We start from the raw sequence: 139616 nt of genomic DNA, 5'->3' as shown, positions 1-139616 counted from the left end.
AAGATTGACTTTGTCCCATGACGTATAACATAATATATATACAAAATTCAATGTTGATAGGAGAGGTCATTCTAAGATTTCAAGTTTACAAACTTGTAATTAAAGAGATGTTTCTAGAAGGAACAATGTTTTATAACTTGTATTATTTAAGTGAGTTTAGTAGTTAATTAACATATATATTTTCTTAAGATTGGATATTCAATCTTCCTTTTCCATGTAATTGTTGTACTGGGTAAAAGAAAATTCACCCATAACGAAGTTATAAAACTTGCCTTGGTATAAGTCAATTTAGTAAACATTATATATTTTTCATCCATTTCTTATTAAACCAAGTAATTTAGGTAATTGTGATTCAAATCTCACCACTGTGTCACATATAATGTTGGATCTCACATAATAAAAGTTAAAAACAAATCTATATAATGTACTCCAACAAATAATAATAGACGGATATAAAGAAAGTGGTCTATTGTCCCTAACCAATTATATTAACTAAGCTTATTCTCTAACCTTTGGCACCAACACAAAGAACCTATAAAAAAGGGCGTGACAGAACACTATGCCTTGTAATTAAATAAACATAAACAAAGAGTTGATCATAAATTAAACTAGTAAGCTAAATTCAACATGTTAGAGACAAATAATGCTAGAGAGGTGTAATATAGATTAGTACAACCTTTTAGATGAGAGGTTTTGATGGCTCTTCCTAATTATTCTTGAGTGTGGAATTTTTTAGTAGTCAATGAAAAATAAAGTTGTACACCAATGGTTTTTTTCATACAACAATTTCTATGTCAATCAACGTTTTTTCATAAAACATCTTATATAGTATATTCTACTGTTAAAAATTTACATCAATTTAGGCTTTAAGTAGATAATATATGATCATTATTAATAATGTAGTATGGTAGTAATATATATAACCATCAATTAACTATTAATTACCCTATTATGTAATTAAAAAAAAGTAAAAATTTATATGATGTTTGTGATAAATCTAAGGGAACAAGAAAGCGAAATTTTAGCCTTTTTTATTTTTATTTGCAAAAGCAAAGTGATTAAACATATATATGTCCTTTGCTGGTTGATAAAGGAAGTAGTAGTAGCTGGATTATAATTTGTCTAACCTAAGCTACACCCCTAAAAAATTTTATTTTAGTGGGTAATATCATAATTAAGATCAATGAACAACCCTCTTCCTAGCTTCTAAATGATTAACTTTGGTTATTCCCTACTTTTACTATATATGTGTATTAACTTCTTTAAGGTAATTTCAAAGGCTAAAAGTATTAAGTGTGTATGTGTGTGTATATATATATATATATAGACACACACATGTATATAGATTGAAAGAGAGGACACTTCATTAATAACGATGGTGAGAAGCATAAAAACATAGTCTAGTAGGCCAAGGGAAAATAATATATTCTCATAATTCATCCTATATAAATATGAACATTTCCTTTGGTGTGAGTTTCTTTTATGATTTTCCTTTTTTTGTTGTTTGTTGTTGTATGTGAAGTCAGTGATAAAGAATTAAGATAGTTAAATTTAATTATCATAATTATTTGGTTGATTAATCAACTAATATCGTGTTAATAATAGGAAGTTTGGAGTGTTTTCATAGCTCTTAATCTTTCTCTTCAATTAACATATTAATCTTTACTTGTTAACTTATGATACATATAATTTTAAGTGCACAAATGAGAGTGTGAAAGTATTGTATTTATAAATAATTATATTTATAATAAATTATCATTTTTTCGAAGGATACTTTGGTTATAGGTGCACCGAACATTCCATTAAGTGTTGGATATTCTTTTAGCACCTACATCATTTCTCAATAGGATATCGTCAACTATAAAGCGAGTGTAAAAAAAAATCCGACCAAATGATAAGTCCAATAAAAGCAATGAAAATTAATTGTTACAAAATGCTCTAATAAGGTTAATAGCAAGATGATGAGCAGAGGTGTGATTCTTGGAAAGCTTTGTGAGACCGAATAACTCGGGTGAGAGCATAAAGATATCTTCCCAAAGATTGATGTGTGGCTTCTATGATTGTCCTTGAAAGTTTGTTATTTCTTTTTAATTTGTTCCATATATAGACTGAAACACTGCATGGCCGCAATAGTAAATGAAAGTGATAATTCTTTCTTTGGTCGATGAACTGATATGGCTGCACTGCACATGCTTATGCAAAGGTCTTTAATGGAAGAGCACTTCTATTTGCCTTTTATTGAGTGGATATATATTACTGAGTAATTTCATATGTGTTTGGCAACCTCACATGATATAAAGAGATATTCCATATCTTTGGCGACCTCACATCATTATCTATCAGTTTAGCTACTGTTGTTTGGTAATTTAAAAAACAGCAAATTTTTATTTTTGAACTTAGACCTTGAAAAAATAGGTAACAACATATCATATAGTTTTGAATTGGAGAAGTACCCATTATTATTATTATAGCCTATGGTAATCAAGCCTTTCACAACTATTGAAAATATATAAAGAGGGAAATAAAATATGATGGACATAATTAGAAAGTCTAAAAGATTCCTTTATGGTAAATGCTATTATTTTACTTTATTTTGCTTCAAAGTTTTGACCCTTTTTTTTAATCTCACTTTCAGTGTTTTTTCCCCACACATTTGGTCATCAATGCATCAGTTAGAATTCAACAATTAAAAGCACACTGAATTTCATTGTTAAATTTGAAAGGTTTTTGGAAATTGTAAGAATGTTTGGACACATTATTCAAATCAATAGAACACTATCAATTAATTTTTAAAAGAAAGGAATTATTTGAGTTTTAGTTAGGGAAGGTTTTTCTTTTAAAAAATTATTATTTTTCTTAAAAGTTTAAACTCTTAATTGATTTTTTTTTTTTTTTATAAGCACCTTTGAAACAATTAATACTTTTGAATAAATGTTGGTCAATGTGTGTAATAATAAGAATTAATACAGTGATATTAAAATGGATAGAATTACTACTTTTGAATATAATGCACCAAATAACATTTTCATTTTAAAAATTTAAATAGTTAAGAGATTATTATTATTTTCTTTCAAAGTGTTTAAATTAGAAGGGTATTATTCCAAATCAACCTTTAATTGTTACTTAATCTATTTAAATTTTAGCAATAAAAAGTGAAACAAAAGAAAGTACAAATATTCTATTAAATAAGACTAAAATAATTTATTTGTTTATCAAGGATTTTTTTACTTTTAGTATTATTATCTTTCGAAATTAAACTCAGGAATATTTACACCCACTTAAAAAGCAGAAACCAAGAAGATTAAAAAGTGTTTTTTTCTAAAATAGTTTTTAAAAATGGAAGTAGCAAGAAAGCTATTTTATTAGTAATAAATTATTTTTAAGTGCTACCAAACTCCAATTCCCTTTTATGAATATTTACAATTGAATTGGTACTTTGGTAAAGATTTCTTACGAAAAATAAGAGAGATTTAATTGTAGGAAAAAGAGAAAGATTTCATTCACAACATTAATTATTGCTACCATACGCTTAATCATTTTGTTTCTTTACATCACTTTCTCTCTTCTCTCTCTGCATTTAAAACTTAAAACTTAAAAATCTAAAATTTAAATTTCTTTTTTAATGCTAAAATAAGAAAGTGAAAACATATACATATAAATTAAAGAAAAGTTAAATTTAGGCTAAATTATTAAAAATTCCTCTAAAATTATTGTATTAGACTTGAGTTATATACATAGTAAAATTTTAAATTTTATCTAGATAAATAATGAGATTTATAGGAATTTGAAAGATAGAATTTGAAATTTTGTTAAGTTATATGAAAAGTTGTAAAATTTGAAGATATAATCGGAACAAATACCATAGTTTAAGGGTAATTTCGATAATATAAAAAGGAAATAATTTATTATACTTACATTACATAAGTGCTTTTCTCAATACGATACGTGTACAACTAGTGATTTTATACCTCTTTCTCGAATTTCTACAACTTCCATTCTTTAAAGCTTCAAAACGTGCTGTTTATGGTAGCTTTTTGAGAAACTTAAAGTTTTCCAAAAATGTACTATAATGGTTTTGGGGGATAGTGTATGTACATGTGTGTGTATAATATAATATATAATATAATATACTTTAATTTATGATGAAAATAAAATTATGAACTTAACATATATAAATTTATACCAACTTGTTGCTTATCATATATATATATATATATTTATATGTATGTATATACTCATGAAAAAACAATTTTTATGATAATTGATAATTTAAGTTTGGTACAAATAATAAACTTCCAATGTTAAGTTTAAAGTTTTTTGAACGAGGTTTTATATATATACTTCCTTTGAATTATAATACATATCTATATATTTTAATTTAATATATATAATAGGTCCTCGAATTATTTGAAATATTTTAGAAAATCTTTCATTGAAATTGAAGGTTTAAAATCTTGTTAGATATAAAAATTTAATTTTATATGTCTGGATCTACTAAGTTTAAATATATATTATGAAGTATTAAAAAAAAATGTCTCTCATTTGTAAACCTGCTATAAGTCATGGGCCTCTTATTTCTAACAATTTATATCAATATAAGGTACTTCACATACGTACTCATATTTAACAAGGCCTGAGTTAATCACGATTAAAACCATCTTCTACTAAGGTTCATTCTCATATTTAATTGCTCTACATAAATTGTGTTTGTGCCACCAGAAAAAAAGTACCACTATTTTTGTTTACAGCCGGTATCGATTCATTCGTGTATTTATCAACTTTAGCTAAATACAAGCTGAAGGCTTTAAAGAAAGAAGATAAAAGAAACAGTAGAAAGAAAGAAAAAAAAATAAATTAAAATTTTACTAATTTGTGTTTAATTATTTAGTCCAAGAAACTTACTAATTATTCGTCATACAACTTTTCAAGATTAAAAAATCTACACTAACTAGACACACAACCAATAATGTATGATTTTCATCATACATCTAAAATTCAAATTAGAAGAATTGATTTTGAAGAATTTCAAATTTCTTAGATACAAATTATTAGAAGATCAAAACAAAAGATTTATAAAATACATATACATATATATATATATATATATATATATATATATATATATATATATTTATAAATCAAACACTTTAAACATTCCTTCGTTAAAATAAAATATAAGCTTAAAAGTCGAGAAACTAAACTTATAATTTTTAATTTTGAGAAGAAAATAAAGAAAAGAAAAGTGAAAATAATAAATAATTAGAAAAAGGGAAAAAGGAAAAAAAGAAGGGTTGATTGTGTGAAAGAGAGAAGAAAAGAGTTTAGGGTTTCGGCGGGGGAAGAAAGTGCATGTGAAAGCATTGCATGGAAAGCCGAGTCATACTTCAATTTTAATGAATGAGTGAATGAATGAATGAATGAGTGAATGAACTTCATTTTTTTTTTAAATTAAATTTTACATATGAAAACAATAAAAATGATAGTATTAAAAAGAGAGGAAAAATCCAAAAGGAATGGTCAAGAAAATAGTGGAAATATTTAATATGAGTGACGATAGAGTAGAACAAACATATGGCTCTCAGTGTCACTCCCACTTTCTTTGCGTGTAATCATATTATAACAACAAACAAAATACACAAACTTCTTCTTTTCCTCTCTAAATTTTTATATTAATTCCTTCCAAATAATAATAACTATTACTATATCAAATAACGTATTCAATTAGATATAGCAATCAATAATTATTGAAACAATCTATATTAAATAGCAATAAAACAACTATTAAATAACAATTTTAGTATCAAATATCAATCATTATTAAATAAAAACCAGACATTAATTTTGATTATTTTAAAAAGTTGTTACATAAGAGTCATTTTAAATCATAAATATTGTTTTACGAGTATGCTTAGAATATAGGTATGATTTGATTTTTCTTAAGTAAAATAACCATAAATTAGGAAAGTAAAAAAACTAAAATTTATCCTTAAAATGCAACAAAGTATAGAAAGAGATGAAAATGTAAAATATTGAAATGAATACAAAACTTAAAAGAATGTATTAAATTGACCTTCTGAATCCAAATAGACATCAAAATCAAAACAAAAAATTTAGGGATATACAATGCAATAATCTAAAATGGAAGGACCAAATAGAAATTACATTTGAAAGAAAAAAGAAGGTATATATATATATATATATAATTAAGAATTTGAGGGTTTTGTTTTGTTGGTTGCGATGAAAAAGAGTAGAGGAAGATGAACCGACTCTGTTCCTCAGCCGCGGTTTTCTGCCATTTGTGTTTCATTGTTTGTTTTTTAGGGTACAATTCTCTCTTCTTTACTCTTTCTCTCTCTCTCTCTCCCCCTCTTTATGAGATTACACATTATATCATCAAACTTCTTAGGTTCAAACTTTTATCCGACTAATCTATTTTGTTTCATTTCTTTTTTACCGAAAGTGTGTTTGAGGCGTTACAATGGTTTGATTTGTTTTGAGTCCAAACTATTTCAATCCAACTCGACGTTAATGATTTGTATTTATGATGAGTTTATAGGTTTCAACCACAACTTAAGTGATTTGAGTTTAAACTTTTGTAACGTTGTTTTTCTCTTCTTAATTATTGGATATACAATGCAATAATCTCGTTAATAGTTCATGTGTTTTCTAAATATTTTATTGTCCATTTCTAACTTTTAATTTTATATCTTATTAAGTACATTAAATTTGAAATAAAATATTCGTAAGTTAAAGATTTTAGATTAAGAATAGTTTAACTATATATGTAGTATATATACTATCAAAACTATACCTAATTAATCAATTATTACAAGTCCAAATTTGTTTATATAATTTAGAGGGGCTATGCATTTAATGTTATGGGTAGAGTTTTGATTACAATTCCAAAAGAATTTAATGTGCAAGTTTATGAGAATGTTGAGATCATGTCAATGAATAATTGAAAAAGTAGAATGTGAAAAGTATAAAAACATGGAAATTGTTTTAAATTAATAAACAAAGAGACAATCTTTTGAAAAACAAAATCATATAGGACTATATATTGTCCATATTTATTATATATTGATCACTTTCTTTTTTGTTGGGTGGATAATGTAGACATTTAATTTATTTTAACACCTCTTGAACTTATATATTATAAATTAAATATATTGTGAATTTTCTTTTAAAAAAAGGTTAATTAATTGTCTCTTGTACTATTCATATAGAAGGGTTTGATTTAATATAAGAAAATAAATTGACATGTGTTAAAAGTTATATATTCCATGATTAGATGCTGTTTCTCTTTGTTAGTACAAGCTTTAATATTATACTATATGCTTTCATATGTGCTTTTGCCCTTATCGATTTTGTCACAAAGTTGTGTACTTAAATTAATACATATGTACGTGTAGTTTGAAAGTGATTATTATTATTATTATTATTAACTATAGGTTAAGAAGGGAAACATCTTTTGGAGAAATTAAGGGTCAAAAGTGTGCATACCTTACATTCATTTTTCTAAAATACGCGTATTAAATAAACAATGATCAATTAAAAATAATTATAGTTCGAGAGGTTTTTGTGATTGATGACTCACCCGTCTTAAAAGTATAAATTTTAACATTTTGATTACTACATATCTCATTATTATAGTTTTATAATTCATCGCGTTAGAGATGAAATTTCGATTGATCGCAATAACTATATATTTTATTAGAGTTTATCGAGATTTAATTTTCATGATGTAAGTTATCACGTTAGGGATGATCAAAATGTAGCTCTAACATGATATCAACTCTATCGCAAGCTCACTTTATTATAGTTACTATTTTCGCATAAATATTGGTGGAAAACTCGATCACAATTATGTTAGGGCTACTATACATATGACCATCCCCTAAACACGATTTATTGTAAGAGTATGAGTGAGACATATCTAACGTAACCAAAAGATTAGAAGTCGTACTTTTGTGAGGAGGGTCATTAATCATAAAGGCACTCTTAAACAGATCATATTCATATAAATATCTCTTAAATTCGAATCAACGTGATGTTTTTAAAATGAATTAAAAGTAAAGTTATGAGAACTTAATATGCTGATCATATTGGATAATACCATGCCATTATTTATTGTACTTAACCAGTGGTCTAAATCTTTATCTACCAATAACCGTTGTGTATTGATGAGATCTAAGATGCTGTAACAAGTGTGGTTCGAGGGAAGGATTGTTAAGATGTGTGACATAGTGTTCGACATCTTAGGAGGCTTGATAGTACTTTACTCAAGACATACTAATAATTATGGGCAACAATGCAACCAAAGTCTCACATACACTAAAAAGAAAACGTAGGTATTTGTTGACAAACAACTATAGAATGAGTATGATATATATTTTAGATGAAATCGAAAGTAAGACTTGAGTACTTATACATAAAGTTGACAAGTAGAAAATGTCGTATCATAGTTAAAATTGAAGTGTAAATAGAAAGTGTCACGTTGTCTTATAATAGTTACTTATAGAAAATTACACAAAAAAATTAGAAACGTAACTAATAAAAATTACGGTTACAAGTTTATAACTAATTGTTAAAGTAAACTTGACTTAGTGATATTTGGTATGATCATCCTTCCTATAGCTTGAAGGTTGAGTATCAAAGCTAAAATTAATTAATACGATAAATGACAAAATTGTTAAAAATATTTACAAAATAGAAAATTTTCAAATTTTATTAATGATAAAAGTTTGTTGCTATCTATTACTAATAAATCTAGAATTTTGCTATATTTTGATTCATTTTATTATTTTTGAAAATGTCCCTTTTTATATTTTACAATTAATTGAGATCTAATTGGTAAAGAAAAACCCTTAATATACCCAATTAATGATTAATTAGTTTTCTTGTAGAGGCTCTATTCTATAAATTCTCTATCTTTTTTATAAGCTATACGTTATAATATGTCGTTTTCAAAATAATAATATTGCTCGTGTAGAGATTTGCTAGTTGAAATATCATACATATTTACAAATATGTAACAAAGATCGGTTTTAATGATATTATGAACTCCGTTTGTATGAGTACATCCTTTAGAATTACTCTAAAACAAGTTTGTATGGTTCAAAATTAATTTTATATTTTATATCATGCTTTTAAACATAATTTTTATATTATCATAATTATGTTTGAATGATTTAAAACAAAAGGGATTTTGAAAACGACAATAATATTATTATTTTGAAAATGACAATTCTCAAATATTCTTTAATTGCAACAACAAAGCAAGTACATGGACAATACAATAGCAGTATTGGGTGATTTTATTCCCAAATTAGATCGTTACATTATGTTAAAAAGTTTGATTGAGATTGTGAATTGATATCATAAATTTGAATATATAGCAGCAAAAGATAAAGTTTAGGATTTGGATGAAAAAGAAACGAGAAAGAAAAAACTCTAAGCTACTCTATTTCATTCCAGTGAATGTCAAAAATAATAAGATGAGAAATTCAGTACTAACTTTCAACTCAGTTGGACAACAATATATTGATATATCAATCAACAAAAATATGTCATTCCTCGTATGAAATAGAAGGCATACAACATACTTGTTTAATATACAACCCGCAACCTACTAGCAAATGAAAACGACGACAGTAGGGCGAAACTCGCAAATAAACTACTAGAGGACCAAATGAAAGAATTGGCTGCCTGGTTCTGTAAACTACAACCTCTGAACATTACATACCAGCAACAATGACCATAGAGATAAATATAGAATGAAAATGAAAAAGGGGAAAGAAAGAAAGAAAAAACACTCTTCAGGCAGCAGCACAATTGAATGACAATAACTATGACTATGTTCATCAATGGCAAATATCAAAATGCCAACAGATTTCGAGCCCGACCAAGATACACAAGTAGCAGTTTCTTTTACGGGAAAGTCGAAAACAAAATAGATGAGGAAATATAGATTTGAACCTTAGAGTGGTAATGTTCTCGTTCAATCTAGATTCATTCATTAGAACAAATCGGCTTTCTTTTTGTGCATGTCTTGCTTCCATTTTGGCAACTTGTAGAATGCTTCTTTAGTTGTTCCAAATACAGTTTGGAACTCTTCATCAGAGAGATAGGCCTAAGAAAATATGCCCAAATAGTTAGCAAATAGTAAATGTACATATCAACTCAATGTGTGTACAATATAAAACTTACCTCTCTCTTTTTGAAATCAATTCCAGTCACAGGATTATCAGATTTGGCCTTCAGTCGATCGTAACTAAAAACAGACAGATTGTTATCATCACCATTCTCCTCCTGCAGACTATCTTGATTTACGTCTGCATCGTCGTGATTGTTTTTCAATATAGGAGAGGTCTCCCCTAGCTCCTTGAGATCCAATACTTCTTCAGGACTACTCTCTATTTGTTGGGAGACATCGTTCTTTTCTTCAGCTGCCCCTGTTTAATGCAGCATGTTCAGTCCTTTGATATTCAATCATAATTATCTAACTCAAAGTAATTGCTACAAGAAAAAAATCAATAGGAGCTATACGAGGTGCTACATATTTTCATACACTGATTCTCTCCCTTTTTTTCCAAATGAAGCCAATAAATTACCCCATTTTCCACTTGAATATGCCTGTTTTGTACGTACAAGCCAAGCTTCAAATAATTCTATCTACTATACTAACACAACAATTCATGAAGATTGCAAGAAAAATATTGAAAAATTAATTAGGCACGTGAGCCTCTCAACAATTTAGCTAAGCTCTATAATACAGTGGTGACAGACAACCTTGCAAGATTATTGAAAACTATGACCTTGTTGGATAATAATTTCATTTTTAGTTTTATGTTTTTGAAATTTATGTTGTTCTCCCATTTTAAGAGAACACCACTAAAAACCCTCTAAAAGAGAGCTGGTGAACCATCAAAGATATGAAAAGTTTAACGGTGACATTGAAATTTTTTAAAGTTAGGGGGTACATTAGAAACAAAGTTCTGGTGGTTTCCATCAAAAAAATAAGTGTATGAGTTTTTTTTCTTTTGTGAAAGTTTAAGGGCATTATTGGAACTTTTGAAGTTTAAGAGGCATATTTTAAACAAAGTAAAAGTTGTGGCCTTCAGGAGGATATAATTAGCCTTTTTTCCCCATCAAAAAGCTTCTTGAAAATTGTCTGCAAAGCTCAAGAGAAACACAGGACTTAAAATGTACTGCTGAGAAAATTTCAATCGCTTGGATAGGAGAAAAGAATGGTAAAAGTTCTCTTGCCTGGAGCGTTACTTTCTGGTGGGGGACTGCTGTTAGAGGGAGGAGAGGAATCATTGCCCTTTTTCTTTTCAGCAGTCAAAACAGATGAAAGAGCAGCCACTGCTGCTGCCCTTTGTGAGCCCTTTCCTCTGCCCGATACTCTCGATGCAGTAGATGTCTTTGGAGGCGACGACTTAAAAGCGGAGGTCAAGGCAGCTAGAGCCTCAGCTCTTTGCCTAGGACCACTTCCCTGACTAGAACCATTGGACTTATCTGGACTCTGCAAAGAAGAAGAAAAAAATATTATTGTATGTCTTGCAATACTGTGATGTTTACACTATCATCAACAATGACAACAAGACACATGAATTTGTTTAATCATTTGCACCAACGGCCAATCAAATCAACTTGCAATTTCCCTTGCTCTTTAAAAAACTCCCCATGCAAAGTTATTTTGTTTGAGAAGGAGAGCATGCAATATTTAATAACTGTGCTGTGTCATTTACCAAGTGGGTGGATTTATCTGCAGATGGATTAAACGCAGAAGATAAAGCAGCTAAAGCTGAAGCTCTCTGCGTTGGTCCTCCTCCTTGGTTCCCATTCGACTTTTCCTATCTCAACAAAAGCACAAAACATCAGGCACCTTATATTTTTCATTCAACTTAAAAGCTCTTTACCATTTAACAAATACAGATTTTTCAGAAAAGAGGTATTCATCAAATACTTGCCAGATGATTATATTTTAAGCACCAAAATCTACATAAAATGTATTGTACTTTACTTGAAAAAATGATAATAATCAATAACCCCACAAAATGTTTTAGTATTGATAAATAACAACAATCCCATAATTAAATTACACTAGTAACTAACATCAGATATTCTTATAATCTCAATGATCTAGTACCAAGAACAAAAGCTTCCTTAAGTAGAAGTTAGAGGAAATTGATCTACCTCCACAATATGTCCAATGCCGAAGAGTAAAGTCACCTTTTTTTGGAATGAGTTCCCTTGAACCTGCAGTCCATCCAAAGATTAGAAGGATAACCACATGATAGAAACATTTTCTTTCATTTTCATTTGGGAGGGGGGAGGAGTTTTTTTAGATATTTCATCAATGATATAAATTGTTCCATTGACATCATTTTATGAATTCCCTGAACATGCCAATTTTTTATTTTGCACCTAAAAAATCAAATCATAAAAGTGCTTATTAGGTGCTTCTACTCTGAAATTTATTTGTTCTGACCGAAGGCTGTTCTTGTAGGATTTTTTTTTTTTCTCTCTCTTCTTTTTGTTGGATGGTGGTCGGGGAATGACTTCCTCTCTTTTTTCCCCTTTTATATAATTCATTCATATATCAATGTATTCATTTCTAATCTTCAATAAGATGTATCCTACAGTCTCATTTCCAGTAATTATAAGGCCTCTGGCTTCGCATAACCATGAATGAAGTATGTAATTAAAAGTGAATCGAAGTGATCTCTTTATCAAAAATTCATGGCCAACAATAAAGTATTCAAAATATTTTTTTTTTCTGAAAAACTTACCTTACAACAGCATAAAATTCATTAAAGTTCGCAAAATTTACAGGATTAAGCAATAAACGAGTAATCAAAGTTTGAATACATACAACGGCCTTAGTGTAATCCCATGAAAAGTATGTCGTGAAGAAGCATGGTTCATTTCCTTCAGAGACTTTATATAAAGGCACATGAGGAGACAATCCCTCTAGAGAAGCAGCCATCTCCACATATTTCTGAGAAAAAAAGAAAACGACATGAATGAAAGAAACTTGAACTTCGAAGTGTACACAATATAGTTCTGGGACTCCTACCTGACCAATTTCCCAAGCATTTTGCTTTTCTTTGGGGTCAACGGATTGACCAATCCATATAAACACTTCAGCTTGAGTGTCAAGTATCAAGATATCCTCTGTCAACAGATCATCTTGAGAGAAGTTGTAAATTTCCTCTACCTGCACAAGATAAATATAAGATCGTAACACTGCATCTGGTTAACTTGTTCATTAACAAGGAATTCAAATATTCACCTGGAACTTTCCTGTAAGGACAAATGCGAGCATCAACCATCAAAATGGAAGCAGTCAAAATGAAAAGTCAGCAAAGATAACAGTTAAATACCAAATGAGAATTTTTTTTAACTTAAAAAGAGAGAACAGGTCACCTCTATTGAATGAAAATGCATATAAGTGGGGATCCCTGACAGTATCCTGAGGTACTTTTTTACCGTTGTAACTTTGTTTCCCTCCAAGAGCAAACCAGAAGGTTGAACTCTCTGTTCCTTCCTTTGCATGTTTCAAAGTAACACCTGGCTGTATTAGAGAGAAAATAACAAATGTGTTAGCAAATATCAGTTGGAGTACACATACACATAATATGATGGGCATATCTTTTTTTCGATTTTTGAAAAAGTGAAGAAATAAAAGGCCTTTGAACATTTGAGCTCAAGTGTCCATAGAGCGTTTTATATATGTTTACAAGTGTTCAATGCTTATCCATTGTGGTCAACAAGTACTGACTATCGTCCAATAAGACATCTCAACTATAGAGCTAGTAACCTGATGTGTGAATAATATGCCTAATAGATAACCAAAATGTCAATGGTCCACTGTGTTCAGAAACCCGTTATCCAAACTAAAGTTTGGGCAGGACACATGCAAAAAAAGATTTGACTACTCAACGGAATAAATGTTTGAGACCTTACCTTTAGAAACTCTGCAACTTTTGCAGCTAACTGTTGCTGCTCAAACGTACTTTGGTTTCCATGCCATGTGAAAACAGAAGAGCCGGATTGCAGAACGAAACACTCGGCAGAGTTCAATGAGGTCGCAACCTAGATAATCAGAACTTGAGACATTACTGTAACACTTGCATATTAAATGGCTCAAACTATAAGTAGACTTTCAGCATAAACATGAACCCAATGATAATGTTATAACATTATTCCCAGTCAGCTTGAATATGCATGCACACAAATATTTCAAACCTTGAGACGGCTGATGAAAGGCATTTAGAAAAGCATGAACCACACTTAACATAGAAAGAAAATGGTCAAAATCAGTACTACGTACAGCTTCAACTTGCACCGCTTTATTGTTGTGAATGGATGTTTGTGATATCCTAATAAGAGCAACAGAATCTTCCGTGTAAGTTTCATCAGCTAAAGCTTTATCTGCTATAACTTTCTTGTAACCAGAGCTCAAGCCACCCTACAGCAGAATTCATTGAAAAAATGGTGGTTATCTCTGTCTCTCGAGGACCCTCGCAGTCCCACATCAAAATCTTGTAAAAGAAACTACAACGTGATCCTAATTAAAAGAGATGAGTTGAATTTTTTTTTTTTAAAAAAAAGCTTTGTAGGAGTACTACCTTCAGGACCACAAAAGGTTGAAAGAGGGCAATAAATTGGGGTGGCTCTTTGCCTTCAAATATCCGACCCTGCAAAAAATATGTGATATGTAAATTCTCAAAGATGAAACTAATTATCATCTATAATTTATGTTTATGGTACCTGGACGGGCCTTCCTTTCAGCGAGTTTGACATTGTATTAGTCAACCTTGTAGCCATCTTTTGATCTTCCTGAGGTTTGAAATACATAGAAAATGGTATGACAGCAATTAAACAATATTCACATATGTTTATGAACAAATGCACTAAAATATGTTGATATGAAAATGTAAATAATGAGAAAACCTCCCTACACTTGTGCGTTTTAGGGAATTAGATCAAGGAAAATACTACAATTATGAGAAATTCAAAGAAATTAAAGAAAGTTGCTCCAATTGGCTTTAGTGAAAAAAAAAAAAAGGAAACATGGTTACTCAAAAACAAGCTCAAGGAACAAGAGTAGAAGCATATGGAGCAACAACCCATTATTCTAAAAGTTCAATATCTAACATGTATCACACAAGACGGAAGGCTACCCCATGGGAGAACCAACATTAGGAACGTGAGTTTTTTTTTTTTTATAAGAACAACTTTCATTGAGCAAAAATGAAAGAACATACAGGCATACAAAAACCAGTCCCACGAGAAAAGGGGACTCCACTATAAATTAAAAGCTTAGTCAAATTTTCTCAAAATAAATCCCGAATGCTAACTTACCTCAATGCTATCCTTTCCAAACCAAGAGCACAAGAAATAATCTTCTTTCCTCTCACCAGAGTGGTAGGTGTAAAGAATGATGTAGCAGTCTCCACTATAAAATTTACCAATATCCTCCGCAAGCAATGGAGTTTTGGCACTGCCATTGATTCGCCATACCTGAGAATGAAAACCATTAGAAGTTAGAACCCCAACTAAACAATTAAAACTTATCTAGCCATTTCAAATAACCAAAACTAAGTATCATATAAACCTCCATTTTCCCGCCTCCCTCCAGCAATGGTGGAACTTCCTCATTTGTTGGTGCACTTTTTGCTAATCCCTTGAGACCAAGACCTTGTTGCTTCAATAGAGCTGTTTATAAAAAGAGTACCATGTTTAATAATACTTAAAGGAAACGTGTATGGCAAACTCATCTTATCAGTTAGATGTGGTAACTACCAGCTACTTTTCCTCTTCCTTCCTCAGCACCTGTAGTCACTGATCCCACTGGCCAGGACTCGAAATTGGACTTGAAAGAATGTGTTTCATAACCTTGTATAACCCGAGTAACACGAGTTGCCTTTGGCCTATTCTGGCTGGCAATAAATTCCTGAATATAAAATATTGTTCAATAAATCTCATCCATTACTTTAATAACTTGAAATTTTGGCATAGAAAGCTACCTCAGCTTCTTGGATTGCTGCTTTTCTCTCCTCCACTTGGGTCACTCTTCCAACCCAAACAAATATTTCAGCACCACAGTCCAGCAGATAACACTTATTATTTTCCAGTAGGGATTTTGATAGTTCGCCGTCCACAACTTTTACTTCACCACCATCAATGCTAAAGCAATTATTGACGGAAATTAGAAATACGGAACTCCAGGAGTGAGGATCAAATCCAAAGTTAAGAGAATTCATTAATCACAGCAAACTTTAAAGTTTGCATATTTACAAATAAAAATTTTAAGAAACGAGGATCCAAAGCCAAAAAGGAAAACGCTTCTTCTATCACATTCAATATTGAGAATAAATAATTAATTAATTTTTATGACAAATTAATAACACGAAACCTTTTAATTTATTATATTTAACAATTAATACTACAAAAAAAAAAAAAATACAAAGTAGGAAAGTTACAACTTTGTACGTTCACAATCAATCACTACAAATTGGCTTAGTGGAGCAAATAAAAGGTTATTTTTCTTTTTTTCCTTTTATTTTTCATTTTGTGGTCACCTACACAAGAGTAAAATATTAAAATTTTACAAGCTTCTTAACAGCCAAAATTGGTGGGTCAACCGTTATCTTGTGATATTAGTCTAAATGTGCAGTGACCCAAACACTAAGGTAAAGAAAAGATGTTCCATTCACAATTACACTGATGTATATGTATCAATTTTATTCTTAGGAGAGACCAGGTGCTACGGTTGGCTTCCTTCATCCATAAAAGTGGCTACACAGAAGAACTGATCCTCACACTTTAAGTAGATGTCTTAAAATTCCAATGTTCTTATGAGCTTCTTCAAATTTTATTCTTAAACAGAACGGAAAGAGAAAATCTTCAAATTGAAGGAACGCTGGGATAAAAATTAGGAGTCATCGTGCATTCTAAATCATTTACCACATGAAAAATACTTGAACTATGTTTCTGACTACTAATCAAGGAATTCCAACAAATACCTGTACAGCTTAGCAGGAGCAGATTCTGGAATTATATCATCTTCACTCGCTACTTTCTTCCCAATGGGGGCAAAGCCACCAAATAGGACCCAAAATTCACCAGAGTCGGACTCAGTATCCAGCTTCCCATCATCTAGCATGTTCAAAATAATGTTTAACTCAATGTATTACAATATGTACATCATCAACCATGAGTAAAAAAATCATAATTGAAAGGGACAAGGAATAACTGAAACAGGGGAGGGTCAGAACAAAAGGGTATATTCTATTCCTACCAACAATTGCTACATCGCACTTCCCCTCATGATTTTTATCCTTCAAGAATTGAACCACTTCCAGAGCTTTTGCCCTCTCCTGGATATTAGAGTTCGCACCATTGAACTGAAATATCTTGCTCTCAGTGTCTAAGATGAACACATCATCATGATTTAGTGATGAACGAGCAAAAGGAACCTGAATATCCAAATGCAAAAATAAACATCAAAACTCCATGTCACTGGGAGAAACACATTGAAAAAGCAGATTCCTGGAAAGAAAAATAAAGTGCCTGTTTCATTCGGACAACTCGCTTTCCTCTACAAACATACAACCGTGTTTCAAATTGTTCTTCCTCAGGTTTCTTAAATCCAGATGCAACACCTCCCTCCAATGGTATGATGCAAGGCTTGAAGTATGACAAGAATTTTTCGGACTCATGGCCTTGAATTTCTCTGTATTGCACTGCACGTCCTCCAAGAGAAGCATCAAGCTCCACAGTTTTAATAGCTGCAGTTCCTGCTTCATCCTAATATAATAGCCAAAGGTCGTAAAGTCAGAGGCCTGTGTTTGATAATCAAGTCCTAATAAAATAAATTTCAACTGTCAGATTTCGATGAGGAAAGGAGGAAGATGAAATAGGCAGGAGAGAATACCTGACTAGTATCTCTTCCAATCCAAAAGTGTATATCATAGAGGAAAGAACCACCTTTGCCTTGTGTTGTCTGCACAAAAAGTAAAAAGCTGGTTAAATAACGAGACCTTTCACAAGATTAGCAGCATTAAAGATGATAACTAAATGGAATACCTGCAAAACTATGTAACTATCCCCCATGTAAAATTTCCCATAATCTGACTTTGACAACGGAACAGGCTGAAAGTTTTCAATTCGCCAGATTTCTGTCCCACTAGAAGAAATTAAGTTCAACAAATAAAACTTCTGAGACATAATCTAAATATAAATGAACCAATCAATAATTCCATCACATACAAGAAGTTAAAGTCAAATATTCTATCTAATCTCACTTCCATATTAAGAGTGTCCACATAATACAACATGCATGCAACTCTAATCTCAAATGAATTTAAGAAAAATATTTTCCAGGTAAACAAGTTTCTAATCTTTCTAAGGATACACTCTCTGTCCAACTGCCTGAAATGCAGGATCCAAGACTTTGGCAGAGCTTGACATTGGAGAATATTTCTGTGCTACTATCTCTTTAGTTGCAAGAGAACCAGGCAGTTTTTAAATTATGGTCTCTGAAATCAGGATATGCCACACGAATTCACTGCAAGAAGAATGAAAGCAAGAGGGTGAAACAGAGTACAATGATGATAAATTGGTGGAAACCCCAGGCATAGAAACAAGGGGAAAAAATGAACGGACTTACAAATTTCAAAGCAAAAGAAAATCAGGAAAGCAAGCAAAACATTATGAGCTTATTTTTTAATATATTGTATTGCACAATTGAACTTTTTTTCTCTTTTCCTTTTTTTTTTTTCTCTTTTCTTTCTTCTTTTCTTTTTTTTTTTTTTTTTTTTCCTTTGCTTGTCTTAACATCTTCACTCAAAGAAACATGCTAGAGCTTCATCTGACATAATTTTCCAAAGCTGAATATCATACTATATTCATTCAGGAGAGTTGCAACAGCATGTCAAATATTACATTCAAGGTTACTTGATATTTTTTCAAGTTCAGTCACTGATCTTCATCAATAACCATAAACAACACATAGGAGCATTCCATGAACCAGGATGCCCTTCTATTTCAGTTGCTCAATGCCGATGCAAACATCATTTAGGAGACAATGAAAGACAAAAGTGCTCCCTAAAAACTTCTGACAAGATAGCTTCAATGCTTCATCAAGAGGGAATCCTGATCGTTTACCAATAATTAAGAGAAAAAATACAATGCAATCTATTTGAACCCTCAAAATTTTAATATCAGTACTCTTTTAAGATTTATTCAACTGCCAATATCCGGAGCCCAGATGTGGAAGAACAATTTATGGCACAAATCTCACTATTTTATTGGTAGAGGAATATATTGGCTGCTGTAATCCAGCATTTGTATTTGGAAACTATAAATTGGGAGATTCAGTCTTTAATTAAGTCCGCTCCATACCTTGCTATAAGATAACAATACTTTGTAGCCTGAACACAAAGTCCACACTTGAACTCAAATTTATCCTTCAAGCCCAAATTATGAATATCTCCGCCACACTACAAACATCACATACCTTACAAGTAAATAGTCTTGTAATATTGACTAATACCACATTCCATCCCACCCAGTTTTCTCATACATCACATGTATAAAATATCCATTTTGTAATCCAGTAATGCTGAAGATCCTCTAGAGTTGCAAACTTGCAAAAGATCATATCCATGAATCCAGCAGATGAGAACTAAGAGGAAATGTTTTTCAATGCATTTAATGCTCTTGAACATTGCAAGGTGTCAAGCCAATGACTGATCCATTAAAATAACAGTCGTGCCAAGGTGGTGCTAAAGATAAATATCAAGAACAAATCGGCAACTAAAGAGTGATATAAGAAGTTTGATTATGATAAGTCATCATCTCGAAGTAACAATTTGCTTAGCCTAACAACTACCCATATCCAAATTGCTAGATTTTCTCCCAACTAAAGTACCAAACTTCCAGTACACAGTAAGAACACATCCAAATGAGATACATCAAATCCAAAACACTGCTAAATCACCATTAATTGAAAGGATCAACGAGAAACAAAAACAGGATATAATAGAAATACATAAAATGGGTAAGTCCCATGTACCAATTAGATCAAAGCTTCGATTGAATCTGAAGCAGATAAGTACAATATATGACCAAACAAACAAAACCCAGAAAGAAAAAGGCAAACAAAACGAAGAAACACCCAGATCAAAAAGAAAAATCACATGGGGTTATCGATCACAGACGAGATCAGCAAGAAATGAAGTGCAATCGAATTGATTCAGCTGACCTGCTCGGAGATCTCTCACACCCTTGTGAAGATGAAGGGTGGAGGAGAGAGAAATGATTAGGAAATGCAAGAAAGCGGAATGGGGGAAGGACGGGGCCGCAGAGCTGGCAATAAAGAAAGATATAGAAGATAGTTGGAAAAAGAAAAGTGGGAATTATTGCTGTATGTGTCTGTTTTTTCTTTTCTCTCTCTCACAATACAACTTTTCAGCCTTTTGAGATTACAATTCAGAGGAGCGAGAGAGATCAAAGTTGGGTTGGGGTCGCTTGAATGACAGTGGAGAACAAGGAAAACGGAAGGACAAGGAGAAAAGAAGAGAATTGAAAGTCGTTGTATAATGGAAGGGATCCGTTGACAGTGGCACCGGCCATTTTGGGCTCTGTTTTGTTTTTTTTCTCTTCCTTTGACAATTCCCCCAAGAGATTGGAAACAGTTGAGTTTGAATTTTCTTGGGAATGAAGATCGAAAAGACAAATTTTGACAAGAACCCATTACTCAAATGGTATGATCTATGAACCTCAAGCTTCTTTGCAAGTTTTTGTTATGGTGAACCATGTAAAAGTATGAAGTCTCATTGTTGGGTTTTGTGTTATTCTATATTTACTTGACTTATAATTTTACTTTCATAGTCTTTGTTTGGACTTCAAAAGAATTTGAAGGTGAGAAGTCAAAGTTTGATTTAGTAGATATTTTTACTTATACATTTAACGAGAAATAAGTTTGAATGGTAGAGAAGTTACGTTTCGTTTCAAGTTTGAAGTCAAAAAATTCGATTATAGGGTCTAAATTTTTTGTTTTAGTTGAAAATTCTTCAAACAACTTTTAAACAAGAAAAATGGATGATGTATTATGGTTTGTTTTTGTTACGTCTAATGTTATATTGGAGTTTATCCTTGGCATAAACTTGCAAGCAAACTTTTCTTTTTAAATATAAAGTGAAGTGAAAATCATGTACGTGATTTTCATATAGTTATGGTACAAAAAAAATTTGGGTCGTTGAATATAGACAGAGACACCAATGTGATCTAAGCCAAAAAAATGCTACTAGGCTCAAGTCAACAATATTGAAAGAAGCAAGAGACAAACAACTCTTAAAGAGATAAAAATGCTCGTTACAATCAAATATTTTCAAACAAATTTTATACTAAAAGTTAATTGATTTATAGTTTTACTTGAATATCATCTAGACTAAAAGTTTGAAGTGAAAAGAAAGAGTCAAAAGTTCGGATTTTTTTTATGTATATCTTGTTGGAGGAGAAATAAGCTTGAGTGTCAAGAGTTTTCTTACCTACCGTAAAAATGGATCATATATTTGTACTATAATTGATAGAAAATGAATTCCTAGTTCAACTTAAAAATTCCTCGAGTAACTTTTAAAACAAGCAAAAAAGCTTACTATGTGAGTAAAAACACATATAAAGCAAGTAAAAAGTTACATATACGAGTAAAAACACTAATATGTGTTATCATTTACTTTCCGTACGTCTATATACTTTATATGTATTTTAAGCAATAAATTGCAAAAAAAATCTTTTCAAATTAAAAGCATATTAAGAAAATGTTCTGATCAGAAACGTCGAAGAACAGGCGACAAACAAAACGCTTAAATGATAAAAAAAAAACTAAATAATAAAATGTTTTGAACATAGATGGTATAAAGAATGATTGACAAAAGGCAAATCATATTATGTAAATCACATTAAAATAATCTTTCTAATTTGGAAGACTTAAATATTTGATAATTAACACTAAATAATGTCTCTTTACTCTTCTACCTAAATTATTACTGTACATTTAAAGCCATTACACTATGTTGACAATTATTGAATACATTAACAAATAAAAGAAAATAACGTAACTCATTGTAACTAAATACTTCGTTTATTTCTCTTGATATGCTATATAAAAATTCAACAGAAACATACCCGGTTGGTTCAAATTTTTCAACATTATCTTTGGATTAAACTAAAAAGAAAAACATAACTTATATGCACTATATGAATTAAAGTTTGATTCTTTCACATTAATTCTTAATATTTAACAAGTTACTATTTTGAGTAAATGACCTGATTTTTTTTGTCTTCTTAGTAGTTGTAGCAATATCAATTTTATGTAGGTTGCTCAAAATGGTCTCTCTCAACTACATCATTGAAATATTATTGAAACCTAAATGAAATAATTGACATGACACAATGTGATTACTCTTTTTCCAAAAGTGGTTATTTGACAATCAATAAATGCTATACCATCATTATATATATTGTACAATATCTTGTAATTTTTCCCTATTCTTTTCCATGTTGTCATTATCTAAAATTAACACACCAAAGTAAGTGAATGAAAAGACACGTTTGGATGGATTTTCTTTTAACAAGAAAAATGGTGATCATGTTATGCCTAAAGTGGTATGATATGGTTTGGTTGCTTAAATAATATATCACATACGTCTAAAATAGTTATTTGATTTAGTAATTTTTAGAGAGCTCTTGAGAAACTCACTAAAGTGAGTACTTAATTGAGTTTTAAAAATGGATAGAAATGAATGAATACATAATGTATTGATAATAAAAGTGTGTTTTATCACTATGTGAAGCTATTAAAAGAGTATCAACTAAAGATGAGGTATAGTATATAAACTTACCATTTAACGAACACTTTTATTGTAGATATGTATGTTATAATGACTACCAAAAAGCTAGTGTGATCATAAGTTGTAAATGTACATAATTTACAATGACATCCAAAACTTGATATATCCACTGGATGTCATTATAAACACTCCCAACATACAAAATCTTCATTTCTGTTTATATAAATTTGTGAACATTTAATTTAAGATCAATTTAAAATGTTATTTCTATGTTTTGTAGGTCTTGTTTGATGACTTGAGGTTAAATATAGCAAAACCAACCAAAAACAAAATTTTAGAATCTGGATAGTAATTAATGACATGCATATTTGAAAACTAAACCATTAAATGTAATGTAATTTATATTATCCATGAAGGATCTTTACTTTTTTCCTCAATGCTTCAAAAGTTGTATATAAATATATATACTCAAAATTAAAGAAGTAGATGCCAAAAGAGCTAGACAAAGTATCAAATAGAATATATAAAAGATAATCACACACAGACGACGACGACCCTGCTTGTTTGGGATCTTTGTGTGTGAAAAATAGCAGCAGGAGGACTGTTTTGACAGAAAATGGGGGGGAAAACATAGAGGAAGAAGGTGGAGCAAAATAATCTTTGAATTTGGAAAAATGGTACGGACAGAACGTTTTGAGATGCTCAACTGAAGTTTGGTCTCGCTTTAAAGAACGACGTTCGGAGAAAATATTGGTCTTTTGCTTGCATGGGTCGCGTGTAAAACAATTTAGTGATAGAGAATTCGTGCATGAGGCCTGAGGCTCTCACCAATTCTCATTCATTTCTCTACCTTTTTTTCGTATGATCTTCTTCATCCGTCTACGGCCTACCTCCTTCCTGCCTTTTATATATATACCCCACACCACACCCACATATATATATATATATAGATTTATAAAAAAGAACAGTTAGGTGCAAAGAAAGTTCCACGTTAATTTGAAAAGAAAATAGGCATCTTATGTATACATGTATATAATTGAGAAGTGAATTATCTCTATTGGTAGAAAATATTTTAGAATAATGTATGGTTCCAACGAAAACAAAACTAGGTAGGCTTTTGCTTCAAAGTTGGTTGACAATATCATACTATTTGTGATATTAAGGTAGAGATGAGACATGATAAACCAAAAAGTCGTAAATCAATGGACAAAAACCAACTCAACCAAAATAAAATAGATTGGTTTGGTAAAAAACTCGACCTATGCTCACTCCTAGATGGAGGTTAAAGTGTAAAAAGTGTAATTTCGAAGATCAAACCTTATTTGTTTTTTAACTTCTAACTATTGTTTTTCATTTAAGCCCTCCATGCAATTATTCTGATTTCTTTGTCCTAATCAATTGATATCAAAGCGATGGTTCTACAAACAATTTTGTGGGTGGGATTCTCAAGGATTTCGGACAAAAGTAGCCATTGTAGTGGATGAATGTGAATCCCAAATTGTATAAAAACTGGTTGGAGTGACAAACAAAGCTCAGTAGTAGAGAAGTAAATGTTTGTTTGAGAGGAGGAGATTAAGGGGTATTCATATACGAAAGGTCCTTTGTCGTTTATATGAAAAAGAAATCTAAGAGATAATGGTGAACACCAACCACACAAAATTAAAAGATGGACCACAAACCGATTTTAATTTAAACCATGCAATGAAGCCATACATGGTTGATGTCTTTCATATTAGTATTTTAGTTCGTATATTAAAGAAGTAAACAGAGAAAGATAAGGCAAATTTAATTCATTTGTTCCCAAACAATAACAATAATAATGAGTATCAATAATATCATCATCGTCATCAGTTTGTTGCCTCTGTTCTTGCTGATATCCATTTTAGGAGGCACGCATGGTGTTGATAATAGATACGATTTTCCATCTGATTTTATCTTTGGTTCTGGCACTACTGCTTTTCAGGTTTATATCCATTTTTTTTTTTAAAATCATATTTCATCTTTTTTGGGTCTTCAAAGATATTAACTTTTTGGTTGAAATTTGATTAAGGTGGAAGGGGCAGCCAAGGAAGATGGAAGGACTCCCAGCATTTGGGATACTTTTGTTCAATCTGGTACTCTCTCTCTCTCTCTCTACTCACAAAATTTTACTCTTTTTTTTGTAGTTTCTCGAAGTGTTTCTACGTGAAACTATGGGTTTAAATAATATCACTTAACTTTCAAAATTTTCAAGAGTTTCTCTATTACGTTAAGAAAATATTTTAAAAACTGTTCTGCGGTTAGTTTTAAGATCAGTTTTCTTGTACTTTCAAAACCCATTAAAAAAGTACATTTATATAGAGTGTACATACAAAAATCGTTTCGTTTCTAAAATTGTTTGAATTAAACTCTTAAAAGTTTTGCATCAATTCTCATGAACTCAAAGTTTATGAAGTTCCAAATTTTGGCCACATTTATAGAGTATGGATATCATGTGTTGAACTCAAGAAAAGAGCCGTTGTTTTGGGTTGTTTTTATTACTTCAGTAATGTTTCGATCTCACATATTTAGTTTTCAAAGCTGAGCTCAAGTAAGAGATTTAGAGATAGAAAAAATGTTGCATTTTTAGGCTTAAAAACACAACCAAATTCTTAATTACAAAGCAGTGCCTAAATTTTCTTTTCTTGTTTTTGTTTGTCATTTGAACAATAGGACAACAGACAGAAGACATCGACGTAGGATGCAATCAATATCATAAATACAAGGTTTGCATGAAAATTTAAATATATTATCTTCCTTCCTTTTTCATTTCGATTTATTTTCATGGCCAATAATATATGGTTAAAAAATCTAATGTTGGTCGAACCAAATGTTGATTATTGTGTTATGCTAAACAAAATTCAATACAACCCTCAATGTTAGTTTCACATTCGTTAAAATTTTGGTTAGCAGAAGTATATTGGTTCGTGGTGGTGAATTAATTAGCGTTTGTTAATAACGTACAGGAAGATGTGAAGCTTATGGCAGATATGGGACTTGATGGTTATCGATTTTCCATCTCATGGTCAAGACTCATTCCAAGTAATTATGATACAAGTGATCTTTGCACAAATAATAATATTATGATCACTAAAAAATAGAAATGAAATTATGCATTATTTGAACCATATTCCCCTTTTTGTTTGTCTGTTTAGATGGAAGAGGACCTTTGAACCCAAAAGGCTTGGAGTACTACAACAATCTCATCAATGAGCTACTTCTTCATGGTTAAATGAAAACTTTTCAATATCAGTCAGCCACAAACATAAACTAAAATATTATAAGTGAATATTATATACATTGATAAATTTATGTTGTTTTTATTGATTTTGTTTACATGATTGAATAATAGGCATCCAACCACATGTAACATTATACAATTATGATCTTCCACAAGCACTTGAAGATGAATACGGAGGATGGATCAGTCCAAAGATTGTGTAAGTGTATTTGAACCCATGAATGAGTGTGAAGTGTATATGCCTTTTAATTTGGTCTCCATGTGTGGATACACATTGGAGTGAGCACCTAAAACTAATTGAAGCTATCGAATGTGTGAATGCAGAGAAGATTTCAGTGCATATGCAGAAGTCTGCTTTAGAGAATTCGGAGATAGGGTGTTGTATTGGACAACAGTGAATGAGCCCAATGTTTTTGTAATTGGAGGCTATGATTTGGGATTTTTGCCACCAGGAAGATGTTCATTTCCATTTGGGAAATACAAAAATTGCTCTGAAGGAAACTCTGCAACCGAGCCATACTTAGCTATGCATCATAGTATACTAGCACATGCATCAGCTGCAAATCTGTACAGAACCAAGTACAAGGTGGGTGTAGTGTCTCTCCAAACTTTCCTTTGAAAAAGCTACGACACTTTCGTTTTCTTCTAAAACTTTTTAATACAAACATATATATATGGATAGGACAAACAACATGGACAAATAGGAATCAGCATCTATGGAATTTCATTGGCTCCTTCTACCAATTCAAAAGAAGATGCACATGTTGCTCAAATAGCCAGACAATTCTTCTTTGATTGGTAGGTTTTTAGAGTTTTTTTTTCCTCAACAGACTCAAACATCTAACATCTTTATGGAAGATATATATGTCAAAACCAATTAAACTATGTCAATATCGATAAAAACCTTTATTGTTTATTATTGTTGTCTGAATGCAGGGTCCTCCATCCATTGATGGTTGGAGACTATTCTAGTATGATGAAGAAAATAGTAGGCTCAAAACTCCCCATTTTTACAAAGGATGAAGGCAACTTAGCGAAAGGCTGTTATGACTTCATAGGGATTACATATTATGGAGAGATGTCATGCAAATACTTGCCTAACAATTGGACAGTAGAAGATAGAGATGTCTATGCTGATCTACAAGCACAAATAGGTACGTTTTCATATCAAAATTAAGGTTAAATTAAACGTTTTAGACTCTTTAGTCCCAAAGTTTTAAGGGCTACACTTAAGCTCCAAGATTTAATTCTTAATCTCTATTGATTACTTTAAAAACCATAGATTTCTTTCTATTTCAATTGATTTTTCCCTTTTCCATTCCTCTGATCTCTAACTTTTCATCTTTAATTTTCTTTCCAATCTCAAAACTTTTTTTTTTTAAAAAAAATCTTCCTTTCAATGTTTTTTCTATGAAAAGTAATTTCATTCTTCAAAGATCTCTCCTTGAATATTTCTTTTCAATTTCTACTTTTCTTTTCTTTCTAAAGTTTTTCTATTGGTGTAGAATTTTATTTGTAACTTTCTTACTCTTTTTCCTTCAAATGTAATGTCCTAATTTTTTATTTATTGAAGAGGGGTTGTTTAGAAATAATTTCATGGTTACAAGAGTTATTTTAAATTCACTTCAAACCGAGGATTAAAATATCGATATCGATTTTGATAAATATTGAGATTTCAATTTTACTGATATATTGAATATTGACAGATATTTTTAAAAGTCGTTTTTCCTTTCGAAATACTATGTTATATGAATATAGTTAAAATGACATAGTGTCTTTTATGAGCATCTATAAAAGAGGTTGGATATATATATATAGAACCCTTAAACTTACGTATATATGTTACTTAAACCTTGCTCCAAGCATACTTCTACACTCTTATGGGCTATTTAGGGTATATAAAGTTATTTGGTATATTTAAATTATCAGCTGAATTGATAATAATTACGCCTTGTCAACTTTGTGTGACATTTTGACACAGAAATTCAATCAGCAGCAAAAAGATCTTTAACGTCAACGAAGGTGAGAGTTGAAAATTTACGACTCATTATTAATTAGCAACTTTATATCTAAGATGGAGAATCAAATCTTTGACCTAAATAGATAGAGCACTAATAAATTGAATTGATTTAACATTTTTTTTATTACCACGTTCTCAATTCTTCTCTTTTTAATAAATAAAAACATGCATAGACATAACTATGTTTGACAAACTGAGTTAATCTATTTCTAATTTACATTATTGTATTGTAGGGACTGAAAGGATTGCTTGAGTATTTAATCCAAGATTATGGCAACCCTCCTATCATTATCTATGAAAATGGTATCTCTCTATCTATACCAATTAAAGAATAATAATCCCATTTTTCTTCATATTTCATCAATTTTAATTACTTTTAAAGATCTCTCTCTAATGAAATTAGTTTGTGGTGTTGGAAATGATTTTTACTTATTATAGGTTTTGAAGCTGAGAGGAATGCATCGTTGCATGATGTGCCAAGAGTGAAATACATTATGGAACATATTCAAGTAGTTTTTGATGCATTGAGGTAATTACCTTTCTCCCTTTCCTACAATGATTATATAAATGTGTACTGTGTGTATACTGTCTAAAACGTTTGAATAATGATTATTTTTGTAGGAATGGATCAAATATAAATGGGTATTTTACATGGTCATTTATTGATGTGTACGAGTTATTGACGGGCTACGAAACGAGTTATGGATTATTCTACGTAGATTTGGATGACCCGGATCGAAAAAGATATCCTAGGCTCTCTGCAAAATGGTATTCCAATTTTTTAAAAGGGAAAGCTTCTACTAGTTTAGATTTTGATCCAACTACAGAGGAGCTTTTGTTTTATTCCTAGTTCAAGAATTAGTGTAAAAGAGAAACTATTATACCCTTCAAAAATGTAAAAAAAAAAAAAAAAAAAAAAAAAGACTAAATCGACAGCTAGTTCTTTAAATATGTATGATTGTGAGTGACCTTGAGGTAATTAGGTCACTCACTAATTAATGTTCAATTGACAACCCATGTACTAAAAAGGAAAATCGTACTCTTGAAAGATAAAGCGTAAGATCCATTAGTGTTACTATTGATCTTGATCCAAACAAAATAGTTTTAAAAAATATTTGATTAAATTATAAGCGGGGAAGATTTGATTAACCAAATGAAAAAAAATGAGTACAACTAGTTAGTATACGGGCGTGTGTTAGTAACCATGAGATTTATTTGAATTTTGTAGTTGCACTCGGAATAAAACAAAAAAAAGTAAATTTTTAATTATTTTTTTTCTAAAGTTTGATTGTGGTATCTAAATTTTTTTTTGTTTAACTTGAAAATTCTTTTAAACAACTTTTAAAGCAAGAAAAATTGATGTATATGAGTTAAAATCTAATTTTGTATTGGAGTTTATCTTAGAAAAAGGTTTCAAACAAACTTTTCTTTTCAAATATAAAGTGAAGTCATCATCGTGTGAGTGATTTTCATATGTTTATGGTAAAAAAAATTGGATTGATTTTTTTAAAGAAAGATAAGCTTGTGTGAATAGGTGCATCTCCACTATGTGAAGACCCAATCTCCAATATACTAGTGTGAAGATTTAAAGTTATAGAGTTAGGATTATAGTTGACAAAGAGAGTGGATCTACTTGTCCAGTATCAGTAATATGACAAAAGCTCAGTGATTGACTTCTCATGGTTTTTGAAGATCCTGCTATTTCTCTCAACCCAGATTGACCAAAGAACCACAACAATGATGTTGAAAATAACAGTGTCATTTTCTATTCATTTTGTTTGATGAAGCATAGTTGATTATAAAGGGAGGCCAAGCCGTGGTTGTTGTTATGCCAACCATTCAGGTTCTCAACTTTTTTCCACAGATTTTGGGCTATACCGCAGAAGAAGAATAAGTGATTAATATCCTTGGAATGTTCCTGGCAAAGAATCCACATTAAAATTCGTCAAGCAACTTTTAAAGCAAGAAAAAAAATTGGATCGTTTAACGTAGATAGACACAAATATCATCTTAGCCAAAAAAAAATTATACCTACTAGAATTAAGTCAATACTATTGGAAGGAACAAGAGACGAACAACTCTTAAAAAGATAAAAAGGCTCGTTATAATAAAATATTTCGAACGAATTTCATGAGTAAAAGTTAGTTGATTTATGGTTTTAGTTAAATGTGATTTAGACTAAAAATTTGAAGTTAAAAAGAGTAAAAAAGTTCAGATATTTTTACTTATATTTTGTTGGAGGAGAGAAATGGGGTTGAGTGGTAGAGTTTTCTTAGCTATAGCTTGTGAAATAAGCTTGTATTATAGGATATTCATTCCTACTTCAACCTTAAATTTTCTCAACCAAACTTATAGTTGACCTCAAGTAATGGCGGATCTAGAAAATTTATTGACAAGAGTTTTATAGTTTAGTGACTCGTTCTAAAAATCAATAAATTTACTTACCTCGTAAATTAGGAGATAAAGTTGAAGAAGAAATTTTAAAAACTAAAACAAGAAATAATAATAATTTTAAATAATAAAATCAAAGGCATATAAATAAAATAACAAACTAAAAAAATCGATAAAAACTTAATGATGTTGAAGAAGAAGAAAAATTTGAAAAATTAAAAAGCTAGAAAAAATTATGTTGATGTTTTATAAATTAATTACATATATAAGATTCAAACTTGGTTGAAAAGTAGAGTAACCACTAAATTACTTAGAAGTATACAAATTTAAATAGTTTTCTTTATATATTTATATTATATAAAGACGGTAATAAAGTTGAGGAAAGCTCAAGTCTTTTTATACCTATACTAAATCCACTTGTGGCCTCAAGTAAGCAAGGTTGGAGGACCAAATACAAACAATTCCTAAGTGAGAAAACTTGGTAGGCAAAATAATAAAATGTTTCAAACAAATCGTATAAAAATTGACTAATTTAATAAATATTTTCTATGATATTTCTAAGAACTCAATTCTACTGTAAAAAAAAAAATTATGATAATAAGATTAATATCACTGCATTTTCTAAATTGCAAAAGTATCAAATTTAAAAGTTGATAATTATATAATTACCGTTTGATAACCTTCTCATAGCCCTATAATTACCGTCTGATAAGTGTTTGATATCACAAATTTTATCGTATGCGCGATATGCAAAAAAAAAAAAAAAAAAAAAAAGTATGATGAACTTTTTTTTTTTCTAAATGTTTTTGTTATTTGATGCAATTTTTCTCCGAATAATATTTCTAATTTGAAAGACTTCAATATTTGATAATTACCAATGAATAATGTCTCTTTGCTCTTCTACATAAATTATTACTCTACATTTAAAGCCATTACCCTTTCTTTATTTGATCACAATGTGATTGAGTAATTCATTTATTTCTTTAATTACAACATGCAAACAAAAAGTGGTTGGTTTATAGTTGCAAATTTAACAATTAAATTCAAATTAATTAAGTATATAAAAACATTTTAAAATTTTTTCAAATATAGCAAAATTTGTCAAATTCTATCAATGATAGGAGTCTATCACCACCGATAGACCACGTTACAAATATTGGTCTATCACTAATAGACTCATATCAGTGATAGTTTTGCTATATTTGCAAAAAAATTTAAATATTATTATATGCTTAATTATTATTTTTAAAATAGTCATCAATGGTAAATATCTGCTGGAACTTTTGTTTGGTTAAACTAAAAGGAAAAAGATGACTTATATGCACAATATGAAATAAAGTTTGATTCTTTCACACTAATTTATACTAAGTTACTATTTTGAGTAAATGACCTCATTTTTTCTTTTGTCTCTTCTTAGTACTTTTATGTAGGTTGCTCAAAATCACCTCTCTCAACTACATCATTGAAAATATTATTGAAACCTAAATGAAATAATTCACATGACATAATGTTATTACTCTTTTTTTCAATACATGCTCTATACCATTATTATTATATTATTGTAGAATAATATCTTGTAATTTTTCCCTATTTTTTTTCCCCATGTTGTTATTATCTAAAATTAACACCAAAGTAAATGAATGAAAACACATGTTTGGATTAATTTTCTTTTAACAAGAAAAATAGTGATGCCATGCCTAAAATGGTATGCTATGGTTTGGTTGCTAACAATATAAAATTCTTAGAGAGCTCTTAAGAAACTAAAGTGACTACTTTTTTCAAAAAAAAATCTCAAATTTTTCTTCCAAATCAGAGGAAAACGAAATTTTCCTTAAAAATTTTAACCCAAGTTTCTTGCATGCAATGATATTATTTTCTCTTTTTATTTCAATTACATCCATCATGCATAAAATCTCTCCAAATTTAAATTTAAACATGGTTACGTGCGGAAATGAATCAAAGTACTTCAAACACAATATCCCACACCCATATAGAGGAGGCATGATAGACCAAAATACCATAAGTCGACTTCGACTCTGACCAATCGATGCTTTCTCCTAGATAGAGGTTAAGATGTTAAAGATTTAAGTTCGTAGCAGAAGATCAAACCTCATTTCTTTTTTAACTTTGAACTCTTTTTCATATAGGGCCTCCATACAATTATTTTGATTCTCTTGTCCTAATCAAGTGATATTGAGGCAATTATTTCGAATTCGTTATCCAAATCAATTAATATCAAAGCTATGGTTGTAGAAACAATTTTGTGGGTGAGATTCTCAAGGCTTTCAAACAAAAGTACAAATTGGAGAAAAAGTGGTTGGAGTGACCAACAAGATCAGTAGCGTAGAGGAGTAAATGTTCGTCTGAGAATAGGAGGTTAAGGGGTGCATATGCATGAAAGGTTCTTTATCGTATATATGAAATAGAAAGCTAAGAGATATGGTGAGCACCAACCAAACAAACTTAAAAGTTGGACCACAAACCGATTTTAATTTAAACCAAGCAATGGATGCATACGTCTCTGATCTCTTTCATGTTAAGATTTAAGTTCATAAATAAATAACAGAGAAAGAGTAGGCAAATTTAATTTGTTCCCAAACAATAACAATAATGGGTATCAATATCATCATCATCATCAGTTTGTTGCCTCTGTTCTTGCTGATATCCATTTTAGGAGGCACGCATGGTGTTGATAATAGATACGATTTTCCATCTGATTTTATCTTTGGTTCTGGCACTACTGCTTTTCAGGTTTATATCCTTTTTTTTTATAATCATATTTCATCTTTTTTGGGTCTTCAAAGATATTAACTTTTTGGTTGAAATTTGATAAAGGTGGAAGGGGCAGCCAAGGAAGATGGAAGGACTCCCAGCATTTGGGATACGTTTGCTCAATCTGGTACTCTCTCTCTCTCTCTACACACAAAATTTTACTCATTTTTTTGCGACTTTGTAGTTTCTCAAGGTGTTTCTACGTGAAACTATGGGTTTAAATAATATCACTTAACTTTGAAAATTTTCAAAAGTTTCTCTATTACATTAAGAAAATATTTTAAAAACTGTTCTGCCGTTAGTTTTAAGATCAGTTTCCTTGTACTTTCAAAACCCACTATAGAAGTACATTTATATAGAGTGTAGATACAGGTAACTCGTTTCTAAAATTATTTGAATTAAACTTTTAAAAGTTTTGCATCAATTCTCATGAACTCAAAGTTTATGAAGTTCCAAATTTTGGCCACATTTATAGAGTATGGATATCATATGTGTTGAACTCAAGAAAAGAGTCACTGTTAATGGGTTGTTTTTATTACTTTAGTAATGTTTCGATCTCTCACATATTTAGTTTTCAAAGCTGGGCTTAAGTAAGAGATTTAGAGATAGAAAAAATGTTGAATTTGTAGGCTTAAAAACACAAAACCAAATTCTTAATTACAAAGCAGTGCCTAAATTTTCTTTTCTTGTTTTTGTTTATGTCATTTGAACAATAGGACAACAGACAGAAGACATCGACGTAGGATGCAATCAATATCATAAATACAAGGTTTGCATGAAAATTTAAATATATTATCTTCCTTCCTTTTTCATTTCGATTTATTTTCATGGCCAATAATTGAGAATTTTGGTCGAACCAAATGTTGATTATTGTGTTGTGCTAAGCAAATGTTGATTATTGTGTTGTGCTAACATTAATGTTGATTATTGTGTTGTACTAAATTCGATGCAACCTCAATGTTACTTTTACATTCATTACAATTTTGGTTAGTAGAAGTATATTGGTTCGTGGTGGTTAATTAATTAGCGTTTGTTAATAAAGTACAGGAAGATGTGAAGCTTATGGCAGATGTGGGACTTGATGCTTATAGATTTTCTATCTCATGGTCAAGACTCATTCCAAGTAATTAAGACACAAGCGATCTTTGTACAAATTAAACAATAATATTATGATCACTAAAGAACAGAAATGAAATTATGCATTATTTGAACCATATTCTCCTTTTTGTTTGTGTCTGTTTAGATGGAAGAGGACCTTTGAACCCAAAAGGCTTGGAGTACTACAACAATCTCATCAATGAGCTACTTCTTCATGGTTAAATGAAAACTTTTCAATATCAGTCAGCCACAAACATAAACTAAAATATTATAAGTGAATATTATATACATTGATAAATTTATGTTGTTTTTATTGATTTTGTTTACATGATTGAATAATAGGCATCCAACCACATGTAACATTATACAATTATGATCTTCCACAAGCACTTGAAGATGAATACGGAGGATGGATCAGTCCAAAGATTGTGTGAGTGTATTTGAACCCATGAATGATTTTGTTACGTAGTTCATTTTTGTAAGACGGGATCCATTTTAACCCTTCTATTTTTATTTCAATTCTATTACTAAATCACCCTAATTAATTATATATATGCCTTTTAATTTGGTCTCCATGTGTGAATACACATTGGAGTCAGCACCTAAAACTAATTGAAGCTATCGAATGTGTGAATGTAGAGAAGATTTCAGTGCATATGCAGAAGTTTGCTTTAGAGAATTTGGAGATAGGGTGTTGTATTGGACAACAGTGAATGAGCCAAATGTGTTTGTACTTGGAGGATATGATTTGGGATTTTTGCCACCAGAAAGATGTTCATTTCCATTTGGGCAATACAAAAGTTGCTCTAAAGGAAACTCTACAACCGAGCCATACTTAGCTCTGCATCATAGTGTACTAGCACATGCATCAGCTGCAAATTTGTACAAAACAAAGTACAAGGTGGGTGCATTCTCTCCAAACTTCCTTTTGAAAAAGCTATACTTTTGTTTTCTTCTTAAACTTTATGGTCGAGGATCCCACAAATAATTTTTAATACAACATATATACATGGATAGCACAAACAGCATGGTCATATAGGAATCAGCATCTATGGAATTTCATTTGCTCCTTCTACCAATTCAAAAGAAGATGCACATGTTGCTCAAATAGCCAGACAATTCTTATTTGATTGGTAAGTTTTTAGAGTTTTTTTTCTCATCAAACATTTAGAGAGGTAAAAGAGTCAAACATCTAACATCTTTTATCGAACCATATATATGTCAAAACCGATTAAACTATGTCGATATCGACAAAAACCTTTATTGTTTATTATTGTTGGCTGAGTGCAGGGTTCTCCGTCCATTGATGGTTGGAGACTATTCTAGTATGATGAAGAAAATAGTAGGCTCAAAACTCCCCATTTTTACAAAGGATGAAGGCAACTTAGTGAAAGGCTCTTATGACTTTATAGGGATCACATATTATGGAGACCTGTCATGCAAATACTTGCCTAGCAATTCGAGCGTAGAATATAGAGATGTCTATGCTGATCTACAAGTACAAATGAGTACGTTTTCATATCAATATTGAGGTTAAGTGACAAGTTTAGGCTTCAAGATTTTGAAATAATTTTATGGTTAGAAAAGTTATTTTGAATTCACTCCAATTGAAGGATTAAAATATCGGAATCTCAATTTTACGAATATATCGAGATACAATATCAAACCTTTGAATTTACAGATATATTTCACAAATATATCTACATATCCGTAAATAATTTAAACTTTGCTCCAAACATACTTCTACTCTTATGAGCTATTTGACGCATATAGAGTTATTTGGTATTTAAATTATTAGTTTATCAATTGATAATTACGCCTTATTAACTTTACATGACATTTTGACACAGGATTTCTATCAAGAGCAGAAAAATCTTTAACATCAGCCAAGGTGAGAGTTGGAAATTTACAATTCATTAATTAGTAGCTTTCTATCTAAGATGGAGAATAAAATATGGGACCTAAATATTTAGAGTAGTACATGTTAATTATTACAGTGGTGGGTAACACATTATTTAACAGAACTTTTTTTTGTTACTATATTCTCAATTCCTCTCTTTTTAATAAAGAAAAACATACACATAACTATGTTTGAGTTAATGTATTTCTAAGTCGTATTGTATTGTAGAGCCTGAAAGGAGTGCTTGAGTATTTAATCCAAGATTTTGCCAACCCTCCCATCATTATCTACGAAAATGGTATCTCTCGATATCTATACTAATTAATTAAAGAATAATCCCATATTTTTCTTCATATTTCATCAATTTTAATTACTTTTAAAGATCTCTCTCTAGTGAAGTTAATCTGTGGGGTTGGAAATGATTTTCACTGATATAGGTTTTGAAACTGAGAGGAATTCATCGTTGCATGATGTGCCAAGAGTGAAATACACTATGGAACATATTCAAGTAGTTTTTGATGCATTGAGGTAATTACTTTCTTACACATATTATCGTCCCTTTCCTACAATGATTATATAAATGTGTACTGTGTGTATACTGTCTAAAATGTTTGATTAATGTTTATTTTTGTAGGAATGGATCAAATATAAGTGGGTATTTTACATGGTCATTTATTGATGTGTACGAGTTATTGACTGGCTATGAAACGAGTTATGGATTATTCTACGTAGACTTGGATGACCCGGATCGAAAAAGATATCCTAAGCTCTCTGCAAAATGGTATTCCAACTTTTTAAAAGGGAAAGCTTCTACTAGTTTAGATTTTGATCCAACTACGGAGGAGCTCTTGTTTTATTCTTAATTCAAAAGATAGTGTAAAAGGGAAACTATTATACCCTTGAAAAATGTCAAAAATAAAATAAAATAAAAGACTAAATCACAACCTAGTTATTTAAATATGTATGATTGTGACCTCGAGGTAATTAGCATTCCGTCGAAAACCCACGTATTAAAAAGGAAAATTGATCTTATCCAAAGTTCCAAACAAGATAGTACATTTTCTTTTTGTTAATGTTTGATTAAATTAATTAGCAGCGAGATTTGCTTAATCAAAAGGGAAAAAAATGCATGCAACCTAGTATACGAGCATGCATTAGTAATCACGTCTAAGATTTGAATTTGCTAATTGCACTAAAAGTAAAACAAAAAAGTTATGAACTTTTAATTATTTTTATTAAAGGAAGATGGTGACGTTCTTTTGAACCAAAATTAAGTGACTTAATTGGTTAGATACATACTTCTATTTGCATATCAATGTGGTTGAGAAGGTAAGGTAAAGTGAAGTGTAAAATATAATAATTTTATAATTGAAATATTTTAACTCGAATAATTGTATCTCATCAACATCAACAATTGAAAAATATAGTTCACATAATTAACGCGTATGAAAACATTTTAAAGTAGTTATTTTTATTATTATTTTTATGTGAAAATGAATGGATACGTATAAATTAAATATATATAATATTCGTGTTAACCACTTATTGTAAAACAAATAGATCTGCTCTATCTAAGAAATATCTTAACTTAATAGTTACATCTTATGATATCAACATGTTATCTGGTTTGATTTGAGAAATATTAGACATAATGTAAGTCATCATCGAAGTTTGCTGAAATCATGAATAAACTCTCACAAACAAACTCTATAATCTCAGATAAATTGTTGCTATGTGTAGTAGACGTTTGAATCCTTAGTGGGCACCAAATTAGAACTAGAAGGGAGAAAAATTAAAATATCATTTTGAACCCTATAGTTTGAATTTGTTCCATTTTTATATTCAAATGCTTGTTTTTCAATACGATCAAACTAACCAAAAACTTTTCGAAAGTGCATGCTCTTTTCTAGAATCTGAAGGAACTCAACTAGCCGATTAGATTAAGCCATGGCTTCAACAGCATCAACGGTAGAATCGAGTGATTTGGATGTTTCTCAGTTCCGCCATACTCCTTTCTACTGGTAATCAATCGAACCATTGCCTTCACAATCTGAATTATTATCTATTTTGTCGTGTTTCTTTGTTCTTAAACATGGGTTTTTTTTTAAAAAAAAATCTTCAATGTGTTCTTTTAACGATATGCTGCTAAAATTTCCCATATCCCAAAATGACCAAAGAAAGAAGATGGAATGCAGAAGACAAGACTAAAATTTCTTGCCGATTTATTCTTCCGACACCCTTTTTGAAGTGTAATTTTTATGGAACTGTGGACTTGAGTCTAAACAACGGCAAGAAATTACTTTAGTTGGCAGTTCTAACAATATTTGAACTGCGCTGGAATTGAATTGAATAGGGTATATTTTTTAAATATGAAGTTTCATACTTGTAGTACAGCCACAACGGAATGGAAGATCAGCTTTGAAGTATTTTTGTATTTTCAATTTTGCAGTGAGGAGAATGTTTATTTTCTATGCAAGAAATTATGTACAAACAGATTGGCTGATGCAGAGGGAGCTGATCTTTTTGTTGTTTTCATTTCTAATGAGAAGAAGCAGGCACGTATGTTGTTTCTCTGGTATTTTAGCCATTTCTGAGGATAAGTAAGTTTTGCTAAATCAGTGCTCGTTCTTGTTACTATTCAAAGTGTCATTTCTAGTCATTGGTAGACTTAGGTTCGATAATGATGGCATGATTCGAGAGAAATTGTACTCGTGCTCTTTGTTAGAAAGGAATGGGAAAGCTGTTTTGAATGGTAGAAGGTGGTCGAAAACATTTGGCACTTCCTAATTTTTAGGAGATCTTCTAGTTTTGTAATTACCCAATCTCTAAGATAGCTACCATTTTGGATGGACTTTTTACCTTTTGGCATAGGAGTCCATGAAATATTTCTCTTGTTTCTCTTTTCATTTCCTTCTATCAATGAGGAATCTTTTTTTTGTTTCTTATTTCAAAGAAATGTTTGCTCTGCAAGCAAGATTAGTTTCAAGCCTGGTACCGATTATGTTGTTCATGTCATTTGATAACATCTAGTTAAATTCATCTTTCTTTGAGTGAAATCCTTGTTTACTAATTAAAAGCCTAACTTCCCCCACCCCTCAAAAAAATTTGTTTAGATTCCCCTTTGGCATCAGAAAGCCAGCAAAAGGGCAGATGGTCTTGTTTTGTGGGATTACCATGTCATTTGCATTCAGGTAAGACACAGTCTAGTCTATCCTACTTTAACAATTGCTGTTTGAGTCATAATCACCTATTGAGTTGCATTAGAACTTTATTTTGATCATTGCTGCAAGCTTTTCTTGTTTTTTTACTTTTAAGATGTTGAGTTCATTTCAATTGACAGAGAAAGATAGAAGGTGAATTTCCTTTTTTAGTGTGGGATTTAGACTCAACTCTTCATTTACCTCTCCCTCTGGGCAGCTATGTGTCACAAGCTATCAGGCCATCATTTCAAATCTCCCCTGAGTATCAAAGGTAGAACCTGTTAGCTACAACTCATTTTTTTAATGCATATGTTCACAATTATCTTGTCGTTGAATTTTATTGGTTGAAAACATTTGGGGTGAGTGTTCTTAAATGTAGTGAGATACAGATTTTTCACTTTTCAAGTACCATCACGAGGATCTGGCAAGCACAAGCACACCCTGCTAGAATTTTGAAAGACTCTAGAAGCGGAGTCTAGGAGCACTACATCAAGTGAAGTCTATACTTCGAAATTTTATTATGTTGGTATTATAATTGGGCTAATCTAATAATGATTCCTAGTTGTTATTCTCCATATTGATCCAACTTTAAGTTTGACACTAATGTTCTACTCAAAACTGTTTTGCAAAAGTCTCTGTCTATCAAAAGAAATAGAATTGGTATTGCAATGATCTTGTAGTGTGTTAATAAAGGTTTCTCAATTTAGAAGGCAGTCATTTCTTTGTGAAGTGTAATTCAAGCTTAAAATACTTATACTGTTTGTCAAAATTTTAATAAAAACCTGCTATTTTCTGGGGACAGGCTTTTCAGAATCATTCATGCTCCAATACTTTTTCGTCACTTTGCATCTGATAGAAGGCACATGAAAGATTCAAATGGAAATTGGATGGCTAAACCTCCTGACTATGAAGCCATTGTTGCCGAAGGTAAGAGTACTAGCTCCTGATGAGTAATCAATTTAGCCTGTCATGTTTCTCTATCCTTGAAAAATAGTCTTCTTGGGGCCTCAACTGCCATGTTCATGCACGGTTTTTTTGTTTTGATGATATCTTGTTTGTGACATGCTTCTGGAAAAAAAATGGTAAAAAACTGCATTGAAAAACTTATAACTTTTAAATTGTTCATCAACGATCCTAGAAAATTACATGCCAACATAAAAGACAATGGATGCATGCTTTGTTTTTTCATGGCTTACTTGGTGATGCTTTGTTTAATCAATTAAGAATGTTGTTAGGATACCGCCTAACAAGAACAGTCGAGAATAACACAGAAAACTTAAGAACACTCAAATATAGAAGTATGCTGTAATATTATAAGAAAAGTAACCTATCCTAGCCTTTTGAGAGGGCTAGTCTCTTTCAAAGTTCTTCGCCCCTCAAGCCTCACTCTCACTTATTTATGACCCAAAAAACCAAACAAGCTTGATGTCTAATTACTAGAATGCTCTTTACTACCAATAATACCAACTATCCAAACTAGGGGTCCAATATATATATTAGTAATTGGTTAGGAGAGTTGATTATGGAATTTGGTTATAATCAGAGAAAAGGAGAATATGAAAAATGGGTAATATTGTGGTGAGTGAATTCTGGCTTGAGATTGGTCTCAACATTTGGAGGGCCAAGTACCTCGAAAACATGGTTATCGTGTTTCTTTCAGTATATTTGGGTTCTATCGTATTCTCATTGGTAACATTTGTGTAAGAATCCATATTGAGGATTTTATAGATCATGAGAACATTGAAAGGAAACATCAAATTGGTGGGTATATTTTATATCATAGTAGTTTGAGATGCTTCACCCATCAAAAGGAATTGATTGGGACTAAGAATGGGGCTCTTGCTTGATATAGTTTGTCAAGAATTCATCATCAAAAGGATAACTTGGGAAAGATTTGTTCATGGTTCAAAACTTTGTTATAAATTGTTAGAATGTCTTGAATCTGTTATCTGACGTTTTGAATGACCAAGCACAAATTTGGCTAAATTCAATTTGAAAGTTTACCAGTAATTTACATGTTGATTGTGGCCATGTCATTCAACTTGTCCATTAATTACAAACTCTCTAAGTTGTCTTAACTGGAATTGATTCCTATCTACTGCCTCTCTTTTAGAATATTTATCGATTGGCCTTTGGCTTTAATTGATCTTCTTTCATTGTTTCCTCTTGTACTGTCTTGGGTATCAGATGGAACTATGCACAACCTATATGAGTATATGGAAATCAAGACAGGCGATGTTTATTCGAACAAAACCATTGATGTGAAAGATGCAGTTTTTTCTCAAAAACTTGGAGCGGTCGCAAATAATTTAGAGGAGTTTTTCACTCAAATTCTTTAAATAGGATTGAAAAAAATTCTGGTAAGTTTCTAAAAATTTATGTTCTTGGTTTTCTATACATGCACTAAAAATTTGAAGATTGCTAGAAAGTTGAGTTGTCTGGCATTGCTTTACCCTAAAATCTGGAGCTGCTTTCTCAAATGAGGAATTTTGTTGTCCTGAGTTTATGCATGCCAGTTCTTCTGTACATGCTGATGCTCACTGGATGGATAGCTATGTTTGGAAGTGATTTTGAATAGATAAAATCATTTTGACATGTTTAAATTTATTTTGAAAGAAGTTTTTAGTCGTTAAAAATTAATTTTGTTGGTATATAAACAACATTTAGTAGTATAAAATTAAACATTTAAACTGATATTCAAGTTTCCAATTCTGTAAAGGGCTATTTTGGAGTAACAGTTAATAAAAATTTATTAATATTTGATGGTTAAAAATTGTAAGACATTTATTTTGGTTCCAACCTTTAGAATCAAACATCAAATTTGATTGTTAAAAAGTTCTTTTTACAAAACTAATTGTACGTCAAAAATCGTTATCTCAACCATCACTTCATTTACAAATTTTTGATATTTCAAATTTACAACACAAAAATATAGTAGAAATAAAAATAGTTTTTTTTTAATGCTTAACAAAATTCACATAAAAGGCATAGCGTTTACAAATATTTAAAATAAATTAGATATAATATGTAGACATTCCACCAAATAAAATAAGTGGAGTTTCAATAAAAATGATCCCATAAAGAAAGAAAAAACATGTATAAACTAAAAATATATATATATATAACTAAAATAATTTTAAATGAAATGCATAACCACCAAGAAAAATCAAACAAAATTATTTTGGAAAGGTAGTGGAAAAATGGGAATGCAAACAATCATGAAAATAACTTTCTAAAAAATGTTCAAACCCTAAAAGTGAAGCAAAATTTTGAAACTCAAAAAATAGAAGGAAAAAAAAAATCAATTAATGAAATTCAGTATAAAGAAAGTTTTCAAATTCAAGCAAATGTAAAAACAAATAAGCATATCTACCAAAAACATATTGTCTATATCTTGGTATATATATATAGTACGATAGGAATCAAAATATTTAAGGACGATAAAAGGTTTATTCAAATATAGAATATCCATTTTTTCTATTCAAAATAAAATAATAATTATACCCGAAACACCCTTCGTTTTTGTTTTTTTTATAATATTAAAAATAATAATGATAATAATTTTAAATTTAGTTTTTAGAAAAAGAGAAAAAAAAACTCCAAAATCCTCCCTCTTATTTTTTTCTTATCCTTTCGTTTTCTTTAGGAAGGACGAAGTAACATTACATGAGATAACCCTAATAATGATAATAATAATAATAAGGTTAGTGATGGTAGCCGGCGAAGCAACCAACACTTGCCACGTGTCCCCTTTTGGCTCCTCCACCAAATTAAAGAGGCAAAAGAAAAACACACACACGCTTCTGTGGGCTCTTCCTTCCATAATCACTTTTAAATTAAACCCTTTTCTTCTTCTTCTTCTTCTTCTTCTTCTCTTTTTCTTTAATCTACTTTTTAAAAAAATGATTAAGTATGCACATCTATATTATTTAATTTTGTTATTTACAATCATTTTTTATTATTTTAAAAATATATTTCTTTTATTAAAATACAAAGAAAATAAACACAAGGAAAATGATTAAGAATGAAAATTTTGATCAAATATAATAAAATTTCAAATATTTTAGATTATTGTACTATTTTTAAAAATGTTCTATAACTCCATTTTGAGATGCTTGTAGTGAACTATATTATAGGGCTAATTTTCCAAAAAAATAATAAGATGTATTGTTTTAATTAATTTATAAATTGATTTGTTTTTAATTAAATTATACTATATAAAGAACAATTAGATCTCATGTGATGAAAATTGATTTTACTTTTATTCTTAGAAATTAAAATTATTCCATCTGTTATTATATCTTTATCAGAAAAAATAAAATAAAGAATCGTGTTCTTTGCCTTTATTTTATTTTATTTTTTGTTTTTCACAAATCATATTCTTGTCTTATAATATGCACTGCTTTTTAACTAAAAAGTATTTTTAAAACGAGAGTGATTGATTTTATTTTCTCATTTTTCCCACTCTCGAATAACTAAGATCTTAACACATTTAATTAAATATGCATTTTTTAAAAAAAGCCAATTATTAATGTTTTAATTTCGTGAAATTGTACCAAAATTACTTTTAATTAAATGCTTTGGAATGAGAATGGTAATAAATGAAGAAAAGAAATAAAAATGGAGAGAATAAAGAAAAAGTAGAGAGTAAATGTAGAAAAAAAAAATAAAAGGATATATTTCTCCCACATTGTCACTCTCCTAACCCACCATTTTCTACTGCTTTGGGTCCCCCATGGGTAACGAGGGAGGTGGCTTTGGCAAACACAAAAAAGAGAAAATTAGAGAGTGAAAAGGAGAGAAGTTGATATAAAATTACAATTTATTTTATAAATATTTTCAATAACTTTGATAATAATAATAATAATAAAAAGAAAAAGAGAATAAGTCGGATCGGGTCGGGTCGGTATGAAAGAGAAGTAAGAGTGAGGAAAATAAGTTGTCCTTATCCACTTTGTTTTGGTGTGTTCTTGTAAGGGCACGTGATTCTTCATATTTTTTTAAATTGTTTAAATAATAATAATAATATTTATTATTAATAAATAACAACAATAACATTTTTCTTCTTCTTCCTTATTCCTTCCTCCACATCCTAACTGCAAAATCTCTAGTTGGGTCCCACCAACCCAAGTGGACCCCTCACCCTCCTCTTTTCTTTTTCCTTTTTTTTTTCTCTATTCACTCACACGAACCATTCTTCTCCTCTATACCATAACCTAGGAACGTCCTTCAAATATTTGAAAATGAAATCGAATCGAAAGCGATTGCATGTCATTTGTTGTAGTTTGTGTTATGTTAAAACAGTTCACTTCATTTTGGTTTTAAAATATTAAAAAAATGTTAATAAAAATTTTGTTTTTTAATACGTTTGACTCGATATCTATTCATATCTAAAATGTAAAGAAAATTTTATAAAACTCGCTACTTTGGTGGCTCAAAATTTAAAATAGAAAGTCAAACTTGATGCTTTTGTGGTCTAAAATTTTGCGCGGTTTAAACTGGACTTCATATGCGGCTCGGTTTTTATTCAGTTTAACACAAACGTGCGGTTTAGTTCAGTTTCGTATGATTTCTTTTTTTTTTTTTTTTTTTTACATTTTAGGTGTGGTTTTAGTTTAAACCCAAACCGTTAACACTTCTACCCTCACCATCGCTCCCCCTTCGTTCCTTCCTAACCTAACTACTTAATTACTCTTGTCTTTTTTCCTCAATTTTATAATAACTCTAAAATAAAAAACTCATAACTGCAATTATGTGAGTTATTGATGATTAATTCTAACATTTACGGTGCATCATTTTCAAATTTAAACACTTGATACTATAATTGCAACCGCCATAAAATTTAGATCATTTTTACAATTTACCCAACTATTCTATACTAAACTACTTATTCCAAATAAATTATTGTACTATTTTCTTTTAATATATATATACACTAGATTTGAAAATGGTATACACTTGGTTTTTTAAGTTAAAAAATGCACAGGGACTAACAATATTTATTCTAATACAAAATAAATAAAGTTAATGTTGTTGTTAGTTTCGTTTTCCAAGTTAATTTTTATTCAATTTAGTTATGTAATAGTTTTCTTGTAATAGATGGCGTGTATTAGAAGAAAAATTGGGGAGCTCTAAGTTCAATTTGAAAATAAGTTGAATGCATGGACGTATGCATTGTATACATCTCTTGTGAAACTCTTTTAACTCTATAAAATATACGTTTATGTGATTTTCTTTTAATACAATACATATAAAGGTAGATGCATTGGATTGTGTGTAATATGGGTATCTAATAGTCTAAATTTGACATTGATTGACTAGAATAGAAAACCAATAACCATAGCTTATCTTTGGAGAAAAAGTAAAAGAAACCCTATTTTTCTTGTTAACCCATGTCCACTTATTTTCTATTGTGTTTGTTTACTAAAATGTTCATTTTGTTCTCATTTCTTAAGAGTCTGAAACTTTTTTTGTTATTTCTTTTTATCTCATTTGCTTTTAACAATATTTGGGTGCAACTTTTTTTTTTTATAGTAAAATGCAATTTCAATTCTGTTAAAGTGTGTGAATTCAACATGAATGGGCTACTAATTATATCCTTAGGTGAGGTTTTTACATTTTAAAGTTTATAGACTAAAATGTTAAACCATATTTTATATTTTTAATCAAATTTACATTTTCTTCTTTACAAAAGGATCAAATTTGAGAAAGAAAAAAAAAAGTTAATTTAAACAAGTGTTATAAATTAAACTATTTAATCTCCATAATTTACGTTCCATCTTTATTCTCGTTGTTTTCTCACAAAAACAATTTTTATTTAGAATTAACTAATTAACATATTTACGTTTTCTTGCTACAGTTTTAACAATATTCTTACTTGCCATTTTGTTTAGTAGCCACTTAAGTCATTACATTTTTCAACTGTATCAAAAGGGAATTTTAAATCGAATAAAATAATAATCGATTATTTAATACTAGATTTTTTGAGAAGAAACCAATGCTTATATATAGAGAAAAATATATATTTATTTGAGCCAATCTTGTGATTTGACTGGACAATTAACTAGAATTGACTACTATCTGATGTCCGCTTTCGTACAATAAGATCCAAAGCTCCAAATCTGTGTGATGGCCGGATCCTACACTTCATTCCATTCCGGTTCATTCGAACTTACCCTCACGCACGCACGCATGCACCCATCACCGGCATCTCCCGCTTCCCTTTCTCCCTTCTTTACTTACCTAACCACTTGCTCTTACACTTACACTTACACTTACACCCCCTTCCTTTCCTTTCCACCTTCCCTCTCGGTTCCCCCTCCAACCACACGTATTTGTTGGACCCTAATGAAGTAAAAATATAACGTTAGTTCTTAAATTAATGAAGCATTTTCATCCGCCGCTACCAAACTTATTTCATTTCCAATACCTCTCTAATTTTTACCAATCACTGTTATATTCTCTTGTTTTAAAACTCTCCCAAAAATTTTATCTACCGCATTCCTTCTTGTAGTGTTCCACTGTGTAGTTCTCTTCCGATGCTTGGAATGATAATAAGTTGGACTAGTGGAACGACCTATGTCAATCACCAACACAAATGGTTGATATTTTTAGAGTTTGATAAAATGTGAATAAAAAATGGATAAGTGGTTTACACCAAATTAGAATTTAAGATTGAGTTGTGTATTTAAAAATAAAATTGAGTAAAAAGTAGAATAATGAAAATAAAAAGATGTGTGTTTGTTTAAAAGAAAAATTGGTGCGAGGTGAATAGATATTTTGGATTGATTTCAGTGTGGCGGGTGGCAGGGGATAACAAACCCCCCCTCGCATCCATCCACTTTAACTTTCATGTCGAGTGAATTTAGGATGAATTTGCCTGCAATTTCACTCAAATTGGTGCGGTTAAATTATTTCCCAAAGGCTTCCATTCCCTCTCTCCACACACATAACTTTATCATGACCCAACAAATCATATAATCCCACGTAAGCAACATATTCAATAAAACTAACCTTTACAAAACGTGGCAAATTTTGATTCGATAAACATCAAATAATTACATACCATATATAAATGAAATACTACTCGAATATTACTCAGTGCGCTTTGTTTTTTTTAATATTTATTTCATTATTATTATTATTTTCAATCGAGTTCTCTTTTTGCTGATATTGGATAGGCGATTTTCTCAAACGAGGAAAATATTATTATTATTATTAATTAATTAATTTTATAAAAAGAGAAATAACGAATAAAGTTTTGTTTTTAATAATTTTTTTTTTAATTTTCCATGAAAAAAAGCGGAAAAACATTGGGGTTGGAGATGGAGGAAGAACAAGCTCTCTTCTTCTTCTTCTGCTTCGTTCTCTCTACTCGCACTTTCTCACTCTCCACAGTCAAACGCTCTCTTCAAACCTCTAGATCCACTTGAATCATCATTGACTTCTATTTTTTTACCCTAATTTTTTGGTACGATCTTTTCTCTCTTCGATCTCTACTTCCGATCTTCTCTTTCCATTTCCCTTGCTTTGATTTCTCATTTTTTTGTTATCTAACTAAATGGAAATGCTTCGATTCCTCTCTGAATCATCTGAGCTCTTGTTTGTTGGTTTTTTCCCTTTTTTTTTTTTTTCTTTTTTTCCGATTTTGTGAACGACTGTTTGTTGATCGATCCATGGTTTGATTCTTTGAATTTTTACTGTATTTATTGGGTTTAGTCTGGTGTTTGATGGAACCGTGTTTGATCCATTTGGTTTTGGTTTTTATGTATATTGTATTGGATCGCTTGAAAATAGAGGATCCTGAGGATTTTTTTTTTTTAAAAAAAGATCATTATTACAAATTTCGTTTTTTTTTTTACAAATTTATTTGTTGACATTTGACTGTTGTTTTTTCTGTTGTGATTTTGAAGTTCTCTTGCACTCCTAAAATAGTTTGTTTTTCATGTAACAAAATCCAAAAAAATATCTGCTTGTTGGTTTTGGGGAAATAGGGATGAGGTGGAAATTACCCATTTGAAAGGTTTTTTTTTTTAAAAAAAATTTAAAACTATATTTGATATATTAATTTAATTCAGGACGAACTCGTTGAAAATATTTTTATTTTCGAAAAAAAATTATGTTTTTAATAAGATATTTGGATTAAGGATTAGAATTGATGGTTGGGATAATTATGTGAATAATTAACGGTCTTGTTCATAATTTTCCCTTTAACCTTCCACTAAGTGTGAAATTTATTGGTAGATTTTTTTTTTTTTTTAATCAGTTTTGTTTTTCCATTTTCTTGTCTTCATGATTCTTCTTCTTCTAATAGAATTTATGAACCTATTCTCGGAATTTGTCTGTAATTTAGTGCTCATAGAATCTGCTGAATCTGATTACTGCTCTTATCTTCAATCTCGTTTGATACCCACTTTCCTTTGACGTAAATGATAGATATATATAATTTAGGGGGATAACCATTCATTTTTGTGTTATATCTTTTTGTTTTACTGGAATCTTATTCTACTTCGGTTTGTTTCCACTGACATTAACATTTGAATTTGCTATCTTTTCCCTCCTTTTATTCTGTCATGTTATGTTGATTGTAATTGTAACTCATTTTGAACTCTTTTTATTGGCATGGTTTTATGAGTTCAGCTGGCATTTCTCCCGATGAAGGAAGCATGTTTTGTGGTTTAGAGCTAAAGCCCATATCGTCTTCAAGAAATCCTTTTTTTACGTTCGATTGTGTAATCCCTTGGAACCAGCCATGAATAACTTAACTGTTGAAACGGAAGATGTATTTTCCAGCTTGCTCGAGCTTGCTGCTAATGATGACATTGATGCCTTCAAGAGATCGATTGAGCGCGACCCTTCTGGTATTGATGAAATTGGATTATGGTATGGTCGCCTACGTGGTTCGAAGCAAATGACTAATGAGCAGAGAACGCCTTTAATGGTTGCTGCTACTTATGGTAGCACTGAGGTTTTGAAGCTTATTCTCTCTCTCTCTTGTGCTGATGTAAATCGCGCTGTCGGACTTGATAGAAGCACTGCCCTTCACTGTGCAGCCTCAGGTGGGGCTGGAAATGCTGTAGATATCGTGAAGCGGCTCTTAGCCGCGGGTGCTGATCCTAATATGGTTGATGAGAATGGACATCGACCTGTTGATGTGATTGTTGCCCCCTTAAGGCATGGCGAGCTTAAATCAATCCTTACAGAACTTCTTAAGACGAATGGTTTTTCTGGTGAAGGAAATCTTGATGTTGTAACAGGAGGTAGAGATTTGCATTCTTCTCGCCCTTCGTCTCCTCTGAATGTCCCCTCTTCATCGGAGTTAGTTTCTTCTCCAACAAAATCAAAACTAAGTGATTTTCCAATGTATTCTGCATCTGAGAAGAAAGAATACCCTGTTGATCTTTCTCTTCCAGACATCAAGAATAGTATCTACTCTACTGATGAATTCCGAATGTATTCGTTCAAGGTTCGACCTTGCTCACGTGCTTACTCTCATGATTGGACTGAGTGTCCTTTTGTCCATCCTGGAGAAAATGCTAGGAGGAGGGATCCAAGAAAGTTCCATTATAGCTGTGTACCGTGTCCTGATTTTCGGAAGGGCGCTTGCAGACGGGGAGATATGTGTGAATATGCTCATGGGGTGTTTGAGTGTTGGTTGCACCCAGCACAATATCGAACCCGACTTTGCAAAGATGGCACAAATTGCTCGAGAAGAGTCTGCTTTTTTGCACACACAACTGACGAATTGCGCCCTCTGTATGTATCGACTGGCTCTGCTGTTCCCTCACCTCGTTCTTGTACTTCTGGGGCTTCTGCCATGGATTATACTACAGTCATGAACCTTCTACCTGGTTCTCCATCTTCGGTCCCTGTGATGTCTCCATCACCATTCACTCCTCCGATGTCTCCATCGGCCAATGGCATGTCTCACTCGTCTGTGCCTTGGCCCCAACCGAACGTACCTGCCTTGCATCTTCCAGGAAGCAATATTCAATCCAGCCGCCTAAGATCTTCTTTGAGTGCAAGAGACATGCCTGTAGAGGACTTCGATTATCTGAGTGATTTTGATATGCAACAACAACAGCTCCTTAACGACTTGAATTGTCTTTCTCAACCACCTTTGAGTTCAAATTCATTGAACCGTTCTGGTCGTATGAAAACTATGACCCCCTCAAATCTCGATGATCTCTTCTCTGCTGAGAGTTCATCTCCCAGATACTCTGATCAATCTCTGGCTTCTGCTGTTTTTTCCCCTACACACAAATCAGCAGTTATCAATCAATTTCAGCAGCAACAGAATATGTTATCACCAATAAATACAAATTTCTCTCCTAAAAATGTTGATCACCCTCTGTTGCAGGCCTCTTTTGGTGTTCCATCATCTGGGAGGATGTCTCCACGAAATCTGGAACCCATCTCACCGGTGGGATCTCGATTGTCCATGTTAGCTCAGAGAGAGAAACAACAGTTTCGCAGCCTCAGTTCGCGTGAACTCGGTTCCAATTCTCCCTCTATTGTTGGTTCCCCTGCAAATTCTTGGTCCAAATGGGGACCTTCTAATGGAAGACCTGATTGGGCAGTCAATGCAGATGAAATGGGTAAACTTCGGCGATCGTCGTCTTTTGAGCTCGGGAACAATGGAGAAGAGCCAGATTTATCATGGGTTCAATCACTTGTGAAAGAATCTCCAACTGAGATAAAAGAAAAACAGGCTCATCCCAATTTGGGTGTCGATAGTTTTGTATCCTCTGGTGAGAGTTCTAACATGAACTCACAAATGGAGTCAGTTGATCATGCTGCATTAGGAGCATGGCTGGAACAAATGCAGCTCGATCATCTCGTCGCACAACAGCAGTGAAAGTTGTTTCGGTGGAGGTAGTTAACTACAGTTATATTTTGGTATATAACATGCCTTTTTTTTGTTTTTTCGATTTTTGTGTCGGCATGGGAAGTAAAGATCCATAGTAACCAGGCAAAGGGAGGGAAGTTAGTGTAGCCCTCACTTGAAGAAGGAGATGATTCATTTCACCATTTTTAGTACAACCAAAAGTTAAGTCAGGAAAGTGAGAAAACCTCGTAGTTAATGTCGAAAAAATTAGAAGCCAGGTTAGGTTTTATTCTTTTGCTTTTTTCAATATTTTGAAAAATTTTAGATCTATAAGCATTTTTTCTGTCTCTCAAAATCACTTGTTGTGAGGAGCATCATGTTTAATTGTAATGAACATCCCTATCACATTCACATCTTAATTCATCACTTCATTCATTTACTAAACCAACCAATTCCCACTTCTTTAATCTTCCATTTTCTTCTTCATTCATTGTGAAGAACTCAATGAAAAAGAGATCGTAGATTGATTAGAGACTTGTTTAGGGAAGGAACTTGATTCCCAAGTAGTGGGTTTTTGTTTGGGCCATCCTTTTACGGGAAGATAAGAACATGGATTCTTTTGTAGATTATCCCAATGGAATGATTGGGTTAACAGGAATTTTTGGGGTAATTTTCTAATAGGTCAAGTCACAATCAATTGATATTGATTTGTTTGAAGGATCAGTTCTTGGATACTTGTTATTTTAATAATCTTCTAGAGATAATATTCATGTGCCCAAATCTTTCTATAATCTTTTAGAAATAGATGCTTTTTTTTGTTCTCTTGATATTTTGTATATTTTTAGATTACATCCATTCTGGAAATCATAGGTGGAGTATAGTTAATTTGTAAAATGAAAGTTTCAAAGGATGACTTCTTTGTTTATGATAATTGAAAATTAGCCTTGAATTTTCATTTTATTTTGGGTTCTCTTAACTTCTAGAATGTCTAAAAAAATTTGTGTGAAAATCTCACCATTTTGGTATTTAGAAGTCTAATGTGTTTGTTTTACTAGATGAAGCTGTAAAGATTCCTTTAAAAAAAAATTAAAAAAATTACTGTGTTTGGTTTTGGCCTGGCCTCGTTCTGGTTCTCCTTTTTTTATTATAAACAATAATAAAAAAAAAATACCTTTAAAGCTAATTTAGTTTGTCAAAAAAACCTTTAAACCTAATTTAGTTTGTCATTTTGGTAAGTTAATTATTTTGTTTAAATTATAATGATCAGATTCATTTTTATATTATCTCGTAAATTAATATAGACGGAAGGAGGGATATTGTTATGATAACAATAAAAAGAAAAAAAATATTTATAGAATAATTTAAATAGATTAGAATGAATTTGGTTATATTTTGTAAATAGTTTAAATATTTTGCTATTATAGAATGTCTATTTTTAACTTTAACATTAATATAGCCTAACAATTAACTATTAATTAATATACTTTTTCCAACAAATAGATGTCAGAATATTTAAAAATCAAGGGTCAAAATTAAAATTATTCAATTCACATTAACTCATGTATTACATAATATATGGACGGAAAAATTGATTAAAATTAAAGGTACCACAAAGTTGTAAAATTAAAGGTACCACAAAGTTTTATAATTTACTTTTTTTTTTACATTGATTGATAAAAACACATAGGATAGCAAAATATTTTTTAAAAAATTGTAGCTAACTTTTAATTTTTTTTGGTTATATTTGTAAAACATTTTTTGAAAAGAAACCTAAAACGTTAATATAGGTGATAACTTGATGTGATAATTTGATCTTAATATATGTTATACATTTATTCAATGTTAGATATTCATTATATTCATTTAAAAGTGGATCGTAAATATTTGTAAAAGTTTAAAATATGATTGCATCAATAAATAAAATTAGTAGTGTGATATGATTTTTTCATACATCCTACGTTAATTGCCTACATTTTTTTTTGTAAAACAATTGTGTAGGAAATAATCATTTTTGAAGGAAGCAATATAAGTCATCAATAGTGAGATTTAGGGACAATTGACACAAAAATCCCTCGTATCAACAAAAAGTTTGCAAAAGTAAATAAATAAAAAAATTTGTCTCAAATTTTTTATAAGTAAATTGTCCTTTGATGTGTATGGTTGGAGGAATATTGTAGAAAACTAGAAAAAAAGTTCTTTTTTAATCTATGTGCTAAAATATCATATAAACTAATAGCTCGACCGTGCGTTTGTTTTAACCGAACTTATTCAAGTACATTTTTTTTCCTTTGACACTTAAAAAGAATTGCTATAAAATAAAATACATACTTCAATAGATAAAACATTAATTACAATTTTAAAAATGATAGTTTGATCTCTACTACATAATTTTGGAACCAAAGAAACTTTTAAATATGTTGGTATAACATATTAACGAAAGCTAGTGTGTAATTTTAAGGCAACGAGTCTTGAGACTCTAAACAATTCTAACCAAAATTTGAAAGCTAAAAAGAAAAGCCTTTTTACGAAAAAGATAAATTTTTTGTTTTTATATTTGACTTCAAATTCAACTCTAGCAATTATAAACTAAAAAGATGTAAATCATCGTAAAAATTTGAAAAGAAATATATTTAGTCACCTAAGAACCTAACCTTTTGAATTTGATATATATAGAAAGTATTCTTGCTTCTCCACTTGCAAGTATTAGGGAGTGACTTGGTCATGTTGTAAGCTCCTCCTTGAATTAAATATCAATCACCAATAATCACCACATGAGCATTTTCCATCCTCAAACCTATGAAATCTGTTGTTGTCTCGAACAATGAGAACCCTTCCACAGCACTTGGACATGAACTTTATAGCTGCATGACAATCACCACAAACACGCAAATTCTTCATGACTCTTATAGGTCTTCCTGGTGGGAAGGTAATGAGTCCAAATGCGATGGCTAATCTTTCACTGTGATATCGAATCGTCTCGTTTTTCTCCTCACCGTCGACTGCCCGCAGCACAAAACTTGTGTCTGCAACATAGCCAGCTTTCTCCATTTCCTCCTCCAACTCTTCCAGTTTCTCATAAATCTCTACCCATTTAGCATGAGATCTATCACCTGCAGTGAATGTGTGAACTTTGTTTCCCTCCTCAACCCAGCTCAAACCAGTCTCCTTCTTCACGCCTCGGTCTCGCAGCATTTTCCTCATCCGGGCTGCTTCTTCGTATCTTCCAGCAGCAGCATATGCATTAGATAACAAAACGTGTAAACCTGAGCTACTACTATCCATTTCTAATATTCTATCAGCCACAAAAGCTGCCATTTCTGTATCTTTATGGATTCTACATCCTGTTAACAAAGCTCCCCAAACAGATTCAGTGGGTCGCATTGGCATTTGTTTGATCACGGAAACTGCTTCTTGTAACTTTCCAGCTCGCCCAAGCAAGTCCACTAAAGAGGCATAGTGCTCAGTTTCTGGTTCAATCCCATAATCTCTCATTAGACTGAAGTATTCTCGTCCCTTTTCAACCAATCCCGCATGGCTACAAGCATAGAGGACAGACAAAAAAGAAATAAAGTTTGGTTTCATCCCCACATTTCCCATTTCTTCAAATAAACCAAACACTCTCTGTGTATGAGCATGTTGAGCGCAGGCTATCAGCATTGAATTCCACAAGCCAAGATTTCTAGTGGGTATCTCATCAAAAACTTGATAAGCCCCTTCAATAACCCCACACTTGGAATACAAAGAAATCAAAGCACTTCCAACAAAGCTCGAGGAATCAAAGCTCATCTTCAAGCACAATCCATGAATCAGCTTCCCTAATTCAAGAAATGTGGAGCTACTACAAACACGAATCACACTCGAGAATGTGAAGTCATTAACATCAACATCCTCAATCAAAGCTTGCTTGAACAATGTCAGTGCCTCAACACCATCATCCAATTGAGCATACCCATAAATCATCCCACTCCAAGACACCACATTCCTCTCAGGCATTTCGTCAAACAAATGACGTGCATCCCCAATCTCTCCACATTTGGCATACATATCCACCAACGAGCTTCCAACAAACACATCACAATAATATCCAGTCTTCACAGCAAGACAATGTACAGATTTCCCAACATCAGACCTACGCAAAAACCCACAAGCCTTAGTGGCACTGGGATAAATATGATCATCAGGACGAACCCCATCATTTAACATTCGACGAAAGAACTGAAGAGCAAGCAAAGGGGCCTCATTTTGGGCAAAAGCAGAGATAACAGAGCTCCAAGTGGTGGAAGATTTTTTGGGGGTTTCATCAAAAACCTGCAGAGAAAAAAGTGGCAATTGGGTTTTGGAGTATAAGTTGATTAGATTATGGGAAACAAGAGGAATGGTTTGTAATCCGAATTTGAGAATGTGGGCATGGAGCTGAAGGCCTTGACGGAGTGATCGGGAACGGGTAAAGGACAGAAGAAGGTTGCAAATTTGCCTGTAGTTTTGTTCAAAGCTGTTTTGATTGAGAGGGTTTTGTGAGGGTTTAATGGCGGTTGAAGTTGAAAGAAGCATTAAGAATTTTAGGAAGGTCTCTATTTCAAAATCATCCTTTTACATTTCCTCTCTACAAATAAACACCTAGAACTCAATATGTAGAGGTAAACTAATAAGGAGAGCCAAATGTAGCATTTTTCAATTAATGGATACTTTCAAAACTTGCCAAGTGATTTTGAAATTAGCGATTATCATCAAAGACTAATGATAAGATATTATTCATTCTATTCTTCCGAAAAGTTAAACATATTTTAATGTTTTCATACTTCAAAATCTCATTTTCAATAACTAAACATAAAAGTGTGAATTTTTTTCTAAAAGAATATATATATAAAGAAGGGGGAAATCTCTTACAATAAGAGAAAGAGAGAGAAAAGGATAGTTCAAAAGAAGAATTTTTCGTGTGGTAACGACCAATTCGAACTCTTTCACTGTTCTTCAAAATCTCCTTTGATTTTCTTCGCTCATCTTGTTGTCGTTCATCGAAATCTCCATATCATCTTCAAATTCTTCTGTTATTCAGCGACTCATCGTTTGTAAATCGTTCGTTTTTCTAACTTCGACGGTTCATTAAAATGCCCCAACACCACAAAATCATCGTCTTTATAGCCTGATGAATAAACCCCTTCATCCTTCATAGTTTTCTTTAAAATCATATTGCTAATGCAGCAAGTTCGTTGAATTTTCTTTCGGTTTGTGTATTGATTTCCAATGGAGAACGAAACTGGATCTGCTTCTAGTTCAGCTCTTGCTTGGCGTTGGACCATCGAAGCCCTTGCAAGTTTCGATCAAGTGAAACCATCTCTATTACATGGTATTAATTCTCTACTTCCGCTTTATAATTAGGATCCTCTTTTTTCTTTCTCTTGTTGTAGGTTTTAATTCTATAATTCGATATTTTTTCTTTTTATAGATGTAATTAATACGGCTTCAGAATTACTTGATGGTAAAAGAAATAATGCTGGGGAGATGGTTGCTTTGAAATGCTTGGAGGGATTGTTTCGTCCTTTAGATGATATTGGAGAAAATAGTCGTCCTGCTCAAGAATCAAAAGTTATGTTTGATTCATCTGAGAGCTGTCTAGATGTTGTTAAACGCATCTATAATGAGGTAATAGTGTTTAAAAAACTTTGTATTGTATTTCTTAATTTCCAGGCCCCAAGGTATTTCTTTATCGGATAAACACTTTCTGGCCTTCTAGAACTGGGTATGCATTGAAGTAGAAATTTCATCTTTTTTCTTTTTGGCTTTTGTTAGACTCCAAAATCTGCCTTAGGAGTGGCTGGACCAGATATGTTAAAATGGGATGTTAAGCCTTTCATTGACCAAAAAAGAGCATCCATGCGTTGCACATTACTTCAGGTGAAGAGAATTCAAGACTTTTCTCTGATTTATTTGCTTCCATCCTCTTCTTCATGTATGGTCATGTATAACATGGTTGTTTTATTTCTTCTTTTACAGCTGAAAGATTCAATTCTCGATGGCACACATCCTTATGCTGATTTCTTAATGCAGAAGAGTGGGTTGACACCCATAAATAAGAAGGATGGCACTTCTCTGAATAATGTGGATTGTGTTCAGCTCGATAGGAGACTTGATAATAACTCCTCTAGTTCTCAGGGTAAAAAAGAAGGTAAAGGAAGCCCTCCACTTGAGGATGAAAGAAGAATGTCAGTGGTGACCCCATCTAGCTCTAGTTTATTACCATCTAAAAGGAGTAGCATTGACTTTACATCTGAAGATGAGGCTAGACAGGTACCTGGTTGTGATGATGGTTTCATAAATGTTAAGAAGCTTAAGCATCACTCTGCACATAATTTGTATTCAGGACAGGAAGTGGCTTCTTCACATGGAACAGAGGTTGTTGAAGATTCATCTGATGAAAGAAGTGAGCTGCAAATTGAGAGAGATGATACCGATCACTTAGATAGACATCAGATAACTTTGGAGGAAGACAAACTTGTAGAGGAGGAGGGTTTTGGGTCAAAGAAGTCTGCACAGTTTACTGCTACTGATGAAGATTCGTCTGAAAGAAGTGGGCTGCAAATTGGGAGAGATGATACTGATCACTTAGATAGACATCAGATAAATTTGGTGGAAGACAAGCTTGTAGAGGAGGAGCATTCTGGGTCAAAGAATGGTGCACAATGTACTGCTACTGATGAATTGCATCTAGGTGAATCAGGTATTCCTTGTTATACTGTGTTGGGTAGTACACAAGATGGTGAGATGCTTGAAGTTGTTGATGCCAAGAAAGTGGGAGATGGAAGTGAACTGCCTTTTGAACCAAAAGCACCTAATCATTCCCCTGCTGAAGAAAACCTGGATAACAGCAGCCCTAACAATTCCGAAAGTAACTTTCGACACGATCATCATGTAAATGAAACGAATCCTGTTTCTCACAGTGGATTTCTGTCAACAACTGTTGCTACATATAGTGATGTTGGCATGATTCCTGATGAGGAAGAGAAAGATATGTCGAGTGATAGTGATGGATATCACGAAACAATAGATATTGCCATGAGAAAAAAGGAATTCCTTAGTTCTCAATGTATGGTTGATTCAGATTCTTTTCTAGTAGCTGACAGGACTGATTTAACAGTTTGTGTGAAGTGTAATGAAGGCGGTCAGTTGCTTTCTTGCAATATTGGTGATTGTCCTTTGGTGGTTCATGCCAAGTGTTTGGGTTCCTTGGCTGCGATGAACGATGAAGGTGACTTTCGTTGTCCTTTCTGCTTGTATTCATTTGCTATATCAGAATACCTTGAAGCTAAGAAGCATGCTGCATTGGCAAAGAAAAATGTTACTTCTTTTTTTCGTAGTGATTTGGTACATCACTCAATAGGTTTTAAAGAGGTATTGCAACCCAAAAATCTTGATCCTTCACAAAGAGCTGGAGTTGAGGATGTTGCTAAAATTTGTGAAGATGTGGACATGGAAAATAAAGACAATCAAGTAACTCTAGATGGAGAACATGTAAGTGAAGTTGTTGACCATCGATCGACAGAGCAAACAATAGAGCTGTCAAAGCAGATGGATATTGCCAATACCAATCATAGGGAAAATGAGTCAAGTCTTTCGAGAGTAGCCCCTGATGTTTTATCAAGTGAGAAAGACGACAATGGATTCGTAGACCAAGAGTGTCCCAGAAACACAGCAGCAGAATTGGTTGACCAAGAGTGTCATGGAAATACAGCAGTGGAATTGGTGGATCAAGAGTCTGAAGGCAATGCTGCAGAACTGGAAGATGGCGAAAATGCCACAAAGCAGCATGGCATTCATGAAATTCTGCATGAAGATCGTGGACCAGTTGAACCAGCAGCTGTGCAGGAAGATTTACAATACCAAACTAATGATAATAAAGATGAAGCTACTTGTGCAATTATCACTGAAGAAGAAAAATCTTCTGATGATGGCAATGATGAATCTATCATTTCTAGATACTCCATAAGATTTCGACAGAAATATCATCAGTTAGTTTCTTCATACTTAAATAGTAGCTAGTTTTAGTTACTCTCCCTTCCCACACACCCCATTGTTATTTTGGTTTAGGATAACTATGTAATGTCAAGGATGTAACGGTTGTATTAACCAGATGACTAGAATCCATAATAAAGTAGTGAAATTAAAATTGCCATTCTCTACACCTCGCATCCAAGAAATGAGGTGCCTTCATTGAATTCTGCGTTCCTCAGCGCTTCATTGTGATTATTTTTCAAAGAAATTTAAAATTACATATATGCACTTCACGCTCAAGTTCTGAGGGCTATTTTTCTTTAGTGCTCATCGCATTTAACAAACACTGATACCGAACCCTGTTTTCTGTGCAGTACAAGTTCAGAAACTCATCCATTAAGACGGAAGAAACTGCTCTGAACTGCTGTGGAGGAAGAGACACTATTGGTAGTCATCTTTTATCCATTACTTTTATTTAAAATAAAGATTACGTGGAAAAAATTATTTCCATACGTTTGCTTATCATGGCTTTTCGATCATGATTGACTCCATATTACTTCTGTGTAACATAATTAAACATTTAATTTTGTTGCTTGCTCATGAATTCATAAGACCTAGAAAACAAAGAAGTTATCCACCAGTCTTTTCTATGTTATTTTTTCATGTTTCTCATTTTTACTTTTGGATTGTAATTTTCTTCCATGTCATTGTACTCATTTAAGATTTAATTGCATCACCGCAGGAGGGAGTTAAAAAATTCTCTAGCTCTGACAGAAGTCCAACCATACCGTGGAAAAAGATTTTAGAATTTGGTAGTGATGTGTCTCTAAAAGATCATAACAACAATAGATCTTAAAGATAGTGGAGGAACTTGTCCAGAAGTACAAATTTTAAATGAAATACTGTCATTCCGGTCAGTTATACATTTTCATCTGCCCTTGACTGCTCATATCAGTGGGGCAAATTAAGTTCTTGTTTCTAAAGGTTTCCTCTTGATTCAAGGTTTTAAGTTATTAACCTGTTACAAACGTAATATAATTTGACCAGTCAAAAGACGTGAAAAGAAAAAGACAACAAAAGTACAGATTACGATGCTTGAATATGTACTTTTTTTAGTAATTAAGAGATCTAATCACTTTTCATTTCCTTTTCAACTTTGAGCTTAGGTCGTATCTTATTTTAAAGTCTAAATCTTGTATCTGCACAAAAAGAGCTTAATGCCATGGAATCCCAAGTCTTGCGATCCTATATTTTTTTCATCTTCTATGCATCTGAAGTCCAAATTTGCATCTATCAGTTTTCTAGCTGGGGTGGATTTATTTGACCGTATACTACTTTGGCTTAACTTTTTTAGAAGTTACCTATTCAACATTTTTGTGCTTTTAAATCACCAACTCACCTAAAAGTTAAAGCTTAAGTTGATAGGTGAGAGTAAATTTAATATGATATACAACACTTTCTTCCACTTGTGGGCTTGAAATATCAAGAAAGATTCAACAAGTGTAAATCAATATTAAATGCTTTAATACTATCTTAAATCACCAATTCATCTAAAAACTTATGTTGATAGGTGAAGCTAAATTTAATATAATATTCAACGTGTACTTTAAACACCCTAGGTGAATTTGTGATGTACTGAAGGTTCTGTATTCATCTCTTCTTTTGCTCTTTTTTTTTCTTCTTAGAACAGTTCTCGAGTTTCTGACATAAGTTCAGTAACCACTATTTCAAAAGACCCCAAGTCATTCAAATACGACCAAAATAGTTATATGTTTAAGTTTTGGTCGTTGACTGCACCAAATTTGCATCAGAGTTTAGCTACCATCGTATCTCAAATGAGTTTCAGTGCATCATTTCACAATCGTCGGGTAGGATGCACTTTTGGCTTTACTTTCATTTAGACCTTTGACTTCTAGTGAAGAAGACTAGAGTCACAAGAAAGATGACATGACATAGTTTGCAACTTGTCAAAAGTCATTTTGAGGAAGTTTAACAATGTATTGAGCCGTTGGATTAGAGTATTGAATGATTTTTTCGTCTTTTGAGATAGTAGAATGTATGGCTTTACTTTTAACTAAGCATATTTTAGATACATGATGATATTTTGACTGATGTGAGTTATGGCTTGAGATCAGGAGCATTTAATTAGATGTGGATAACACGTGTTTCTTAGAGAAAGAAGGGGATTGATTCCATTCCATTGCAGCAATTCAAACTCCATAAGAGGGAGAGAAAAGAAAAGAAGAGAGAAGGAAACATGAGCATGGGATAAAGATGAAGATGAGAGTCTCAAGAATCATGGCACAAAGACATGTGAAAAAGAAGAGCCCGTGAACTTCAAAAATGAAACTGAGGTGATTTTCTCTTCACTCACTCTTCACTCTTCACTCTTCTTCTTCTACTCACTCACATTTCTCCAATATAGAATCCAATGAACATTTCTCTCTCATACTTCATTTAATTTTCTCTTACCTTTCTCCTCTCTCTTTTACTCTTGTTTGTTTCTGATCTGTTTCACTTCTCTTCTCTTGTCTGTACTTCATTACTCCAACATCATTGGCTTGCAAATTCCATATTACATTTGGTACAATAAAAAGTATGGGATTATTGACACAGGTTTATAAAGTTAAAGTTGGTATCTTGAGTAACAGAAGATTAAGGCTCACTTCAAAACAAAAAATGGAAATGTCTTTTTGCTTCTTTTAATTTCGAATATGGTTTCTATTTTGTGTGCACTCTTGAAGAGTTTAGTTTTTTTATTGTTCATACCTTGGAGTTTTCATCTTTTTTTTTCTTATAAACATTTTTGCAACATAATTATTTTTAGATGATCTCAAAGGTATAATGTAATATTTTGAGATTTATGGATCAATTAGAAAACAAACTCAAAACTCAATACAAAACGTTTCGTTAATTTTTGAAAACTTAAATACAAGACAAAAGTTAGTTTTTTTAAAAATAATAATAAAACAAACTTTGTCCAGAATATTTTAAGAGCACACCATCTAACCACTCTATCTACATTTTCTCTTTTTTCTTCCTCCTTTGAACTCTTTTCCCTTTTTGAGATAATTATTAAAATGATGATTATGTCAAAGTCTTTAACAAATTACAAAACCAATAATGTCAACTTTATCTGATCAGGCTGAAGGTTGCATTTCTAATACTTTGGGAGATGAGTTTCTTTCAAGTGATTGGACCAAATGTTTCAATTTTCTTTTTCTTTTTGATGTGTGTGACCATTGGTTGTGATTAGTCCAACTCCTATTTTTGTTGAGTTATATATGTTCATGTGAAGGTGAGGTTGAGGTTGTGGAGTTGATTACTTATAAAAGGTAACTTGTCATTGCTTCGTATATAAAGTACAACCTCAATTTTCATCCATATCATACAAAAATAAATAAAATTATATCGAATCTTAAATCTTTTAGTACAATAATCGTGAGTACAAAGAAGTTTCACGTATCTTTATCTAAGTTGAAATTGAATCATCAACATTTATAAAATATTTTATAGATAAATTATGTTAAAGTGATGTTTGAGAACTTTTTCTAGAAAGCAAGTTCTTGAGGACTGAAAACAAAGGGAGATGGAGTCGTTAGGTATCTAATCTTCAACCTACAACATATTGGTTAACATCAAAACATAGCAAGGTTTTACTTTTTTTTTCTAGTACATTTAACTTTGAAAACAAAGATTTGAACCTTCAATTTCAACTGTTCTTAAACTAAACTTTGTTTGATTTTAGAATATTGTTTTGCAAATCATCTTAAACACCAAAACACGTACGTACATACATATATGTTCACATGGTGACCAAGAAAAAACCCTCAAACGTGACAACATTTAAAGCCATGAAGATTTCTCTTCTACAAATTCCCCCCTTCCACCCCGCTCCCTTTCACCACATTCCCACAATCATCTTCATCACTCCACTCCCCAAAGAAAACAGAGTATAACATAGCAATGGAAAATGGCAGAGACAACAAAAAGCCTCATACTTCTCCATTTCACCACAAGCCATGGAAGAAAGGTCCTTCCAGAGGCAAAGGTGGTCCTCAAAATGCCTCGTGCGAGTACCGTGGCGTACGACAACGCACTTGGGGCAAATGGGTTGCCGAGATTCGCGAGCCGAAGAAACGAACGAGGCTATGGCTTGGCTCTTTCTCTACTGCTGAAGAAGCTGCCATGGCTTATGATCAAGCTGCTACTAAGCTTTATGGGCCTCATGCTTATCTTAATCTCCCACATTTGGCTAATCAGAATAATGATTCTAGTGATTATAAATCTAATTTTGTGAAATGGGTTCCTTCTAAAAACTTCATTTCTCTGTTTCCTCATACAAATCGAGCAGCTGCTACTGTTGCAACAACTGGCAGCTTCATGAGTCTTCATCTTATACATCAAAGGCTTCAGCAGCTTAAACCTCCTCATCCCTTTCTTTCATCTAATTCCCTTACTTCTCCTTCCAAGGTATTCTATAAATTTCTTTTCTTTTCTTTTTTTATTAACTTTGCATTTGAATTTTTACGACGTAATATGTCCATGAGTTTGATATCGATATTTGAGTTTTCCCGAAGTGTATAGCATCGTGGATGTGAGTGTTTTAAAGACAAGTTTAATTTTCGAAATAAATCTTGGAATTGAAGTTTAAATTTTTGAATTTGTATAATGAAAGTATTTGGTAATAGTGTGAAAAAGCATTATTAATGTTTTAAAAAACTTAAATGTTTGCTCAACTAATATTAAATACTTTATTAATAGATATTTCTATAGATATTTTCATTGATATCAATACTTAAAACTTTGTTTCACCTACTTTTCTCTCTTCAAGAAACTTGAAGACAAGGGCGAGAAAGAGAAAGATAAAGACGAGGAAGCTTCCGTTAGAGAGGAGACGACAACGAAAACAACAGCAACAAGTAGTGGGAAAGAAGAAGAGAAGCCACAAATTGATCTAAATGAGTTTCTACAACAACTTGGGATTTTGAAAGAAGAAGAAGAAAAATTAGTGATTGAATTAGAAGAAGAGAAAGGCAATAACAATAACAAAGACAATGACATTGACAATTACAATGATGATGGAGGATGTTGTTTGGGATCATCAGAAATATCAAATAATTGTGATTATAGCGATGAAGTTGAAGTGCTTAGTGACAAAAGCTTTAATTGGGATTCAATTATGGAAATACATCCCAATATTGAAGATAATCACTTTGGAAACTTTCAACTTTATGATCATCATTTTCTTAATTATGAAGATGAGCTAGGTTTTCCCAATTCCATTTGGGATTTTGAAGAAGACCATTCCACAAGAATCATACATTAACAAAATAAAAATAAAAGCAACTTTGTTTCAGGAACCTTTTTGAATTTTGAGGTTTTTTTCGGGAGGTTGTACACAATAGTAAAAATAGTAGTGTTGGACAAAATAAATGAGATAAAGACATTTACAAGAAAATGAGTGTTGTTATTTTTATTTATGTTTTATATTAGTTGCGTTATGAAGTTGAAAGGAAATAAAATAGTAATTTATAAATTTTATTCGTATCTTAATTTTAATTTTTGAAATGTCCATTGAAGTTGAGATTCCTTCTCGAACACTAGTTCACGTAGATTGTGAGTTTCCTTCGGATTTTTTTTTATATATATATATGAGAGTTTGGTAAAATCAAAAAACAATTTAGAACTAAAGTTGATAGCAACATATTGTAATGAAACTTTGATGACACATTATTGACCTAACTAGTAGAGATCTAAATACATATGAGATTTGTGAGGGGAATTATGATGTTGATGTTTTTCCATTGGCAACTTCAACAGATGAAAAATAAAATATTGATATTTTAAAGTATATTGGAACTCACAACTTTAATGATTAGACAATGTTAATTCTCAAACTTTTCATGATTTTACACATATTGATGGCTACTAAAAATATCAATAAATAATCCAAAGTTCATTTTATTTTTTAGTGAAATTTTCTACTAACTATGCTGTTGTAATGAAACATCATCTATATAAATATTAGAACATCAAAGTTTCTGCTGTTTGGAGAGACTTCAAAATTTCAATAAGTTTCCCCAATACAAGTCTAAATAGAAAAATTCCCAGAAACATTAACTATTCGTTCTGATACTCGGAGGCACTAAGATACTCACCATTTTCTTCAAAATATTCAATTAATCGCTTCAAAAATGCATCATAAGTTACTGTATCGGTGTCGCAAACCAGACAACATTGTCTTCTTGCTCGAGTCACAGCTACATTCATTCGTCTACGGTCGCTCAAGAACCCTACCTGCAATGTTTTTAGAAGAATTTGCTAGTGCAAGCCCACAAAAATGTGAAGATCATAAATTTTTATACAAAGAGATGATACCTCCTTCTTTGAATTTGATCGGACCATAGAGATAATAATGGCTTCCTTCTCTCTTCCCTGGAAGCCATCAACTGTAGAGATTTCAATGTCTTTTAGTTTGTCGTCATTGCTTCTCAACGTTTTTAGTAACACAACCTGCAATTTGGAGTAGTAAGGCAAAATACACGTTGCTTCCAATACCATCTTCTAGACGACTGGCTCAGAAGCCTATTTGATTCGTTTGAATTTTTGTGTAAGGTTCAGTTCTAGAACAATTCAAGTAAAAGATTCTTTCTGTACCTGTGCAGCATAAGGAGTTATGATTCCAATATCAGAAGGTTGAACGCCACTTTGGATCAGTCTCTTTGCATGAGCCATAGCAACCTCAGCTTCACCTTCATTTAAGGTGCTTTCTTCTTCGTCCTTCCTTTCTTCCATTTCACACCTGAAGATCATTATAAACCATCATGGTAAGCCATACAAGCATTAGTATCAACAAATTAGTCTCGGGAAACCTCATTGTAATTTTTTTTTTCCAATAACATCTTTGCTTCTGGACAAGCTTCATGGAGAGAGATGGAATTACTTCGTGACTTGTATCAAATTTTCAGTTAAAGTTGGCATCAATACCCGGCTATGTCTATAAGGAGAAGAGTAGGTTCCGTTGATGATGTCTTTTTCACATCCTCAAGATCATAAAGCATATGTGCAGCAACACTTGAATGAGCTTTGATCTACATTTCATCAATGGATCGAAATCCGTGGTTTTATTGTTCATGATCAGCCAAAAAGTTTCAAGTCCAACAGATAAAAGGACAACCAATAGATCACAGCCGGGTATGGTACAAGTACCTTACTATCATAAAGCTCTTTTGATGACCAATCCATGATAAGTTCATGCATACGGTATTGGACGGTAAGCATTGACGTCACTTCATTTCCATACATTTCAGCCAGGCGTTCAAATAGGGTTCTTCCCAGTCCCTTCTTCTCTGCTTCAACACTTTGGATTGTCGGAGGAAGCTGAAGATGATCTCCGGCAAGAATGCATCTTGACGCCTGAAACAAACATCATCTCTTTTAAATTAGCTTGATACAAATACAAGTAATAATGCATCATCTCTTCTAGAAAGCATTATCCTATTTTCCTTTTTCTAGAGAAACAAAAGAAAACACTGTATTTCAAATAAGAACGTCTTCTTTTAACATAAAACTTTTGTTTTCAAGGAGATATCTCTAAGATAACCATCACTGCGCAAAGAGCAAGTCAGCTACTCTTTTCATTCAGATATCTAAAAACATCAGAACTTAGGTGAAAAGTTATAAATGTAGGAAAGAAAATGTCAAGGTAGCAAGCAATAACATGAAAAGACTATACTAGTACATCTACAGTTGAAAAAACAATCTGCCTCAACTGCATTAGACAGTCGTCAATATCATACTTCCATCATGCATTATTACTCATTACCTTTAACAAAGCTATCCAGCATGCAATTTCAAGTGCTTGGGCAGCTTCATCAATTATTACCAAATCAAATGAAATATTATTCAGTTTGCGGGAAAATGCCCCTGTCAAAGTTGTTAGAACAACATCTGAATTTTTTATTACATCTGTTACAGCTAACTGCTGCCTATTCCGCTCTTCCTTTGACAGTGTTCTAAGCTCCTTCTGGATTTCTCTCCGTGTGTTTCGGTCCTTGGCTTTCAGAAGCTTTCCATTCAATGCCTGTAATAGTTGCTCAGAACTCAGAAGAAGCTCAAGAAAAAATATTTTTTTAGAATACGAGGGAAAATTTGAATAAATGAGCTACTGGTTGTGAAAACAAACTGTCTGAACTGAACAGATAAAAATCACCGAATTTAACCAAAACCATGTAACAAAATGCCTCCCCTCACTTCAAAACACTAAAAAGACCTAAGAACAAAAGTTGGGAGACTCTGCGAGATTTCAGGCCTTCATGCTCCCAGCTAACTGCAGTTCTTGTAAGAGTTTGAGTGCTTGTGTGTCCATCTTTCTTCTCAAAATCTTGAATGTGCTAAAAGCTATGTATGTGAGGCTTTCAAAAAAGAAGAATTCGTCGCTCCTAGATGTTAGGAAGGGGAACAAGAAAACTAATAACATGCTCCAGTTCCACATGGTACATTTGAAAGATAAGAAACAAAACTCTTAAGTGTAGGCATCGCCAAAGTTTTACCTTCATCTCTTTCCGGATGTCATTTGCAAGAGAGCTATTATCCCCACGCAAGACCTAATATCAAAGAAATTTGTAAGAAGAAATTTCTAATCCACAATGGGCAAGCAATTACATCAGCCAGAGAACAAGACAGCAACTAGAAACTTGAGGGGTCAATCAAGAAATGACTCAAGTCTTAGAAAAATAGCAAACAATGTCATTTGATAATTTCCAGGATAGATTAGTTTCTAAAATAAAAAATTATCTGAGATGGATTCATTATGCAACATGCTTGATGCTCACATGATGAAGTAGAGAAAAATGATGTGCAAAACAAAATTATCTTAACTTTTTTGGTTAATTGCTCGGACAGTGGGGGAAATTAGAAATTAGTTCTTACTGCCAAATAGGTGATTATGTATACCTGCGCATCTAGAGCACTCTCCAACACTTGAGGAAGTAAACGAGCAGGATGTCCCACTCTCACCAACTTTACTCTAATCATAAGCATGTTAAGATAAGTGATCATATGTAGCACATCTATTCTGTTTGGGGATGAAAAAGAAAAAAGGAAATAATGCAAAGAATAACACCAGGATGGAAAAATGACCACAAAGGCACAAATCATGATTGGCATTAGCAGTCTATTCAAGATTCCTCAACTAGCCAAGTGCCAAGTGGTTATGTCAAACATCACAATTCACTCAAAAGATGTACTAATTTTTTTCCTACAATGTTCTTTATTTACTTTCGTTCATGCATGCAGATCGTTCTTTATTTACTTTCGTTCTTTGTGTATCATTTGGTGTGCTGGAAGTTTTGTTTTTGATGGCCTTATTTTAGCAATTTCTCTTTATTCCATCATTTTAAAAGTAATAAAGCCTTTTATTGATATATGAAAAGTTACAAACATGGTAAGAAAAATTGATGCCACATTTTTGCTTAATAAGTCATATCTGATATAAACAATAGATGCCACAAGAAAGAAATCAAATTGTTAAAAGTTTAGAAAATCATATGATATTGAATCAAGTGCAAGAAAATGATTCGACAGCTTATATATAAGTTTATGTGCATATTTTTTCATCATCATTCCTTTCATTACTTTAACAAAGTTTCACGTCTTCAGCAAAAATAAATAAATAATCAGTTGTAAGAACTTGTGCATAATGTCCATTCTTGGCTAAATAATCTTTAAATGTGGCAAGAAGTTTTTTCTCTGGAATTACAGTTTTCATTTGACCCACCCATTAAATCAAGAAAAATTCAATATTTGGTTACCTGTGAGGAACAAGCCTCTCAACAATGTTGTCGACAGCAATATTTGAAGCAGCACATGCAAGAATTTTTGATCCACGCTTTACTTCTTGTAAGATAATTTCCACCACTGTTGTGGTTTTTCCAGTTCCTGGAGGACCATGCAGCAGAAATACATTTTTTCCTGATAGGGCTTTCGAGATGGCATCTTTCTTTGAAGAAAAGAGAACAACAACAGTAGAGGCGTTTAAATGAGTAAACTATGTAAAACTGTAAGCGTAAACAAAAGGAAAGAAAAAGAGAAATACTTCCTATCCTGAACCAGGCTTATGCCAAGAAGCAAGAATATATGTTTCCCGTGATGTCAAAAGCATATACTCAAGAACAAGAACCTTTACTTAAGAAAATTGTGCATTAAAAAATACAATGTCAAAAGCGAAGGACAAATGGAATGTCAATCCGAAGCCAGGCTGGAGGAAATTATGAATAATGTTTCCCAGTTGATCAAAACAAAAAGAGTAGTCGATTTGCTAAGGTCTTATGCAAAAAGCCCTACCCATCTTGAGATACATTTTTGTAAGAATCTCCACCTTTCCCTTTTGTAACTTTATTCTGATTGACGTAAATTTTTGTGAACTCTTCAAGGAGGAATGTAGACTTCAAACATAAAATTGTCATCATACCCAACAGAAAGTTTCTCCTCATAAGTGAAAATAATAATAATAATACTATGATAAAGCCATAAGGTAAAAAAGCTTAATATTAATTTGAACTCTCCACAGGGAGATCTCAGCAATAGTCAAAGAGTTATTTGTCAAGGAACGAAATGGTAGATGCATGTATAACCGCAGACTACCCACTTAAAAAAAAAAAAAAGAACAATAATCTATGATGAAAATTTTAAGATGTTAGGAAATGCAAATTATCAGCTCATTAACCTGAGAGTGGTCAAGATTGGAGTTGAAGGGTTTGAATTTAACATCAGTTTTGGACATTGATGGTTGCCTCTCTCCAAATAATACAGGAATAAGATCAGCAGCAGGTCCTCTATGTACCCCTTTGCTCAATTGTATCAGGGCATCCTTCATCCTACGATATGTCACCTGCAAAAGAAGTAGATATCAGATTGTCTCATACAGTGGATAGGAAAAGGTAAGTCACAACTGATTAAGTATTTCTTACTTAGACAGGTAAATACAAATAAATAAAGCAATATAGTATTAAAAGCCTCGTTCAGTCAAACCTCATTTGCCACTTTCTCCAGCCGTAGAGGACTAGCTAAACCCTCTTCAGGAATATCATCAAAAGCAACGGTAATCGATGAGTCCTGTAGATATTAGCTCTAAATTAACAGTAGCGACAGTGAAAAGGAGAATCATCCATGTCAACCCAATCACACAAAAAAGATAATCCTATTATTTGAAGTGGAACTTACCTTCAACCGATAAACTACTCCTTGCCCAAGAGAAGGAGAACCTAAATCAGCTCTGTTGGGTTTCAAAACTACCACGTCATGAGTGCTAAACTGCAACGATAGTAACATATGCCACCAATTAAGGAAGGGAGTGGGGGGAATACAGATACAGGAACAAAAATGGCATTCAATTGCAAATGAGGGGGCACTAAGATGATCATTTGGTGCAAAATTATATAACATAAAAAGGAAAATAGATAGAATGGGAAGAAGAAGTGGAAGTTTATCAGGAAAACCATGACACTAGCAGTGTCATGAACCAGAGGGTGTTAGTTTGCTTGCCTTTGGGCTTCGGAAACTTTTGCTATCATTTGATTCTATGCATAATCACTTAAATAATATCTAAGTTATGTTATTATCCATGAAAATATGAAGTACGAGCTCAAATATCATTTCCTCTAATTTCATATTAATTATTCACTATTTAAACCGCATAAATCAAACTAATATCACAGTCCATAAGTGAGTCAGAGTATTATCGTAGAACAAAAAATGAAATAGAAGTAATTTAATACTTCACAAAATTAGAGTTTCATGAGTAGTAGAAAGGAACTGTCTACTTCTTCTCACCTTGTGGGGAGGAAGAACGTCTCCCTTGTTTGATTGAAATTCAAGAAGAGTTTTTCCCATGAGCCCACTCTAACAACAAAATCCAAGGCAGAAGAAATGTAAGGAACACCCAGACATTAAAGAAAAATAACACATAATCACATTGAGATGCATTTCAGTTTCCAACAAAATATCCAACGCGTGAAGTTAAAAACTACCGAAGCATCTATACACTTCAAGTTGAGAATAGTAGAACCCTTTTTCTGAGCAGTCTCCAAGTTCCTGGTTGCACCTGAGCTAATAGACGCAGCAATTTCTGCATCCTGCAAAAACCAGATTCTTCATTTTAGTAAAGCTAGAACAATTAAATCATTTTAGTAAAGCTAGAAAAATTACATCACCCAATTCATCAATCCCAAAATACTCACAATCAGAATATTAAAAACAAACATTGTTGCTAAAATAAACACTCATTGATAGAGAAATCAAACAAACAATCTTCAACTCAATATTCATTTGACACTCAAATTTCACTCCAAGAGGAAAAGGAATTCAAAAGTAAAAAGAAAAAAAGAAAAAATAACTTGGAAATGGGACCTTCTCCATGTCTAAAAGTGGGGCTGTGATGGAAACGAATTGCTCCAGAGTGATAGGAGCTGATTTCTTCTTCGTTTTGCTTCCCTCCATCGTCGTTGTTGCCGCTGTTCTGATCGTTGCGGAGAAAAGGGAGCGATTAACATACACTTTTAGTTCCCGGATTTTTTACGATAAATGCATTTGGTTTATGAGTTATAAAATAATGTACCTTAAGATCTTCTTAACTATATAAATTTTTAATACTTTTATAAAATAAAATAGTTTTAATTACCAAAAAATAAATAAAATTATTTTATTAAGAAGAAATAATCTCTTAAAAATTATTTTTCTAATTTTAAATAAATGATAATAGATCGACATAATCTTAAAATTTCTACAACTAAAAACTTGCACCTATTTAAAAAAAAAAAACTAAAGATTGATTAAAAAGCTATAATTTTTAAAAAAACACATTCACCAACAACTAACTTCTTATAGTTGATTTTTTTAATACAATAATTTAATCTGAATAGCTTTTAATTAATATTTTTTTGTGTGTTTTAGTGAGTTATATTGTTTTGGTATTTACTTGATTTGAATCAAATCTAATTAGTAATTCTGTGACATGTCACTGATATTTTCTATCACGTGTCATCCACATGTTTAGATATCATAGTATATATTTTTGTATTAGTTGTGTTATTTATAAATTTTATTTTAATCATTTGATGCTTAAACTATTTTATTTTCCTAGATCTTCTATTTTTTTCTAAGCTTGATCATTTTATTTATTTTATTAGAAATTTGTCATGAAAAAATATAGATAATAAATAAAAATAAAAGTTATTTTTTAAATGACAAAAGGTATATCTACATATATAACAAAATACCACTGTGATACTTATTATATTTAGTTGATTTTTCTAAACATCACTAATAAAAAACATTTTGACAAAAAGACTAAAAAAAAAGTGAGAAAAGTAAGATGGATTAAAAAGTTAGCCTTTGATTAAAAAATAAAAAAAGTTGGGACTGAGGGACAAATAAAAGAAAAATACTTGGTTCTTGCCAAATCCAATAGGAAATCTTCAAATTGTAAAGTTATTTTTTAATGTTCATACCAAGGCTGTACTACCTTCTTCTTTTTTTCTTTTTTTTCTTTTTTTTAATTTGGCTGTACAACTTTGCTCTGTTTATAATTTTTTTAATTTACGAAAATGTCTTTGTTTTGTTTTAGAAAATAAAAGATCTTATGGAGTTTTTCTTCAAACAATTAATTGCTATTCTAAGACCCTGAATTACCAATGCTTTGATTTCAAAGGGAGCGGGGAGGTATGATAGTTTTTGCACCACCAAGCCCCATCCAAAAACGACTAACAATTTCAACTAATTGTTCATACCAAGGCATCTTCCACAACCAAATTCAGTATAAAGGAATGCCAAAAATCAACAGTTCTTTATTAGATTTTCAAAAGCTGCAAGGATGATAATCGGAACAAAAATAATAATAAATAGAAGAAGCAATTTAAGAATGAAAGAGAATAGCAAAGCAATGCAGTTAAAAGAGTAACAATAAGGTGTGTAGTGTCATTGAAATGGTTCTAAATACCAATTGTTCCACATATAAAGAAGAAAAGGTGAAAGAGAATCCAAGTGTTATGTTACAAATTGAAATTTTGGAGCTTCAAAAGCTTATAACAAGCACGTTAGCTTGCTTTTCTAATCTGACTGACAATCAATATCATTTCAGTTACCATGCCTTCAGAGTTCAGAAGATAACCTAGCTAACATATAGATCCAACTGGTTCTTTTTTCTATTTCTTTTTTTGTTAAATCTACAACGGTATTGCTGTCGCAGCAAAAAGAAAATAAACATGGAACTATGGAAGTAGAACCACAAAAGAGAAGGCGTGGAGATTCAGAGTCTCAAGATGTGAAATTACTGCGCTCTTACATTGAAAGAAAAGCTAGGAGTTATACCTGGTTCTTCGACTTTAGATCTTAAGATTTGTTAACAATAAGACTTGTGAAAATCCCTAGGCACCAAAATTGACAGGGAGCTCTTTGGCACCACCAAAGTATAAATTAAACCGAATGAAAAAGTTTAGAAACCAAACAGACCCAGTTCACTGACTTTCTCCTTCTCGAAGGTCTCGAAGTACTGATAAATAATTGTCACTGCAAGCAAAATTCCAGTTCCAGAACCGATTGCTCCCATGAAATCAGCCAACACGGTCAGTGCACCAATGCACATTCCTCCAAATGCTGCCGCTGTGGGTATGTAACGGTTCAACTCTTTCTGTAAGTTAGATTCACGGTGTCCAGGCATGACCATTTGTTGTTCCTGCAAATCAAAGCATTGGTAAATCAGGAATCACTCAATTGAAAGTTACTCCTTCAATTCCTAAACAACGGTGGGCGGACTTTTCATTTCAACACTTCATTTTATGAAATAAATATGATAAAGGCCTGAAGTGTCCAAATTAAATATTCACAGAAAGAAAGCACTCAGGATCAAAATCATACCTTCAGTTGCTTGGCCACATCTCTGGCGGAGGAACCAGAAACTTCAATCCAAGTTTTAGAGAAGAGTGCACATGCTGAAAGCATGAAGACGAGATAAAACAAAGCATGGAAGGGATTGGCTGCCATATCAGCTAGGCTGCAAGAAAAAATATCGCATATTACCTAGAGAGAGAACATATGTGATAGGCAATATAGATTACATTTTTTTCTCTATATTTTTGAGGTGGTGGGAGACGGAGATTACAATACAAACTGAGAATATTACCTTGATGGTGGGGTAATGTAATAAGCAAGGCCACCAACAGGGATGGATTGGCCGTTTGAGTACTCAGATTCCTTCCATATACCCAGAAGATTCACCAGGAAGTTCCCACTGTACTTCCTGTACAGCAACTGTAAATACAATTCAATGCAATCAGTTAGGAGGAGGCATTGGAGAAGTGTATATTGGTTGTGCATGAATGGAGATTAATCAATTTACCTGAGAGATGAAGTAAAGGTTGGAAACAAGAGCAGAGTGAAGAATGATAGGCATGTTGGAGGTGTAGAAAAGCTTAATTGGGTAAGAACCCTGTTGTCCACGGGAGTTCTTTGACCTCACAGGCAGAACCACCCGGAATCCTTGGAAGTAGACAACAATTAAGAAGATCAAAACTGTAGCAAGCAGATTTGTGACATTAGGGAGATTCTGTCGATAGAATGCTTCCCGCAATGCACGAACCTTGTCTGTCCGGGTAATCAGCAGGTGGAATAAAGCAATGACAGCTCCTTCAAATTCAGCTCCTCTTCCACTATTAATGGTGGTCGGACTAAATGCTTTCCAAATAATGTTCTCACTGCAGAATCCAGACAATTTTGCGAAGTTCATCAATGACAGGAACGAGAAAATATGTCAACACCTAAGTTCAATGAGAAAGAATGACAGAAAGGTAGGAGAACCAGAACTTACCACATGTTGGTTGCTATGAAGAGGGAAATTCCAGATCCTAAACCATATCCTTTCTGGAGAAGCTCATCCAAGCATATGACAACAATACCGGCAAAGCAAAGCTGAACGATTATAAGAATAGCATTTCCCACGCCAAGTTGGCTAACGCTACCATACATTCCCGAAAGAACATAAGCAACTGCTTCACCGACGGCTATGAGGATGCCCAACAATTTCTGTGCACCATTTCTGAGAGTGGAAAATAATTGGGGAAAGATGTATACAAGTTAAATTATAATCTAAAGGTGAATATGGATCAGAAAAGGAATAATACTAGCAATATGGTAACCCGAACAACAAGAAATTATTATCATAAAGTATTAATGCATTCACAATCAACAAGAATAATAATAACTCCAGGAAAAATGAAATGCTACAAACATCATCGTTGCTAGTAAATTATAACAGATGTCATTGCGCACTTAATCTACAAGAAGGCAGCCATAGTAATTCAAGCCATCATTCTTCAACAGTACACATAATTTAAAGAAAATAAACTATAGAATGCATGATGGATCGAACTTCAATTACAAACTACAGCTTTGTAACAATTATTTCTTCAAACAAAGTATTTAATAAAGGCTATGATTCTAAAAGCATTTATAAGAAGTAAATTAACAAATATTAGCAAACAAAATTCTTTCACAATAGGGAAAAGCTAATGCCGGGCACGATTGAAAGTGGAACATCTACGCAAAAAAACTTAAATGAATACAACAGGAGGATGCAGGTCAAAATAAGTTATAAAATTGCCCACCCATATCGAATAATATCTCCATCTATGAACCCCAACAATCAGCAAGCATGGTAAATCAACAAACAAATCGCAGAAGTGTGTGTCTATAAAATAAATAAGATGTGAAGAACTTACAAGAGAGCACGGTCCTCCCGCACATTGTTGTCAACTTCAATAATCTTGGACCCAACGAGGAGTTGCATCACCATCCCAGATGTGACAATGGGGGTGATCCCAAGCTCCATAACAGTACCACGATTGGAAGCGAGGATCACACGCATCCAATAAAACGGATCTGCGCCTGTGGTGGAGTGAATCCCATACAGAGGAAGCTGGCTGCATACCAAGAAGATGAAGAGTGCGATGACAGTATAAATAACCTTCTCTCTGAATGGAATTTTTCGATCAGCACTCTGCACCTCAGGAAGAAACGAAAGAAACGGCCTGACCAGATGAAGGACTCTAAACCCACCTCCCATCTTCCTCCAACCAACTTGTTATTAACAAAAGGAAACGAAAAAAAAAAAAGGAGAGGGAAAAAAGAGTCAATAATCGAACATTACATTCAACAGATCTTAGACAATTTTAGATCTCTACCGATTCATAGAACAAAAAATGATAAAGAAAACCATAATCACGGATACGTGCAATAAAATCATGGAACATGCAAAATACCACCAAAAACATACCCAACAGATCAAAATACCATCAATTCAGGATACCCAAATTACCATCAAATTCAGCATGCCCAAAAATACCATCAATTCCAGCAGAAAAAAAAAATGTAAATCAAAGAAGACGATAAAATACCACCAAAAAACAAGAAATAAGCATTACCCAACAGATTAACTCAATTCAAGCCCTAAATTCGAATCACCCAGCAAAAAATGCAATATATCTCTCAAATCCCTCACAGAAATCAAATACCCCACAAGTTTCAACCAACAAATAAAGGAATCAGGGAGAAGATTAGAGGCGGAAACCCAGATCGAGGACCAAACAGAAATTGAAGGAGAAAAAGAAATACCTGTGTGTGCCCTAGCTTTGGAGGAGAAGAGAATAGCCGCCGGTTTTGACGAGAGGAAAGTAGAGAAGAAAAATCTGTGCGTCCCGATTAAGTACACGTTTTTTTCTTTTTTTCTTTTTTTGTACCAATGACATGAAATTTTAATATTGCTTTGTTTTGATTTTAAAACTTTATCATTACATTTAAATGAATCATCATTTTTCTTCTTCCTAAATTTTTATTGACCAAGATAATTAGTGTGTTTAGCTTCCATATTCAACTTTAGATTATTTATGTGAACAATTTGATTTATCATTACTTATTTATACTAAAAAGTTAATTAGTTTGTATGTCAAAACCGGACTAATATTTAAAATTAACATAAGTTAGCGATATATTTAAATATTTAATTAGTTTTTTTTCAAAAAAAATTATTGCGAGAACCGATCTAACTAATTCCACGTGGAAAATTATGCTTTGATCTATATGGAGAATTGCATAGAGACGAAGAATGAAATGGGATGAGAAATGGCATCCTCAACCCAACCCAACCCCGTAGAAATATCTAGCTATACTTAGTTTAGTTATTATCAAACACCTAAACCTAAAATAAAATGTACAACTTTCTTCTCGTTTGAACCAACATTTACCTCCAAGAACTTTCTCAAGGCAAGAACCAACCAAGAAGCCAGCAATTATATCAATGAAATCAAATGCCACAAATATTCAGACATCCATCCAAACCACAAACGTGAATCTCACAACCCAAAAAAGAAAGAGGAGAGGAGAACTTAAAAAATAAAACAAAATTTGAAAGTAAACTTAAGGTACAATTTATTAAGAAGTGATACAAAAGAGTAATCTAAACAAGATGGTATGATGAGGGGGCTATGAGCAAGAACTTCTATTGCATTTCTTGATCATTCTTACTTTAAAAAAAACATAACAAGCTGCTACAAAAGAACACAATGAATACAATGTGGGTGGGGATGTAAATGATGGAACAAAACCATACTATTATTCTCTGTGGTTCACATTAAATTCAAAAACTAATTATGTGTTGAGAAAAGATCTGAGCTTCTGTGCTATAAAGGACGATGCATGCAATGTACTCCAGTTACTGTGCACAGTTAGTTTTAGATCAGGGACGCCTGGAAGCCAAAAAAAAAAAAAGCTGCCATCTCGCCATCTTCTTTAATGCCATGATGAATGCAGCAAAAGATTCTGAGTATTGGAAGTATAAGGACTAGCTTTTCAGTTGTTTTTTATTAGACATTCATGTGGTAACCCGAACTCTTTGTTTGACTTAACGTGTCGCCTCCAAGGATCACTATGCAGCTTGTGGTGTAGAACCTACTCCATACAACAACAGTTACAAGCAAAATAATGTCAACTACAGGTTACACTTCCATTGCATGTTTAAAAACATACTTTCAAAAAACAATCATGAAGATGGAAGTTGTATCATATTCCACTAATTTAAGATCAAGAAATAAGCTCACATAAGTTGCAACAGAGAAGGTATAAATAAATCATGATAAATGCAATAGGAGATACAAAAAATTCCACATCAGCCACGAACTCGATAGACAAGACATGCGAGCAATCTCAGGCTCAACAAGCTATTGTGTTGACTAGCCATTGCATAGGTGAATTTTCAGCATTGTAGTATCAAGCCTATTAGGTACCAACCGTGAATGTCTTCGTCAAGTTAACTGCAGTTCAACTAATCATACAAGATAACGGTCTAACTTTACAACTTTTTGGTAGATAGCTCAAAGTAACTTACTCTCTTTCATATGTTTCGATACCATTAAGCCAACTCATAGCGGTTGAGGGCCAGTAATTTGGTGGACAATTTCATTTTTTATAAGTAACAAAAATAATCATAATTTATTTTTTTTCAGAAGAATTGCCACCCGACCAATTTCCACTGGGTTGCACCGAGCAGCCAGCACCCAAGGATTTTTCTAGCGGTTCAGTGGCCCTCCCATGGAGTCCTGATTTTGAATTGTTCTCAAGATCCACTGTTTTTTACGATCTATCTAATAAATCACTTGCTTAGTGAAAAAAGTCGATTGTTTTTCCCTTCATATCAAAGCTTATCCCTTCGCTATGATTAGACAAAATACAAAACAAATGGCTTGAAACCACAGGCATATTATATAAATCCAACTTCCATTTACTAAAGCTTTTATTGTTTTATCAAAAGGAAAATAAGAATTACCTGTAAAACTGTAGCAACAGCATCATCATCAATTAATTGAGAATATTCATCTGCCCAATCCTCCTGGATGCCGTAAACGGCTTTCTGTCTCTGAGCTTCCAGCATTACAGCTTCACGGTACATGAATCTCTGCCAGATTTTCCGCACATTTGACAGTTTGAATTCAATCTCCGATTCGTTAAATCCCTATAAAACCAAGAACCGTTACCAAAATCATTTAATTTTTTTTTAGTGTAAGTTGCAACTTCATTCACAAGTCAAATTATGAATGACTTTACCCTAAGAATGTTGATCAAATTTGGAATATCGTCTTCTCCTATTCGAACAGCAAAACTGTCATAGTTGAGCACATTTTCATAAGGAAGAAAAATTCCATCCTGCAAAATAGGGAAGGGAAAAAGAGTCGTAAAACATGATTGCTCACATTTGAAGAGAAGAAAAGAAAATAAATGAAATATAACAAAGAAGAAAGAGAAACAAGCAAAGTCAAGCACACAGTGAAGATGATATAACTTTAAAATGGCAAAAAAGTCCTACATTTCCATGTAGTAATTTCAAAGAATTTGATCATACAATATACTTCAGCATTTTATAAAAATGGTAAACATCAAAGTCTAACATAGAAATGCAAACAGATCTGCAATAAATGCTTGTACGTGAGACCACAAGCCACATTTAATGTTTCCAGCCAATTTCTAGCATATTAGTTGTTTTGGTATAAGAGCGTCTAAAAAACTTGGAATGAATGATGATCATTAAAACATCAACATAACTAAATGGGCGTCTTTCAATGCATGATTCTGCATCAGAAGAAATATTAGGTGCAATGTACCTGAATGATGACAGGAATGCATCCTTGCAAAATACTATCTTCCATACGCCCACTCCAACCATCACCCGGCATCACACCACAGAAAACAGAACTTGCTAAATCTTCATGATAATTTTCAGAACGTAATGGGGTAACAATAACATCTGCAGCATGTTGTTTCCCAAGCTTTCCTTCCTTGTTGGGGCTCGATCCAAATTCTTCTGCTACTTTTTGTCTAATACCCATACTATACCTGCATACATGATACAACCAAGCTTTCATCAGGTCATTTGGGAAATTTTGAAAGTATCCAATTCCCGACTGCTCAATCCCTAAAGAACTTTTAACAGTGAGTTCCAACTTGCAACTTGCAACATTCTCCTTTTTGGCGTCAAAGTAGCAAAAACGATAACTAACTTCCTTTTTTTTTTTTCCTTTTTGTAATCCTTCAAATATAACAATTTTATGGAAAATATTTCTGTTGGAAAACAGTAGGAATATTCTCCCCATATTTCAAAGGAATCAATCCAATATTGGAAATTACAATTATATATCTTACGTGGACTCTGGTCGTCCCCTTTCGTAAGCAGGTCCAAGATTTCCATTGAAGAAGAAGAAGGTCTTCCGCTCTTCACGAGGTCTGCAGATTATTGAATTAAGAATTCAAACTAGCTCAACTTTTTTACTGAAACAAAAAACCTAGAGAAATGACTTAGGAGAGATGTTTAGGAAAATCAATGAACGGTACCTGGCCCAAAGTTTTTTGCTCAATCTACTCCCATCAGGACGTTTCCATGCAGGAACCACGAGATCTTTCTCAGGGTCAAAGCAAGGATGATTTCCTCTTTTGCTAGAAGGTATATTATCCCAATTGTCCCCCCAATACGCTGTGGTTGAATGGTTGTGCTTAGAGTTTGTGTTACCCCAGTGAACCAACATCATGCTGTTCCATATCTCCTTGGGGGCATAGCAAGCACCTTCATCCCATGAAAAGAACTGTCTTCAGAAATAAAGTTGATAAATTAGTACAATACACATGCTTACCCAATGGAAGGGAAGTTCTATACGCACACATGAGACAATTTCCATCTCCCCTGCCCAAAAAAAAAAAAAAAAACATGCACGCATACCAAACACGTACCCATATATGATCTCGTCCAGATGAACGATTCCAGTAAGGATACTGCTCAACAATGTGATCATGTGCCTTCTTGTAGAAATCCAGTGTTAGAAAGCTCCTCAAGCCCATGTAGTCCTGATAAATAAATGCACTTTGGGTATCAAACAACTTTGAATTTTCCTCAACTCAATGAATTCTCATTACTTTAAGAGAAGTTGACTCGTGACAATATTTTCTGTATCATACAGAACAAAATTTTTGTGTCTGTTGCATTTCTGTTTTCTAGAGAAACAGGGCTTGTGAAGAAATATGCTGGGTCGACACCTCTCGACTCTTATCAAAGCAAGATGAGGAACTAACAGCAAATAGAATAATAAACCTTATTCAATAAGAGACAATTTTTCTCATAATCGTTAAGGTTGAAAACTGAAGTCAAAATAAAAAGCCATGCTTAGATAAATATATAAACAGTTGTGACAAAACGCCAGCATACGGTAATAAGATCACATAACACATACTGAGTATTTATTTATTGATCAACAATGTTCTTGTAACAAGTGTAAAATTCACTTAAACTTTTTTAAAAATAAAATTAACAATGATCGTATAAAAGGTCATACAGGTAGATTACGTTAATAGGCCTTAAGTTGGATGTGGTGGATAATGATATCAAAAGCATTTCTCATTCTTGATCATAAAGAACTAATATTCCTGTAACAATTCCATCAACCTCGTGTGCAACTATAACAATTTGGTGTAGCCACAGGCCATCTGGTATCTATTTCATCACATTCATTAACGAATTAAGTATTTACTGTTTCATGGTTTTAAAAGGAAAAAAGACCCAAGAACAATGGCAGATAATAGGACCAACATTTTCACGTAGAAGTTTCAAAGGGTCTGACCAGACATACATAGACATATACCAAATAGAAAGATGCTTAACAGATCTGCAATAGATATTTGTACATGCCTACCCTCAAACTCAAGTGAGGAGCATCATCGGCCCGAGTTATGATGCATGAATCAAGAACTGGGACAAAGAAAAAGTCTGCTTCTTCACCATTCAGCGTTCTATGTGGGCTAGCTAAGATGCTTTCATAGAAAGCCATCTACAAAAAGATAAGCACAAACCCTTTGTTATAATGTAACCTAGAGGATTACTAGGTTGAGCTATGCTCAAGTATTAAATAAACCCTAAATTCAGAAAATCAAGTAAAAGACGAGACCTAACAACTGGATTATTGATATTGATCAAGGAGAAAATGATATTACAAAAATTTGAACACAAGACTAGTAGCTCTGACAGCCATGTTAACTCACTGCTTGATGCAAAACTTCTTATTTAAGAATTCATACCTCAGCACCATACAAATCATCTGTCCACATTGTTGCATTTCTTTCATTGTACATTCTGTTAACACACTCAAACTTCCAATGACGCCCCTGCAATACCAAAGCAATACTTCATACGAAGTTTGGTTAATGAATACGACAAGAAATGGAATATTTATCTCATCCAGACCTGAAGTAGTTGGCTGTTGAAACCTGGGGGCAGATCATATATATATATCAAGGGTCTTCTTTTATTCACCATAGGTTTAAGATTAAAACTCTTTTCAGTAATATGCAAACGATCAGGTATATCAATTCGAGCTGGTAGTAGCCATTGAGGCCATTCCCTCACAGATGTTTGAACGGATGGAATGCTGCAATCAACTCCATACCAGCCCTCGTTACACTGCAATGCATGCCAAAAATAGCTTCGGAATGAGAAGTGACAGATTTTCCACAAATTTTAATAATGTTACTAATACAAATGGACTTTCCTCTTAAAAATTAGGAGGAATTTGTTATCATTCCTCTTTAAACCCAAGATGTTGTTAAGCATTCATGAAAATAATCTATTAAGTTTCGACGTTTGGATATCTCTACATTCACATATGCATCATGTTACAACTATTTTCTCTAAGATGGATGGATATACGAACTGGCATACATGAAATGGCAATTCAACCCTTGTCAAGAATAAACATAGAATTTATTAGTGGCTGGTAACAACATTCGGATTAGTTAACGTCCTACCTAAGCACGTTCTTGTGAGTTAGAATCAAGTATCTCCTTGGAACAAAGTAGAATAGTCCTAGAGATAATTGAGCTCAGGAGGAGTTGGACAGTCCTATCTAAACTTATATAGTCAATGAGAATTTGTAAGTACCTTGGAACAAAGTAGAATAGAACTATTTGATAGAGGTCATCCTCAATTAGGGTTTGGAACTAAATGGAGGAGTTCGGTAGTCCTATCGAAACTTAGAGTTCAATTTCCATTAATCGAAAGCTAGCGGTTGGGTACCCTGTTATAAGTTGTTCTATATTCGCGAGTGTTCGGACACGCTTACATGCACCTTGACTAATATTACAGGGCAACCCACCTGACCTACAACATTTAGGTGTCAAGGAAACTCATAGGAAATTAATTTGTAGGTAGATTGCCACCATGGATTGAACTTATGACCTCTTAGTTAGCTATTGGGATTATGTCTCCTTTTTTACCACAAAGCAAACTTACTATGATATAATTAGATGTAATCTTCCAAAATACTCGTCCTCGCTGTTCTTGAAACTTTACATTTATCCAAATTCTTAGAGTTCCATAAATTCTTTAATGGGTTTCTTCCAAGTTCCTCAACTAACATAGAAATAGCAAAGAAAACAGAAAAATATTAAACACATGCAACAAAGTAAAAATGAATACATAAAAAATTACCTGACAAAACCCCCCCATACAATGCCCATGTCCAGAGCATTGATTGATACAGGTGCAAGATACAGGTAGTTCACAGAACCTCCCGAGTGAACAGTCATATTTGCAGTCACATTCTTCTTTAAATTGCACCTTTGAAGCATATGCTTCAGCTGGGTCTACATTACACCACCCTGATTTGCTTCCATTCGTGGTGAAAATATTATCCAAATCAGCTTTTGTCCAATCAGTAACTTTGGAACCATTTGGTTCAGAGGGTGGCCTAATATAAACAGCATGATATCATCAGATCAAGCAAAAAGTATTCATCTCAGAGAAGATACATTCAGCCCAAGAATGTGTATTATTGTTACCTCATTTGAAAACCACATGCCTCAGCTACTGGACGATTTGGATATTTTGTGCCTTCCCCACAAAAACACATCGCTCTTGTTGTGTCACAATGAGCAGAGCAAATTGAGACAACCCAGGGCCCATATGGTTCCCCTTCTGAACCAGGATGGTTGCATTCTAAATTCACTTTCTCAGAGCATCCTTCACCTATTGTAACAGCAATTTGTGCACAAATGAGGACAATGAATCAAATAACTGATGGAAATTCAATCAAAAGACACAGTTCAATCAAACTTGAGCCCTAACTAAAGTCTTCTTCTTCTTCTTCTTCTTCTTTTTTTTTTTTTTTTTTTGTCAAAAGAATAGATTAAATGCATCTTCTGGAAAAGGACATAAGAAGGAAAGCCTCAAACAGATTTTGACTACAACTCTTGCAGATTCTTGAGAAAAATGATGAACATCCATGAAATGAAGAAACGGCAGATGTAAAACTAACCACTATATCCATGAAAGCACCGGCATTGTCCAAATTCATAATTACAAACACCTTGCCCATTACAGTCATTTTTGCAACCACTGCCACCAACTAACTGCCAAAAGAGATTTAGTTAGTTATAAAGAGATCAGTATTACACAGCTGACAGCAAAAGCGAGCAGTTAGCATTTGATAATATCTGAAACTTAGTTTAGGAGAAAAATGAAGAAGTTTGGGTATACACTTGTTGCCCATTATCCAAGATTGAAAAGAATGTCGAATCAAAGATTGAAACAAAAAACATGTTAAGCATAGCCAACTCTTGCTCAACTCTTACTCTTACAACTTTTCTCAATTTCTAACTACCTCAACAATCTGTAGGTCCTTAGTATTGGCATCACAACCAGAAAGCCACTGTCCGATATGAGACTTCCATGGTGCACCATGATAAACAACTGCATTGTGAGAATCAGGAGGAAACTTGTGAGTCAAATCAATGGCTGGAGCTGGATCTTCTTTGGCATGGTTGTTATAGGCTTCAGTAGACACGTTAACAGCAAAACCAGAGTTTGGAAATCGCCTTAAGTTATCCAAAGAAGGCACCAAAGGAAAGAAGAACAAATGAACCACAGTAACCAATCCAATAATAGAAGCAATTGACGCGCCAAGAGACCATGAGCAATTCCATTTCTGAGCAAAAGCCATGATCTCAGCCTCCTCCTAACAGTGTCTCTACAATTCACATGAAATCAAAACAACATTTCCACCCTGAATCAAGTTCCCAAGAACCTAAAAGAAAAGAACAGCCAGCAACATGGATTAAAGTTAAACCCCTATTTCCAAAGTCCAATACCAAGAACTTCAAAGTTCAGCTATAAGCATCAACATCAAAATCTAAATTCTACCATGAAACAAACCTTACACAAGCCATAAAAATCAAAACCCAACAAACAAAACACAACAACAAAATCAATCCCCAAATATTTTCGCTACCCCACATACCAAATCGTGACAAATACCAGTATGAGTTGACCAGCTTACAGCATTAATTTCATAATTGGAAAAATGGAAGAGTATAGGAACAAAGGAAGAGTACCCGAAGCAGAGGGTCGGAATTAGAAAACGCCAATAAGGAAAAATCAACGACAGATCGAGATTTCCCTGGTGACAGAGTTGCAATTAAATAACATCGTGCGATTCTGGGCTTTTGCTGGCAAACCCATATACAACAAATTCAGCCATTATATAAAGAATGAACAAATGAATAGAAAAAAGAAGGAGAATCTGACACACAAATAAGAAACCGCCAAAGGGTGGCCGTGAAGACGAAAGTTTGAATAGGCATTAATGACGCCGACGGTAAAAATTAAAACACTGTTCTTAAAGATTAGTTTTGTTAATTTCTTAATTAGAAAATGACATTTTATGTTTGTTTATTTGGTTGAAAATCATAGAGATGCGTAAGCCCATTGACCGTTGGGCAGTTGGATTTGTCCTTTCCGCCTTCCGGGACTTTCTTTTCTAATTACCTCTTAATATCTAAACCATACTCTTATAATTTTGTTACCATTTATTTATTTGTTTGTGTTTTCTTTTAATGGTTAGTTGTTTAATCTAATTAAAACAATGTTAATATAGTTAGGAGAAATTAGAGTCTACAATGTTGAAATGATTAGGTTAATTTCAACCTATTTTGTAAATTTAATAAATTTATTTCTTAAATTAGAAAAATGATTCGCTGTACTCAACACAAAACAAAAACAAATTCAATCCATTATTGGTTACACATTAATATAATTAGGTTTATTATCATTACTATTTTTTTTTTAATGTTTATCATATAACGTGGATTTATTTAAGGAGTTTATCCCTATATAGGCCAAATTACCAAAAAGAAAATTAATATATAGTCTTTTAACATTCAGATTCTATTTTACACAAAAGTCGAGTCCAAATGATCTTAATATCTTCATTAATTTATAGTCATTTTTATTTTATTTTAAAATGTAGTAACACATATGAAAAAAAAAAATTTCTTATTGAGTTAATTTCAAATTTGGCTTGACATGTTTATTATTTATTTTAGTTTGAAGTATTGAACGTAAATAATATGTGTTTTTAAAGTATTGAAGTATTGTTTTTTATGGAAAATTACAATGAATGACTATTTTAGCAATAATAATTAAGGATATAGCAACATTTTTAAAAAATTATAAATATAGCAAAACTATCACTGATAGACTTTATATGGTATATTAGTGATAGACCAATATTTGCAACATGGTCTATCAGTGATAGATTTATATCATTGATAGAATTTGACAAATTTTGTTATATTTGCAACTTTTGTAAAATTGTGTTATATACTTAATTAATTTGAATTTAATTGCTAAATTTGCAACTATCCTTTTTTTCTATTGTAAAAGAAATAAATATTAAATGTAAGAAAAAATTGTAAACGGGCAGAAAAATTCGAAGAAAAAAATAAATGATGGTATATTTTATACTTAGTTATGATATATATTAAATGAAATCAAACAAATTAAAAAATTAGTATTAATTATAATTAAATATAATGGAATCGGTAATAATATATTTTTAAAAAATGATGGTAAAGTTCGTTCAAGAAAATGTGCAAAATCATATTAATGGAAAAAATCTCGAAATTAAGACAATTGTTAAATAATTACACCCCTAGATTTTCATAAACTAAAATTCAAATTTAATTTTGGATGTTTATATGGTACTTTTCTTTTTAAGGGAAACATAGTTATTGTCATTTATTTTTCATATGACTATGTATCAATTTGATAATTATATTAATGTGTTACCTTGCACGTTCTTTTGGGTTTTTATGAGAATTTATTGGTTGACTTTTTGTATTTGAAATTTTGTTTTTACCAATGAAATAAAAGAATTATAAATATTATCATTGATCTAAGTTTGAATACACGTGCCAACAAAACTGGCATAAGAGATATGTGATTCAAATCTGCCACTTACATTTGTACTAAAAGTTTGAATATACATACTTCAATTATATCATTCTCACATCATAGGTAGTTCATGGATGTTTTTAATTTTGTAATTTGAGCTTGTTATGGGAGTCGGAGGCATATATGTGCACATGTCATTTGAGGGGAAATTCCAGTGGATGTCCGACAACTACTAAGGTAAGCCTTACTTGAGAAAGTTTCCAGCGAAGAGGAATCGTCAAATCACATAAATCGTATGTTGTGAAGTTGAGAGTATTCTTTGTGTATAAATTAACATGAACTCACTTATCTTTAAACGTGACGTGATAGTAGATTGTAAAATCAAATTGTGTTGAAATTTAGACGTCTTAAATGTTAGGTTTGTTAGCAATAAGTCATGAAGATGTTTCTATTTGCACAAAATTTCGACAAGGAAGATTTTATTTGTATAAATTAATTCGATTTTATTTATGAAATAGTTGCAAATTTAGCAATTAGATTCAAAATAATTAAGTACATAGCAACATTTTTAAAAAATTACAAATATAACAAAATTTGTTAAATTCTATCGGTGATAGTATATTATACGAGTCTATCAGTCATAGTTTTGCTATATTTGCAATTTTTTAAAAATGTTGCTATATTTTTAATTATTATTTCTCAAATGGCCATTAATTACAATTACCCTTTGTAGCACTACAACCCCTAATTTTATTCAAAGCTTTGTGACCTCCAACCTTTGGGCTTAGATCAAACTCTTGCTTGTTAATCAACTTGGATCAGCCTCTGACTTTGTTGATCGACTTAAATTAGTTTGTAGCTGACCTATTGATATACTCATTGTGATCTTTTTCGCGAGTTTAAAGATTCTCTTCAACTTATAGGTTGTGAATAAATCATTATTTATCGATTTTTCTTAATGGATGTTTGAACGATGAATGTTGACTTATTCAATCACTGATTTAATTTCCTAAGCGAAAGGTGTGACATCTCTATTTGTACCGTTTTTAGAGCTTCTTTATAGACTTGGATTGACTTTAAATAACCCAACTTTTATATTTATTATTAAGCTTAATCTCTTTTAAACCGACCTTAGCCATTGTAACGAAGTAACTCATAAATTTGGTCATACCCTATGCCATGAGGCTTATTATTTAAAATTGTAGACTACTATTTCTCCTGCTTGGTTGGCCAACCTATTGTTTCTTATCATAAAGTGCTACTCAAAGACTTTTTTCTCAATCAAGTGTTTTTCTTTCTAAAATAAAATCAAAGTTAACCAAAATTTTCCCATTTCAAATTTGATTATAAATATTAAACATGGAATGAATACTTTTGTATAATTACACTTTTTTTTAATATAAAAGTTATTTTAAAAAATTAATATAATTTATTGTACAAATAAGAATATTATTTAAAAGTTGTTTTCAAATAACAGTGAAAAAAAATAATTATAAATACAAGAAAACTTTCATATTTGTGGATAATTGATTATGACAAATGTATTTGTAAATATTTTAATAAATTTATCATTTTAGATATTAAAATATAAATATAAATGTATGAAATGTAGGAGAAACTAAAAAGAATTGTATCAATTGAATTGAGATGATTTTGCACAAATGAATTAATTAAGAGTTTGTTATAAAAAATTTAAAAGAAAAATATCAATTTTAAATTTTAAATTTTGAAGTAGAATTTAACAAACATTGTGAACGTTTGATATTATCTCGTATTTTAACTTCATAATATTTATTTAAAAAAAAATGTATTGTTTTCATATATACTTCTAATTGCAGGAGGTTTTTAGTTTTTTTTTTTTAAAACAATAAACTATTAAAAAACGAAAATATACTACACATAATTTTTCAATGTTTAGTGAATGTTTTGGTGAATTTTCTTCTTTAATATCAATAATTGAATCATCTCTTGTTAGTAAATTTTCATAATATGTAATTATTTCTTCATTGGCATGTTTTGACTTTGTTTTTATTGATTATCATTGAATGCAAAATATTTCATTTATTTTAAGAGATTTCATTTAGTTTCTATTTGTCTTTTTTTAAAAAAAAATTAAAAAAATTGTGAAATAACAAAAAAAACGGCGAGAAACCGATCCTGTGGGTTCATGGAGAATGTCGCGGGAAATGAAATGGACGGCGGCGATGCGACGGGGAAGCCACCTGATTTCACCGCCGGAGTGATGAAGAGCTGAAACTACTCCGATTTCGTTTCCCAAGGACGGGGCGGCAGCAATGAAACTCGTAATTTCGATGAGATATTGTCCCTACTCATTGAGCAATTTAGAAACCTCCAATGAATCGGTTTCCACCTCTAAATGTGTCATCCATTTGTTTCATGGAGCGGTTTTGGCTGCTTAAACCCCATCAACGATGGCCATTAGATTACTACCAGAAGGATGAACCCTTGAAGGCCACCAAGAATCAACCCCATGTTTGACGTTCAGCTTGATCGCCGATGGAGTCCAATCAGAACAGAACAGAACAGAATATGGAGATTATCGGTCATCTTCCTTAAAGGTACTTCTACTTATGCTTTCTCCTGACTTTTCTGATGTGATGTGATATTTGTTTGTAGCTGCTATTTTTGTGATACGATACTCTATGTAACTTTACTAAGCTCACAAGCATCTCTAAAGTGAATTTATTTAGAGGAAAAAAGCTCGTTCCCACATCAATTTTATTGCGATGACTTTAGATGATCAAGCGGAATTGGAACTATCTTCCAATTAGCAGAGATAGTGCCCCATTGATTGACCCATTTTTCTAGGTCAATTTCAATGGGCTAGAAATTTCCGTCAACTTTGGACTAGATTTAAGTATGTTTCTAGGCTTGCATTTTCTTTATTGTTGCTTTATTTTTATCTTTAGATGTTGAATTTGTTTAAGAAAAATATGTCTGAAGATATGTTTTCTGTTAAAATGAAATGAAATTAGCTTGACGGTTAATGTGTAAAAATTGAAGGTAGCCTTGCATGACTTATTTACAACATCAGAATGTTTAAAAATTGGTTTGATAAATGATTATATTTATAACAATGTTTTGTAGATGAAATGAATGATAACAAGGATCTTACTCTTCTATACAGTTGTAAACAATATCACACATTCTAAATTTTAACACGTCAACTATTATACTAATTTAGATTCTTTATTCTATCAGAAAATAAGTTTTTTTAAATAATTTTGAAGTTAAAAGATGAAGCTTTTTATATGTGTAGAGCATATATAAGGCCTACGTAAGGATCAATCCGTTGATCTCCAAGCCTATGCAGCGAGAGTATGAACAAACCTTCCATTTTCAGTTCCCTCCTTTTTCTTTGGTTTTTGTTGCATTTATTTTGTCACTGTTTACTCTTATGCTATCAACGACTGCGCTTTCAATGAAAACACTGCATTTCAACGTAGTCTTATTTGATCTTTAACCCCATCATAAAAAAAATCAATGATAATCGCTTGTACTCATTCTAATTTAACTATATGTACCATTAGCTTGTAGCTGCTTTTTTCTTTGTAATATATTCTATGCAACTTGTGCCAACTGCTAACTCACAATCCCATCAGATTTATTGCGACGACTTCAGGTCAATTGGAATTTGAACTAACTCACAATTAGCAGAGGTAGTGGCCCATTGATTGACTCATTTTTCTTCTCTACAAAAATCAGCACTTCAGGCCGAGTCAATTTGGTGATCTTCTAGGCTAAATTATACAACCTTTCCTGAATTTCTTGCTATATGATGATCATTTTTTGCTCACTAAATATTAGAAGTTTCAAGCCTATGCTATGGGCAACCCTTTCGTTTTCAGTTCTCTCTTTGTTCTATGGTTGTATTGCATTTGTTTTGCTGGTGTTCGCACTTATGCTATCAGTTGTTCTTTCAATGAGAAGGAAGCGCTCACAGCTTTTAAACAAAGCCTATCAGATCCTTCAGGTAGACTTTCGTCTTGGAATAATGGCAGAAATTGTTGTGAATGGCACGGCGTAACTTGTAGTTTCATTTCTGGAAAGGTTACAAAACTCGATCTACGGAACTCTTGGGGGTTTACCAACCTCATGTCATCTGCCTATGACTTCTTGCAATACACAAGGTCATGTTTGGGTGGGGAGATTAGTTCTTCTCTACTTGAGCTCAAAGATCTAAATTATTTGGACTTGAGTCTAAATGATTTCAATGGTGCTCCAGTTCCACATTTCTTCGTGATGTTAAAAAACTTGAGGTACCTCAATCTCGCTTCTGCACATTTTGGTGGACAGATTCCACTCCATTTAGGAAATCTGACCAATTTGAGGTATCTAGACCTTTCTGAATATTTGTATGAATATGAATCAAATTTCAAGGTTGGAAACTTGCGATGGCTTTCTGGTCTTTCTTCTTTAGTGTACCTTAATGTTGGAGGGCTGGATTTTAGTAGTTTACAAACAAATTGGATGAACGAAATTAATAGACTTTCTTCCTTGTTAGAGCTACACTTGAGTGGCTGCAATATTATAAGTGTTGATACTAAAGTTGGATTTCTAAATCTCACTTCCCTTAGGGTCTTTGATCTATCGTACAATTGGATAAGTTCTTTATTTCCTACATGGCTGTCTAATCTTACCAGCCTTCAAAGACTTGAACTGCAGTTTAACAATTTTAATGGTACAACTCCTCGAGATTTTGCAGAATTGAAAAATCTTCAATATCTTGATTTAAGTGGGAACAACTTAAGGAATAGTGGAGATCACATGCCTAGTTATTTGCAAAACCTTTGCAAGTTACAGTTATTGAATCTTTATAACAACAATTTTGGTTGTACGGTTGAAGAGCTTTTGGGAAGTTTTCCAAATTGTTCCCTCAACAATTTGGAGTTTTTGGACCTAAGTGGAAATCATTTGGTGGGAGAGATCTCAAATTCACTAGATTCACTTCAGAACCTAAGGCACTTGGATCTTTCAGGGAACAAATTATGGGGATCGCTTCCAAATTCGATTGGTAACTTGTCCTTATTGCAAAGTGTGAGCATCTCGAGTAATTTCTTGAATGGAACTATACCTCCAAGTGTTGGGCAGCTATCAAACTTAATTCATTTCAGTGCTTACGACAATTTCTGGAAAACGGTTATAACAGAAGCTCATTTGGTGAACTTGACAGAATTAAAATCACTTCAAATTACAACAGAAATAAACCGTGCTTTGGTTTTCAATGTGTCATATGATTGGGTACCTCCTTTTAGGCTCAAGAATCTTCATTTGAGAAATTGCCTTGTGGGTCCTCAATTTCCGGTTTGGCTTCAAGTCCAAACTCAACTAACTGGCGCTGTCACTATCTCTAATGCTGGAATTTCTGGTTCTATACCAGATAATTGGATTTGTAACATGTCCTCTAATATCACTAATTTGGATCTATCCAACAACTTACTCAAATGACATTTGTCTAATCTACTGGCATTCCAAGACCCAAATGCTGTTGTTCACAGTCACAATAATCTGTTGGTCGACTCAATCTTGCAGAAGTATCCTAATCTTCTCTTCTTATTTCTTCACCACAATTTATTGACAGGCCCTATACCTTCAAATATCGGTGATTTGATGCCCAACTTGCGGATGTTGTATTTGTCCAACAATCATCTTAGTGGTGTGATTCCATCTGACGTTCAGACAATGAGTAATTTGGCAGTACTTTCATTGTCAGATAATCAATTTTCAGGGGAGCTCTTCGATTATTGGGGTGAATTAAGATTATTATTTGTCATTGACTTGGCCAACAATAGTCTGTATGGAAAAATTCCAAGCTCAATAGGTTTCTTGATAACCCTCGAAAATCTAGAATTGAGCTACAACCATTTTGATGGAAAAATTCCCAAGTCTTTACAAAATTGTCCACAACTCGTGAGCATCGATCTCAGTCAAAATAGGCTATATGGAAGCCTTCCTATGTGGATTGGAGTTGTTGTGTCACGGTTGCGGTTGCTAAACCTACGATCTAACCATTTCACTGGAACCATCCCAAGACAGTGGTGTAATCTTCCTAAACTTCGTGTGTTTGATGTTTCAAACAACAATCTTTCGGGAGAAATTCCAAGTTGCTTGAATAATTGGACAGATATAGCTTATAATCTCTACGCGCCTGGGTTCCAAAATTATTCGGGAAAAACATCATTGGTTATGAAAGGAAGAGAACTTGAATATAGTGTCAATCTCGACTACGTATTAACAATAGATATTTCAAGCAATAGATTGAATGGTACAATCCCAATGAGATAACAAATCTCCTCAACCTTGGTACCTTAAACTTGTCGAACAATCATCTTGTTGGTACCATACCATTAAATATTGGAGCTATGCAACAATTAGAAACCCTCGATCTCTCGCGCAACCGCCTTTCTGGGAACATTCCAGCCAGCCTAGCTTCTTTAAATTTCTTAACACATTTGAATTTGTCATTCAACAATTTGACCGGACGCATTCCCACAGGTAGGCAACTTCAAACGTTGAATGACCCTTCCATTTATGAAGGCAATCCTTTTCTAACGAAGAGCTCGAGTGACAAGAATACAAACACCGACGTTCCTGTTTCAGCAAATAAAGTAGATGGGAAGGAAAATGAGATGGAATTCTTTGGCTTTGCCTTCTATGTCAGCATGGGAATTGGTTTTCCCATTGGTCTGAACATCTTGTTTTTCACCATTTTCACAAGCCGATCACGAAGAATATTGTACATTCGGTTTATAGATCGTGTTAATGACAACATACTCGAAGGAATTGGATTTGTTATCACCTCGATGAGAAGAATGAGAGGAAGAAGATTTCAATAAGGCTGGACAATGAACATATGGAGACTTGATTGTCAACCATAAGTGAAGACTTCAAAGTAAGAGCTCTATATTTGCAATCCTTTTTATGTCTATACAATCTAATAATAATGTTTATGTTTGTTTAGTGCTTGTGGACTGTTTATTAAATCTATAGAACAAATGTTGTATTGTTTTATCCTTATATAACTCTGCCTATGTTTTTCAATATTTGAAGTTATATACTATTAAGAGATACCATTTAGCAACATGAAACTGCATATTTGTTCAGTTTTGTGTTTGTTTTGTGAATGTTTTCTTTTTCTTTTAAAGAAAAAACCCTAACAAATTAAAACTGTGAACAAATTATTATGAAAACAAAGTGATTAGGATGAACTGCAATTGATTCACTGGGTCAATTTCAATGCATCGACAATTTTTTAACAGTAAGCTGTAAGATTGTTTCTTTACAGAATAAGTAGTGTCAATTAAAAGATATACACGTACAAAAATTAATAATGGATTCATTAACGACATAATTCGAAGACGAGATCAAGATTATTGTAGATATGAATCAAAAACACAGTTCCAGTAGTAAGTAACTCTTATGGGTTTGTGATGAAACATACTAACAATCATGTAATTAATAAAGTTTTTATCAAGGAATTGAATGTTATTATGTAGTTACATTGAATCAATCATCAAGGAATGGATCATCCAAAATTGTATGAAGATTGAATTGCTGCTGAATAATGGGATCAATATCAGGTATTGGTCCTGGTATCTCTATCCCTGGAATCCACCCCATTATTTCTGAATTATTTTCCAAACTTTCTTTAGTTTCTTCTTTTTCACTCTTCTTCTTGCTTTCTGTTATTGATATTATTATTCTTGGACTTTCTTGGTCTTCACTCTTTAATCTCTTTTGCATCTTTTGCAATACATCATTTTCCCCTTCAGATAATATCATCTCCTCAGACAACGACGACAATGTCGGAGAATTTACGTCTCCGTCATTGCCGATGTTGCCATTGTTTGCACTCTTCTTGGTAATTTCTTTTCCTAATAATCTTGCACTTTCTTGATCTTCGCTCTCTAATCTCTTTGTCTTTTGCATTTTTAGAAAAACATCATTTTCTCCTTCAAATATCTCTGCCAACAACAAGGAGGACACTGTTGGAGAATGTACGTCGCTGCCGTTGCTGATGTAGTCTGCAGCACTGTTCATAGTAATTTCTTTTCTTAATAATCTTGGACTTTCTGGATCTTCAATCTCTAATCTCTCTGTCTTTTGCATTTTTATAAAAACACCATTTCCCCCTTCAAATCTTTCGTCCAACAACGACAACACTATGGGAGAATGTTCGTCGCTGCCTTTGTTTCTGATCTTCGCTTTGCAACAATTGTCCTCACTCATCATCACATAAAATAAGAAAAACAAAACCAATACAATGCTGAGAGAAAATTTTATCTAATGAAATACATTTCCTTCCTCTGTTGTTTATTTGCATTTATATTATTCACCCCTTCACCAAATATGTAAAGGCTTTGATCTGCAAGATGTAAAAGACAGACTTATTCATACACTTCAAATAGTTAACAATTTTTTTTAGGTCCATTAAGCTAATATGAGCATAGTTGAACTATTTAATTATATTCTCGATCAAAAGATTGGATATTCAAATCTCCCACGTACTTATGGTTGAACTCCTACATTGTATCACTAATTGAAATAACAAGCAATCTAACTTTTTCTAAATTATGTATTCTCCAACAACATTTAAAACAGATTTATGTGTCATTGTAAATGTACTTTTTAGATCAGTGAAGAGACTATCATGAACCTAAATATTTTATGATTGGGTAATTATTATTGGGTGATGAATAAAATTACAAACAATATTAATTTATACTCTTTAAACTTTTGGTTACATCACTTTAAATCTTTAAACTACTAAATGATATCAATTTAAGTCCTAAATTTTTACAAGTGTATTAATTTACTGTTTGAAAGTATATAAATTGTTTCAACAAATTGCCCCGGACCATTCCTACCCTCTATTCTTCTATCTACTCTCATTTGATGATCAACTTCTAATATTTTCTCCTTTTTCTTCTTCTTTCCCTTTCCCTTTCCCTTTCTCTTCTTCACTTATTATTTTCTTTCATTATCTTTTTCGATCTCTGCCTTTTATACCTTTTCTTCTTATTCTTCTTAACAGCTCTCGACATTGGCTGCTGCCTGCGCCGCCATTATTTGGTGGTCGCAGTTTTCCTTTGCAACCCCCCCTTTTTTTTGTTGTAAAAGAAAATCGACTTTGTTTCTTATACTTATTTTCGAGATCTATAAATGCAAGAATGAAGAATCGTATCTTCAACTTTATGGCAACAAGAACTAGCTTAGGAATTAGCTTAGTTAAGTTGGAGTTAATATTTCATCATTCTTCAACTATAAGGTAGAGTTGGAGTGGTTATTTTCAAAGGAAATGTTAAAGTATTAAGAACTTTTTGAATCATGTCTTAATAATAATTTTCAAAATTTTAAACAGAATTCCTTTTCAAAAAAATATTAGGAATTCAACTTAATTTTGACATAGTGAATGATATATATACGAATTAAATTGAAAAAATTGCTAATCTTCCTTTTGTTATATAGAAAAAGATTGCAACAAATTAACTTATAGATACATATACATATAACAGGTAAAAAGGAAAAACCTATACAATGCTGTGAGAAAATTTTATGAAACGAAATAGAATGCATCCCCTTGTTTGTTATTTGCATATAATATTATTCACTAAATGTATAGATATTTGATTTGCAAAATGTTAAAAAAATTTATAAATTATAGTAACTTTAACCTAATTAAGGAGTTTCTTTCACTTACATATTTTCGACAACCAAAAGATCATACTTAGCAATTGAACTTCTAAATGCAATTACTTCTTTTAAAACTTTTCATTCTCCAACAACTTGTAAATCGGTTATAATGTGTATTTGTAAACAATAGCTTTTAAGTTATTAGCCATTACTAAATATATCTTTTCAAGATTAACATTATACATTTTTATTTTTAAAACATTTTAGGTCTCACCACGATTGAATCTAAATATTTTGTAATTGAGTGATCGAAATAATTTACAAACAGTGATGTGTGTGAGTAGGCCAATAAATAAATACAACAATCAAAATTAAACAAACTAACTTAAAAAGAAAAAAAAAAAGAAAAAAAAGAAAAAGAATTGAATGGCCAATTTAGTAATTTGCAAAATACAGGTTCTAAGGAGGAAAAGGTTTGATATGAGAAGGGAAAGAGAGTTGGAGTGAACATACAATACAGTGGCCAAAACACACGTATAAAGTTCACAAAACCTACAACGAGTTACGACTGCCTTTAAACGAGAGCGATCGTGTAAAAAGAAATATTACGAAGGTTTTAGGCAAAAGTGACTTCTGTTTGTCCTACACCCTACTTTTGTTTTGGCTGTTGTCTGGGATCGAGTGGTCTGCCACTTGTGTTCGCCTTGGTTGGGACGACCTTTGCCGGAGTCGACCGCTCTGACTGGGAGAAACGTATGAGGATCTGCATGAGAACTGTAACAATGGCAAGGCCGGTTGCGGAGAATGTAAGACCTTTCCATGAAGATAAAAAGGTAGAGCCTTGAAGAAGCTTGAGGGACCCTAAGATGAGTAGACATGCCCATGAAATTGCTACCTGCTCAATGTAAACCAAATAAATTAATGAAACCATTTACAAATCTTGTAGAGAAAGAGACAGAAATTGGGAGATTTTTTCCCCTTTAGGAACACCACCATCTCTTTCTTTTTTTACTCCATCCCTAGTTTCGATGACATTCGTATGTGAATTAAGCTTTCTTTATCCTTAGTTTTTAAACCTTATATTTTCACCAATTTTAACCGGAGTACGGTACCTTAATCGTTTTAAAATCTATAGGATAAGATTTCTTGTGAATTAGTCGAGCAAATAAAGAGGACCTAAATTCAGCAAGACATCCAAATCCAAATAAAAATGTACCCAACGTGACTGGAAAAGCTAGAGTATTCATAGAAAGGAACCTTGCCCAGCGATAACACATTTTAATGATTACTACTAAATATTTCTAAAAAAATTGTCCACTTGAATAATAATCGCCATAAATTTCATAGTTGCTCAAATTTGGGTTAGAATCATCTCGCTCTCTTTTTGAAGGAGAAAAATAAAGGGCTTACCAAGAGGGACTTGATTGGCCGACCAAGTTCTTGCAACTCTGCATCGCTAAAGGTGTCTTCTGCTACATGCTTATCCATCAGTGCATCCTGGAACGCAAGAACCAAGAGGGTAAGGCAATTGATCGATAACTTTTCACCTACGAACAATAACCTGCAAAATCGGATTGTTTAGATCCCATTTGACAAGGATTTTGTCGTAGTTTTTTGTTTTTAAAAAATGGTGCGTATTTACTTGCAATTTTTTTAGGATTGAATTCCTAGCTAAATCTCAAAAATAAAATAAAAGTGTATTTGAAAGCTATTTATTAGTTTTCATAAAGTTTGAAAACATTTTTTTTTCCTTTTTGAAAAGAACTTAGCTTGAAGTTCGAAAACATTTTAAAGAAATTACAATTGAGGCTATTGCTATTTTCTACCTTTGCCACAAACATATCTCTACACCATTGAGCAATGGCATCTTCTGACTGAGGCAGTTCTTTCATTGAATGTCGCTTAATGTGCACGTGCACCTACAAAAGCAGATGGGGCGGTCAATAATTAAGTAGTCAGATTACAATGTTCGTATGTATTGAACAACTCATCCCCAAACACCACTTCAAAAGTATCCCTAATCCCTAGGCCTCCAAGATGGAGGTAACACAGAGAAAATATTAATTTAATTTAAAACATCACCTTTAGTCTTAGTTTTATTTATTTATTATTATTGTTGTTGCATTTTATGGAAACAATGAAATAATTGAAAGAAACGTTTTAAAAACCACCTTTACTGTGCTGTGTTGTTTCTAATTAGAGAACTTTATTGTAACTCACTTTAGGTAATTAGAGTTTTTTTTTCCTCAGAACTCTACTAATCGATGAAATCAGCATCTCTTCTAAAAATTTAACAAAAATAAAATAACTTTTATTAATCGGAAGATCAACCATTGTATAATTTTGTATTTGTACAACTGTAATTTCCCTTTACCAAAAAACACAAAACTCCACTTAAAAAAAAACGTTACCAATATCAATGGGATAATAGCATAGTTTTCTATCAAATTTTCAAATTCTAAAAACTTGGATAACGCCTCAGTGAGTGTCAACTAAGAAATGACAATGGAATCTCTAAGCAAACGGTAAATGGAAGGGTTTTTCAAATTGCGAACTAATTGAGCAAGTTCCTCAAATAAAAACAGAGAGAAAGAGAAATAGACTTTTGGCAAAATTATCTTACCACAGAAGCCTGCCCCTTGAAGAGTCTCAGCATCGTAGGTGTAGGTGAGGTTTTGGGAATAGCTACTGTAACATCATAAATTGCTGGAACAAATGAGCGCATGTGACCTACAGCTGACACAAAACCCTGAAAGCAACGAAGTACCAAGTTATGTCAATTGATAGGCATCAATAAATATTGCCGGCACTTGCCATGAGAATAAATGTAAGATAAAATATATTCTTCTAGTGCAGCACAACAAAGAACCCGTAATCAAATAATACTTGCACCAACTGGGCATCGATTTAGGATGACTAATGAGAAGGAAGAGTAGCATCTAATGGAAAAAGTTCCCATTTCCCACTTCCCAACCTTTGCCCTTTACTTAAAAGACGAGAAGTTGGCATAATGTTGATCGATGTAATGTCTAAATGAAAAAATTAAAGGTATACGGAAGAACAGTCAACATTAACAAACAAAAGCTCAGTATCCTATGCGCATGGAGACCGCCTGACATGCTATGGTTAGTGACCTGTTTAATGGTCAATAAATTATCCCCAACCGTGGGTGTTGCCCCAAGTCCATTCCTGAATACAGTCAACTAATAATGCAAAATACTTAAAATCTGAAGAGAAAATGAACAAAATTCTATGTATAAACAGGTAATATATTGAACTTCAATTTTTTTGCATCAAAAGTTAGATGATCTTGAATTGCAAAAGGATAAATCCTTGTATTACTTGAGGATAATGATAGAACTTCGATAAGGTCACTTAACATAATTGTCAACTTATCTCAAAGATTTGTGTCACTTAAATACGTGTTAATGTGATTGGAGTGCCATGGTGTGTTAACACGTGTGTGTAAATATGTTCCATGTAAAAGACGCATTACTCAAATCAAAGTGTTTCGTAAATAATATTTAAAAGAACAAAAGTTGTAGTTAAATCACACAATTCATAACATAGAACAAACTGAAAGAGACAGAGGGAGAGCAGGGAAAAAAGGAAACTGAGTTGATTTTTGGTATCTTCCGTTTACAACTGTATTGCTTGCTTTTGCAATGGTCAAGGAGTTCAAAGAAGGGGCACAAGCTTAAACAATTAAAAGAGCATCTAAATGTAGTAAGAATGATTCACGAAACATGGTTTTCAATAAACTCTAACCTTTTCTTATAAAAAAAAAAAAAACTCTAACCTTTGTGCGTGGAATCAAAACATTTCTGGGGACAGGTAATCCGTTGGCAATTGCATACTCTTTAGCTGCCAAAAGTTTTGCCTCTGTAAATCGAGTCCCTTCCACAAAAAGTGCCAACCAAAAAGGTAAAGGGTAGTCCTTCAACCGCAAAAGACCTGACTGTATACACAAGAGCGTGAGCCTCATGTGAAATCAACATGTACAGTACAGATAAAAGCACATGATAAAATTGAAAGGCCAGCGCATAGAGAAAAAACCTATGTAAAGTACAACATGAATGCCTTACCTTTAAGGTAATTTCATCCTTGGCCCAGCTTCTTTCAAGAAAAAGGTACTCCGAGAACCACATTGACCAACCTAAAACCTGCCAGAATAGAATTCTGAATGATAGACTCCTCTCTAACAACTTCAGTAACTTTAGTCAGCCAAACACTAGGAGAAAGTTAGCATCAGTAACAAGTATGCAACTGAAAGACTAAAAAATTAACTTCAAAATTTGTTACAAAAATGCAAATATTGTCCTGAACGGTAAAATATTTTTTAAGAAAAATTGACATACTGGCAAAAACTTTGATGACTTCTTCATTACAGCTAGCGTGCTGCCAAGACATCCGGATCTCTACCAAATGAAATTCAAAATTATTAATAAGGAGAAAGTAAAACTAAATATATATATATATATATATATATATATATATATGTGTGTGTGTGTGTGCATATATACTAACAAGTGGAAGAAAATGAAAATAAACATGCTGATTTTTTGCTCTATTAGAAACATATAAAACACACTGGTTTTATGCTCTGATAGAAACATATAAAATGTAATAGATCTAGATGCCTGCAAATGTAAAAGCTGCACCCACAAATATGTGTGTGATACATATTGAATTTGAACTATCCTTTATTAAGAAGGCAAAGGAAATAGGCACCTGAGCTAGAATCCACCCAACAAGCCAATCAATATCACTTCTGTGATTAGAGACAACAAGTGCATGCTCTTTACCTGGAAGAGTTCATAATCTAAGTTGTCAGTTTGGCCACTTCGTGAATATTTCAAAACGAATATAAATTAATAGTCAATACAGAGATATGCACCACACGTGGATGGATGCAGAAAATGAAAAATTGTACCCTTACCCATTAATTTAAGGGTTTCACGATCCGTGAACACTTTAATCTGCATTCAGAATGATTCAACAAATTGGCCTTTCGTTAGTCTAATCCAAGAACCGAAAAACCAGGTACTAGGTCACTTGATATGGATTCAATGTAAATATACAGAAACTTGATAATTTAGTGGTTTTTGTAATAAAAACATTTGAAGAAAAATGAAGAGCACTTCAACTCGTTAATGAACGGATAATTGATAAACTAGTGCTATATTCTTCAGCACAAAGCAGTAATCCTGTAAAGTAACTTGACAAAGAAAAAGTAAAAAGTAAACCATAAAATAATCTTAATAAATGGGAAAGGATTGTCAGATAGTGTAACCTTTCAATGAGGGGAAACAACTAATTTTGATATTGTCTAATGTTTCTCCTTCACACACAAACAAAGAAAAAAAGAAAAAAGGAAAAAAAAGAGAGATGAATAATCGAGTCATTGAAAATCAGGACGGATAAATTATAATTCTTCTATAACTACTAAAGTGACATGATACGGGGATCAGTATGATGCACCTGAACACCTGCCCACCAATCAATTAGCCAAACAAGCTCCAACCACAAAAGTTCAGCCACAAATCTATTCATCCTTCTGTAACCATTCTTTGTTATCGGCCTTACAAGAACATAACATATTGCCTGAAACAAGGAGGCAGATATTTTAGAGTCAGATCACATCATTCAATGTACACACAGTCAGAATACCCCCCGAAAAAGCAATCAAACAAGATTACGTGAGAATGCAAAAAAAAAAAAAAAAAAAAAAAAAATAGTAGCATAGCACAGTGTAATTCTATCACAGTGATTGCGTAGAAGATACACCATATTGTTAAAGCTCATCACCCGACTCAATGAGCCACAGTATTCACCCAAAACACCTCGATCCTCTACCACATTTCATTAAAAACAACCAATGAAGAAGACTCGTTAAAATAACCCATAAATTAAAAGCTCGAACAACAAAAACAAGCCAGGAGAAAGAAAGGAAAAAAAAACAGAATCTAAGCTAAATCTACAAGTTACCTGGACGAAACCAGACGATTAATCCAAACAAAACAGCAAGAAGCATGCATTACCACAACACACCACTAAAACGGGTGAAGCAAGTTAACCTAACTATTAAAATCTCAAGCACTCGCCTTAAACAAAATCAAGACACCGGAAGAAGAACCAATCGAAGCTGGAGAAACGCAGGGAAGCTTGAAAAGATCTAAATCGAGAAAGAAATAGAGAACAAGTGACAAAGATCGAGGCATAAGTAAGAATAGAGAATACCTGAATGAGGTTAACGACGAGGCCAGAGAAGAAGAAGAGAACGCCCAATGGCAGGATCACCAGGGCCGCGGGAATCGCCATAGCCAAGCTCCAGGACCAGATGGAGAGAGTTGGGAGAAATGAGAGGGAAAGAAGAAGAAGGAGGACTTTGAAGATAATGAAATGGAAATGATGATTATTGATTATTAGAAGAGCGAAACAATTGGCGAAGGAAGGATTTATGGTGTGGGAAAGAGTGAAGAAAGTGATTGAGAGAAAGAAGAAGATGAAGAGAATGAGAGAGGAGGGATCAAGCAATGTCTCATCACATCACATTTATTTCATCGACTATGGTAGTATCGTCGTAAACACACATACCCAATTAAAACATTCATTTCCTTTCCATTCTCTATTTTGTTTTATTAACATTATTTAACCAAAATATTTACCACAAAACATGGTTCATTGAAAATACATGTGAATAATAATACTAATAAGAAATAAAGTTTTTAAAAAGTTTAAGATTAATATAGGTAATAAATATGTAATTTGTATACAATTCCAATTGTCACAGTAGCCAACCTCTTTTAATTATTAGCTTCAATTAATTCCATAAGCTCAATTTTCCTAACCTAGCGGTTGAACTAACTTAAAAGTTGGTAGTTGTGCATCTAACATTGACTAATATATGTGTTTTTTAATTTTATTACAAAAAAAAATGAACAATACTGTTAATGACCAAGGGTATAAAAGTAAAAAACTATACAAAAATGGACTACTCATTTTATGAACTTAGACTATTTCTTTATATAACATCCCGAGCTCTAGATAAATTGCATTTAAAAGTGTTAAATCGTGTTATGTTTAGATGCATGTGAATTTAATTGATAAAGAGTCACTTTTAATTTGAAAAAAATGTGTTTTATTTTTAAAACAATTGTAGTGTGTTGAGTACTTTACATTTTAAACTATTTTAATGTAGTGATAGTTGCAAATTTAACAATTAAATTTAAAATAATTAAGTATATAATAACATTTTAAAAAATTTACAAATATAGCAAATTTTGTTAAATTATATGTCGCAAATATTTGTATATTACTATAGATTCATACGAGTCTATCAACAATAGTTTTGCTATATTTACAAACAAAATTTAAATGTTACTGTATTATTAATTATTATTGCTAAAATTATCATTACAGTTACTCTTTAATGTAAATATATTAAATAAAAATGAGTATAAGTCGTGTTTTATTTTTTATTTTGAATTGTATTTTCACTAAAAACAAAGTATCCTAAACCAAATTTAAAATCCTCAATTTCAATTTCATAAGATGTTGGGACAAATTAGGATTCAATAAATGGTTGTGTTTCATCCATTAGGTACATAGGACTAAAAGTATACATGTTTTATTAAATATTTTGAATCGAGACCTAACAAAAAAAACTGAAGGAAAATTGTTTAAAATAACAAATTTAACCAACAACTTTTTAAAATTATATTAATAATAAATATGACATTTTTCCACGAGTGACATTGATAAACTACTATTTCTATAAGTTTTTATCATCGATAAAATTTAAAATTTTACTATAGCTCGTAAGTATTTTAATTTATTTTTTTATTTAAAAATGCATTAAAACTAAAAACACACGTTTTAGTTTTAATTTTTATTTGTACAAAACTTTCAGTTTAATTTTATAAAGAGATATGCAAAATATATATAAAAAAACATAATATTAGAACCTATTTAACAACATTTTATAAATTTGCAAAATTAGTAAATTTAAAAGGGACAACAATAAGATAGATTATCATATGGTAACTGTTTGATATAACTAATTTTATCATATTCACATTATGCACAAAATCAATTTCATTAACTATTTTTTTATCTCTAAATATTTTGGTCATTTGATCAATTTATCTTTTATAAATATAAATGTTTTCTTATCACTTAAATACATTTATCTTTTATAAATATAAATGTTTTCTTATCACTTAAATACATATCACATTAAAAGCGGTAACTATAAAATACAACACTAAATTAAATGCTTTTCCAAGAAGATGTCAGGGATGTTGTTCAAGCAAAAGAAAATAGTAAAAATCAACGATTAAATTGTTTGTATTTTGAAAGCAAATAATTAAAGCATGGTAAACCAAGCGACACATGATTCGTGCCTTAAGTCGAACACTACTATTTCCAATAATATAGTTTTAGTTCTCATACTTTTCAATATAAAATTAATTTCAAATACAACGTAATGAACAAAAATATTCACCAACAAAATTTGATATGTTTTTCAAATATTACTAACAGCTAATAATTCGTAGATTTGATGAGAGATATTGTAAACGACAATTATTAAAAATATTTTTAAAGCATAGCAAAATTCTATTTAACGTAGACATGGATAAAAATCAATTACTGCGTACCATACATTTGAAAAATATATATATATCGTAAAATAGTTGATTCATTATGCTATATTTAATAATATCTCTCAATAACTTTCATATTTTTTTAAATAACAATTAAAAAATACACAAACTATTTACCCTTTATAAAAATACGACTAATAGAATATAAAAGTTTTAATTAAACTAAAATTGGAAAATCAATGATATAAAAGTTTTTAAACAAAGAAAGATTTTTCTTTTTAAACAACAACAATAATAAAAAAACTATTTAAACTTGAACGTTAAAAGAAAAAAAAACGAAAATTCATTTCATTTTCATTTTGTTTCTCTGCTATTTTCTGAAAGAAAAAAAAAGTACTTAATATTTTCCATAAGTCAGCCGCCAATCCCTCATTCTTCTCCTTCCTCTCTACGTACCACTAAAGGGCAGAACAAGCAGCAGTCGCGCCCAACGCCGGTCACGCCGGCTACCTTTACCGCCGCGTTTGCCAGTCGTCCGCCGCTCACCTGGTAAAGACCTACCGTAAGTCGGTATAAAAGAAACCTTGTTTCTTTTCTACATTAGTTTATAAAGACCTAGTTTACATTGTTACTGTAAAAACCCAACTAAAGTCTCAAACGGCGTCTGCTCTTCAAAGCTCAGTTGTTCCCTTCTGTTCCTCCAGCACGCCGGCTGTTGAAGATCGAACAGTTGGAGTAGCTTGTCACAGCCATGGCTCAGACCACAGAGGTACCAATGGCCGTTTCTTTCTTTCGTTGTTTCCATCCTTTGTTGTTTGTTTTTGAGTATTCTCTTTCGTTCTATAGTTTTTTAGCGTGAGGATGTGATGTAATATATAGTGTATTTTGAAGTTATATTCCTTGTATTTGATGTTTGATGTTCTAAGCTTCTACTGACGAAGGAGATATCATTACTAGTTGTAGAATACTTTTTATGCTGGAACCTTTAGCTTTGTGGTATGGTAGGATGTTAAAAAGTAGTGTAACTTTTTTGATGGTGGTGATTTGTTGCAGGGTGCGTCCGAGTCAGTGAAGGTGGTCACCTTCAGTTTCATGACTAACGAAGAGGTTCGTAAACAGAGCGTTGTAAAAGTTACTGCACCCATATTATTAGATGGTATGGGCAGACCCGTATCTGGTGGACTTTACGATCCCGCAATGGGTTCTTTAGATGAGACAACACTGTGAGTATTCTGTGTTATTTTATACCTCTCTTCAGAAATTGAATGTTTGTACTGTTCCTGCTGATTTTCTATATTTGTGCTTGTTGATTAACTTTTACATGCTTGGCTTCACATACGAGTTCATTTTGTGATACTTTCCATTCATAGGGTGTAGGCTCATAAAATATTATCTTAATATGGTTGATAGTTGGTATGATGGGAAAGATGTGCTGGTAGAAAGAAGTGTACTTGTGCCCGAAATGATGGACATTGTTATTTACATGTATTGTTTTATTTTTTTGGATAAGATAGTTTCGTTGATGTATGGAAATTACGAAAAAGAGGGAGGGAAAGCCCCATACAAAAGGGGTAACAAAAGAATTCTTCAATTGTCACAAGTGTAGAAAATTTATAAGAGAATACAGAAAAATAGAATTTTATTGGACCTCTCTCCTGTTTGTGAGTGGTCTTTGACGTTTTATGGATGATCAAGATTGCAAAGAAATTTAAGTTATTCTTTTTGGCAATTGTTTCTCGGTCGTGTGAGCACGATGGATTGACTTGTGAGAAAGATGTATTTGTTACTGGGTTCTTTTTGTTTTATCATTTGTTGGAAGGAGGGAAAAACATGGATGGCCTTCTCTAGGAGTGTCAATTTGCGAGGTAAATTGCTTTTTTCAATAGTTTGATGTTCTGCTGGCTGACTGGCTTGCTGGATGTTCGTTTGATGAGTAAGGAAACTCCCCTCCATCTGACTTTATAAAAGATAGGGTATTTTTTGAGGTTTGTGGGAGTGTGTGCTCTATTGTGGGGTATTTGGGGGAGAGACAACGTAATGTTTAAAGGTGTGGATAGATAAAATAGTGAGGTTTGGTCCTTGGTGAGGTTTCACGTCTCTCTTTAGACTTCAATCTCAAAGACTTTTTGTAATTATTCTCTAGGTAATATTAGTTGGCAAACCTTTCTATAGAAGTATTCGTAGGCTCTGAATGTTCGTGTATTCTTTCATTTTTTCTCTCAATGAAAGTCCGTTTTCATAAAAAAGAAAAAAAAGATTGGGGTGTTTAGCTGCCTCCTTAACAAGATTGATGAATAGATAATGGATGGCTTGAACAGTGGAAACTTTTGTGGAAAACGAAGAATTCTTTGGAAATGTGCGACCCTATGCTTTTGTGGCATCTTTGGAATGATCGGAATACAAGTAATAGTAGGATGTATGAAGATATGTTTACCTCTTTTGATTCTTTTTGGGCTCTGGTTCAAAATATAAGCTCTTGGTGGTGTATAAATTACACAATATTCTTTTGTACTTATAGCCTTTTTTTACTTTCCTTTTGTCTTAGTTATTTCTAATTAAAAAAGAATTGATAGTCTTACAACATCTACAGTAGTAAGCATACAAGCTGGTTTTACATTTTATGATTATTATTATTACTACATTTAAAATGAGGCTTATGCCTTGCCTCTTTATAATAAAACATGTGAAGGCTGGTTTATGTCTTTTGAAACAGTGCTTCTACTTGAGGCACACTACATTTTTTTTCATTTAGTCTTTTGAGCTTGTCTTGTATTCTAAGATTTTTTTTTTTCTGTTTGGTAATTTTTTTTATTTGGTTGATTTTCTTTGTTGCAGTTGCAAATCTTGCGGTCAAAGGCCTTTCTACTGCCCTGGTCATTGTGGTCACATTGATCTTGTTTCACCTGTTTATAATCCTTTGCTGTTTGTTATTCTCCATAATTTTCTTCGATGTACTTGTTTCTCTTGCCACCATTTTCGGGCTGGTGAATCCATGGTAAGCATACTGTTGTACTTGTAGTGTAAGGATTTAGCTGGGTTGAATATCTCTAGTTTAATACACCTTTACTTTCCATTTTCTACACATGAACTATACTTGCCAATTTTTTGAATTTAGGTTGAAAATTGTAAAACTCTACTGGAGCTTATTTTGGATGGTGAAATTGCCAAGGCTAAAGAGTTGGAGGAAGAGTGGATGAATTCAAAGTCGCGAACTAAGTCTTCACATTCAATGTATACCTATGAAAGGAAGAACGGGCAACCAGAAACGTGGACTTCTCTTCAATTTTCTGAAGCCATTTCAGTTGTGACTAAATTTTTGAAGCCCAAACAGAGTAACTGCAAATATTGTGGAGCCAAAAGTCCCAAGATTACCAAACCTACTTTTGGTTGGTTTCACATGGTATTTCTGCTTACCTGCCCATTTCTCTAAATTCTGACGTTATAATGCATTTATAGTTTTACAATTGATTCATGGGCATACATATGGTTATATATGGTTGCTCTTTCTTTTGATAGGTTTTTGGCATGTATTATTTTTACTGCTTTTCTCTAGGTGCAAAATTAAGCACCATTTTGGACATTATTGTCTTTCTTAGTTACCGATTGACAATCTCTCTTGTAATCACCTATAAGTGTTTTGGGGTTCTCCCCTTGTTTCATTTATCAACAATATCCCAAAAAAATTGTTGTTTACAACTTTTTTTTTATTGGTATGGTATAACTTATGTCAGATTCTTTTAGTTTTGTTTTCTTCTCTTTTCCATGGTTCATTGGTCCTTCTTTGTTTAGCTCCTCTTTCTATTCATCCATTTAGAATGAAGGATGCTAATGATATCAGTCACATTTTATTAAAAAATAGTTTTAGTATTTTAATGTAGAAAAGTGTTATTTCAATGACAGGCCTAAGAGGTGTGTGCCTTTACATGGAAGGACACGTGATTATTATTGATATGATTTTTTGTGATAAGAAACAAGAGGGATACATTATCACCAAAAGAGGGCAATAAAGAACCCAAGGGAAAGGGGGAGAGTAAAGGGTAAACCCCCACCGTCCCACCCAAGAGAACTACTTACGAAAAAGGCTTCCAATCCAATAGGATTAAAGAAAGAGGGTAATTACAAAATAATCATAAGAACTATGACATAACCAAGAAGCATAAAGCTGTACATAATTCTTCTGCTATGTGTCAACCAAAGATGCCAAAGAGGAGATCTTGAAGGAAAGCACCAAAAGATTCTAGCAAAGAAAAAGTTTGATGAAGAAAACGACTGAACATTTGTTACTCTTAAAAGCTATAATACATTAATGGATTATTTAATGGCAATGGGAAAATTGGCTGTGATAAGTACTACTTCCAAAATGGAAACTAGAAGTTTTTTGTTTTTTTGTTTTTGGATAAATACTTTTTCCTCATTTATTTCCAGAAGTTATAATTTTACATCCTAATAGTTATAGTGAACCATACACTAAATGGGGAAGATCTTCATGTCACATTTGAGAATGTTTGTTGAATGGGAAGGAGTAAGTTTGACAACATATCATGAAACCATATCGATCTTCTCTATCGAGTGGAAGCTTTGTATGATATGGTTTTGCTTGTACATACTCACCCTCAGTGTATTTTCTCTTTTTAGAAAAAACAAACAAATATATTTCATCAAAACGCAAGAGCACAGTCAAAGGGCAAGGGGTTGAGAGGAACCTTCCCCAGAGAACTAGCAGTGGAGATCCTTCCAAGTTGTCAAGTACCACACTCAGTGTACATGGTTCCATATGAAAAAAAGAAAAAGAAAAAGAAAAAGCGAAGATAGATTGTACAACTGTGTTCTTCAGTTCTAAGGAATAGTTTGTTTTAGGTATTCATGACTTGCCCATTCAATAACTTCCAGTACAGTAGAACTATTTAATAGATGATGCTCGTAAACATAGTTAATGTACTTGTTTCATTGGATCCGTGTATTTAATTGAAATCGTTAACTTTCTTCCAAGTAATATTACAGAACTTTTTGGGGTTTGATTTCAAGTTCTCCTTTATGGTGGATGCAGAAGGGATTGGCTGGAGTCCAGAAAAGGGCCAATGCCATTAGACGTAGCAAGCCTGTGAGTGTAAGTAGTGGAGCTGAAGGAGTATCCTCACTTGAGGAAGAGACTACAACTGAGGCAACTGTAGAAGATTTTGAGGATGTTTCCCCTGAAGTTTTCATGCAAAAGAACTTCTCCTCAGGACATTTGCTGCCATCTGAGGTAATGTCAGTTTATTTTTTGATTGCAGGTCAAGTTTACCTTTCCTTATCTTCAGATCATTTTTTAATAATAGGTTAAAGATATCCTGAAGCGTTTGTGGAAAAATGAAGCTTTGCTTTGTTCCTTTATTAGTGATATCAGTCAGCAGGGACATGGAAATAAAGCAGGCCATTCCATGTTTTTCTTAGAGTCTGTTCTAGTCCCTCCAATTAAGTTCCGCCCCCCTGCCAAAGGAGGTGATTCTGTAAGTATTCTCTCCCTCTCTCTGAACTATGAATGATCAAGGGCTTCGATGAATGGTGATCACTCACTCACCAATCCCTTTTCTTTTAGAAAACTTTTCAGTTGATGCATGGAAATGAATTGAAAATAGTAGATGGAAGCTGATTTAAATGCAAAGTTTTTGATGAGATGATTTCTGATGATAGCTATAACATTTCTTGTTAATTGCAGTGGAACCTTTTTTTCTGCTTGTCCTCTAAAGCGTTCTTTGCCAATTGTATTTTAAAGGGAAAACAGATCTGGTGGCTAGCTTTTGCATTTCTCCTTATTAATTGAGTAAACAGTCCTGTTAAAAACAATCGTTCAATTTTTACCTGGTTTTGAGAATTAGGATCGTGAGGCCTTTTATGTTTTACTTCTGTAGTACTTTCCTATTGCTTTAACCGTCGTTTTTTCTTAACCCAAGATCTAATTGGTCTAGCTATAGCTATAGCTATCTGCTCATTATGAATTGCTGCTACTTTGTGTTCTCAGGTAATGGAGCATCCTCAAACTGTTTTACTGAACAAGGTGCTGCAGTCCAATATATCATTAGGAAATGGTCATGCCAACAAATCGGAACACTCGAAGATAGTGAGGCTATGGATGGATCTTCAACAATCTATCAATATTTTGTTTGATAGCAAATCTGCAGCTGGTATGCATGCTTATTCTATGTTAAGTTTGACCAGTCCTATCTGCTTTCCCCTTTCATAGAAAGTCTATAGAGCTTTTTGATCATGCTTACAACTTTACTCCGTAGTTTGAAGAGGGAGAGGTAATATGTAGTGAGATTACTTGATGTAGCTTGAATAATAGTTAACCTCCTTTGGATATTTAAGATGACACCCACGTTTTGATTCTCCTCTAAATCTTCTCAACAATAGAGTTTTAGAAGGAAAGGGTGGTTCTTGGCTTACTATTCAAAGGGAACCCATATAGGAGTTGGGCTAAGAACCAATCTTGCAGCCATAATACTTTTAAATTTTTGAAAAGGAAGAATGCTGAAGTTTGGGGCTTAATTTTTTCAGATTGGGTTTTTGATTCTCAACATCATTTTGGACTCTTATTGTATTTTGTCCCATGGCTGTTAATTTTTCCTTCTTGTATTGGTTTATCTCTTGTCATAGCTCTAGATTCCTAAGATTTAAAGACTTCTGTTCGTTTGGTTGTCAAGGATGTAAGGAGGGTGCTATAGGGTGTTAACCTATCTAAGATGGTCAGGTGCACCTACCGATCCTACCTCGTTTTTGTTTTTTGTATTCTGTAGTGCTCTTTTAAAGTGATAATTTCAAGAGGCACACGAGTAGTTAATTGAAACTAAAATGGTTCTCTCTCTTCTCTCTCCTCTCACCCACCCTCTTCTCCCTCAACTCTCTCGTTTTTGTTTTTTGTTTTGATATTGTATTGTCGCTTTTTGGTTGTCTTGAGGGCGCTAAGGAGGTGTCAACCTAGTTGAGATGCCCGGTTGCGTCTGTTGATCCTCCCTCTCCCCTATTGCTCTTTGTATAATCCTCATGTACAATGAGCTTTGTCTCTTTATTTATATTAATGATAGTGAGACTCGTATCCTTTTAAAAAAAAATTGAGACTGTCTTTTTTCATTATTTCAATAAAAAGCGTGTTTCCTTTTCAATTTTTTTTTTTAATCACTTGCAGTGGCTTGTCAACTGATTTCTTTTATTACCTTTTTCTTCTGTTTTTCTTCCTGCACATTTCCAATTGGGGATCCTTCTCATATTTTTCTTTAGGACTTTGTTACTTTGAGATAACCAAATAAAACCACCTTGTTATAATGAAATAATGTACAGGTTATCTGGCATATTGCCAGTAATTAAAAGATCTGCCTTACCATGGTCACAAAATTATTGTATTGATGATATTGCACTTTTGGCACCAATTCCATTGTTATTTATATTAAATTTAACCTAATAAACCACGTTTACTATTTTTGGTAGTCTGGCACTGTCATCTTGTAGATGGTTTACAAGTCATGTAACTGGCTATAATGATGATCACAATTTCTTCATGGCAGGTCCCGGTAAAAATGATGCTTCTCTGGGAATATGTCAGCTATTGGAGAAGAAGGAAGGCATGTTTCGTCAAAAGATGATGGGAAAGAGGGTTAACTTTGCATGCCGATCTGTCATTTCACCAGATCCATACTTAGCAGTTAATGAAATTGGAATTCCTCCTTATTTTGCATTGAGATTAACCTATCCAGAGGTACTAATTTAAAGAGCAATCTACTTGTGGTAGAATTGATTATCCTTATTTGAATATGGTCAGTACTGGTTTAAGATTAGACTGACAAGTGTTGACTTGATAAGGTGCGGCAGCACATGGCACAAAAGAGCAGATTAGTTGTATATAAAATAAGGGCAGACATGCTAAAAACTTCTAACAAAAATGTATTTTGCTTGCTTTGCCTTGCCCACCTTTTAATTTGTTCAGTTAGCCTACTCTCTTGTGCCATTTATTGCGCTAAATCATTTCTAGTTAGTCTAATTAGTGTGTGTGTCAGGACAACAGTTAATTTTAAGCAACAATACTTGGAGAAAGGACTTATTAGTTTCAAAATTAAAAGTTTAAGGTTTTAGTGAAAAAATTCAAGTTACTTTGATTGGGGATGAGGATTCCTTTTGGAACATTTAGCTCTCATATTACAGTTTTTTGAGTTAATGTCAAGTCTTAAAAGGAGAAATGCGATGAGAAAAAATTGTAATGAAGGCAAATTTAGAAGATGTGCCAGTTCTCTTCTGTGCAAAGTCAGCTCTGTTCCTCCTTCATTTTCGGTTTCTTCAATATTGAAGTCTAGGTAGTGACACAGTTCTCATTTAGAACCTCATGCTTTGGGGCATAAAGTAATTGTGAGTGTGATTTACAGACTTGCAGTCTAGTGATTGAGACTTTGATTCAGTTTCTAAATGCACACTTAGCATTCCTGGAAAAGGATCATGTTTATTTATATACTAGCAAATTTTTTCGTTGAAAACTGATCATGTTTTATTTGTTAATTTTTAATTTTATTTTTCCTAGAGAGTTACGGCTTGGAATGTTCAGAAGTTACGAAATGCTATAATCAATGGTCCTGAAACCCATCCAGGAGCCACACATTACATTGATAAGTTAGCGACAGTAAAGTTGAACTTGAAACCAAGTCGGAAGTCACGCATTTCTATCTCGAGGAAATTGCCATCCTCTCGTGGTGTGGTTGTGGATCAAGGTTGTGATGATTATGAATTTGAAGGGAAAATTGTGAATCGTCATCTACAAGATGGAGATATTGTTCTTGTGAATCGACAGGTAAACTTTGGTGTCATTTGATGTATTTCTTTAACATGTGTGCTGTTTTCTACAAGTCTGAACGTATGAATATGCCTTTTTGTTACGGTTGTTATAGTTGCTTCCAAAATAATTGTGGAGTGGATTTGTAGTATCATTGATTTCCTGTTTCTGGTCATCAATATTAATGATAGTGCGACTAGTTTCCTTTTCAGAAAAAAATTTCCTGTTTCTGGTTCTATTTTAGTATTTGGTTTTGGTTTGTTGCTGATTTTTTGTTAAAAAGGGTCTCCTAGTGCAAAGGGATGATTTAGTTTTGGTGGGGAAGAGTGGTATTGAGAGATTCCATGTGAGGAGCGATAAAATCTTCCTCTCACATCATCAGTTTACAGATACCTTGTTTGCCTGTGCAAGGAGAAACTCTTTTGCCAATGTGATTACTTGGGTGTTTCATTTTGAAGAATAATATAAGCAGTAGGAAGTCAAGATGTGATATTAAAACCATAGTGAAATTGGAATCATGAACTTTTTTATCATGAGAACCCCTGATTTGAATTACTAAAACCTGCAAATCTATTCAAGTTCAATCCCAAAGGAAGGTATAATCCTACGTTGGTTGAATTCTTGATCTTCTTTCAATCCAACAAACTCTAGGTTTTGCTTTTTTAAATTCTCACCAATATTTTGAAAGTTGATCCATGTTTTGACTAATCTTTCCCCACAAATGTTGAATCTCTTTTACTCCTCTTTTCATTTCCTCCAATACTTCAATCTCATTATTGTTGTAGGACCGTTTCTTGGGTTTTTTTAAAAAATATTTTTTCAACGTTTCTTAGTTCTCCATAACCAAAATGGTGATTTCTGCCCCTAAATGAATTAGTTTTGCTATAGAATTCCATTCTTGGAGGATTTTTCAAATTTCTTCTTACTCTTCTTGAACTTAAAGGTTCCCCCTTATTGGTTGTATGGCTGTGCGGCAATGAGCACTACTCACAAAGCTCCCTCTTGCAGCTGACATCACCAAGAGTTTCTTGATCTTCCACTGGTGGCCATCAATGTTGGCCCAAATAGTTCTAATAACAAAATTGATGTATCCTAAAACATGAGATGAATCTCTAATAATAAAATCGAAGTCTTTATTATGAATAAAATGTTATGAATACAAGGATCGTAAATTAAACTAATCCTAATCCTAATTAGTAAAAGAAACTAATTCTAAACCTAATGAATCAAGGGAACTAATCATAATTTTAATCCATCAAGAAAACACATCCTAGTCCTAATCAATCAATGATTTGACCAAGATACCCGAATTTACTCTATTCCTACCACATAATGATGGTTCTTTTAAAAAAATAACCTTGTATGACAAATTAATTATTCACAAAAGTTATCAATTAGATGGATTGTCTATGCCAAACTCTTGAAGTGCCTAAGAGTTATTTATGCTGGTTTGATACATGCATATTCCTCACACGACTATTTTACGGATGGGAAATTTTTAACAGGCTTGATATTATGTTCTTCAGGATAATCTATGGTCCTTTGAACCCTTATCCTTTGAGTGGTGATTTACTCAAAATGAAGGCGTATCCAGGCTTTTAAATCGACTTGAAGTTTGGGATGTTTGTTTATATTCTATTTAACTTTTTGTTTGTTCGTTTGACAGCCGACACTTCACAAGCCAAGTATAATGGCTCATGTTGTTCGTGTCTTGAAGGGTGAGAAAACAATTCGTATGCACTATGCAAATTGCAGGTACCAATGTGTATAATCGGTATATACTTTATAAAACATTTTGCTATTTCATTGAAAGCATGTGCAACTGAAAATTTATTGGCCTCCAATTACAGTACGTATAATGCTGATTTTGATGGTGATGAAATGAACGTTCATTTTCCTCAAGATGAAATTTCTCGTGCTGAAGCTTATAACATTGTAAATGCAAATAACCAATATGTCAAACCCACAAGTGGTGAACCCATCAGAGCCTTAATTCAGGTACTGCATTATTTTTAAAGTAAATTTTTGTCTAAACTCTGAGCTTATTCGTTCATATATTTTCTGATGTCATTGTTAGAAGTCATTGATTAACCACCTAATTTTGTATGTATTCTTCAGGACCACATTATAAGTGCTGTACTTCTCACGAAGAAGGATACCTTTTTAAATTTTGATGAGTTTAGCCAGCTTCTCTATAGTTCTGGCATTTCAACGTCAAAAGCATGTGCTTCTTCAGAGAAACCTGGGCAAAAGATTTTCACTCTAGATTTTGATGCTGAGATGCTACCTGTTCTTCCTGCAGTATGGAAACCAGAGCCTCTTTGGACAGGAAAACAGGTTTTTAGAAATTTGCTAGCAAATAAGTTATATGGCAGTTTATGTTTTAGCTAGACATGATAAGATGTCTCATCATGCAAAAAACACTGTAAAGATGAGGTGTCCAGAAGTATATGCTACTTTAGCGAATAAGAGGATTTTTAGTTTGTTGAGATGTTTGCAAATACTGGCTGGCATGGTTAATTTCTGATAGTGTAGTCAATTTTGTTTTCTTTTGGTTACAGGTTGTCACAGCCTTATTGGATCATATCACTCAAGGCTCCCCACCGTTTTTTGTGGAAAAAGATGTGAAGATTCCACGCGGTTTTTTTAAGTGCAGAGATATGGGAAATAATTCTTCCAAAGTTAAAATGGTTGATGGTGATAAATCAAAGAGAAAAAGAACTATGAATGAAAATAAGTTGGAAAAGGGTGAAGTTCTTGATGAAGGGAATTCAAAGAAAAAAGAGCACACGAAAGTTGATAAATTGAAGGCAGCACGTTTGGATGATGATAGCTTACTAATATTTAAAAATGAATTGGTGCGTGGTGTCATAGATAAGGCCCAATTTGGTGATTATGGCTTAGTGCATACAGTACAGGAGCTTTATGGTTCAAATACCGCTGGCCTGTTGCTTTCTGTGATGAGTCGTTTGTTCACTGTTTTCCTTCAGGTGATGCTGCTCTAGTTTAATTTTGCTCTCCCTCTTAAAATAAAACAGCATATTTTAGTTTATAACTTATGTTACAAGTTGGCCTCTTTAAAACAATACTTACACATTCAACTTTCACTACTTAGACACATGGGTTTACATGTGGAGTAGATGATCTTTTGCTGATAGAGTGCATGGACAAGGAGAGAGAGAAGCAGCTCCAAATCTGCGAGAAAATTGGTGAACAGGTGCATCTTGGATTTCTTAAGGTCAAGGATGGAGAAAAATTAGGTATTTTCATGTTCACTAATAGAGATTGATGTGTAAAATTAAGTAATTAATAACTGGTATTTCTTGTGTTTCTCTTGTGTTTATCAAATAACAATGGATCTATTCGAGAAATTGTCCAAGTAAAAGGAAAAAAAGGGTTCTGAAAGATTATTATGCTTTATTTTATCTTAAGCCTGTATTTTGTTTTGGTTCTCAAATTTGTGTACTTTTATTGTTTTGGTCCTCTTTATGTTTGGAGACCTGATTTTTTTTATTTGCAGACCCAATGACATTGCAGCTTAATATTGAGAAAACTATTTCCTATAATGGAGAAGCTGCACTAACATCACTGGATAGAAAAATGACCAGTCAACTTAATGAAAGGACTGGAAACTCGAAGGTCCTCAAGGATTTGCTGTCTGAAGGTTTGCTAAAACCCTCCGTAAAGAACTGCATTTCTCTGATGACGACTTCTGGGGCTAAAGGTGGTACGGTAGGTTTCTTTGCAGTTCTATATGAGCATTTGTTATCAGTAATGCATCTCCCATATTTCATAGCTTCATAGCAATCTTGAGGTCGAGAGATCGAGCTTCTCTCACCCCAACTTAATGATGCATCTCCCCTTGTTGTGATATGCTTCTATCTTCTTGATTTTTCCTATTTTAAAATTTATGTTCCCCTTTAAAATTTCTTTCATTTTTTGCCATAAGTGAAGAAAGCCTTCCTTAAACAAATAGGCCTTCATTAGTGCAAATTTAAAAAGGCATAGTAAAGTAGGTTCACCTTACCTATCTATGACATCTTAAGATTTAAGAATATAGGACCTATTATACCTTGACCTAATAGCTTAAACATTTAGATCTTGTGGTTGCTAACAGAACAAGGTCATGTCTTACATGTATTTGATCTCTGCAATGCTATTGTATTAATAGCTAGCTGCATGTTTCATGTCTTTTGTTTGCTGAGTCTACTTTGTAGTAGGTATCATTGTTGTTTGTTGTTTTTTTCTTTCTTTCTTCTTGTCTTTTTATAAAAAGAAAAGTTGGTACAGTAATTAGTTTGGTTCATTAGAATCTTATATAAATAGGATCCTATGCCTTAGCAAATGATACTCCTTTTTCTATTGAATTGATTGTTGAGTAATATTAGAGAGTTAAAGCGAAGGCTTCACGAGTCATTTTTTTCCTGTAGAGAATAAGGGTTTAATTTTATCCTTTCTGTTTCATTTGATGCACCAGTGAAGATATTATTTTCCTGTAGATGGTAAAATCGTGGATGGTGGTATTCTTTGTAGATTGTACCGTAGAAAGTAAGATGCAATGGAAAAATAAAACTAATGATTACAAAAATATTTCAGGGTTCCATCATTCATATTATAATTGACCTTTTTTTTCAAACTTAAACTTGTTGGTGCAGTTTTTTTAAATGTTTTTTTTCTAATATTATTTGTTGCATTTAAGTACATCTAGTTGGGAACATAAATTACCGCTCAATCATAATTTTATATATTTTGAGATTTTTTTTTTCCTTTTTCCCCCCTTAAAATATCTTGCTTTTGAACAGGCTAATTTTCAACAAATATCTTCACATTTAGGCCAGCAACAGTTAGAAGGTAAACGAGTTCCCAGAATGGTCTCAGGAAAGACCTTACCCTGCTTTCCACCTTGGGATTGGGCATCACGAGCTGGAGGGTTCATTGTTGATCGCTTTCTTACTGGTCTTCGACCTCAAGAATATTACTTCCATTGCATGGCTGGTCGTGAAGGGTAAGTTAAACTTCTCATGGACTTCTGTTGATCACACAGTATATTTATGCATGATTTGGGGTCAATAGGATGTTGCTATTTTTATACCCGGTTAAATTGCATTTAGGTTATCTATGATGTTTCCGCATTGAAAACCATTATATTTCATTGCTTACTGTCCTAGCTTAGTTTGTATTGACCATCATTTTAGTTCAAGATCTGACCTTGTCTACTAGCAAGAAACTTGAAACAGTTTACTAAAAAGGGAAGGGTTATGTTAGGCCACCAATTTTACATCAATATTAGAGGAGGGAAGGGTAAGAAGGTCACAGTGGAATGACCAGTCAGTTACTTTTTGGGAGGTTGGGACCGTCTTGTGGGGACCAGTGAGGAGAATGTTGGTGCACATGGTCTGTTTCGTTGCTTGGTAAGCAGAGAGGTGTTTGGGGAAAATAGTAGCTTTTCTCCCTCCAGTTTTACACGTTTTGGAGTATTAAGTAAGTTGAGAAAGGAGAGGATACTAACTTTCGAATCGGCTGGGGCTTTTTCTTTCTCAATATATCAATACAAAGTAAGGGCAGTACCTTACCGGTTAAAGCCTCTAAGTGGCCAGAGGGAAGAGGGATTCCCCTGCCTTGTAGGTTTGAATATGCTCCTCCTACCTAAGTTGACCAAACTCAAAGAGCGGCTGTATTTATAGAAATACATGTGAAATTCATTTCAATTTGAGGCCATAAACTGTATAATTATAGGGAGCACAGGCACTTTGTTTTAGGCTGAATATTTGTTTTGGGCGCCCTTTGGAAATGGGTCTTGCATGGGTAATACCTAGTTGCATCTCAAGCTGAACTTATTTTTATTTACCACCTCGCATCATTGTCACTAGAACAAATTAGAATATTTCAGGAAAGAAAAAGAAAGAATTTGCCACATTCAAATTATGATTGAACAATTTGGTGGATTTACAAAGAAATTGTTCAAAGTTAGCTCATGTAAGCCCAACATATAAAGTAAAAAATAGTGTAGGATCTAAAAAAGTTACCATATTAATCCATCGTAAACTATTAAGATTACAACTTCTTCCACAACCAATTAAATATTTCTAAATTATACTTCTTCGTGCTCTCATTAGTAATTGACTTACTTCATATGCTCTTTCAAAAGAATTTGAGTTACTTCACACGATTTTAATGAAGTATATTGTGTCTTTTGTTGGTTAATTTACATGTTTTATCCACCGTAGTATTAAATATACCAATATGCAGATATAATCTATATCGTAGAAATATGTCTGTTTTTTACTTTATTAGAAATTGATTTGTTTCCATGACATCGTTACTGATATATAATAGGTGATTTTCCTTTTTCCTTTAATTAATAGGTTGGTTGATACAGCAGTTAAGACATCTCGCAGTGGATATCTACAAAGATGCCTGATTAAAAATTTGGAGTCTTTGAAAATTTGTTATGATCACACTGTCCGTGATGCTGATGGCTCCGTGATTCAATTCCAATATGGCGAGGATGGTGTAGACGTCCATAAAACAGCCTTTATTACAAAATTTGAAGCACTTGCAGCTGTAAGATAACCTTCACAAATTTGAATGCATAACGGAGTTTTTTTTCTCGTTTATAAAAATGTTGATTGTTTCTGTTCCAACTTTCCAAATGATTTTATCGTATCTATTTTTATTTCAGAACCAAGATATGCTTTACGAAAACAGTCATCATCAACTTGGCAAATATAATGTATTCATCAATGAGTTGCCTTCAGCTCTTCGAGAGAAAGGAGAGTTCATATATAATTCACTCTCGAAGGATAAGGTTCCTGGTCTGGTACTAAAAGAAGACTTCATTAGACTGTTGGAAAATAAGTACCTATCAAGTCTGGCACAGCCTGGAGAACCAGTTGGCGTACTTGCTGCACAGTCTATTGGAGAGCCATCAACACAGATGACGTAAGAGCTTTCCTCGTATTTTTACTTTTGAGGTTTAATCATGTTCTTTCTCTTGGAACGAGGCTTGGTTAAAGCACTTCTTATCTGGAAATGAATTAATCATCTTAATTAGTGTATATACTTGTAAAGAACAACCTTTTTCCCCTGGCTTTTCTGGTTGGAAATCTCTTTTGGTTAGTTGATTCGCACGTTCCCTCCTTTACAAAAATTCACAAATAGAACTTGTTCATATAGAAGAGAGGAATATAAAATAGGGTTAGATGTGGGGGTTAAAAGAATCTGCGAGGACATGGACAATAGAATTTTGACTTCCACGAGGAGGTTGAAAAAAATTCAGGCCATTGTAGTCCTCTTCCGAGGGGAGAGAGGTGTTACTATTAGAGTCATGAGATGGATGAAGTTTACATTGTCTCATAAAATATATGCTAGATAGATACTATGTTACTTAATGCAAATATCTCATATATGTGCTATTACAGCGAAAGTCAGTATATAGTGTCTGATTTTATGGTCTCTCTTTTGTTATTGAGCTGAAACACATGTCTCAGGTTGAACACATTTCATCATGCTGGGCGTGGTGAGATGAATGTGACCCTTGGAATTCCTCGCCTTCAGGAGATCTTGATGACTGCTTCACAAGATATTAAGACACCTATTATGACATGCCCATTGAAAGAGGGCTACTCGATGTAAGTTAAAATTGGTGTTTTTTTATTCTTCCCTACGTGACATTTTGTTTGACTGTTATTAACAGATGTTATTTCCAATCAGTTAATATTCTTAGTCAACATAGTGACTTCAGCAACAATAACATCAGTATTCTTTTTGCCATTTCCATTTTTTTTATTAGAAAAATCTAAGTAAACCTTAAACTCATCGAACCATTGTGAAAGGAACGGTCTTGATCACATTGTATGTTTTTACGGGAAATTTGTTTGGTTTCAAGGCATTGTTTTTTTAAAAATTATTATTTTATGTACGTGTGCCATTTTGCATCCTTAAGACTGACACGTTCTTATAATTCCAATTGTTATCCTCTCCTCCTAAATTGAGAGTCTGCACGATGCTTTATTTCTGGATTTATTTATTGTCATTTTTCTCCATGTTTGACACATTATTATTTCTGTTGAATATTGAAGGCTCTATGCGTTTATTCTTTATGCACGCATCTGTGTTGCTCCATATATTTTTATAGTGAACGAGAAAAACTGACTTTGTCATACAACAGGGATGTTGCAAAGGGTCTCGCTAATAAGCTGAAGAAGATTACAGTAGCTGACATAATAGAGAGTATGAATGTAACAGTTGTGCCATTTTCTCAACGGAAGCGAGAGATATGCAGTATTTACAAGCTTCGAATTGATTTTTATCCACTTGAAAATAATGCACAACATGGTCATATATCTCCTGAAGATTTGGAAAACACATTAGAAACTGTGTTTCTTGAGGAGTTGGAAGGGTTGATCGAAAGAGAAATGGTTTTGCTTTCAAAAATTAATGGTATAAAAAATTTTGTTCCTGATTCACAATCAAAGGGTTCAAGTGAAGGAGACGAAGTAAGCAGTTCAAGACAGGAAGAAAATGATGATGATGATGATGAGGGTAATGACTTAGATGTTGCTGAAGATCTTGGTTCCGACATGAAAAAACAAAAACTTCAAGCTAATGATGAGATGGATTATGAAGATGATTCAGAAGATGATCTTAATGCTAAAGAATCCTCAACAGGATTTGAAAGTGAAGTTGATCAAGGCGATGAAGCTGAAATAACAAATAATGATATGATCGAAATTGTGAAAGACAGTGCATCTGAGAATCAGCCCGAGATAGTAGATGTCTCAAAGTCCATGTCGAAAGAGAAAACAACTGAAACATCTAAAGAAAAGAAGAAAGTTAAATCAGAGCTCGTCAGAAAGGAAACTGATAGATCAATTTTTGTAGAAGCCAAGGAAAATCATTTTGAGGTTCATTTTAAGTTTACGAATGAACCTCATACTTTACTGAGCCAGGTACTTCTTCACCTCTCTTGTCTCTTTTCATCTAGATCTGGTTTTGTTACCTATAGTCAACTATGTACTTCTCATTTCAAAATCTTGACTTCGTGTCTGGCTCGTGTAGTAGTAGAAAATAATTGGTCCAATCAATTTTTTTTGACACTCATACCCATTTGTAGTTGTCTCGAGCAAATATTATGCTTTCAACTTCAAAGACATTAGACGAGCAGTAGCATTTTCCTGTAATTCATTTAAAACTAGTTAGATGGGTGGATATTATTCATCTAGCTTATCCAACAACCTATATTTATTAAGATTTCTCAAGTATTCTTTCACCACTCATCATCTATCTTTCTTGCTTGCATATATTCAGATCGTTCAAAGAGCTGCCCAAAAGGTGTCGATTCAGAGATCAGGCAAAATCATCCAATGCCAACAAATTACATGCAAGGAAGGTCAGGTAATATACCATGGGAACAATCTGAAGGAAAGAAAGAATCTCAAACCAGAAGAGAAGGAAAAAATTCCTGCACTACAGACCAGTGGGGTTGACTTCAAGACGCTATGGGAGATGCAAGATGAGCTTGATGTTAGATATATATATTCCAATGACATCCATGCCATGCTTCAAACATATGGAGTGGAAGCTGCTAGGGCAACCATAATAAGAGAAATTCAAAACATTTTCACCTCATATGGAATATCTGTCAATATTCGACATCTATCTCTTGTTGCTGATTATATGACTCATTCTGGTGGGTACCGACCGATGAGTCGACTAGGAGGCATATCCGATTCGATATCTCCTTTTAGTCGAATGACTTTTGAGACAGCTGGGAAGTTCATTGTTCAAGCTGCATTGCATGGAGAGGTGGACAACTTGGAAACTCCATCTTCTAGGATCTGTCTTGGTTTGCCAGTAAAGATGGGTACAGGTAGCTTTGATTTGATGCAGAAAATTGAAGTCTGATACTTTTTGTCTCATTTCATTTGGCATTGCATTAGGAGAGAGAGAGAGTTTGGATGTAAATTTTGGATGAAACGAAATTTTGTATTAATAGCTTACTGTTGTATTAATTATATAGAGCTTCATATGTATAAATTCTCTGTTAAGAAGTCTTAAGAAAATGGCTTAGAAATTTTGTCCCCTTGAGAAATATTTGAACAAACTATTAATTGAATTCTTTCTTACATTTTCTCCAAATATTTAAGCATGTTTAGGTTTTCTTCTCGTTATATTTTGCTTAATATTCTTTTAGGTTAAATAATGGTTAGGATTTTAATTTTTCATGTATGGCGAGATATAATTGAATTTTAAGGGTAACCAATTTTTGAATTAACTCATGAAAATTTGTTTTTGAAATATGAGTTGGTTTAAAATATTGTTAGAACTTTTGAGGTTTGAAGTTTGCTTTAAAATATGTATTTATGGTTAATGTCTATTGTCGTTTCTCTTTCACCTCACATCTTTGAAATTTGTTTGGTTTTTGTTTTTTTAAAACTAATCCCTCACATTTACTTCTCATATAGGTTTTTTTTTTTCTAATCAACATTTATCATTTCAAAAAATTGATAGGTCGATTCTTTTTTTTTTCTTTTTAAGTTAGAGATTGAATTTCATATTCTCAAAAAAGTTTAGAAAAAGTATTTAGATCTCTTACAATAAATTAGTGTAAATGTTAGGGATCCAACTTGGTGAGAGATACTATTACCACCAGATCCTAAGATTTGTATTAAAAATTCTTCTTTTTATAATCTTTTCATATATCATCAATGGAACATGATTTCAACATGATACTTTTACAAATCAATATAATTACACTTTCTTTAAGGACAAATTCATTCAACTTGATACTTTTACAAATCAATATAATTACACTTCATTCAACTTGATACTTTTACAAATCAATATAATTACACTTCATTCAACTTGATACTTTTACAAATCAATATAATTACACTTCATTCAACTTGATACTTTTACAAATCAATATAATTACACTTTCTTTGAGGACAAATTCATTCTTGACCTCTAGAGTTTGTTCAATTTTGGTTTCTATTGAGTTCGTTCAATTTTGGTTTCTATAGAGTTTGTTCAATTTTGGTTTCTATATCTTCAAATGTCTGGTTATAGTTCATAAATTTTAAATTTAATTTTGATTTATTTTTCAATATAAAATTTTAAAATGTATTTACAATGTGTTTTTTTTTATAATGAAAATTACTTAATTAATTTCAAATCAAAATTAAAATTAAAGGACTAAAATTTAAATTTATGATTAAGTAAAATTAACATTTGAAAGTACACAGATAGACTAAATTCTAAAATGGTGTTCTATTTTTTTTTCTAAGAAAAGGATAATATTCAAACTGTTAATCAATTTTCCTTTTTCGGTCTGACGACGGCGCGAAGGCATCAGAGACTCAGAATGGCTCTTTCGGTGGACTGTCGCCGGAGTTCGTCCAAAAGCCTTTGTAAATTCGCGACTCGGGAGCACCATCTCTTTCATGGATTCCTTTCAAGTTTCTCCCTATCAATCTAACTCCTGCTGGAGACCACCAATCCTTTAGGGTTCGTCGGAGTTCCGATCCTATTCCACCCGTGGTCGCGAGCTCACTCTGGACCGATTGAACCAACTGGCGCTTGTTCTCGTCTCCATAAGTGCCTCCAAGTAATATACCTCTTTCTTCTCAAGGGTTTTATGTTCCCCTTTCGCTTTTGACTTGAGGATGCCCATGTTCTGATATCTTGAAGTATGTTTCCTTTTAATCTGATGCAAATCTATTTTCTAACGGAGAATTGTTTCGAGTGGCTTTTCAATTTATCTGTATTTTTTCCTTTCTTTACTTGTAGGAGATTAAGATGACTCAACCATCAGTGATACTTGCAACCGCTAGCTATGATCATACTATTAGGTTTTGGGAGGCCAAAAGTGGTCGCTGTTACCGAACCATACAATACCCTGATTCTGTTAGTTCATGAATCCTTCTGTTCTCTGTGTTTCTTGGTTATTCTGAAAGGAGCTTTGGTAGTATGACAAATTGGATAAATAAGAAAGTTATCACATTCTCGGAATATTATGACATGACGAATTACTATAAATCATGTTCCTTACCCATTGGTAGTTTGGTTAAGCTGTGCGGTAGTTCTGTCTCAGGGTTTTTCTTGACTAACTAGGGTTGATGATGAATGTTTTTTACTCCCTCGTATGCCTAATTATCATGAATTATGTGAACAGCAAGTTAATAGACTGGAGATTACCCCAGACAAAAGATATTTGGCTGCTGCTGGTAATCCTCACATACGGTTGTTTGATATCAATTCAAATAGCCCTCAACCAGTATGTAACCTGCTCTAACGCCTTACTGTTGTTATTTTAACTTTTCTTCATCTATTTTTCTTTTCTTCCAGAATCTCTTTAGTGAAAATAAATTTTTCTTTCATTTTCTAATGCGTCTGTTCTTTCTACTTTTACCCCCTAACTACATGGCAGATAATGAGTTATGATTCACATACTAATAATGTAATGTCAGTGGGGTTTCAATGTGATGGGAACTGGATGTATTCAGGTTCGGAGGATGGCACAGTAAAAATATGGGATTTAAGGTACAGAAAGTGTTCAAAATATGGGATTTGATGTTGTTTAGACTTGCATTCAAGGTTACCTGGACTTATTTCGAGAAATTCAGGGCTCCTGGTTGTCAAAGAGAGTATGAAAGTCGTGCTGCAGTTAACACTGTTGTTCTACATCCTAATCAGGTCATATATCACACTACCCCCTTTTTTGCAGTTTCATGTTATTTTACTTCAAATCCTATTAGCCGTACTTGAGGAGTGGAAATTTGTTCCTTGTCACAATAATAATAGTACTGCGCTAGAAAATTCACTAGAGCCTGTCCTGAATGCAATTTTTATTTACTTTATAGATATGAAATGGAATTTTAATATTGTAATTTTCATTTAACCAATTCTGTCTTGCTTTCCTATGAAAGATTCATCCTAGGGAAAACTACTAACCTTATAATCTTGCTTTTGCATTGTTAACCAAATTTCTCTCAATTGTAGACTGAGCTGATATCTGGAGATCAAAATGGTAATATCCGTGTGTGGGATTTGACTGCAAATTCATGCAGCTGTGAATTGGTATGGCTTTGTGCATTTCATTTGTGTAATCATAATTGAATGTGCCTCTGCCTTTTCATACTTTGTTTGAAAATGACTGTAGATTGTCGTATTAATCTTTGTGATAGGCTAACACACTTTAAACAAGGGAGAATTATTCGAATGAAAATAAGATCTTTTGGTGAAAAATATTAGCAACTATTCTCAATATTATTGCTTAAAGTTTGAGATAAAAAGAAAAAGAAGTGGAAGGGACAAGCTGTCCTCAAGACAGTTAAACTGTGGAAGAAAGAAGGAACATTTTCAAGAGGAAGGGGATTGAAGTTTAGAGATAGAGGAGGTTCAAGAAATCAAAGAGTTCAGAACAGTAGTTCTGTTGTAATGCTTCTTCTGAATTTTATGTCAAAGGACCTGAACCTTTAATTTAACCTATTTGTAATCTCCTAAATGCGAGTTTTGTACTTTGATTACTGCCAAAAAACGAACAGAAGTTGCCTAGTGACATGGATTATCATGGTTACATCCCAATAATTTAGTGTGATCCCAGGTGCCAGAAGTGGATACAGCTGTAAGATCTTTGACGGTTATGTGGGATGGGAGCTTGGTAGTTGCAGCAAATAATCATGGCACGTGTTACGTCTGGCGCTTGTTACGTGGCACCCAGGTTGTACATAATGCCAAATGCTAATAATTATCGTCTGCTGTACAATTTGAATAGGCTAACTCATTTTTCTCTTCAGACGATGACAAACTTTGAGCCACTTCATAAACTTCAAGCACACAAGGGATACATTCTCAAGTGTCTTCTTTCACCTGAATTCTGTGAACCCCATCGGTCTTATTTCTCAAAACTTTATACATTCTATTTTCTTTTATTTCTTCTGGTTGAACAATATATGTTGGAATAAATGATTGTTGTGACTTGGATATTTCTTCAAATTATAACATTCACGTGGCTTCACATCTTTTAGATACCTTGCCACTGCATCTTCTGACAGCACTGTCAAAATCTGGAACGTTGATGGATTCACGTTAGAAAAGACCCTTATTGGTATCTGGCTCTCATTTATCTAGTGTTATTTCTTTTAAATTATTACTATACTGGATCTCACTGGCAGTTACTGAGAAGCAAGTATAGTGCTTTACTTTGCAATTCCATGTGCTTTTCAGGACACCAACGCTGGGTGTGGGACTGTGTCTTCTCAGTAGATGGTGCATATCTTATAACAGGTGACTGGGTTATTGACAAATCTGAGGGCCTCAGTAGGCAATATTTTCTATCTAAATTTCTGTTGACCATTGTGCAAACCATTATGCATTTTGGTGCAGTGGGTTAAGGGAGTAAGCAATATATCTACATATCACGGATCCAGACCAATGTAGCCATTTTTCTTAGATATTAAATAGCCTACAAGCTTGTAAAAAAGAAAAGGGTGTGGATATTCATAGTTATAAAGAAAATAAACTCTAAGGACAAGAATGACAATTAGAATGGACAGACTTCTGTTATTTTTTTAGTTGGTTCTTTCTATTTTGGCATTCTCATTGATGCATCCGTAAAACCTTCACTATAAGTTTTTGAAAATAACTCCGGGTGTTTGTGATTGCCAGCTTCTTCTGATACTACTGCAAGACTCTGGTCCATGTCAACTGGCAAAGAGATGAAGGTTTATCAAGGACATCATAAAGCAACTATTTGTTGTGCCCTTCACGATGGAGCCGAGCCATCCTCCGGTTGAAACTGGAGTTAGTGTTCATAGTGTGTGGTATGCAGCCACCTCCTTTTCCGTCATTTGTAAATCATAAACATATTTGGTTGAGTCTTCCAGTAAGAGACATATATTTATAAATCAAACAATTTCAATCTTCAGCAGTAGAGCTAAATAATTTATCAATTTTGTCCAAGTGTGTTCTGATCACGAGCATTGATCATAATCACTCTTCCGAATCTCATCTTATTGTTTTCAAAATGAGTGAAATTCAGTGTTTGTTTATTTGGATTCTGGTGTAGAGCTTCAGGTAATGATGGTTCAAAAATTTAGAAGCAGGACTATGGTTGTTTTGTATACTGTTTGGTTGGGAAATGTAATAAGACATTATGAGATGATTATAGGAATGGAACTTGAATAATATATGCAGTGAATCAGGTGAACGTGATTGGAATGATAAAGAGAAGGATAGCATGACCTCTCGAAATGACACTGAAAAGTGAAATTCAGTTGGCCGATGTTTTTCTCATCTACAAGGCCAGGAAACTAAACCAAGAAATGAGTTAGATTTGAATCATACTATTAAACTTTGAAAATTTTCATTCTAACCCTAAACCTTTAATAGAACAACTTTAGAAGACTTTGTGTTTAATTCGTAGGCGTAAAAATTTGTGTTGCTTGTGTTTTGTAAGTGATCAATCCTAAATACAAAATAAATTAATTAATTAAATAAAACTTGGGAGTTAAAAAAGAAAGGAAAAAGAAGAAAAAATTAAGGTAATGGAGTTGAAAGAAAAATGATTATTATTTTTTCATGTGTTCAAATTTATTTACATAAATAATTTTTGTTGGCAAGTTCTTTTTTCATATCCATGAATATTCAAATCAGCTTATGTTTAGGTTGACTGATTTTATAAAACAACCATCTAATGTTACGCTCATAAGATTTGAAACTCACTACAGTTTACCAAAAAAATAAATCATAAGATATTAAATCATATGCCCAAATCTGAAATTCATTCCCAATTCTTTTGTTATTATAAAAGAGAGATTAATAAGTTGGGCTTTTAAGTCACCTGAAATAAACACAAGAAAGAAAAGTAGCATCTCAACCTGGGGAAAGCGTGGCGGTGGTTCCACCAAGTTGAGAAAAGATATAAAATAACTACAAGTCAGACCAACAGATAATCCTGGTAAAAATTAGCAGAATGAAACAATTCTAATATTGATTTTCTCATTATAGCTCTGTGGGCATCCAGGATGGGATTTGGATGGTTCTGCTTGCAGTATCAGATGCAAACATATACACAAAGCAAATAAAATTTCAGCAAAATTTCTAAAAAAATCTGCATTGGTTATTCACTTAGAGAGGTAAATAAAATCGTCTCTTCATTCAAAACTTTCCCTCCGCTCAGATGTTCTCCACGTACTTCAACTTCGTGCCACTGCTTGCTATGATACACACAACAAATATTGCATTGCTCATTTCTATAGCTCCCTCTGAGTTTGGAGTGGGGCAGGGTAGACTGTAAAGAATGCCTTTTGAGGGGCTTTCTCAAGGGTTCTCATTGTTCTTTGTCTGCTACCAACCTCCAAATATCGATGGCCACCGACCACACTGCATAAGAAGCTAGTTGTATTTAATGACATAATGAATACTTTTTGATGAAGTGAACAAAAATCTCAAAATGAAGGAGAAGGGTTAAATAGCAATCAGATACTCACTCAATGGCTAGGCTACCTAGGATGCAATAGTTCTTGCTCAATGGACTCAAATTCTTTAAGGTTGGTAACTACATTTTGAACTTTTTTTGATAATTGGTCGGTATGTTCTTCAACAATTTTCATAAATGCAGCAAGCTGTTCTTGGTATGTCGAACATAACCGTTTCTTATTCCGCAGCTCTATAGTGAGTTCCTGTATTTGCTTGTCTTTTTCATCCTGCAAGGAAAGTTCAAAATCAATGATTTTTCATCATGATGCAATACTATAGTTATATGTCAATCACCCACAGAAAGATTTAGCTATGAACATACAATTCATTCTTCTTCTGTAATTGCAGTTAAAGATTTTTTTTGTTGTTGTTAAGTTTCAAATCTCTCGTCAGTTTACTAGTTTCCCAAACTACGAATGGTATAGTAGAATATTCACGAGCAACTAATATGCTAGGTGGGTGATCATCATGGCTCCAACCATTAAGATAGAGGTGAAAATGCAGACAATCACGTAAGGCATCACAAACGAAAGTATCAAAACATGTTATGTTCTAAAAAATCGATGAAATTCACCTATAGAACAAGAAGGCTAGGTAACATATACCGATTGGTGGTTGAAAAGGGAAAGACATGCCTGGAAGGTATGAAGCTCAAGTTAGTATGTACGAACAACTGTACTTTTCCCAAATCTTAGTAATTATATCAGTATAGCCATCAGTATTGAGACTGAATAGTTATATTCATTTGTCATCTGGTCATGTGTGTGTGCAGCTATCTGGTTACTACACTCCAAAAAGCTCGAACAAAAATCAGAAGAGACAAGATGTAGGAAGTTCGGAAATGGAGAACAAGTTGGCTTAGGGGGGACAGTCTCAAGGAGAATCCGCTCGTTGTATTTTGTTCCACAATATAGAAGCAAGGAAGGAGCGTCATCCTAAAGAATTTCATAACAAAATACCAGACAGGACCAAACCATATTTAGTCTATATATTTGTATATGTACATATATCATATATTTACACACGTTTTTTTAAAGAACTGAACATTCATTAAGAAAGAATGAACGAACACAAGAGCATCCAGAAAACACGCTCAAAAGCGAGAATTTTCCATTAAAGGAAGAAGGATCTCCAATCTAGAAAATAAGACCCAACTTACTGTTACAAAAAGGTTTCTTCGCCTACACCCAAATAAAAACATCGGACCTAGCAAGAGACTGAACATCATAAGGACCTCTTTCTAAGCTTTGAAAGGTTCTTTTGTTTCTCTCTCGAAAGACCCAACAAAACAACACACCCCATAGTCTATATTAGCACTTCTAAGGGAATAAGCATGTTATTTGCTTCTCCTTAATTCATATTTCATCCAAATGAGTTAGCAAGTATATTGCCTATATAACTTTTGCTTCGCCAAACCCAAGCACCCTACCAAACTCCAAAGTGGACGTTCAATTTTTCTCCTTAACTGGCTGAACTAATCATGGTCAGGTCAGTTTTATTTAATAGATGTATTCATATTAGTCAGTTAAAAGGCCAAGCTTCCTCCTAACAAAACTAAAATTATTGTTAAACCCATACTCGAACTTAAAGAGGTTAGCAGTGGCATATGCGTCAATAAAATATGCAAACAATAGTTCAGTTGCTTTGCTAAAAGTAAAACTTACTGTGACATAGTGATTAGATAATATGCAGAACGAGAAAATTGTGGTTTTAATGTGCGAAGTGACAAAATTGTTTTTGGATAAACTTCATAAATTCATCTTTGTTTTCCTTTCTTTAACAATCCATTCATTTTAATACTAGGACTAATATAAACATTATGCACGATCAACAATTCTTCATGCTAAAAATTGGTCTTATAAAATTTTGCCGCTTCTTTAGTATACTTGCTTCCGATAGAGAAAATTAATGTCCTTCGATCAGAAAAAAACCATTTTAATCTCCAACAATTTATTGATGAAACTAGAGGTTTCTCCCTAAAAGCAAGGTAACAACTACAGTAAATATACATAATCTTTGAATTTTTATAGATACCCTACAAAGCAGTTGAGGGGTGAAGAGGCAAAGATGTTTTTACTTCCATCTCCCTTAAAAAGTAAAGAACACAGTTTTATTCTAAAGTATTATGTTTGATTGAAGATAACAATAGGGGAAGAGAAATACTGACCATGGTCTGCCGAGCTTCACGAGGAGAAACCACAAGAGGATGATTATGTTCCTTTACAAATTTTGTAATCACCCATTTCCCAGACTTATCATATTTGACATGAATCATTGCCTTACAGCCTTCTCGTGTACTCGGCCGTGGCTTCCGAACTGCCCCAAATTTACCTCGGATGCTGACACAATGTCCCTCTTTGTTGCATCCAAGTCTTCGAGCAAGTATTCGCCCATCTTTTTCAGAACGACGACAGGACATCACACGCATAACAAATCCCAGTTGACGAGCATACTTATCATAGAAAATCTTGGCAGCATCTTCCGATTCAAATTCCATTCCCTCATAAGGCTCAAGAATAATATCTCCATCACAATCATTTAATTCTGTTCCCGCTGGACTCTCTAATGATCCTCCCTCTATCCCTTCCTCTCCCTCGTCTGCGTCCACTGCCAGAAGACATCTTTCACTATTATCTCTCAAATCCATCTGAAAGTTATCAATATTTATAACTAAATCACTCAGGAAGAAAGTGGAAAAAAGAAAGATGATGATCACACATTGATTTCTAAAAGCATATGAAAAAAAAATCCCTCTCGACTGAATTAACAGGGTAGGAAAGAGGGAAAAAAGGGAAAATCCATCAGCAATGGAAGAGACACAGCGAAAAACTGACATAAAACATCAAATATAAATACCCCATTTCCTAATTCAGATCATCAAAAACAAAAAATGGCGGCAAACCCAAGTCCTGAAATGGGAAACTAGAGTCGACTCTGTAAAGCAAAATTCGGTGTCTGTGTTAAGTAAACAGAAACAACAATTGAATTTGCAATAAAAAATGAAACCCAGAGGAAGAATAGAGTTTTCAAGCGTAATCAATTCAATTATCTTCTTATCATAACTTAAAACTGGAACGCCAAGAATTTGGAAAAGAGGAAAAGAAGAAGAAGAAGTAGGAGAAACAATACCGTTGATGAGAGGTGGAAGAGTTGATTGGGCAGAAGGAAGAAAGAAAGGGAGTGGCGGGGGCGGGGGCGGCGTTTGCTTGGGGTGATTAATGTGAAAGAAGCTTCGAGAAAAGAGTTGAGGATGGAGGGAAAAGGGAGTGAAAAAGAAGATAAAGAAGGTGAAAACTGAAAACAGAGATGTGTATTAGTCTTTTGTGTTGTTGCTTTGTATTGTGGGTTCGGATTTTGGGCTTTAGATCCAATAACTTAGCCGCTCCAATCAAATCAATCTTTTTTTCTTTTAATTAAAAACTCCTTTAATAACCATTTTTTTAATTACATCTTCCAATTAATACTATCTTTCAATTTTAAATTTTGTGTATAATAAATTTGATTTATGAATTTTAAAATTGTACTTTTTTTAGTTTAAATTTATATAAAAATAGACGCAACAATTAGCTTTTAAGTTTTTAAAATATACCTCCTTATTAGTTTCTAGACATTGTTTATATTAATAAAAATAAAGATTATCTCATAATTAAAAAAAATAGAATATACATCTAGTACATTTTTAAATATAACATAATTAATCTAAATATATACAAAATAAAATGTTATCTAAGGGTTTGTGTAGGATTGTGGTAGTCTTATTATTTAAAATAATTATATATATATATATATATATATATATAATATATATATATATATATATATATATATATATATATTATATATAATATATATATATATTTCAAAATTATGAAAATATTCTAAAACAATAAATTTTCAAAGGTTTAATTTATATTCTGGTTTAAATGGAAGTCATCTTTTTTTAAAAAAAGAAAAATATATTTTACAATCCCACAAAATATTGATATTTTTTAAAAATTTGTTTTGAATTTGTATGTTATTAAAGCTGTATAACATCAAATTTTAAATTGGGTAATTAATATATAGTAGCTAATATTCGTTGATATAAAGTAATGTCTTATTTGTGATTATATTGTTGTGCCACTTTTTCTTTTTGTTCGATAACGTTACGATAAATGAAACTATAACGTTGTCAATTTGAGTAATGAAATCGAAATTAAATTCAAATAAACATTCATTAATTTTTTTCCAAATCAACCACACCAATTACCACTACCACTCTTTTAACAAGTTGATCTTTCCCATGTTCACATAACATTATCTATGCAGTTCATCCCCAACCCCCTCCTATTCTTTTCTCAACTTCTTACAAGTAGTAGGCAAAGAAAGATAGGAGAGAAGCACCAATGAAGGCTCCAACAGCTGGCAAAGCAGCAGCTGCATCGGAGGATGGGCCAGGTGCGGCAGCTGGCGCGGCAGCTGGCCCTTCACTGACAGCCATAGTAGCACTCACGGCGGCAGCGGCAACAAGGACGGCACAGGTCACCTTCTTCATGTCCATGGTGGTTTATAAAAAACAATAAGAGACCCGCTTAGGAAAAGCAAAGATCTTTCTTAATGCAGTGATTATTGAGCTTCAGCCGAGCGGGTCTGAAGAAAACGAGAGATCTTGGAGGGTTTTTATAGCTTTTGTTTAGGGTATTTTTAGGCCAAAAAAGTTTGAGGGCTTTTCTAAAAATATGATTTGTTTGATTTTAGTGGTGGAAATTAGAGTGATTTGTTTCTTATTGCAAATTCAAAGCATCAAAAATAGGGTGTAATTTGTTATTTTATTTGGCCAATGAAACTGTTCTCATCCTCTTCTGTTCGCTGTCAATAAAGCAATTAATAAAACACAATTGTAACTCTATTATTTGATTTATAAATTTCAAATTTTTTAAAAAAAAGTGATCGTTCACTCAAATCATATATATATATTGACGATTAATATATAGATGTTTTGATTATGTTTATTAGTTACATTCAAGATTATATCGAATATTTTTTGTATCATTTTGCATCATAAGGGTGATTGATATTCATTCAAGTTTAAGCAACGCTAGTTAGTGGGTATATTTATAAATACAAAGACAATAATAATTTTTTTATTAACTTTTACAAATGGAGAAGTAAAACCATATATATAAATATGTGTGTTTAAATTTAAGATGGTAATAATATTGCACAATCCTAAAATAGCATAGTGGTATGTTGAACTGAGAAAAACTCTCATAATCATTTGATTACAAGAGATTAAGAAATTAAAAAAAGAAACATGTAGTAGTTATATATAAAACTTAAGCTAAGGGGCCTTTGAAGGTCCAATCACATGCATACTGCAAACTCATTCTATGTAATAATAATATCTTTCACTCATTGTAGCTCCCAAGAGCTGAAAAAGAATAATTTTGATCAATTATTAAGTTTCTATTTCTTTTTTGAATTGATGTGACACATAAATGTGGTGGGCTAAAGAAGACAAAGAGTAACTGTTAGTATGCAAATTGGATGTAAATAGGGCTTCTAACTAGAAGAACACGTATCATTAATTAAAGATGACTCAATTTTGCCTTAAGACGATAAGATCAATAGATAAATTAACTTGCACTGTTGAATGAAAGTTTGAAATAAAATTGGTAGCAAAATTTAGGTTCTCTTTAGTTCTTGTTACGTGGTCCGTTCGTTAGTAAAGGCATGTAAAACTTTATTTCAAGAGCGATATAAATATTTGAATGACATATTGAAATACACTGTCTTTTTGCAGTCACTTTCCATTGAAAAAAAAGGAAGAAATAAGAGTTTTAACGCACAAAATAAACTTTCGTTTGACAAAGAAAATATGACACCCAAGTAATAGTTTTATTTCTCAAAATCTTTTATAGAATACATGTGATATTAGTTAGAACAAGCTAAAGTGACATAAAAGGAATTGCTTCATCTTCTTCGGTGAAACACATTTATGCCATAAAAAATGATGTATTTGTAAGGAATTGTGTCAAGAGTCATTGAAGGTTAAATATATAATTAGAATCCATTTTCACAATTAGATCCAGCTAATCTTAAAAATAAAGGCTCAATTTTGGTTTAGACTCATGTTCATCAAAAGCGTAAGATAACGTCTCTTCTTGAATCACGACAACCCAACATTTACTATAACATAAGTCGAATGGCCCAATTTTTGAGATTGAACTAATATATCTATTTGGAACAAATTTTGAGATGTTTTTTTGTAGTTATTCTAAGAGATGTGTGTATATTTTGATGTTCTTGAGATTATTATTGTAGCATTGTGCATATAACTTGTTACATGATGTGTTTACCAAATTAAGAACATTTTTCATTTCATTTTATTTTGAATCTTCATGCCAAACTTAAGCCCTCATTAATCTTAAAATAAATTATGTCTCAATTAGCTAATTTGAACTTCCTTTTAAAGAAAATTCATCATACATATAACCAGTCTAACTATTCATGATCTCATATTAATCATCTCTTCAATCTTTTGTTAAAATATTAACAGCAAATAGAAAACCTCCATGTATCGCTTCAATGGTATAATATTATCTATGTACTTTTATTTCTAGTTTTTCTCACCAATTAGTTGTTGATCTAGCCAACTAGTGAGACTTTTAGTTGCACACCAACAAAATAGTATTGTTGCATCAGAGAAAAAAAAAACATGTAACACACTTTGGTTTCACCCTTCTACTAATTGAAACCAATATCTTTATCTTAACCCTTTCATAATATCAAATTTTCAGCAGCAATGAGTAGAGAGTAAGGAGACAATATATTGCATAGAGAGAGAAGAACATATAGAGAGAGATGATTTTTGTCCACATTACAGAAGTATAGAGCATATAACTTCTCAAGTTGTTTATCTAAATATTATTTACATGGGCCTCCCCTCTGCCCCAAAACCCATTTATTATTATGATTGTGTGTGGGCAGCCTGTGAGTTTTTTCAGGGTCAGGTAGTAGAGAGCTCCCTTTTGCTTTCTGTGCAGAAGAAGCTGTCACACCCTGGCCTGGGAAGAATCTGAGGCGGATGAGGATCGATATTATATATATATATATTTCATCCTCTTTCTCATCATTACCATAAATCTATCATTGGACGTTTCAAATGACTCTCTTTGTTATCTCAGATTACTTTTCTGTTTCTGTTTTTCGCCTGTAAATTTATTGTGTTTAGAGGTCAAGAGAGAGAGATGGATATACACATAAACTCAAGTATTAATATTATGTACTTTGTTGCTCTTGAGATAATGAAGTTGTTTCTCTTCTCCTTCTATAGCATGATTAACATAAACTGATGCAAATTATTTTGGTTGCTTCTTATTTATTCTTGTTAATTTTTTTTTTTGTCATACCAGATTACATCTATATCTTTTCGTTACGTTTTTCTTAACAACACGCACAATAAGAAGAAAAACAGTAATATTATAAAATTTAGAAGAAAAGACATGTTTTCAAAAGTTATCTTGAATAGTTTATAAGATAACAACTTAGGATTGAACACGCTCGAATGGATTGCACGTAAATAGTTACAACTCGAGATGCATTCAAGTATTTTTTTAAAAAAGAATATATATTATATGTATCCCTCGAATATATAACTGAATAACTCGATGAGATACACGATGATAAATATAATATTCTATTTAAGTATAAGATAAGTATACATTTTTTTTTTTTTACATATGATGTCACATCTCCTTCTCAACAGTTTTAAGTCAATCATTAGGTACACTTCTTCACTTCTTAAGTTTTCAAGTTGTCCTTTTTTTCTGAACTCCTCCATTTTGTCCCCTTTCATCATCCCTAAGTTGAATGAACGCAAACCCCATTTTTCGTATGAGTACTTCTTCTTCACAATTGAAACCCTAAAATGCTTTTTATTATTAGACAACGTTTTTAAATTTTTCCTATATTTGGCTATTTGGAGTAGTTTTAGAGAATGGGTATGTTTTTCCCCTTCTAATTGTGAGTTTGATTTCTAAAAATTGGATTTTTTTTCAAGTAAACATAAAATAACTATGTATAAAAAAAGATGCCAAAAATTAAACATATTGTTTAAAAATAATATAAAAAGGCACTAATAATTTAAAGTATTCATATTCTAATATAAACTTTAGATATTTTTGTGAGAAATGAAAATAACTTCTAAATTATATGAATGAACGTAATAACTACAGATAATTTACTTTACATTTCCACATTAAAAACATTACAATGAAATGACTTTGACAACAAACATGGAATCTCAAAGGATTGAATTAACACAAAAACAAGAACATAGGGACCCCATGTTTTAGAAGATAATTGTCCAAAAAAGAATATTGAAACCAAAATTATTATTGTAGCTTCGTCAATTTCCACAGTACAACACCATAATTAACTATCGGGATAATAGTAATAAA

General features: G+C 32.7%; 17 protein-coding genes across 41 annotated transcripts; 10 read left to right on the top strand and 7 right to left on the bottom strand.

Annotated features, from left to right (window-relative positions):
* Window positions 1-9513: 9513 nt before the first annotated feature.
* LOC101208134 (villin-3) lies at window positions 9514-20667 on the bottom strand. Of its 2 annotated transcripts, none has more exons than XM_004136547.3 (24): window positions 20217-20667; window positions 18431-18583; window positions 18103-18202; window positions 17951-18019; window positions 17587-17823; window positions 17315-17492; window positions 17040-17172; window positions 16041-16200; window positions 15817-15967; window positions 15629-15729; window positions 15376-15534; window positions 14782-14850; window positions 14640-14708; window positions 14342-14479; window positions 13975-14103; window positions 13435-13582; window positions 13301-13311; window positions 13085-13225; window positions 12881-13006; window positions 12202-12264; window positions 11754-11858; window positions 11269-11527; window positions 10210-10454; window positions 9514-10132 (listed from the first exon to the last, which is right to left on the bottom strand). In XM_004136547.3, the coding sequence occupies exons 2-24, from the start codon at window positions 18484-18486 to the stop codon at window positions 10019-10021; spliced, it is 2961 nt and encodes a 986-aa protein (XP_004136595.1). In that variant the 5' UTR covers window positions 18487-18583; window positions 20217-20667; the 3' UTR covers window positions 9514-10018. The 2 variants fall into 2 exon arrangements, with proteins under 2 accessions (XP_004136595.1, XP_011652131.1); XM_011653829.2 differs by having other exon boundaries at window positions 20282-20666.
* Window positions 20668-24594: 3927 nt separating this feature from the next.
* LOC105434987 (beta-glucosidase 10) lies at window positions 24595-29225 on the top strand. The gene is made up of 13 exons (XM_011653827.2): window positions 24595-24834; window positions 24922-24985; window positions 25563-25615; window positions 25856-25931; window positions 26045-26116; window positions 26242-26329; window positions 26455-26716; window positions 26813-26928; window positions 27067-27284; window positions 28112-28152; window positions 28384-28453; window positions 28589-28679; window positions 28772-29225. Exons 1-13 carry the CDS (start codon window positions 24691-24693, stop codon window positions 28998-29000), a joined length of 1524 nt encoding a protein of 507 aa, XP_011652129.1. The 5' UTR covers window positions 24595-24690; the 3' UTR covers window positions 29001-29225.
* A 3819-nt stretch (window positions 29226-33044) lies between these two features.
* On the top strand, window positions 33045-37343 carry LOC101207075 (beta-glucosidase 11). Of its 2 annotated transcripts, none has more exons than XM_031883510.1 (13): window positions 33045-33292; window positions 33377-33440; window positions 34030-34082; window positions 34361-34436; window positions 34557-34628; window positions 34754-34841; window positions 35051-35312; window positions 35438-35544; window positions 35702-35919; window positions 36262-36302; window positions 36540-36609; window positions 36749-36839; window positions 36946-37343. In XM_031883510.1, exons 1-13 carry the CDS (start codon window positions 33152-33154, stop codon window positions 37172-37174), a joined length of 1512 nt encoding a protein of 503 aa, XP_031739370.1. In that variant the 5' UTR covers window positions 33045-33151; the 3' UTR covers window positions 37175-37343. The 2 variants fall into 2 exon arrangements, with proteins under 2 accessions (XP_031739370.1, XP_011652130.1); XM_011653828.2 differs by having other exon boundaries at window positions 33046-33292; window positions 35429-35544.
* A 585-nt stretch (window positions 37344-37928) lies between these two features.
* LOC101207894 (protein N-terminal glutamine amidohydrolase) lies at window positions 37929-42118 on the top strand. Of its 4 annotated transcripts, none has more exons than XM_011653825.2 (6): window positions 37929-38332; window positions 38761-38866; window positions 39425-39502; window positions 39652-39782; window positions 40314-40438; window positions 41699-42118. In XM_011653825.2, the coding sequence occupies exons 1-6, from the start codon at window positions 38259-38261 to the stop codon at window positions 41848-41850; spliced, it is 666 nt and encodes a 221-aa protein (XP_011652127.1). In that variant the 5' UTR covers window positions 37929-38258; the 3' UTR covers window positions 41851-42118. The 4 variants fall into 4 exon arrangements, with proteins under 4 accessions (XP_011652127.1, XP_011652128.1, XP_031739372.1 ...); XM_011653826.2 differs by having other exon boundaries at window positions 38267-38332; window positions 38761-38870; XM_031883512.1 differs by lacking the exon at window positions 37929-38332 and adding an exon at window positions 38468-38665 and having other exon boundaries at window positions 38761-38911; window positions 39729-39782.
* Window positions 42119-47692: 5574 nt separating this feature from the next.
* LOC101207646 (zinc finger CCCH domain-containing protein 30) lies at window positions 47693-52129 on the top strand. Its single transcript, XM_004136545.3, has 2 exons — window positions 47693-47981; window positions 49151-52129. Exon 2 carries the CDS (start codon window positions 49263-49265, stop codon window positions 51366-51368), a length of 2106 nt encoding a protein of 701 aa, XP_004136593.1. The 5' UTR covers window positions 47693-47981; window positions 49151-49262; the 3' UTR covers window positions 51369-52129.
* A 1788-nt stretch (window positions 52130-53917) lies between these two features.
* On the bottom strand, window positions 53918-56050 carry LOC101206838 (putative pentatricopeptide repeat-containing protein At5g52630). Its single transcript, XM_004136700.3, has one exon. The coding sequence runs from the start codon at window positions 55887-55889 to the stop codon at window positions 54093-54095; it is 1797 nt and encodes a 598-aa protein (XP_004136748.1). The 5' UTR covers window positions 55890-56050; the 3' UTR covers window positions 53918-54092.
* A 181-nt stretch (window positions 56051-56231) lies between these two features.
* LOC101206592 lies at window positions 56232-61940 on the top strand. Of its 3 annotated transcripts, none has more exons than XM_031883311.1 (6): window positions 56232-56685; window positions 56785-56981; window positions 57129-57233; window positions 57333-59344; window positions 59702-59774; window positions 61534-61940. In XM_031883311.1, the coding sequence occupies exons 1-5, from the start codon at window positions 56583-56585 to the stop codon at window positions 59745-59747; spliced, it is 2463 nt and encodes an 820-aa protein (XP_031739171.1). In that variant the 5' UTR covers window positions 56232-56582; the 3' UTR covers window positions 59748-59774; window positions 61534-61940. The 3 variants fall into 3 exon arrangements, with proteins under 3 accessions (XP_031739171.1, XP_011652124.1, XP_011652125.1); XM_011653822.2 differs by having other exon boundaries at window positions 61463-61940; XM_011653823.2 differs by lacking the exon at window positions 61534-61940 and adding an exon at window positions 60070-60446.
* A 171-nt stretch (window positions 61941-62111) lies between these two features.
* On the top strand, window positions 62112-64866 carry LOC101206353 (dehydration-responsive element-binding protein 2F). The gene is made up of 2 exons (XM_011653824.2): window positions 62112-63800; window positions 64162-64866. Exons 1-2 carry the CDS (start codon window positions 63294-63296, stop codon window positions 64654-64656), a joined length of 1002 nt encoding a protein of 333 aa, XP_011652126.1. The 5' UTR covers window positions 62112-63293; the 3' UTR covers window positions 64657-64866.
* Window positions 64867-65265: 399 nt separating this feature from the next.
* On the bottom strand, window positions 65266-71932 carry LOC101207156 (DNA-binding protein SMUBP-2). 2 transcript variants are annotated; one of them, XM_031883312.1, is made up of 15 exons: window positions 71739-71932; window positions 71360-71464; window positions 71163-71231; window positions 70554-70643; window positions 70362-70445; window positions 70057-70221; window positions 69143-69330; window positions 68286-68406; window positions 67883-67936; window positions 67156-67413; window positions 66540-66746; window positions 66318-66421; window positions 65988-66132; window positions 65709-65843; window positions 65266-65627 (listed from the first exon to the last, which is right to left on the bottom strand). In XM_031883312.1, exons 1-15 carry the CDS (start codon window positions 71826-71828, stop codon window positions 65451-65453), a joined length of 1992 nt encoding a protein of 663 aa, XP_031739172.1. In that variant the 5' UTR covers window positions 71829-71932; the 3' UTR covers window positions 65266-65450. The 2 variants fall into 2 exon arrangements, with proteins under 2 accessions (XP_031739172.1, XP_004136591.1); XM_004136543.3 differs by having other exon boundaries at window positions 68286-68358; window positions 71739-71931.
* Window positions 71933-73304: 1372 nt separating this feature from the next.
* Window positions 73305-77149, bottom strand: LOC101206918 (protein transport protein Sec61 subunit alpha). Of its 2 annotated transcripts, none has more exons than XM_004136542.3 (7): window positions 76995-77149; window positions 76103-76460; window positions 75193-75420; window positions 74725-75079; window positions 74509-74636; window positions 74244-74379; window positions 73305-74061 (listed from the first exon to the last, which is right to left on the bottom strand). In XM_004136542.3, exons 2-7 carry the CDS (start codon window positions 76444-76446, stop codon window positions 73822-73824), a joined length of 1431 nt encoding a protein of 476 aa, XP_004136590.2. In that variant the 5' UTR covers window positions 76447-76460; window positions 76995-77149; the 3' UTR covers window positions 73305-73821. The 2 variants fall into 2 exon arrangements, with proteins under 2 accessions (XP_004136590.2, XP_011652123.2); XM_011653821.2 differs by lacking the exon at window positions 76995-77149 and adding an exon at window positions 76805-76975.
* A 615-nt stretch (window positions 77150-77764) lies between these two features.
* On the bottom strand, window positions 77765-86028 carry LOC101206674. 2 transcript variants are annotated; one of them, XM_031882020.1, is made up of 15 exons: window positions 85800-86028; window positions 85070-85435; window positions 84725-84818; window positions 84249-84435; window positions 83899-84157; window positions 82657-82872; window positions 82491-82577; window positions 82109-82243; window positions 81153-81266; window positions 80760-81007; window positions 80571-80651; window positions 80033-80264; window positions 79479-79577; window positions 79201-79386; window positions 77765-78326 (listed from the first exon to the last, which is right to left on the bottom strand). In XM_031882020.1, exons 2-15 carry the CDS (start codon window positions 85406-85408, stop codon window positions 78228-78230), a joined length of 2376 nt encoding a protein of 791 aa, XP_031737880.1. In that variant the 5' UTR covers window positions 85409-85435; window positions 85800-86028; the 3' UTR covers window positions 77765-78227. The 2 variants fall into 2 exon arrangements, with proteins under 2 accessions (XP_031737880.1, XP_004136589.1); XM_004136541.3 differs by having other exon boundaries at window positions 85070-85492; window positions 85800-86027.
* Window positions 86029-89718: 3690 nt separating this feature from the next.
* LOC101206116 (receptor-like protein EIX1) lies at window positions 89719-95965 on the top strand. 9 transcript variants are annotated; one of them, XM_031883542.1, is made up of 5 exons: window positions 89719-90218; window positions 90920-94552; window positions 95157-95240; window positions 95433-95521; window positions 95596-95965. In XM_031883542.1, the coding sequence occupies exon 2, from the start codon at window positions 91486-91488 to the stop codon at window positions 93106-93108; it is 1623 nt and encodes a 540-aa protein (XP_031739402.1). In that variant the 5' UTR covers window positions 89719-90218; window positions 90920-91485; the 3' UTR covers window positions 93109-94552; window positions 95157-95240; window positions 95433-95521; window positions 95596-95965. The 9 variants fall into 9 exon arrangements, with proteins under 9 accessions (XP_031739402.1, XP_031739404.1, XP_031739406.1 ...); XM_031883544.1 differs by lacking the exon at window positions 95157-95240; XM_031883546.1 differs by lacking the exon at window positions 95433-95521.
* Window positions 93343-93945, top strand: LOC116402468 (receptor-like protein EIX2). Its single transcript, XM_031881730.1, has one exon. The coding sequence runs from the start codon at window positions 93343-93345 to the stop codon at window positions 93943-93945; it is 603 nt and encodes a 200-aa protein (XP_031737590.1).
* A 1732-nt stretch (window positions 95966-97697) lies between the features above and the next one.
* Window positions 97698-103850, bottom strand: LOC101206198 (1-acyl-sn-glycerol-3-phosphate acyltransferase 2). Its single transcript, XM_004136540.3, has 11 exons — window positions 103534-103850; window positions 102775-102897; window positions 102233-102272; window positions 102025-102098; window positions 101652-101711; window positions 101379-101456; window positions 101093-101251; window positions 99917-100042; window positions 99120-99212; window positions 98704-98790; window positions 97698-98188 (listed from the first exon to the last, which is right to left on the bottom strand). Exons 1-11 carry the CDS (start codon window positions 103612-103614, stop codon window positions 97943-97945), a joined length of 1167 nt encoding a protein of 388 aa, XP_004136588.1. The 5' UTR covers window positions 103615-103850; the 3' UTR covers window positions 97698-97942.
* Window positions 103851-106303: 2453 nt separating this feature from the next.
* Window positions 106304-124833, top strand: LOC101205880 (DNA-directed RNA polymerase I subunit 1). Of its 5 annotated transcripts, none has more exons than XM_011653819.2 (22): window positions 106304-106448; window positions 106604-106668; window positions 106953-107122; window positions 108735-108894; window positions 109015-109299; window positions 110947-111144; window positions 111218-111388; window positions 111901-112063; window positions 113441-113631; window positions 114445-114711; window positions 116360-116448; window positions 116544-116691; window positions 116812-117030; window positions 117255-117683; window positions 117809-117953; window positions 118214-118425; window positions 119496-119698; window positions 121059-121257; window positions 121376-121635; window positions 122184-122324; window positions 122864-123644; window positions 124003-124833. In XM_011653819.2, the coding sequence occupies exons 2-22, from the start codon at window positions 106651-106653 to the stop codon at window positions 124597-124599; spliced, it is 5046 nt and encodes a 1681-aa protein (XP_011652121.1). In that variant the 5' UTR covers window positions 106304-106448; window positions 106604-106650; the 3' UTR covers window positions 124600-124833. The 5 variants fall into 5 exon arrangements, with proteins under 5 accessions (XP_011652121.1, XP_011652120.1, XP_031738087.1 ...); XM_031882227.1 differs by having other exon boundaries at window positions 106311-106461; XM_011653818.2 differs by having other exon boundaries at window positions 106310-106668.
* Window positions 124834-125983: 1150 nt separating this feature from the next.
* On the top strand, window positions 125984-129868 carry LOC101205954 (target of rapamycin complex subunit LST8-1). Of its 2 annotated transcripts, none has more exons than XM_011653817.2 (11): window positions 125984-126301; window positions 126484-126600; window positions 126869-126970; window positions 127124-127236; window positions 127320-127389; window positions 127696-127773; window positions 128300-128416; window positions 128493-128587; window positions 128724-128803; window positions 128923-128982; window positions 129364-129868. In XM_011653817.2, exons 2-11 carry the CDS (start codon window positions 126493-126495, stop codon window positions 129489-129491), a joined length of 951 nt encoding a protein of 316 aa, XP_011652119.1. In that variant the 5' UTR covers window positions 125984-126301; window positions 126484-126492; the 3' UTR covers window positions 129492-129868. The 2 variants fall into 2 exon arrangements, with proteins under 2 accessions (XP_011652119.1, XP_004136587.1); XM_004136539.3 differs by having other exon boundaries at window positions 125986-126383.
* A 608-nt stretch (window positions 129869-130476) lies between these two features.
* On the bottom strand, window positions 130477-134477 carry LOC101205726 (protein FAR1-RELATED SEQUENCE 5). 2 transcript variants are annotated; one of them, XM_011653815.2, is made up of 4 exons: window positions 134305-134477; window positions 133343-133822; window positions 131187-131402; window positions 130477-131091 (listed from the first exon to the last, which is right to left on the bottom strand). In XM_011653815.2, exons 2-3 carry the CDS (start codon window positions 133820-133822, stop codon window positions 131199-131201), a joined length of 684 nt encoding a protein of 227 aa, XP_011652117.2. In that variant the 5' UTR covers window positions 134305-134477; the 3' UTR covers window positions 130477-131091; window positions 131187-131198. The 2 variants fall into 2 exon arrangements, with proteins under 2 accessions (XP_011652117.2, XP_004136586.3); XM_004136538.3 differs by having other exon boundaries at window positions 130477-131079; window positions 134305-134474.
* Between the last annotated feature and the right edge of the window lie 5139 nt (window positions 134478-139616).

Source organism: Cucumis sativus, chromosome 3 (assembly GCF_000004075.3).
Source record: "Cucumis sativus cultivar 9930 chromosome 3, Cucumber_9930_V3, whole genome shotgun sequence".
Taxonomy (NCBI): Eukaryota; Viridiplantae; Streptophyta; class Magnoliopsida; order Cucurbitales; family Cucurbitaceae; genus Cucumis; species Cucumis sativus.
Note: the sequence above shows the minus strand (reverse complement) of the source record. Positions and strands in the feature narration are given on the sequence as shown.

Bases quoted from the DNA above. Each gene is read 5' to 3' on its own strand.
- LOC101207646 (XM_004136545.3), top strand. From the start codon at position 49,263: ATGAATAACTTAACTGTTGAAACGGAAGATGTATTTTCCAGCTTGCTC.
- LOC101205880 (XM_011653819.2), top strand. The intron at 117,954-118,213 runs GTATTTTCATGT...TTTTATTTGCAG, and splicing joins CAAGGATGGAGAAAAATTAG to ACCCAATGACATTGCAGCTT. The intron at 118,426-119,495 runs GTAGGTTTCTTT...GCTTTTGAACAG, and splicing joins CTGGGGCTAAAGGTGGTACG to GCTAATTTTCAACAAATATC.
- LOC101206353 (XM_011653824.2), top strand. From the start codon at position 63,294: ATGGAAAATGGCAGAGACAACAAAAAGCCTCATACTTCTCCATTTCAC. The intron at 63,801-64,161 runs GTATTCTATAAA...TCTCTCTTCAAG, and splicing joins CCCTTACTTCTCCTTCCAAG to AAACTTGAAGACAAGGGCGA.
- LOC116402468 (XM_031881730.1), top strand. From the start codon at position 93,343: ATGAGTAATTTGGCAGTACTTTCATTGTCAGATAATCAATTTTCAGGG.
- LOC101206592 (XM_031883311.1), top strand. From the start codon at position 56,583: ATGGAGAACGAAACTGGATCTGCTTCTAGTTCAGCTCTTGCTTGGCGT. The intron at 56,982-57,128 runs GTAATAGTGTTT...GGCTTTTGTTAG, and splicing joins TTAAACGCATCTATAATGAG to ACTCCAAAATCTGCCTTAGG. The intron at 59,345-59,701 runs GTTAGTTTCTTC...TTTTCTGTGCAG, and splicing joins TTTCGACAGAAATATCATCA to TACAAGTTCAGAAACTCATC.
- LOC101206838 (XM_004136700.3), bottom strand. From the start codon at position 55,889: ATGCTTCTTTCAACTTCAACCGCCATTAAACCCTCACAAAACCCTCTC.
- LOC101205954 (XM_011653817.2), top strand. From the start codon at position 126,493: ATGACTCAACCATCAGTGATACTTGCAACCGCTAGCTATGATCATACT. The intron at 127,237-127,319 runs GTACAGAAAGTG...CGAGAAATTCAG, and splicing joins GTAAAAATATGGGATTTAAG to GGCTCCTGGTTGTCAAAGAG. The intron at 127,774-128,299 runs GTATGGCTTTGT...GTGTGATCCCAG, and splicing joins ATTCATGCAGCTGTGAATTG to GTGCCAGAAGTGGATACAGC.
- LOC101206918 (XM_004136542.3), bottom strand. From the start codon at position 76,446: ATGGGAGGTGGGTTTAGAGTCCTTCATCTGGTCAGGCCGTTTCTTTCG. The intron at 75,080-75,192 runs GTAAGTTCTGGT...TGGATTCTGCAG, and splicing joins TTCATAGCAACCAACATGTG to TGAGAACATTATTTGGAAAG. The intron at 74,380-74,508 runs GTAATATTCTCA...TTTTTCTTGCAG, and splicing joins TACATTACCCCACCATCAAG to CCTAGCTGATATGGCAGCCA.
- LOC101207894 (XM_011653825.2), top strand. From the start codon at position 38,259: ATGGCTTCAACAGCATCAACGGTAGAATCGAGTGATTTGGATGTTTCT. The intron at 38,867-39,424 runs GCACGTATGTTG...AAATTTGTTTAG, and splicing joins TTTCTAATGAGAAGAAGCAG to ATTCCCCTTTGGCATCAGAA. The intron at 39,503-39,651 runs GTAAGACACAGT...TTCAATTGACAG, and splicing joins ACCATGTCATTTGCATTCAG to AGAAAGATAGAAGGTGAATT.
- LOC101206674 (XM_031882020.1), bottom strand. From the start codon at position 85,408: ATGGCTTTTGCTCAGAAATGGAATTGCTCATGGTCTCTTGGCGCGTCA. The intron at 81,008-81,152 runs GTACGTGTTTGG...TTCTGAAGACAG, and splicing joins CTGGACGAGATCATATATGG to TTCTTTTCATGGGATGAAGG. The intron at 79,578-80,032 runs GTACATTGCACC...CCTATTTTGCAG, and splicing joins GCATTCCTGTCATCATTCAG to GATGGAATTTTTCTTCCTTA.
- LOC101207156 (XM_031883312.1), bottom strand. From the start codon at position 71,828: ATGGAGGGAAGCAAAACGAAGAAGAAATCAGCTCCTATCACTCTGGAG. The intron at 70,446-70,553 runs GTAAGTTCCACT...TAATATCTACAG, and splicing joins GAGTAGTTTATCGGTTGAAG to GACTCATCGATTACCGTTGC. The intron at 67,414-67,882 runs GTAAAACTTTGG...CAACTATTACAG, and splicing joins ACATCCGGAAAGAGATGAAG to GCATTGAATGGAAAGCTTCT.
- LOC105434987 (XM_011653827.2), top strand. From the start codon at position 24,691: ATGAGTATCAATAATATCATCATCGTCATCAGTTTGTTGCCTCTGTTC. The intron at 27,285-28,111 runs GTACGTTTTCAT...ATTTTGACACAG, and splicing joins TGATCTACAAGCACAAATAG to AAATTCAATCAGCAGCAAAA. The intron at 28,153-28,383 runs GTGAGAGTTGAA...ATTGTATTGTAG, and splicing joins GATCTTTAACGTCAACGAAG to GGACTGAAAGGATTGCTTGA.
- LOC101206116 (XM_031883545.1), top strand. From the start codon at position 91,486: ATGGGCAACCCTTTCGTTTTCAGTTCTCTCTTTGTTCTATGGTTGTAT.
- LOC101207075 (XM_011653828.2), top strand. From the start codon at position 33,152: ATGGGTATCAATATCATCATCATCATCAGTTTGTTGCCTCTGTTCTTG. The intron at 33,293-33,376 runs GTTTATATCCTT...AATTTGATAAAG, and splicing joins CTGGCACTACTGCTTTTCAG to GTGGAAGGGGCAGCCAAGGA. The intron at 35,545-35,701 runs GTAAGTTTTTAG...GGCTGAGTGCAG, and splicing joins AGACAATTCTTATTTGATTG to GGTTCTCCGTCCATTGATGG.
- LOC101208134 (XM_004136547.3), bottom strand. From the start codon at position 18,486: ATGTCAAGCTCTGCCAAAGTCTTGGATCCTGCATTTCAGGCAGTTGGA. The intron at 16,201-17,039 runs GTATTTGTTGGA...TAATTGCTTTAG, and splicing joins GCTCCTGCTAAGCTGTACAG to CATTGATGGTGGTGAAGTAA. The intron at 10,455-11,268 runs GCAAGAGAACTT...TGCATTAAACAG, and splicing joins ACCAGAAAGTAACGCTCCAG to GGGCAGCTGAAGAAAAGAAC.
- LOC101206198 (XM_004136540.3), bottom strand. From the start codon at position 103,614: ATGGCGATTCCCGCGGCCCTGGTGATCCTGCCATTGGGCGTTCTCTTC. The intron at 101,252-101,378 runs GTAAGGCATTCA...TTGTGTATACAG, and splicing joins AGGATGAAATTACCTTAAAG to TCAGGTCTTTTGCGGTTGAA. The intron at 98,189-98,703 runs GTAAGCCCTTTA...TACATTGAGCAG, and splicing joins GGCCAATCAAGTCCCTCTTG to GTAGCAATTTCATGGGCATG.
- LOC101205726 (XM_011653815.2), bottom strand. From the start codon at position 133,822: ATGGATTTGAGAGATAATAGTGAAAGATGTCTTCTGGCAGTGGACGCA. The intron at 131,403-133,342 runs GTCAGTATTTCT...CTTTCCTTGCAG, and splicing joins GTGAAGCTCGGCAGACCATG to GATGAAAAAGACAAGCAAAT.